The sequence below is a fragment of the Coregonus clupeaformis genome, chromosome 20 (assembly GCF_020615455.1).
Source record: "Coregonus clupeaformis isolate EN_2021a chromosome 20, ASM2061545v1, whole genome shotgun sequence".
Classification (NCBI taxonomy): domain Eukaryota; kingdom Metazoa; phylum Chordata; class Actinopteri; order Salmoniformes; family Salmonidae; genus Coregonus; species Coregonus clupeaformis.
Window position 1 is genome coordinate 32,663,321 of NC_059211.1, and position 144,179 is coordinate 32,807,499.

General features: G+C 43.3%; 2 protein-coding genes across 5 annotated transcripts; both read left to right on the forward strand.

Moving 5' to 3' along the window:
- The first annotated feature begins 13,725 nt into the window (after nt 1-13,725).
- Nucleotides 13,726-113,759, forward strand: trappc8 (trafficking protein particle complex subunit 8). 4 transcript variants are annotated; one of them, XM_041840231.2, is made up of 30 exons: nt 13,726-14,007; nt 16,270-16,482; nt 20,062-20,145; nt 26,913-27,002; nt 29,302-29,476; nt 36,714-36,867; nt 40,048-40,156; nt 40,623-40,888; nt 41,234-41,349; nt 43,761-43,911; nt 44,673-44,773; nt 44,980-45,085; nt 45,361-45,492; nt 46,063-46,287; nt 46,969-47,074; nt 60,706-60,900; nt 62,743-62,918; nt 63,060-63,134; nt 63,373-63,490; nt 63,616-63,773; nt 72,034-72,509; nt 74,392-74,551; nt 79,627-79,723; nt 82,659-82,727; nt 82,825-82,883; nt 85,204-85,407; nt 88,655-88,756; nt 109,291-109,433; nt 111,037-111,126; nt 112,058-113,759. In XM_041840231.2, exons 1-30 carry the CDS (start codon nt 13,851-13,853, stop codon nt 112,290-112,292), a joined length of 4,542 nt encoding a protein of 1,513 aa, XP_041696165.2. In that variant the 5' UTR covers nt 13,726-13,850; the 3' UTR covers nt 112,293-113,759. The 4 variants fall into 4 exon arrangements, with proteins under 4 accessions (XP_041696165.2, XP_041696166.2, XP_041696167.2 ...); XM_041840232.2 differs by having other exon boundaries at nt 20,077-20,145; XM_041840233.2 differs by lacking the exon at nt 20,062-20,145.
- Nucleotides 113,760-122,770: 9,011 nt separating this feature from the next.
- Nucleotides 122,771-139,238, forward strand: opn7a (opsin 7, group member a). The gene is made up of 7 exons (XM_041838602.1): nt 122,771-122,855; nt 131,224-131,311; nt 135,501-135,663; nt 136,096-136,223; nt 136,488-136,630; nt 136,866-137,057; nt 138,088-139,238. The coding sequence occupies exons 1-7, from the start codon at nt 122,781-122,783 to the stop codon at nt 138,727-138,729; spliced, it is 1,431 nt and encodes a 476-aa protein (XP_041694536.1). The 5' UTR covers nt 122,771-122,780; the 3' UTR covers nt 138,730-139,238.
- The last annotated feature ends 4,941 nt before the right edge of the window (nt 139,239-144,179 follow it).

The window sequence follows — 144,179 nt, forward strand, 5'->3', positions numbered from 1 at the left end:
AGAGCTTACACCTCACTCTTTGTTTGGGTTACATCCCTTTTGTGTATATATACGTGTTTGTGTTGGGTGGAGTAATAAAACCCCTAATACGTATTCCTGCGATTGTCTTCTAATCATTATAAAACGTGACAAAAATGTGCATATGAAAACCATAACTGGCACACAGATCGGTAGAAATGGTAAGATAAATTGGCATTCCACATGAGAAAGTTTTCTGTCTCCTGGTGTAGCCTATTACCGGCAACTTCAGGAGTGGTTATCTTGATCTCTGGTTCCCTCTTGAGTCATTTGTATCTTATTTCATCAAACAGTGAGCTTAAAGCATCAGACAAGATCAATGCTTATATAGTTGATTGTATTAAAACTCAAAGGGTGTGTCTATATAGCCTATGTAAAATACACGTTTTAAAATTTCGACCAATCAATTTGTCTTTGGTACCTCATACATTCAGGGTCTGGCAAACGTGTACACTTTTCTACAAACGAATCCCAGGTTAGCAGAGCTGAGCGCCAGAATGTTGCATTAAACAGATATCTTTGAGACACAAATGTTTTGTTTTGTTTGCAAATGCTGCCAGGCAAATGCCAATTGCCTTGTAAAACAGTTAATCCACTGTTTTTTTCTAGGGAAATCTCTGCATTTAAAGTGTGGTCAGGTTGGTTGTTCACATGTATTTGGCACTTTTTCTGGATTTAGAAAGCATCTTAACAAAGCATATGAAGAGCGTACCGAAGCAGTTTCTGATAATGATGGTGGAGGTCCCTCTACTGCTGCTAACAGTTTTGCAGAAAACGATTTTGGTGATGTGCCAGCACCAAACTCACATTGTGATTGAGCTCTGTATAATAAGAGTATTGTGGATAATTGTGCCGCAACAATAACACAACTCAAAGCAGCAGGAGTTGGTGAAACAACAGTGAACACTTTAGTCAGTTCCATGGAAGCGCTAGTTGATGATATCCAAAGTTAAGCTAAACAGTCAGTAAAGAAGTGTCTGTCTTTACGGCGCTTTGGGCAAATTGAAAATCCTTTCAGTGTATTGAATTCTGAAACCAAAAGGTTGAAATATTTCTCAGAGAAGTGGGGAACTGTACAGTCGTGGTCAAACGTTTTGAGAATGACACAAATACTAATTTTCACAAAGTCTGCTGCCTCAGTTTTGATGATGGCAATTTGCATATACTCCAGAATGTCATGAAGAGTGATCAGATGAATTGCAATTAATTGCAAAATCCCTCTTTGCCATGAAAATGAACTTAATCCCAAAAAAAACATTTCCACTGCATTTCAGTCCTGCCACAAAACGACCAGCTGCCATCATGTCAGTGATTCTCTCGTTAACACAGGTGAGAGTGTTGTTCCAGTCTTTCACCGTTCTCATTGTCAGAGTGGACACATAGCTTGAAAACTATTACAGACTACAAAGGGAAGCACAGCCGCGAGCTGCCCAGTGAAACAAGACTTCCAGACGAGCTAAACAACTTCTATGCTCGCTTCGAGGCAAGCAACACTGAAGCATGCATGAGAGCACCAGCTGTTCCGGATGACTATGTGATCACGCTCTCCGTAGCCGATGTGAGTAAGACTTTTAAGCAGGTCAACATTCACAAGGCTGCAGGGCCAGACGGATTACCAGGACGTGTACTCCGAGCATGTGCTGACCAACTGGCAAGTGTCTTCACTGACATTTTCAACATGTCCCTGACTGAGTCTGTAATACCAACATGTTTCAAGCAGACCACCATAGTCCCCGTGCCCAAGGACTCTAAGATAACCTGCCTAAATGACTACCGACCTGTAGCACTGACGTCTGTAGCCATGAAGTGCTTTGAAAGGCTGGTCATGGCTCACATCAACACCATTATCCCAGAAACCCTAGACCCATTCCAATTTGCATACCGCCCCAACAGATCCACAGATTATGCAATCTCTATTGCACTCCACACTGCCCTTTCCCACCTGGACAAGAGGAACACCTACGTGAGAATGCTATTCATTGACTACAACTCAGTATTCAACATCATAGTGCCCTCAAAGCTCATCACTAAGCTAAGGATCCTGGGACTAAACACCTCCCTCTGCAACTCGATCCTGGACTTCCTGACGGGCCGCCCCCAGGTAGTAAGGGTAGGTAACAACACATCTGCCACACTGATCCTCAACACGGGGGCCCCTCAGGGGTGCGTGCTCAGTCCCCTCCTGTACTCCCTGTTCACCCATGACTGCATGGCCAGGCACGACTCCAACACCATCATTAAGATTGCCGACGACACAACAGTGGTAGGCCTGATCACCGACAACGATGAGACAGCCTATAGGGAGGAGGTCAGAGAACTGGCCGTGTGGTGCCAGGATAACAACCTCTCCCTCAACGTGACCAAGACAAAGGAGATGATTGTGGACTACAGGAAAAAAAAGAGGACTGAGCACGCCTCCATTCTCATCGACGGGGCTGTAGTGGAACAGGTTGAGAGCTTCAAATTCCTTGGTGTCCACATCACCAACGAACTATCATGGTCCAAACACACCAAGACAGTCGTGAAGAGGGCACGACAAAGCCTATTCCCCCTCAGGAGACTGAAAAGATTTGGCATGGGTCCTCAGATCCTCAAGAAATTCTACAGCTGCACCATCGAGAGCATCCTGACTGGTTGCATCACCACCTGGTATGGCAACTACTTGGCCTCCGACCGCAAGGCACTACAGAGGGTAGTGCGTACGGCCCAGTACATCACTGGGGCCAAGCTTCCTGCCATCCAGGACCTCTATACCAGGCGGTGTCAGAGGAAGGCCCTCAAAATTGTCAAAGACTCCAGCCACCCTAGTCATAGACTGTTGTCTCTGCTACCGCACGGCAAGCGGTACTGGAGTGCCAAGTCTAGGTCCAAAAGACTTCTCAACAGCTTCTATCCCCAAGCCATAAGACTCCTGAATAGCTAATCATGGCTACCCGGACTATTTGCACTGCCCCCCCACCCCATCTTTTTACGCTGCTGCTACTCTGTTAATTGTTTATGCATAGTCACTTTAACTCTACCCACATGTACATATTACTTCAACTACCTCAACTAATAGAGGACGTTTCTTTTTTGCTTAGTTTATTTTGCGCAATGACGCAAAAGTGATGCTGCATACTATTTTGCGCAATGACGCAAAAGTTCAACATTTCTTCTGCTACCATTTCTGTCAACCCGTTTATGCATACAGTTTGACGCATACGTTCGATAAATCCAACGTATGCACCACACAGAACACACTGCAACTGCCCCTGCAATGCAATTCTGCAAGACAAATGCTGCATTCCATTGGAAATGAATGTACTTCTGGTGTACCAAAACGCAATGACGCTGTCGGTGTGTTCGAAGCGTTCACTAAGGTTACGCATAAGAACGCAACTGCACTGAAATTAACGCTTTGAACACACAGACTGCATTGTTGCGCAAAATAGAACGCAGCAGCAACAAAAGTTCAACATTCACCTTCTGCTACCATTTCTGTCAACCCGTTTACGCTTTGAACACAACAACTGCGTCATTGCGCAAAATAGTATGCAGCATCATCTAGATATGTGTGCAACAAAAGTTCAACATTCACCTTCTGCTACCATTTCTGTCAACCCGTTTACGCTTTGAACACACCAACTGCGTCATTGCGCAAAATAGCATGCAGCATCATCTAGATATGTGTGCAACAAAAGTTCAACATTCACCTTCTGCTACCATTGCTGTCAACCCATTTACGCATACGTTCGATAAATCCAAAGTATGCACCACACAGAACGCACTGCAACTGCCTCTGCAACGCAATGCTGCAAGGCAAACGCAGCGTTCAATTGGAAATGAATGTACATACCATTTCTATCAATATGGTATTTTGCTATAGGCATAGCCTTCCTCTAATATTCTAAATTGCAGAGCATTTAAAACAACCATATTTTCCGTGGGATAATGACACTTGCTATACATTTAAAAGTGAATGTTTTCATAAGCCTATAGGCCTACCAGGAACCCATGTTGAGGCTGAGCAAGACCTTTCGATAGACTATGCAAAAATAATCACGGAGATAATCATTCTTATAGCCTAGATCGCTTTATATAGGCTAATCTGGACCGTTGTTTTTTCTAAGGCTACGCAAACAAGGGGTAGCCTATGCTTTTTGTCAGTCTCTATAACAAGGGTTAGGCCTATATCCTCACATGCCCTCTCAATTCAAGCCCTGCTTTTAACCATAAGACATCTCCATAGAAATTGATAGCCTAAGGATTGCATGGTGACAGTGATTGTGTTGGTTAAACAGGTAAATGTGTGGTAAACCTGGAACTCTGGGGGAAAAACATTTACATTACATTTACATTTACGTCATTTAGCAGACGCTCTTATCCAGAGCGACTTACAAATTGGTGCATTCACCTTATAGCCAGTGGGATAACCACTTTACAATGTTTTTTTTTCTTTCTTTGGGGTGGGGTAAGGGGGGGTAGAAGGATTACTTTATCCTATCCCAGGTATTCCTTAAAGAGGTGGGGTTTCAAGTGTCTCCGGAAGGTGGCGAGTGACTCCGCTGTCCTGGCGTCGTGAGGGAGCTTGTTCCACCATTGGGGTGCCAGAGCAGTGAACAGTTTTGACTGGGCTGAGCGGGAACTGTGCTTCTGCAGAGGTAGGGGGGCCAGCAGGCCAGAGGTGGATGAACGCAATGCCCTCGTTTGGGTGTAGGGACTGATCAGAGCCTGAAGGTACGGAGGTGCCGTTCCCCTCACAGCTCCGTAGGCAAGCACCATGGTCTTGTAGCAGATGCGAGCTTCAACTGGAAGCCAGTGGAGTGTGCGGAGGAGCGGGGTGACCCGAGAGAACTTGGGAAGGTTGAACACCAGACGGGCTGCGGCATTCTGGATGAGTTGTAGGGGTTTAATGGCACAGGCAGGGAGCCCAGCCAACAGCGAGTTGCAGTAATCCAGACGGGAGATGACAAGTGCCTGGATTAGGACCTGTGCCGCTTCCTGTGTAAGGCAGGGTCGTACTCTCCGAATGTTGTAGAGCATGAACCTACAGGATTGGGTCACCACCTTGATGTTAGCGGAGAACGACAGGGTGTTGTCCAGGGTCACGCCAAGGCTCTTAACACTCTGGGAGGAGGACACAACGGAGTTGTCAACCTTGATGGCGAGATCATGGAACGGGCAGTCCTTCCCCGGGAGGAAGAGCAGCTCCGTCTTGCCGAGGTTCAGCTTGAGGTGGTGATCCGTCATCCACACTGATATGTCTGCCAGACATGCAGAGATGCGATTCGCCACCTGGTTATCAGAATGGGGAAAGGAGAAGATTAGTTGTGTGTCGTCTGCGTAGCAATGATAGGAGAGGCCATGTGAGGATATGACAGAGCCAAGTGACTTGGTGTATAGCGAGAATAGGAGAGGGCCTAGACCTGAGCCCTGGGTGACACCAGTGGTGAGAGCACGTGGTGCGGAGACAGATTCTCGCCACGCCACTTGGTAGGAGCGACCGGTCAGGTAGGACGCAATCCAAGAGTGAGCCGCGCCGGAGATGCCCAACTCGGAGAGGGTGGAGAGGAGGATCTAATGGTTCACAGTATCAAAGGCAGCAGACAGGTCTAGAAGGACAAGAGCAGAGGAGAGAGAGTTAGCTTTAGCAGTGCGGAGAGCCTCCGTGACACAGAGAACAGCAGTCTCAGTTGAATGACCAGTCTTGAAACCTGACTGGTTTGGATCAAGAAGGTCATTCTGAGAGAGATAGCAAGAGAGTTGGCTAAAGACGGCACACTCAAGAGTTTTGAAGAGAAAAGAAAGAAGGGATACTGGTCTGTAGTTGTTGACATCGGAGGGATCGAGTGTTGGTTTTTTGAGAAGGGGTGCAACTCTCGCTCTCTTGAAGACGGAAGGGACATAGCCAGCGGTCAAGGATGAGTTGATGAGCGAGGTGAGGTAAGGGAGAAGGTCACCGGAGATGGTCTGGAGAAGAGAGGAGGGGATAGGGTCAAGCGGGCAGGTTGTTGGGCGGCCGGCCGTCACAAGTCGCAAGATTTCATCTGGAGAGAGAGGGGAGAAAGAAGTCAAAGCATAGGGTAGGGCAGTGTGAGCAGGACCAGCAGTGTCATTTGACTTAACAAACAAGGATCGGATGTCATCAACCTTCTTTTCAAAATGGTTGATGAAGTCATCCACAGAGAGGGAGGAGGGGGGAGGGGGAGGAGGATTCAGCAGGGAGGAGAAGGTGGCAAAGAGCTTCCTAGGGTTAGAGTGGTAGAAAGTGGCTTTAGCAGCAGAAACAGATTAAGAAAATGTAGAGAGGAGGGAGTGAAAAGATGCCAGGTCCGCAGGGAGTCTAGTTTTCCTTCATTTCCGCTTGGCTGCCCGGAGCCCTGTTCTGTGAGCTCGCAATGAGTCGTCAAGCCACGGAGCAGGAGGGGAGGACCGAGCCGGCCGGGAGGATAGGGGACATAGAGAGTCAAAGGATGCAGAAAGGGAGGAGAGGAGGATTGAGGAGGCAGAATCAGGAGATTGGAGGGAGAAGGATTGAGCAGAGGGAAGAGATGATAGGATGGAAGAGGAGAGAGTAGCGGGAGAGAGAGAGCGAAGGTTGCGACGGCACATTACCATCTGAGTAGGGGTAGAGTGAGTAGTGTTGGAGGAGAGCGAGAGAGAAAAGGATACAAAGTAGTGGTCGGAGACATGGAGGGGAGTTGCAGTGAGATTAGTAGAAGAACAGCATCTAGTAAAGATGAGGTCAAGCGTATTGCCTGCCTTGTGAGTAGGGGGGGACGGTGAGAGGGTGAGGTCAAAAGAGGAGAGGAGTGGAAAGAAGGAGGCAGAGAGAAATGAGTCAAAGTTAGACGTAGGGAGGTTGAAGTCACCCAGAACTGTGAGGGGTCAAATCATGACTACAGTGCTTTTCAGGTCGGAAATTCTGAGAAAGATGCCCGAGTTTTTCGAATTGTAATTCCGAGTTGGATGACCCTTAAACTATTTTTCCCAGTCGGAATTCGTTTTTTCCGAGTTCCCAGTTGTCTTGAATTTACTGAAGGCAGAAGTCAGAGATTGCCGAGTTCCGAGTTGTTTTGAACGCGGCACTAGAGACCTAGACTACCTCTTATTTCTGAATAGGGTTCCAACAAAGAAGCCCTTGTGTCCATATTGATTTGTGAAATAGGAATGCCTAAACAGTAGTGATGGCTGACTTCAAATCAACTAGCCTAATATACATGTTTCAATCGACAAATTAAATTGATTAGATTACTCTGCCAAAGAAAAAAATGTATAAAAAAACATAATGTAGGCCTACATGTAGGCTAGACATGTAGACATTTGTAAAGCGTTCATGGTAAGATATTTAATATTAAACTAAATTTACACTTAAACTAACACGTGACGAGTAAGTGTGGCGTGTACACGACGTGAAAGCATGACGTAGGCTACGACAATGATGTAGTATGTCTCGAGTCCGGTCTCGAGACCAAATTTTGAGTGTCTCAGTCTTGTCTCGGTGTCGGATACATTTGTACTCGGTCTTGGACAGTGAGGACTCGTAATCTCTGCCCGAGACCAGTGTAGTAAAAAACTCACAATTATCACACTCATGTAGGAGTGCACTTTTTGTAAAACACGAAGGGCCAGTTGTGTAGTGGAGGCTATAAGCAGGTATATGCCAAATATCCACTTTTTTTCACTCACTCACTTCTTAATCCCCACTGATGCATATTAAAGTAGTATAGTGGCGGTATACGATTTCACAATTATGTAGTACAATAGAGAAATCATGCACAAAGTAGCTTACAATTACTTAATTTTAAGACGTTTTTAAATCAATCCACGATTGTGCACCCCAATACATGTCAGACATGCTTTTAAATGTTGTACCCAGTCGGTCCCTCAGGTCCTCTGGCACTGGCCTTTTAACTATCCCAAAGCCTAGGACCAAGAGGCATTAGAGGCAGCCTTTAGTTATTATGCCCCCAGCCTCTGGAATAGCCTGTCAGAGAATATGACGGGGGCCGAAACTGTGGACATATTTAAAAGAGATCTTAAACCATATTTTTAGCTTTGCTTTTCCTTAGGGTGCTTTTTAGATTGTTTGTCATTCTATAGTTTTTTATTTTATGTTGTGTAATAAATATTTTAGCTTTTATTTTCATAGTTTTTTATTCGTTTTTCCCGCTGTAAAGCACATTGCGTTGCATGTATTGTCTTAATGTGCTGTATAAATAAAGCTTGATTTGATTTGATTTCCACAATCGCAAAGCAGGTAAAATATATTCACATGCGCGCCGCACACACAGCCTAGTTTCCGCGGAATGTCAACTGCAGGCAGCAAGATCGCGCAGCTCTCAACTGGTTTTGGCATGGAGCAGCACACAGAAGAATGTCATCCGTAGCCGGTAGGGTAGGTAGGAAAGACGTTTCAATTCATGATATCTACCAGTAAACGCTAACTAAGGCAACAATGGGTATGCAAACCAGGTATTGAAAAAGTTTGGTCCAAAGTCTTGGTTAGTATAGATGATTTTCAAGTACATATGTTGTAGAATTAAACACCTATATGCCTTAAATGTTTATGGATTGAGAACCAGTTGAAGGATTAATACAGAGCAGAGACATTTATGTGTTTTTCATAACTCCCTGCAGCTGGTCTGGGTATGTCAATGACATGTGATGGAGATACAACTCCTCGTGATGGCTGTGTGGAGATTGGAGTAACAATGGAACTAGTGTTATCATTTGTTTGTGCATATGACCTGACACATAGCCACATGCACATAATCTCAAGGGCCAGGGAGGATGGTAAATGATAAATGCTTAAATGTATGTGGTTGAGAATGGGTTATGGATGACATGTTTAAACCATGTTTAAGTATTAATTGATATGTTTTATAATGTGTTATGAAATGATAAAGGTAAAACAGAATGAACATGATTGATACTTTGTACTCCAGATGCATGCCTGGATAGTGAATATAGTTAATACAGTGTGATTGTTCTTTAACGTACGTATGTACATCATTTTTTGAGTCATGCCACTAATAAGATACAGAGGCCCCATTTAGAGAAGCGCAAGTAGCCCCCGTGAGTAGCCAACATGTGATACTGAAAGATGTTATTCATTCATATAGGGAGGAGTAACTATGTATGTTGTATCAGTATGACTATGCATTTGTGTCTGTATAAAAGGAGCGCTCCGGTTCAGGGCAAGCAGTTGTTCCATGGAGCAAGCTCGGCTTTGTTATGCAAATAATACAAGTCTAATTTTTGGATTCACAAGTTCCAGTCTCTTGAGAAATATTTTTGAGTTGACTACTTTTGAGTCAAATATTTCTACGACATTAGTAGGCTGTTTGTGATGGCCAATTCAGTCATCATGTGCTGTTCGCATCAGGGGCATAGGTATGAGTGGGCCTAGGTGGACACATGCCCAACCACTGGGGAGCCGGGCCCTGCCAGGCCCACCCAATCAGATTGAGCTAAACCAAAAAAATATACATTCTTATTTAAAAAATGCTCCTCAGACCTCCAAAATGGTCTCCTGGTGTGGTTTAAGCATAATTGTGAACTTAGAACATCACATTTTTTCCGTTTTTTTATTTTAAAAAGTGTGATTTTGAGAGTGAAAATCTGAAAAAGATATAGGAAAACTAATTTAAAAAACATAGGAAAACATAGGATTTTTCACACAGCGTGCCTTTCTTTCACTGGGCAGGTCGTTTGGGACATCTTTGGCAAAATTAGAGTATACCCACTTCTCCAGGCACCACTTGCAATGCCCTGGCTCTGGGGACTCTTAAATGTTGAGCCAGGGTGTTTAGTTTCTATGTTTAGTTTTCTATGTTTGAGTTTCTAGATCATGTAGATCTATGTTGGCCAGGGTGGTTCCCAATCAGAGGCAGCTGTAGTTCGTTGTCTCTGATTGGGAACCATACTTAGGCAGCCGTTTGGCACCAGTCTGGGTGGGATCTTGATCCGTTAAGGTTTGTGTGTTATAACCTCAGGACTTCACGTATCGTTTTGTTGTTTTGTTCGGGTGTTAAGTACTAAATAAAGTATGTACGCTTATCACGCTGCGCCTTGGTCTGCTTCATCAATTAACGATCGTGACAGAAGATCCCACCACAAGAGGACCAAGCAGCGTGCCCAGGAGGAGAAGAGGGCGATGTCTCAGGTGGGTGAATGGTGGTCATGGGAGGAGATATTCGCGGGCAGAGGGCCATGGGCAAAGGTAAATGCCCAGGCAGGAGAGGAGAAACGGCGCCAACAGTGCCGACGACGGACACGTGAGAGGCAACCCCAATAAAAAAAAATTGGGGGGCACACGGCGTGGACGACGGGGCTGCTGGAGGCAGCTACAGGGCGAATCTGCGGACTAGGAGAGGAGGCCACCAGGTTACGGGGGCCATTGGTCATGAGGGAGAAGGAGAGTGTAGAGGCACGGCGAGAGGTACTGGTTAGGCAGCAGAGGGAGCGGAGTTTTATAAGGAAACCCAGTCCCGCTCCTCGCACCAAGCAAGTGGTGTGTGTCACCAGTCCGGTCCGGCCCGTTCCTGATCCCCGCACAAGGCCAGTGGTGTGTGTTCCCAGTACGGTCCGGCCTGTTCCTGTCTCTCGCACCAAGCCTGTGGTGCGCGTCGCCAGCCCGGTCCGGCCTGTTCCTGCTCCCCGCACCAAGCCTGTGGTGCGCGTCGCCAGCCCGGTCCGGCCTGTTCCTGCTCCCCGCACCAAGCCAGTGGTGCGCGTCGCCAGCCCGGTCCGGCCTGTTCCTGCTCCCCGCACCAAGCCAGTGGTGCGCGTCGTCAGCCCGGTCCGGCCCGTTTCTGTTCCCCGCACCAAGCCAGTGGTGCGTGTCGTCAGTCCGGCACGGCCCGTACCTGTTCCACCGGTGCCTGGTCCGGCACCGGTCAGCTGCTCCACTCCGGAGCAAGAGCAATCCGTTCCACCGGTGTCCAGTCCAGCTCCGGCCAGCGGGGCCAGACCAGACCAAGGGCGCAACGGGGGGGTGGAGAGAGAGTGGTGGTCACGCCCGGAGCCGGATCCGCCTCCGAGGCGGAATGCCCACCCGGCCCCTACCCTCTTGTGTTTGTGTGGCGCGGTCGCAGTCCGCGCCTTTGGGGGGGGGGGTACTGTCACGCCCTGTCTCTGGGGACTCTTAAATGTTGAGCCAGGGTGTTTAGTTTCTATGTTTAGTTTTCTATGTTTGAGTTTCTAGATCATGTAGATCTATGTTGGCCAGGGTGGTTCCCAATCAGAGGCAGCTGTAGTTCGTTGTCTCTGATTGGGAACCATACTTAGGCAGCAGTTTGGCACCAGTCTGGGTGGGATCTTGATCCGTTAAGGTTTGTGTGTTATAACCTCAGGACTTCACGTATCGTTTTGTTGTTTTGTTCGGGTGTTAAGTACTAAATAAAGTATGTACGCTTATCACGCTGCGCCTTGGTCCGCTTCATCAATTAACGATCGTGACACCACTACACCACTGCATAGGGCCGATGGAAAGACAGTAGCCACACACAGCATGATGTTAAAGGATAAGCAGTCCATTCACTCAGACATAATAATCAATCATAAGCGTAGAAAAACACAATAATTAGTCTAAGCATTTCCCAATCAAAATGATTACTTCCCATTGCAAAAAACATTTCACGTTAAGCACACAAAGTAACTGGTGACCTGAAGTTCAAACACAACAATATTTCACATACAAGTGATTTTCGAAGCGAGCTCCAATAAAAAACACAGTTCCACTCACCAGATGATGATAATTTGAAACTTAACTTCATGTTGAAAGTTATTCTTGAAAAGGGAGAAGCTAACAAATTAGCAACAACATCCTCTTCCATAACACCTGCTGCAGCCGCTGCAAACTAGCCTTCAACAAAAGACAGCTTGCTAAACTGTGGGAAAACTACTGCTCTGCTATTGTACCTGTTGGCCTTTGAGAAGGCAGAAGTTTCCATATGTTTTTTTTGTCAAAATGTGATTGGTTCCACAAATTCCACTAATACAGTTGAATGGCAGATGCCTTCTATCTAGCTTCTGACGGCCTAGCCAATGTCTGATTTAGCTAGCTAGATTTAACTCCTCAGAGACCACCAAAGGAAAATCCTTATTGGATCTGTATTTTCTCTCTTCAGTGTTAACCCTTTCCTTTCCAACAAAAACTGAAGAGATTAAATCAGAACATCATTGAAAAGAATATCATTAGAATTATTATTATTATTATTATTATTAATATTTTATAAATCCTTAGCCCTTCTCTGAAGGTGTAGAAGGTCCTCATTGTTACCCACTGTGTTTGGGTTAGTGATTATTTGTAGAGTGGCTCTATTTGCCCTCAGCATAAATTTTTTCACCATTCTGAATGTCTAAAGGATCCAGATGTTCTTCTGAAATGTTTAACTCTTATTACGGTGGCGATTTGACAAAATTATAATCATGGTCTTGAATTGGACTCGCATTTTTCTGGTCTAGGTCTTGACTCGGTATCGCACAGCTTGTCCCCCTCCCGGTCTTGGTCTTGACTTTGACTCGATTTGCTCCGGTCTTTTGCTTGAATCTGTCTCGCTTTAGGTGGTCTCATACAAAACACTGATGTACGCATAGATGTCTTATAGAAGTTTTTAAGGCATTCATGGTGAGATCTTTCATAATAAACGTACACGCAAACTGACATGTCAGTGTCACGTGTACACTACATCTACATGATGTGTACGTCACAGGAGGTTGGTGGCACCTTAATTGGGGAGGACGGGATCACGGTAATGGCTGGAGCGGAATGGTATCAAATACGTGGTTTCCATTTCCTTGATGCCATTCCATTTGCTCCGTTCCAGCCATTATTATTAGCCTTCCTCCCCTCAGCAGCCTCCACTGGTGTACGTGTCATGTGACATGAACATGAAGTTAACACGTTGGCAGTTTGATTTACAGTTTACATTAAATTTTAGTCATTTAGCAGACACTCTTATCCAGAGTGACTTTACAGTTAGTGAGTGCATACATTTTCATACTGGCCCCCCGTGGGAAACGAACCCACAACCCTGGCGTTGCAAGCGCCATGCTCTACCAAATGAGCTACAGGGGACTTGATGTGTTTGAAATAACTTGTCTGCATTGACAGTCCGTTAATTTATGGCGGTATCTTATGGGCTATGGAGACGTTAGTGGACTTGGTGAGAGGTATCAGTAGCTTCACTAGGCTTAATTCTGGCATGAATTAGTCCCCATAGGCATGAATCAGAATCACTCCCATTAAAATAGTGCCGGACAGGCTGGGTAAAGGACACTGTCTACTGTTGTAGCCCTAGCCTCTTCTTCTTCTGTGGGGTTTATCGGCGGTTGGCATCCAACGGGTACTACAGTACTGGAGCGCCCCTACCTTCCGCCTATTTTAGTTTAAACATATACCAATAATTTTAAAGAGCGGTTCCTGAGAACGCCCCGAATTGCGGGCTGCAATTGCACCCTTCTCGGAAGCGAATGGTTTCCACTAAATAGCATAGCCACAAAGTCAGATTTGGCTATATCGTAAACATGCATGAAAACCAAAATGTGCTTTTTTGTCTTAATTTAAGGTTAGAGTTAGCCATAATGTTAGCAGTGTGGTTAAGGTTAGGTTTTAAATAACATTTTAAGAATATACATTTTAGAAATAGGCGGGGTTTATGACTTTGTGGCTGTTGTAACTAGTGACGACCGAAGAGAATCGATCAGTAGGCAACTGTAGAATTCAACATGGCTGCCTTGCACTGTCAGTAAGGGAGTTGTTTTCAACTCAGAAGCGGATAGCTTTTCGCTATCTAAATCCAGAGAGAAATACATTTTCGTAGCCTGGACCTCTCAAGCAGACCGCAATGGCTCAGTGCGTACAGTCTGTGCAGGAGTTCATCCAGGACTCGTTTGTCCCGATGGTGGCCGTCCTGTGCAGCGAAGATGCGGAAAAAGTGACTCGTAAAAACAACCTGAATTTCTCGGAGCTGTTAAGGCCCTTCTGCCGGTTAACCTCCGAAGGTAAGGGCTTTGACACACAACAACTGTTCGTTTTCATGCTAGAGACTTCCACATTACACAAGGGACATCTAAAATCAAGCTATTGCGACATTTTTGTGTGTGCATGTTATCCTAGCCAGCTAACTAACGTTAGCTAAGCTAACTAACGTTAGCTAGCTACACTTCACCACTGCCGTCACTGGCAGTGAAGTGACAGGAATGGTTAACCAGTAGCAGATGTGGTGCTGAAACAGGGGCCTTGTCTTGTTTCTTCAATGTGTCACCTGATAGGACCCGAGATGTCTGCCATTGTCTTACGTCTGCAACCGTCTTGGGTGTCTTTGCAGCTAATGACGTTAGCAAAGAAGGCTTTTTGGTGTCAACGCGCGGGGAAGAGGCCCAACTAGATTAGGTGGGGGTGGTGCTGGCAGCGACGTGGGAGCTAAGCTTCGCCTGTCATACTATCACTAAATTGTTTAGCTGCAACTTCAAGGTAGACTGCCTGCTTGTTATAATAGCCAATTTCAGAGGTGCTTAGCCAACTAACAGCCAGTCATCTTGTGTGACACTGTTATTGACTGAACAACGGCCGACCATATTTGACAGACCATAAGCTAAAAAGCTGGCTAACTGGAGTAAGGAAGATGGATTCTGAGATAGGGATGGCCATTCAGTTGAACCTGGATTAAGCAGCCACTTGTATTAGTAATTCGGCTTAATGCTAGTTTACCACTGGCATTTAAAATGCAAGGTTACTCATGGTCAGACAGTCTGACAATGCGATGTCCTGGCTACCTCACTCATTATGTAATCTAGCTTGCTAGTTAGCTACATACTTACCAACCCATATCCATAGCTAACGTATAGTCGTACTACAAAGGCCTAGCAACCACATCCATAGCTACCATGTTTCTTTTTGCTATGGCTCATGTGAAATTGGAAAACTGTCATGTTTTGGAATAAACAAGACTGGGTTTTAATCATCAGGCTATGATAAAATCACATTCATAATAGTCACTGCCCTGTAATAACCCTGGTTGTCTTATAATTGCCCCCCGAGTGGCGCAGCAGTCTAAGGCACTGCCCATAGGGTGGCGCAGCGTCGTCCGGGTTAGGGGAGGGTTTGGCTCACTACTTGGCTCACCGCACTCTAGCGATTCCTTGTGGCGGGCAGGGCGCCTGCAGGCTGACCTCGGTTGTCAGTTGAACAGTGTTTCCTCCGACACATTGGTGCGGCTGGCGTCCGGGTTAAGCGGGCGGGTGTTAAGAAGCGTGGTTTAGCGGGTCATGTTTCAGAGGACGCATGACTCGACCTTCGCCTCCCAAGCCCATTGGAGAGTTGCAGCGATGAGACAAGATTGAAATTGGGGAGAAAAAGGGGGTTAAATCAAAAAAGCAAAAATCAAAACCTCTCATAGACACATAAGAAGACTTACATTTTCTACCCAAGAGAAGAAGAGGAGTTGGACTAGGGGTTTCCTATTGTCCTCCTGCACCTGTCTCCCCAGAGGGTCAGTCAGCGCTACATTACACCACGGTTGTCACAGCTACCTGTAGAACAACAATAGACTAACTAACAATTTAGTAGCTGCTGAGCTGGTGTTGATGTACTGTGCCAGAAGCATAGTGTGCATTCTGGGGGAAATTCCTTGAATTAGAGATGTTACTCCTGCAAACAAGTTGTGGCATTCTCACAAAAATTGCTTACAGAGAATTTGCTCTTCAGTGGTGTGTATGTGTGTGCATGCTTTTCAGTCACATTTAATCTAATTTCTATAGGAATGTCTCCAAATTGTTGACAGGCCAGACAGACTTAGAGGAGGAGACACAACACTTCTCTTCACTATGGAGAAGTGCCATAAAAGTTAGGGTACATGGCCATTTGAATGTGATTGAATGCTTAGGTGTCCGGCTGTCCACACATGCTGCCTCATGATAATGTTCTTACTGCATGAAGTTGTATGGACGCTGTTTCTGTGGATCCTTCATACAGGAGTCAAAAGTAGTTGGGTGTAGCATACCACCTTAGTCTCAGATCCACATGTCTTTTCACACGTTAAGCATAATCTTCCCCCTCTTTTGTTAAAATCTCTAATTATTTTCTTCCTTTGACTGACTGTCTGTGTATCTGATAGAGAAAAGGAGATGCACATTGCAATCAATGCTCTCATGTGTTTTTTTGGAGACAACTGAATAGCCTATATTTTCTGATGTCCAGCTCAGACATTGGATGTGTGATTGTGCATATGTAGCCTAATCTTTTCCCATACGGGTCTCTCATAGGTCACACGAGGGACCCTAACAACCAGGTGCAGGTGGTGAAGAACCTTCGCATCAGTGTCAACAACGTGGTGGCACGCCCCTCTGTCCCCACCTCCGGCGTCCCTGGCCCCGCCCAGCGACGGCTGCTCAGTGAGGTGGTGTCGGCATGCCAACCAGCCGAGGGGGGTGTGGCCAATGTCATCACCGCTGGAGACTATGACCTTAATATTAGTGGTGAGTAAATTGGACAGAGAAAGAAGGGGATGAGCGTGAAATGGGTAAGGGATGGAGTGAGGAAGAAAGAAGTCAAGAGTAGAAGAAATAGTGGGAGAGATGCGGGGAAAGGGTGAGAAGATATGTGGAGAAAAGGCAGGCTCTGAAGGACAAGAGCTTTGTTTCTGTCAAATAGCAGGATGACAGTCAAGACAACTTTTATAGTGCAGTAAAAGTAAAATTGAGAAGTTGGGCTATGGCAGCCACAAGCCACAGCTGACTCCATTTAATAGTACATCATCCTTCACGTGTACATTTCCGGACAAAGACTGATATGAGAAAAGTGAACTCTGGCAACAAGCTTAGTAATAGTGAAACTAAGACGGAACAGAGTCCTGGAATGTAGTGTTTATTGATGAGGAATGTGACACTTGTCCTGTAGTTTCATAGATTGTCCTGCAGATGGCAGCAGACACTCGGGAGAGGCATGACGGGAGGGATTTCTTAAAAAATATATTGTTTTGCAGACAGACAATAACAGCAAACATATTGCAATATGGGAGTGATTTCCATGTTGTTAATTTCTTTTGTTAATTCCGTAATTTATTAACTTTATAACTTTATTTTCTCTTTTACTGACCTGGACGACCCTTGGGTAAGAGCCTACCTCAACCTCTGACCTCTAACCTACAACGTTACAGTTACAGGTCAAGCCATTTGACAGTGGAACAGAAATATCCATAAACACTTTTAGTTCCCTGAAATTTAGCTCAGAGAAATGCTTTTTGCAGGACATATTATTTTTCAGTGTATATAGCTAGTTTTCCATCCAATTGGCGACAGATTTTCATGCGGCTATTCAATAATCTGCATTAAAATAATATGCGCATTTTCCCACCAGATATGTGTTTCCATCAAATTGACTTGTTGCAGATAAAAGGCTGTGTGTGATGACGTAGTGGACATAAACATAACTTTTGTGGTTAAATTTCCATGTACCAAATAAAAAATACAAGTTAAATGGGTTTCCATCGCTTTTTCAACTCTAGTGATGGTTTTAACACAAATATGCCAACTCTGGTATTGGCACGTGCGCTCTAGCCAACAGATCGTAGATACAGTGCGGGTATAGCCTACATGATGACATTATTATGGACAAAAGAGTGAAATTATATTTATTTGTCAAACGGCAGCCAAGCATCATATCACCAGAATAAGACCCTTGATATTTATTGGAAAGGAGCATTGAGTTCATCACCTTGCACTTTCACCACCCTGTGAAGTTCATCATAATTTATTTAATCTGTAGCCTAATAAACTGCATGCTTTCCGGAGTCATAGTGGGAGAGCCACACAACATGTCATTGCGTGACTCCGTTAACTTCGATATTTAATGTAATTTTTAATTTTTAGTCATTTAGCAGACGCTCTTATCCAGAGCGACTTACAGGAGCAATTAGGGTTAAGTGCCTTGCTCAAGGACACATCAACAGGTTTTTCACCTAGTCTGCTCGGCGATTAGAACCAGCAACCTTTTGGTTACTGGCACAACGCTCTTAACCACTAAGCTACCTGCATTTAAGTTTTTCCAACTCCATTTCTCGCGTAATTAATTTTACCGGCAAGAAAAGATCCCACCTTACCTAGCGTGTTTTGTTTTTTGGACATTTGGAAAGTTTAACAACAAATTAGCTGTTTCCATCAGGCCTGTCGTGAATTTGATTTATCCAACATGTACACTACCGTTCAAAAGTTTGGGGTCACTTAGAAATGTCCTTGTTTTCTAAAGAAAAGCAATTTATTTGTCCATTAAAATAACAAATGAATTGATCAGAAATACAGTGTAGACATTGTTAATGTTGTAAATGTCTATTGTAGCTGGAAACGGCTGATTTTTAATGGAATATCTACAGGCGTACAGAGGCCCATTATCAGCAACCATCAGTCCTGTGTTCCAATGGCACGTTGTGTTTGCTAATCCAAGTTTATCATTTTAAAAGGCTAATTGATCATTAGAAAACCCTTGTGCTGATTAAAGGGACTAGTTGAGTATCTGGAGCATCAGCAATTGTGGGTTCGATTACAGGCTTAAAATGTCCAGAAACAAAGAATTTACTTCTGAAACTCGTCAGTCTATTCTTGTTCTGAGAAATGAAGGCTATTCCATGCGAGAAATTGCCAAGAAACTGAAGATCTCATACAATGCTGTGTACTACTCCCTTCACAGAACAGCGCAAACTGGCTCTAACCAGAATAGAAAGAGGAGTGGGAGGCCCTGGTGCACAACTGAGCAAGAGGACAAATACATTAGTTTCTAGTTTGAGAAACAGACGCCTCACAGGTCCTCAACTGGCATCTTCATTAAATAGTACCCGCAAAACACCAGTCTCAACGTCAACAGTGAAGAGGCAACTCCGGGATGCTGACCTTCTAGGCAGAGTTGCAAAGAAAAAGCCATATCTCAGACTGGCCAATGAAAAGAAAAGATTAAGATGGGCAGTCTGAGATATGGATTTTTCTTTGCAACTCTGCCCAGATGGTCAGCATCCCGGAGTTGCCTCTTCACTGTTGACGTTGAGACTGGTGTTTTGCGGGTACTATTTAATGAAGAGTTCCCTCTTAATTGTTTTCAGCTGTGCTAACATAATTGCAAAAGGGTTTTCTAATGATCAATTAGCCTTTTAAAATGATACACTTGGATTAGCAAACACAACGTGCCATTGGAACACAGGACTAATGGTTGCTGATAATGGGCCTATGTAGATATTCCATTAAAAATCAGCCGTTTCCAGCTACAATAGACATTTACAACATTAACAATGTCTACACTGTATTTCTGATCAATTTGATGTTATTTTAATGGACAAAAAAATAGCTTTTCTTTCCAAAACAATGACATTTCTAAGTGACCCAAACTTTTGAACGGTAGTGTACTTTGCTCACATAAAAATGTTGGATGGAAACCTGGGTTATGATATGAATATAGCCTAGAGAAATGTCAGGAAAGTTAATGGAGATTCTTGTTCCATTTTCACAAGGAATGACCTTTGGGTAACATTGCAGCAACTTTGTGGTGACTCTATCAAAGCGTGTGTTTCCCCCTGCTGGTCCACATCCACTAACCTCTCCTATCCACTCTATTGCTCCCATACTGTTAGTGGACCTTGCTTGGATCAAACAGTCTCCTCTAACCCTAACCTAGAGTTAAGTCAACCCAACTCTGGCCCTCCTATGTCTCCCTTTGACCTATAAATGGAGCATAGAAATGCTGTGTTCTGTCTTCACTGTTTTGTTGGAAGCTAAGCTTATGATTTGGGCTAACCTTTTTTCCAAGCTATCTATAGGGCACATTTGTAGGTCAAAGTGGAAGCCATGGTGGTGAGAATGACCCTCTCCAGCAGCTCAGTCTCCTATAATGCTGATCTTCCCTGGTTTTCCCTACAGTGGTCAACTATCTACAATGTGGTATCTACTATGTGATGTATGCTATCTATGATATTGGTACTGTAGATGAGCTATGAGTGGTAAATATCAGTGGGAGATCCTGTACAGATAATGGGATGTTGCTAACACTAGTCCCTGACTCTCTCCCCCCGTCAGATCGCTCTGTTAAAGCTAGCGTCCCCTGGTACAGTGACTGGAGGGACACACTAACGGAACTCAGCACCTCCAAGCATTATACAGGTACCTGTACTCTCACCTCACCTGGCCTCACCTGATCTGACCTCACAATATATAGTGGCCCTACCTCTCCCCCCTCTCTCTTCTCTCCCTTTACAGCTATCCCTCCCTCCGTTCTTCTCTCTCTCCGTAGCATAACTGTGTAGCAGACTGTCCTTCTCTCCTCTCTTGAGTCTTTCCATAGCTGACACTTGTAGCGGACGCTCTCTCTCGCAAGGTGGTGGCGGCTCTGTAGTAGCTTTAGATTTCCATATCAGGGATGTGATTTCTCCTGATCAAAGGCTTTTCTGACATTATCCTCCATTTTTATAATTGAAACTGGCCTATCCTCTAGCCAGAATCCAGAATTTCCTAATTTACTGTCTTGTCCTGATCACATCCCTGCATGTATTTGTGTACTTTACCCTGTACTGTTTGTGTCATAAATGTTCTTGTTATGTGGGTTCAGAAGTTGACTCAAGGCATTAAAGCTAATTTTGATATAATCTTGGTAATGGAACTATCATTTCCCTCGTCCTACACCGAAGAGCACTAAGAACATTAGACTCACAAAATAGCCTCATCATATGTAAAGGATGGCTGTAAAGTTGGGTAATTTAGTCAGTGCTCCTCCGTCTCCCATTTATACACTGAGTGTACAAAACATTAGGAACACCTGCTCTTTCCATGACAGACTGACCAGGTGAATCCAGGTGAAAGCTATGATCCCTTATTGATCTCACTTTTAAATCCACTTAAATCGGTGTAGATGAAGGGGAGGAGACAGGATAAAGAAGGATTTTAAGCCTTGAGACAATTGTGTGTGTGTGCCATTGACAGGGTGAATGGGCAAGACAAAAGATTTAAGTGCCTTTGAACAGGCGCACCGGTTTGTGTCAGGAACTGCAACTCGGCTGAGTTTTTCACGCTCAACAGTTTCCCGTGTGTATCAAGAATGGTCCACCACCCAAAGGACATCCAGCCAACTTGACACAACTGTGGGAAGCATTGGAGTCAACATGGGTCAGCATCCATGTGGATTGCTTTCGCCCCCCTTGTGGAGTCCATGCCCTGACGAATTGAGGCTGTTCTGAGGGCAAAAGGGGGGGGTGCAACTCTATATTAGGAAGGTGTTCCTAATGTTTGGTATACTCAGTGTATATAATTCGCCTATGTCTAAGTCTCAGGATATTAGATATGGTGTCTTTTGTAAGATATCCGCACTTCTGAAACTGCCATAGAGAGGGTTCTCTTGGGGTAGCCAGTGGAAATGGAAGCTACGCTTCCTATCTCAGGGTGGGGAATTGTTTTGAGGGTGAACACACTATGTAATCAGACCAATCAGAAGTAATGACCTTTGTGACCGCACTCCTCTTGTAAATCAATCAGTCAATCAATCAACATTTTGTTATGTCAAAGTGCCTTACATTTTTTCAAAAAATTACAACTAAATAAAAATGGTGCCTTAGTCATGCATAGACCCCTAATTTGCTATGGCCAACACTCCTGAATCACTCACTCAAGGTTTACCCTGTAGCCTGTGGCTTTAGTTAGTAGCATACAGACATGGGGTCACATACTATTTGAAATAATTTCTACTACTATTTGAAATAATTTGAAATACTATTCTTATACTACCAGGAAGAGGAGCTGCTGCCAATGGGGATCCTTAATAAATACAAATAAAAAATACTATTTGAAATAATTTCAAATACTTTGAGCGTTTGCTTTAGTATGCCTGGAGTGCCAGGTGGGCGGGGTTTGCACATTTGGGACTGCTATATTGGTTCCATTGTGCCAGGCAAGCTCAATCAAGCACAGCTAATGTATTTGAAATGGTTTCAAATACTATTTAAACCCATGTATGAGCATTAGGTGCATATAACTCCTGTGTCCTTCTGTTCTCTCTCAATCAGCTTTAACCTGTGGTCCTCTCTGAAAAGTAAGGAATAGGAAATGAGTATGGGTGACACATGGCGTGCTTGTTTGTAAACAAGGTACAACCCACGCTATTAAAAATAACAACCGATCATTCAATGACTAAATTCAGGGTTGGCTAATTTGGCTTAGTACAAACACTCCCGTTCAAAAGTTTGGGGTCACTTAGAAATGTCCTTGTTTCCGAAAGAAAAGCAATTTTTTTCCGGGATGCCTACCTTCTAGGCAGAGTTGCAAAGAAAAAGCCATAACTCAGACTGGCCAATAAAAATAAAAGATTAAGATGGGCAGTCTGAGATATGGCTTTTTCTTTGCAACTCTGCCTAGAAGGTAAGCATCCCGGAGTCGCCTCTTCACTGTTGACGTTGAGACTGGTGTTTGATCTTCATTTTCTTGGCAATTTCTCGCATAGAATAGCCTTCAGTTCTCAGAACAAGAATAGACTGACGAGTTTCAGAAGAAAGTTCTTTGTTTCTAGCCATTTTGAGCCTGTAATCGAACCCACAAATGCTGATGCTCCAGATACTCAACTAGTCTCAAGAAGGCCAGTTTTATTGCTTCTTTAATCAGCACAACAGTTTTCAGCTGTGCTAACATAATTGCAAAAGGGTTTTCTAATGATCAATTAGCCTTTTAAAATGATACACTTGGATTAGCAAACACAACGTGCCATTGGAACACAGGACTGATGGTTGCTGATAATGGGCCTATGTAGATATTCCATTAAAAATCAGCCGTTTTCAGCTACAATAGCCATTTACAACATTAACAATGTCTACACTGTATTTCTGATCAATTTGATGTTATTTTAATGGGCAAAAAAATTGATTTTCTTTCGAAAACAATGACATTTCTAAGTGACCCCCAACTTTTGAATGGTAGTGTATATGGCACTAAATGAATTGTGCAGGACAGTGGACACTTAACAATTAAGTGTGAGTTATGCTTGTTTTTACTTGTCAAATTAATGTTTATTCAGGCCTTTGTCTCTACATTTTTCAAAAACGGACCTAGTGTTGTCACGATATCCTGATTTTTATACATCGATACCAGGTTTAGTATCATAATACTCAATACCAAAACGATACAAGATACCGGAACGATACCATGGCAAAAAATAACGAAAGCATATTAGCTAAAGTCACAGAATAATCACTGGGCTTTATTTTGTTTAAACATTGAACAATATGTTGATAACTAGTAGAACAAATATAATATATTCAGTTTCTTGCAAAAAATAAAACACCATATGAAATAACAGAAGAATATCTCAAATGTTCCTTATGCAAAACCATATACAGTGGGGAAAAAGTATGTAGTCAGCCACCAATTGTGCAAGTTCTCCCACTTAAAAAGATGAGAGGCCTGTAATTTTCATCATAGGTACACGTCAACTATGACAGACAAAATGAGAAAAAAAATCCAGAAAATCACATTGTAGGATTTTTAATGAATTTATTTGCAAAGTATGGTGGAAAATAAGTATTTGGTCAAAAACAAAAGTTTCTCAATACTTTGTTATATACCCTTTGTTGGCAATGACACAGGTCAAACGTTTTCACACACTGTTGCTGGTATTTTGGCCCATTCCTCCATGCAGATCTCCTCTAGAGCAGTGATGTTTTGGGGCTGTCGCTGGGCAACACGGACTTTCAACTCCCTCCAAAGATTTTCTATGGGGTTGAGATCTGGAGACTGGCTAGGCCACTCCAGGACCTTGAAATGCTTCTTACGAAGCCACTCCTTTGTTGCCCGGGCGGTGTGTTTGGGATCATTGTCATGCTGAAAGACCCAGCCACGTTTCATCTTCAATGCCCTTGCTGATGGAAGGAGGTTTTCACTCAAAATCTCACGATACATGGCCCCATTCAATCAATCAATCAATTTTATTTTATATAGCCCTTCTTACATCAGCTAATATCTCGAAGTGCTGTACAGAAACCCAGCCTAAAACCCCAAACAGCTAGTAATGCAGGTGTAGAAGCACGGTGGCTAGGAAAAACTCCCTAGAAAGGCAAAACCTAGGAAGAAACCTAGAGAGGAACCAGGCTATGAGGGGTGGCCAGTCCTCTTCTGGCTGTGCCGGGTGGAGGTTATAACAGAACCATGCCAAGATGTTCAAAAATGTTCATAAGTGACAAGCATGGTCAAATAATAATCAGGAATAAATCTCAGTTGGCTTTTCATAGCCGATCATTAGAGTTTAAAACAGCAGGTCTGGGACAGGTAGGGGTTCCATAACCGCAGGCAGAACAGTTTAAACTGGAATAGCAGCAAGGCCAGGCGGACTGGGGACAGCAAGGAGTCACCACGGCCGGTAGTCCCGACGTATGGTCCTAGGGCTCAGGTCTCTCAGTTGGCTTTTCATAGCCGATCATTTAGAGTTGAAAACAGCAGGTCTGGGACAGGTAGGGGTTTCGTAGCCGCAGGCAGAACAGTTGAAACTGGAATAGCAGCAAGGCCAGGCGGACATTCATTCTTTCCTTTACACGGATCAGTCGTCCTGGTCCCTTTGCAGAAAAACAGCCCCAAAGCATGATGTTTCCACCCCCATGCTTCACAGTAGGGATGGTGTTCTTTGGATGCAACTCAGCATTCTTTGTCCTCCAAACACGACGAGTTGAGTTTTTACCAAAAAGTTCTATTTTGGTTTCATCTGACCATATGACATTCTCCCAATTTTTTCCTCAATTTGTCTGTCATAGTTTATGTGTACCTATGATGAAAATTACAGGCCTCTCTCATCTTTTTAAGTGGGAGAACTTGCACAATTGGTGGCTGACTAAATACTTTTTTCCCCACTGTATGAGACTCTGAGCATACGAAATAATTTTACAATGACATCTAAACTGTTTTAAAATATGATTTGATACATATCAGGGTTTATTTGCTCATATGGCCACAATATTTGGTCAAATGACATTCATTACAGCTAAATATTTTAATGTATTAAATGAATAGTTCCAAAACAACATAAAAAAAAACACTTTGAAGCTACTTTCTGAAGCTTCTATATTGCAATAGTCTACACGCAATAGAAATACAATGGAATTTACACAACAAAGTACGATTCCCAGAGTGCATTTCACTTCCCAGGGTGCAATTCTCCACCCAGGGCTGCTGGCTGGCTAGTGGCTACTGCTAGCAAGCCCAGACAAACACGAAGTCTAAATATATTGCTGTCAAGTTATGAGTGCATTTCACATTACTTTAGGGTTGTGTAATCATATAATTCTCACATGAATGTCATGCTGAATATATGTTAATGTCATTGTCACTCAAAAATAATTCAAATGTAGTAGAATAATGACAAAGTTACAATGCAAATGTCATGTGTAAAGTAGTTTTTTGTCATTTTGGAACTATGATGTATGATGTTTTTGTTAGAAGAAGCCATGCTGTCGGCATTTTCTCTCTCCTCTCGCTTGCTTCTCAAAGGTTGCTGGCGCTGCGTCAGCTGCATGCACAAGGGCAGCCTGGCTAGCTACTGCCCCCTTGAAATTATTCAGACAAATTACTAGACATATTTGATCCTCTCAATCAGTATATGACGTGAGACACATTTGGCAGAAGGACCGAAAGTAACACAAATTCTAGTACTGAACCGTTTTTCATGTTCTAGTATCGAAAAAGTACCGATGTTTCGGTATATACCGTGCAACACTAGACTGACCTCATGATTTCTCTGCCATACATTGATTAATGTAAATGTATTACTGCCTAATCTTTTGGAAAATGGACTGGAGCCGAGCCCAGAGGTTTATAGGTTCATCTTCCTCATACTGCTGTTGTGCCTGTGTTCTGCTATAGTAAATGTACTGCTATATAACCAAATTATTGTTTTACTGTCAGTCTTGGTTTAAAGTTTCTCCAACCATAGTCGGATTGAATCTGGGATTCAATGGTCTTTCTTTTGATTTTATTGTCGCTCCTTGCTGTGTAATTTAGGCCTATATTTTTGTTTCTGCCTACGGCATAAGAAATTCTATCAGCGCTGACGAGGAGAGCTGTCCTCTGTCCAGAAACATCTGTGGGTCGTAACAAGGTGTTGGAGTGGGTTGTTGGTTTTAGCGTCCACGCGTAGAGCGAGACACCGGCAGCTCTGTACAGTTCACTTATCAATTGATCTAGTCCAAACACACAGCCTGCTGTGTTTGTGTTGTGATGAATTTGAAGAGCAAGAGAACCAGAGATGATGGAGATGATGGAATTACCGGGATGTGTTCATTAGGTCACACTTTTTTTAAAGATCACGAGCTTCTTATTGGACAAGTTCCGATGGTACCGGAGTCAGTATGCACTATTTATGCACTAGTATGCACTACTAACACTATTTCCTCACACTCGCACACATACAGGTGTTACGTTACGTAGTTGATGTCTACACTTGCTTTGATCCTCATTGTCATGTCAACATTACTGACTGCCGCTGGTTGTTCTTCTGAAAATACTGGGTGTATCTCTTGATGACAAATCTAGTCTACAATAAGCAGCATGATGCTCTCTGCATCTCAATGGGGTTTAGGATAAAAGAAGAATCGAGTGCTGGTACAATCCTAACTATCTTTCATCTGGTTAATCATTCATTTATTTCTCTCCCTGAGTATCATTTGTTGTAGCTACGCAATCAGACCCTTCAGCAATCAGTGTGTGTGTGTGTGTGTCTTGTGTGTCACTTCCCAGCCTCTCCTGGCTGGTTGAGCTGGGTGTGTCTAGACCTCTCTGCAGCTCCCCTGGCTGTAGGCTACAGGTGGGCTCTGTGCAGCTCCACTCTCTCAGGGTTGTGTTGCATGGAGGTGAGGTCTGATTAGAGTGATGTTCTCTCTCTCATCTTGTTGTTGACCTCTCTCCAGCCACGACTCCCTGGTTTGAGGCATACAGAGAGAGCTTCCTCCAGTCGATGCCTGCCTCCGACCATGAGTTCCTCAACCACTACCTCGCCTGTATCCTTCTCTGCTTCAACATACTACAATAAACACTATGATTATGAAAATCAAATCTCAAAATCAAATCATTTCTAGGTAACAATTAAGTACCTTACTGTTTACTTTTTATTACAACAAATTATATATTACCAGTGTGATCATATACAGTGCATTCGGAAAGTATTCAGACCCCTTCGATTTTTCCACATTTTGTTACGTTACAGCCTTATTATAAAATGGATTAAATAAATAATATTCCTCATCAATCTACACACAGTACCCCATACTGACAAAGCGAAAACAGGTTTTTAGAAATTTTTGCAAATGAATTAAAAAAAAACGGATGCCTTATTTACATAAGTATTCAGACCCTTTGTTATGAGACTCAAAATTGACCTCAGGTGCATCCTGTTTCCATTGATCATCCTTGAGATGTTTCTACAACTTGATTGGAGTCCACCTGTGGTACATTTTAATTGATTGGACATGATTTGGAAAGGCACATACCTGTCTATGTAAGGTCCCACAGTTGACAGTGCATGTCAGAGCAAAAAGCAAGTCATGAGGTCAAAGGAATTGTCCGTAGAGCTCCAAGATAGGATTGTGTCGAGGGACAGAACTGGGGAAGGGTACCAAAAAATGTATGCAGCATTGAAGGTCCCCAAGAACACAATGGCCTCCATCATTCTTAAATGGAAGAAGTTTGGAATCACCAAGACTCTTCCTAGAGCTGGCCGCCTGGCCAAACTGGGCAATCGGGGGAGAAGGGCCTTGGTCAGGGAGGTGACCAAGAACCCGATGGTCACTCTGACAGAACTCTAGAGTTCCTCTGTGAATATGGGAGAGTCTTCCAGAAGGACAACCATCTCTGCATCACTCCACCAATCAGACCTTTGCTCTGTTCATCTTTCCCTCGATCCTGACTAGTCTCCTAGTCAGTCCCTGCCTCTGAAAAACATCCTCAAAGCATGATGCTGCCACCACCATGCTTCACCGTAGGGATGGTGCCAGGTTTCCTCTAGACGTAAAAGGCACACGAAAGCCCGCTTGGAGTTTGCCAAAAAGTACCTAAAGGACTCTCAGACCATGAGAAACAAGGTGATCTGGTCTGATGAAACCAACATTGAACTCTTTGGCCTGAATGCCAAGCGTCATGTCTGGAGGAAACCTGGCACCATCCCTACGGTGAAGCATGGTGGTGGCAGCATCATGCTGTGGGGATGTTTTCCAGAGGCAAGGACTGGGAGATTAGTAAGGATCGAGGGAAAGATGAACGTTACAAAGTACAGAGGGATCCTTGATGAAAACCTGCTCCAGAGCACTCAGAACCTCAGACTGGGGTGAAGGTTCACCTTCCAACAGGACAATGACCCTAAGCACACAGCCAAGACAACGCAGGAGTGGCTTCCGGACAAGTCTCTGAATGTCCTTGAGTGGCCCAGCCAGAGTCCGGACTTGAACCCGATCGAACATCTCCGGAGAGACCTGAAAATAGCTGTTCCGCGATGCTCCCCATCCAACCTGACCGAGCTTGAGATAATCTGCAGAGAAGAATGGGAGAATCTCCCCAAATACATTTACATTTTAGTCATTTAGCAGACGCTCTTATCCAGAGCGACTTACAGGTACACAAATACAGGTGTGCCAAGCGTGTAGCGTCATACACAAGAACACTCAAGGCTGTAATCGCTGCCTAAGGTGCTTCAACAAAGTACTGAGGAAAGGGTCTGAATACTTATGTAAATAAGGTATTTCTGTTTTTAATTCTTTATAAATGTGCAAACATTTCTAAAAACATGTTTTTGCTTTATCATTTAGGGCTATTGTGTGTAGCTTGATGTGGGGGAAAAAAACGATTTAATCCATTTTAGAATAAGGTTGTAATGTAACAATGTGGAAAAAGTAAAGGGGTCTGAATACTTTCCGAATGCACTGTAGCTCACGTTTTTAAATATAATTTTCAAATGATCTGAGAAGAACAACATTGGCAGGGCAATTCAAGAATAGCCAATGTAGCCAATATGCAGTGATAATGTGTTGAGCCTATAACCTACTGCACAAATCTCAGAACTGTTTTTAAAGGTCCAATGCAGCCGTTTGTATCTCAAAATCAAGTCAAAAGACTGTATTTTTGAACAGCTCTTACACTAAAAGGGCATTATCATTTTTCAGTTCATCCCTCTGTCACTCGCCACCTCTTTCCCTTTCTCCTCTATTTTCATCCTTCTCTCTCCCCACCCTTCCTACTCCTCTCATTCTCCTTTCCTTTTGCTGCTCTCTCTCTCTGGTTGTGGTTCCTTGACTGGTGCTCCTGCAGGTCTGTTGGTGGTGTCGTCCAGTGAGGCTGTACCAGTGGAGCAGTTCCTCAAGCTGTCTCAGGAGCAGCACAGGATCCAGCACAATGGAGAGTACACAAACCCCAAGTGGTTCATCCCCAACACACTCAAATACTACGTCCTACTGCACGACATGAGCCAGGGGGATGAACAGAGGTGGGCAATAGACACAAACACACACACATTCACATGCACACACAGACACACACTCTCACTCACTCACTCTCTCACACACACAAACACACTCTCAGACACACACTCTGACACACACACTCTCAGACAGCCAGGTCTATTACCTCAGCTCTCCTTCTCTTTAATCCATTGATCTCGGCTAACTCTGTGTGTGTGTGTGTGTGACCCTCTGCATAATTAGACAGAAGCAGTAATGAGAAGGTTGTTGACTCTGCTCCCCACCGGCAGTTATGGATTCCAATAATTGTTTTACCAGTACACAACCTTGAATTGAAACCTCACTATTAGCATAACCTTGATGCGTGGATTGAGAATGTATTTTTGACTATGGATCCGTCTCCGTCCGTTCGTACGTACATAAAAAAAAAAAAAAAAGAGGAATAATCACATTTATTGTCCCCCACAATGAAATCGGGGCGGGGGGGGGACGACGACTATGGATCTGTCTCTGTACGTACAGTACAAAAGTTTGGTCACACCTACTCATTCAAGGGTTTTCTTTATTTTTTTGCTATTTTCTACATTGTATAATAATAAGGAAGACATCAAAACTATGAAATAACACATATGGAATCATGTAGTAACCAAAAAAGTGTTAAACAAATCAAAATATATTTTATATTTGAGATTCTTCAAATAGCCACCCTTTGCCTTTAGGACAGCTTTGAACACTCTCAACCAGCTTCACCTGGAATGCTTTTCCAACAGTCTTGAAGGAGTTCCCACATATGCTGAGCACTTGTTGGCTGCTTTTCCTTCACTCTGCCGTCCGACTCATCCAAAACCATCTCAATTGGGTTGAGATCGGGGGATTGTGGAGGCCTGGTCATCTGATGCAGCACTCCATCACTCTCCTTCTTGATAAAATAGCCCTTACAAAGACTAGAGGTGTGTTCGGTCATTGTCCTGTTTAAAAACAAATGATAGTCCCACTAAGCCCAAACCAGATGGGATGGTGTATCGCTGCAGAATGCTGTGGTAGGCATGCTGGTTAAGTGTGCTTTGAATTCTAAATAAATCACCGACAGTGTCACCAGCAAAGCACCCCCCACACCATAACACCACCTCCACCATGCTTTACGGTGGGAACTACACATGCGGAGATCATCCGTTCACCCACACTGCGGTTGGAACCAAAAATCTCAAATTTGGACTCCAGACCAAAGGACACATTTCCAGCGGTCTAATGTCCATTGCTCGTGTTTCTTGGCCCAAGCACGTCTCTTCTTATTATTGGTGACCTTTAGTACATTTTTTTTATTTTATTTTTACATTTTTAGTCATTTAGCAGACGCTCTTATCCAGAGCGACTTACAGGAGCAATTAGGGTTATGTACCTTGCTCAAGGGCACATCGATAGATTTTTCACCTAGTCGGCTCGGGGATTAGAACCAGCGACCTTTCGATTACTGGCACAACGCTCTTAACCACTAAGATACCTAGTGGTTTCTTTGCAGCAATTCGACCATGAAGGCCTGATTCACACAGTCCCCTCTGAACAGTTGATGTTGAGATGTGTCTGTGACTTGAACTCTGTGAAGCATTTATTTGGGCTGCAATTTCTGAGGCTGGTAACTCTAATGAACTTATCCTCTGCAGCAGAGGTAACTCTGGTTCTGCCATTCCTGTGGCGGTCCTCATGAGAGCCAGTTTCATCATAGCGCTTGATGGTTTTTGCGACTGCACTTGAAGAAACTTTAAAAGTTCTTGAAATGTTCCGTATTGACTGACCTTTATGTCTTGAAGTAATGATGGGCTGTCGTTTCTCTTTGCTTATTTGAGCTGTTCTTGCCATAATATGGACTTGGTCTTTTACCAAATAGGGCTATCTTCTGTATACCCCCCCTACCTTGTCACAACACAACCGATTGGCTCAAACGCATTAAGAAGGAAATAAATTCCACAAATTAACTTTTAAGAAGGCACACCTGTTAATTAAAATGCATTCCAGGTGACTACCTCTTGAAGCTGGTTGAGAGAATGCCAAGTGTGTGCAAAGCTGTCATCAATGCAAAGGGTGGCTACTTTGAAGAATCTCAAATATAAAATAAATTTTGATTTGTTTAACACTTTCTTGGTTACTACATGGTTCCATATGTGTTATTTCATAGTTTTTATGTCTTCACTATCATTATACAATGTAGAAAGTAGTAAAAATAAAGAAAAACCCTTGAATGAGTAGGTGTGTCCAAACTTTTGCTGGTAGTGTTCGTTAGTCACACACGATATCTCAGACACCGCTGGCCTGATTTTGACAAATTCTTGGGTGAATGGTGGGTCTTGCCATGGACAGCTAACATTTACAAAATTACACTGATTGGCCCAAGGGGGGCGTTATAGTAATCAACTGAACTTTTGCTAAGTATATCTCCTGTCCCGTTTGAGCTACAGTCATGAAATTGTGTACATATATGCAGCCCTTCATGACAAACAAGTTTCCCCATAAGGACCTATAAGCTCCGCCCATTGATTTCCAGCGAGAGGGATTTTTATTTAATTTTTTTCTTCTCGTTAATCCATGCAACATAAATTTGAATAATTGTCACTAATTGGCCCAAGGGGGGGTGCTGCATCATTTGTGGGGGATTACATTTTTACTGTTGCCTTATTTTTCATTGTGTTTTTCAAGTTTTCACCTCACTGTAAACCAGTTGTCACCAACCGAGCGACTGGCCGATCTCCAAGGCTTTCCTAGTCTATCCCCAAACATTCCTGTAAAAAGCCCAATGATAAAGCTTTATGTTCCAATTTTTTTTATTCGGTCCAGGCTGTTTGTGGTAGGTGTACTTGATTCAGCGGCTCTGCGCGCTGGGTAATTGAAGTGTTCCCATTTTGAACCATTTAATGTGTCTGAAGGTACAAACTCCACCTACCCGGCGCGCCCTGGAGAGCAAATCATGTGCACCTATAGGCCTACACCTGGCCAATTGGATAGTTCGGATCACTGTGTCTGCACTCCGCATCTTCCACGAGCCCTTAGCGAAGTTGATAGTCGACTCTACTGTGTAAGATTTCAAAACGTAAAAAAAAAAACATGACTAGAGAGAGACTGCCTCAAGTAATACAACAAATATATATATTACCAGTGTGATCATATACCTCACGTTTTGAAATATAATTTTTAAATGGTCTAAGAATAACAACATTGGCAAGGCAATTCATGAATAATGTGATTATGTGTTGAGCCTATAGCCTACTGCACAAACCTCATTGGTACAAAACTGTTTTTAAAAGGTCCAATGCAGCCGTTTTTGATCTAAAAATCAAATCATTTCTGGGTAACAATTAAATACCTTACTGTTTATTTTATTATTTTATTAAAACTGGAAAAAATTAACAAAAACAGCTTCTTAGCAAAGAGCAATTTCTCAAGCAAGAATTTTATTAGGACTGTCTGGGAGTGGTCTGTGTGGGGAGGGGAAAACAATCTGTTATTGGCAGAGGTTTGGAATTTATTGGTCTATTAACTCATTTACTGTGGCAGACCAAAACTTCATCCCACCAAAACAGGCTGAAATTTCAGACTGTCTTTTCAAACAGCTCTTACACTAAAAGGTTATTATCATCATTTTCACAATTTCACAGTATTATTCCAACCTCCTAGTGTGGAAATACAGTGCCATCAAAGTATTCACGCCCCTTGAATTTTTCAGATTTTTTTTGTGTTACTAGGTGAGATTAAAATGTATTAAATTGTCATTTTTTGTCAACGATCTACACAAAATTAATGCCGAAGTGGAATTTTTTTCTGAACATTTGTAAAACAAAAAACACACAATAAAACCACTATCTTCATTACATACAGTGGGGAGAACAAGTATTTGATACACTGCCGATTTTGCAGGTTTTCCTACTTACAAAGCATGTAGAGGTCTGTAATTTTTATCATAGGTACACTTCAACTGTGAGAGACGGAATCTAAAACAAAAATCCAGAAAATCACATTGTATGATTTTTAAGTAATTAATTTTATTGCATGACATAAGTATTTGATACATCAGAAAAGCAGAACTTAATATTTGGTACAGAAACCTTTGTTTGCAATTACAGAGATCATACGTTTCCTGTAGGTCTTGACCAGGTTTGCACACACTGCAGCAGGGATTTTGGCCCACTCCTCCATACAGACCTTCTCCAGATCCTTCAGGTTTCGGGGCTGTCGCTGGGCAATACGGACTTTCAGCTCCCTCCAAAGATGTTCTATTGGGTTCAGGTCTGGAGACTGGCTAGGCCACTCCAGGACCTTGAGATGCTTCTTACGGAGCCACTCCTTAGTTGCGCTGGCTGTGTGTTTCGGGTCATTGTCATGCTGGAAGACCCAGCCACGACCCATCTTCAATGCTCTTACTGAGGGAAGGAGGTTGTTGGCCAAGATCTCGCCATACATGGCCCCATCCATCCTCCCCTCAATACGGTGCAGTCGTCCTGTCCCCTTTGCAGAAAAGCATCCCCAAAGAATGATGTTTCCACCTCCATGCTTCACGGTTGGGATGGTGTTCTTGGGGTTGTACTCATCCTTCTTCTTCCTCCAAACACGGCGAGTGGAGTTTAGACCAAAAAGCTCTATTTTTGTCTCATCAGACCACATGACCTTCTCCCATTCCTCCTCTGGATCATCCAGATGGTCATTGGCAAACTTCAGAAGGGCCCGGACATGCGCTGGCTTGAGCAGGGGGACCTTGCGTGCGCTGGAGGATTTTAATCCATGACGGCGTAGTGTGTTACTAATGGTTTTCTTTGAGACTGTGGTCCCAGCTCTCTTCAGGTCATTGACCAGGTCCTGCCGTGTAGTTCTGGGCTGATCCCTCACCTTCCTCATGATCATTGATGCCCCACAAGGTGAGATCTTGCATGGAGCCCCAGACCGAGGGTGATTGACCGTCATCTTGAACTTCTTCCATTTTCTAATAATTGCGCCAACAGTTGTTGCCTTCTCACCAAGCTGGTTGCCTATTGTCCTGTAGCCCATCCCAGCCTTGTGCAGGTCTACAATTTGATCCCTGATGTCCTTACACAGCGCTCTGGTCTTGGCCATTGTGGAGAGGTTGGAATCTGTTTGATTGAGTGTGTGGACAGGTGTCTTTTATACAGGTAACGAGTTCAAACAGGTGCAGTTAATACAGGTAATGAGTGGAGAACTGGAGGTCTTCTTAAATAAAAATAAATAAAATGCAAATTAATTACTTAAAAATCATACAATGTGATTTTCTGGATTTTTGTTGTAGATTCCGTCTCTCACAGTTGAAGTGTACCTATGATAAAAATTACAGACCTCTACATGCTTTGTAAGTAGGAAAACCTGCAAAATCGGCAGTGTATCAAATACTTGTTCTCCCCACTGTAAGTATTCAACCCCCTAAGTCAATACATGTTAGAGTCACCTTTGGCAGCTATATCAAGTTGAGTTGTGGATCACTGCTAGATAGCCAATTTCAGGTCTTGCCATAGATTTTCAAGCTGGTTTTTAAGTCAACTGTAACTAGGTTACTTAGGAACATTCAATGTCATTTTGGTAAGCAACTCCAGTGCATAGTTGGCCTTGTGTTTTAGGTTATTGTCCTGCTGAAAGGTGAATTTGTCTCCCAGTGTCTGTTGGAAAGCAGACTGAAACAGGTTTTACTCAATGATTTTGCCTGTGCTTAGCGCTATTACATTTCTTTTTATCCTTAAAAACTCTGTAGTCCTTGCCAATGACAAGCATACCCATAACATGATGCAGCCACCACCATGCTTGAAAATATGAGGAGTGGTACTCAGTGATGTTGGATTTGCCCCAAACACAATGCTTTGTATTCAGGACATACAGTGCTTTCGGAAAGTATTCAGACCCCTTGACTGTTTCCACATTTTGTTACGTTAGAGCCTTATTCTGAAATTGATTAAATAAATACAAATCCTCATCAATCTACACACAATACCCCATAATGACAAAGTGAAAACAAGTTTAGACATTTTTGCAAATGTATTAAAAATAGGAAACAGAATTACCTCATTTACGTAAATATTCAGACCCTTTGCTATGAGACTCAAAATTGATTTCAGGGCCTTGGTCAGGGAGGTGACCAAGAACCCGATGGTCACTCTGAAAGAGCTCCAGAGTTCCTCTGTGGAGATGGGAGAACCTTCCAGAAGGACAACCATCTCTACAGCACTCCACCAATCAGGCCAGATGGAAGCCACTCCTCAGTAAAAGGCACATGACATCCTGCTTGGAGTTTGCCAAAAGGCACCTAAAGGACTCAGACCATGACAAACAAGATTCTCTGGTCTGATGAAACCATGATTGAACTCTTTGGCCTGAATACCAAGCGTCACGTCTGGAGGAAACCTGGCACCATGCCTACGGTGAAGCATTGTGGTGGCAGCATCATGCTGTGGGGATGGTTTTCAGCGGCAGAGACTGGGAGGCTAGTCAGGATCGAGGGAAAGATGAACGGAGCAAAGTACAGAGAGATCCTTGATGAAAACCTGCTCCAGAGCGCTCAGGACCTCAGACTGGGGTTAAGGTCCACCTTCCAACAGGACAACGACCCTAAGCACACAGCCAAGACAACACAGGAGTGGCTTTGGGACAACTCTCTGAATGTCCTTGAGTGGCCCAGCCAGAGCCCAGACTTGAACCCGATCGAACATCTCTGGAGAGACCTGAAAATAGCTGTGCAGCGACGCTCCCCATCCAACCTGACAGAGCTTGAGAGGAACTGTAGAGAAGAATGGGAGAAACTCTCCAAGTACAGGTGTGCCAAGCTTGTAGCATCATACCCAAGAAGACCCAAGGCTGTATTCGCTGCCAAAGGTGCTTCAACAAAGTACTGAGTAAAGGGTCTGAATACTAATGTAAATGTAACATTTAATTTTGCTAACATTTCTTAACCTCTTTTTGCTTTGTCATTATGGGGTGTTTTGTGTAGATTTATGAGGGGGAAAAAACAATTGAATCCCTTTTAGAATAAGGCTGTAATGTAACAAAATGGAAAAAGTAAATGGGTCTGAATACTTTCCGAATGCACTGTATATCAAACAAAGGAAAATCAAGTTTTTTACTGCACTGGGCCTTTAAAAGTTTAATGTTGCATAGGCTTACGTTTTTTTAATGGTTTTTTTTCGACCTGCATTTTGAATCAGAAGGTTGGTGACCACTGCTGTAATGCGTCATTCTTTGCCTGTGATTGTATATATTTTTTCTCTCTTGTGCTCTCAGAGCTGACTCTGTGTATGAGGATATGAAGCAGAGGTATGGTGCTCAGGGTTGTTACCTGCTGAAGATCAACTCTCGTACAGCAGCAGTAGGAGCAGACGAACAGATACCGGACCCATGGAGCCAATACCTTAACAAGAGCAGCCTGCAAAGCCAGGTACAGTAGAGTCCAGAACATTTTCCAAGTATCTAATTGTCAGTTGCTAATATACAGTAGCAGATAACTGACCGTACCATTGTCGGGTTCATTAGGACACTTCGCAAAGGAAAAGGAGTGTTGCTTATTGGATAAGTTCAGCTAGTACCTTCACGTTTTACTCCGTTTCAGAGCACTTTCTTCTAGAGCCCGACCGATAAATGGATTGACTGATATTATCGGCCGATATTAGCCTTTCACATAAATATTTGTATCGGTCTTTATTACACAGATAAAGTGCCGATATTATATACATAGAATTAACAAATAAGTTTGCTAATTTGTGGTCATTCTTTGAATTGTTCAATGGTTGCCTGAAGAGGGCGCCCTACGAGCTGCTCACTGAACATCATTCAGCCCGTAAGTCACCAAGCAAGCAGCCCTGTCCTCGTCACATGCTCACTTGGTTAACATTAGCTGGCTAGCTAGCCAGCAATGTAGTTAGGGTATATCTAGCCAGCAAGGGGGTTAGCCTAGCTAGCTAGCAATCGGTGCTACTTATATACAAACATTGGACTGGCGCCAAAGTGAACACTGAATCCTTGATACAAAAACAACACTCTTACTGTCTAGGCGTATTATGTTCGCTAGTTGGCTTATTTAGTTATTTTCCAAAATTTGCATAATGCAAAAAGCACGACCGTTGGCGCAGATCTATCATTCAGGCCGTGTGCTTGCATTAATGATGAGATAAGATTGTTTGTTAACTAGCAGCGAAATTTGAACGTGTCTGACTAAAAACAATGCGGCAAGCATTTTCCTGCATGAACGTACTCAGCGCATGCCATTTTCAGTTGAAATATATAGCTAATATATTTTATATTGAGTAAGTGTAATTTACATTATGGTTTCAGTAAGAAAACATTTTCGTAATGAACTGCGAGTGTATGCTTGTTATAACAAGCTCTCATTGTGAGGTTGCCATAAAGTGTTTCTTTACATGTCCTTGTTGTAAAGCACTGTAGTGAATCTACTCGATACAAATGCTGATGCTCACATCTATTGGTGACATTACGAACTGCATCTTACTGCGTTTCACTGCATAGTTTGTGAACAGGGCAGTTTTAGATTTACTTTGAGACAAAGTTTAATTCATTCAGCCCTTCTTGTTTATTAGTGTGCTTGTGGGGCTTCAGTACGAACACTTCTACATTTTTATCCACTGCCATAGATAGACAAATCTTTAAGTTTGACAGAAAGTAAACTGAACAAGTTTTTTGTATTTATAGAGGGTATACAGTGCATTCTGGAAGTATTCAGACCCCTTCACTTTTTCCCAAAAAATTTACATTACGGCCTTATTCTAAAATTGATTAAATACTTTTTTCCCCTCATCAAGCTACACGCAATACCACATAATGACAAAGCAAAAATAGTTTTTATACATTTTTTCAAATATTACATTTACATATGTATTCAGAACCTTTACTCTGTACTTTGTTGAAGCACCTTTGGCAGCGATTACAGCCTTGAGTCTTCTTGGGTATGACGTTACAAGCTTGGCACACCTGTATTTGGGGAGTTTCTCCCAGTTTTCTCTGCAGATCCTCTCAAGCTCTGTCAGGTTGGATGGGGTGTGTCGCTGCACAGCTATTTTCAGTTCTCTCCAGAGATGGTCGATCGGGTTCAAGTCCGGGCTCTGGCTGGGCCACTCAAGGACATTCAGAGACTTGTCCCGAAGACGCACCTGCGTTGTCTTGGCTGTGTGCTTAAGGTCGTTGTCCTGTTGGAAGGTGAACCTTAACCCCAGTCTGAGGTCCTGAGCGCTCTGGAGCAGGTTTTCATCAAGGATCTTTCAGTACTTTTCTCCATTCATATTTCCCTCGATCCTGACTAGTCTCCCAGTCCCTGCCGCTGAAAAACATCCCCACAGCATGATGCTGCCACCACCATGCTTCACTGTCGGGATGGTGTCAAGTTTCCTCCAGACTTGACACTTGGCATTCAGGCCAAAGAGGTCAATCTTGGTTTCATCAGACCAGAGAATCTTGTTTCTTATGGTCTGAGAGTCCTTTCGGTGCCTTTTGGCAAACTACAAGCGGGATGTCATGGACCTTATACTAAGGAGTGGCTTCCGTCGGGCCACTCTACCATAAAGGCCTAATTGGTGGAGTGCTGCAGAGATGGTTGTCCTTCTGGAAGATTTTCCCATCTTCACAGAGGAACTCTGGAGCCATGTCAGAGTGACCATCAAGTTCTTGGTCACCTCCCTGACCAAGGCCCTTCTCCCCCGATTGCTCAGTTTGGCCAGGCGGCCAGCTCTAGGAAGAGTCTTGGTGGTTCCAAACTTCTTCCGTTTAAGAATGATGGAGGCCACTGTGTTCTTGGTGACCTTCAATGCTGCAGATTCTTTTTTGTTACCTTTCCCCAGATCTGTGCCTCAACACAATCCTGTCTCGGAGCTGTACGGACAATTCCTTCGACCTCATGGCTTGGTTTTTGCTCTGACATGAGCTGTCAACTGTGGGACCTTACATAGACAGGTGTGTGCCTTTCCAAATCATGTCCAGTCAATTGAATTTACCACAGGTGGACACCAATGAAGTTGTAGAAACATCTCAAGGATGATCAATGGAGACAGGATGTACTTGAGCTCAGTTTTGAGTCTCATAGAAAAGGGTCTTAGTACTTATGTAAAAAATAATAATAATATTCTTTTTTATACATTTGCAAAAATGTCTAAACCTGTTTTCGCTTTGTCATTATGGGATATTGTGTGTAGATTAAGGAGGAACAAAATTAATGTTATACATTTTTTGAAATAAGGCTGGAATGTAAGAATGTGGAAAAAGTCAAGGGGTCTGAATATTTTCCAAATGCACTGAAGTTTATTTTTGGTGGTTATCAAGTAAACCACAAATACAATGTTCTTAATTATAATTTTAATATTTAGTTAAGGAATGATCATTTAGAGTATCTGTTAATCATTTTGAACACAATTTGTGATAAGGTCTGTTTTTCATTCCACCTCTAAAAAAACATACATAGGCAGGTATATCGGTAATCGGTGACTATTGCCTCCCTAAAATCGGTATCAGTATCGGACCCTAAAATCCCATATCGGTCAGGCTCTACTTTCTTCAGTTTCGTGCCTATTGAACATGACCCATATATTGTCATGTTTGCTCCTGGCTGTTCTAGGATCAGTCTGAGGAGCCAGCCCCAGCCCCTGTAGTGGTGAACAACACGGCTGTAGAGAACAATGTAGGAGGAACACCAGAGATGGACGGACATGACTCAGCAGAGAATGGTGAGCTTAGCCACTTAGCAATACTCAGGAGCTGAAGATTTCATATCATTAGCCACTCCTCAACTCTGACTGAACATACACATACTTGTGGTCCTGTGTGGCTCAGTTGAACAGAGCTTGGCGCTAGCAACTCCAAGGTTGTTGGTTCAGTGGGATTGCATATCAATAAAAAAACATTTCAAAGATGTGTAAAATACACATTTTGTATGTGTGAAACCTCTTCTCCACCTCTGTTGTTTGTCCGACTCATTCTCCCTTACTGAGAGATTGATGACAGATCAAGAAAGACACTGCTGTAGTTGAATTATTTAATCCAGTTGGAGAAACTATGCTCATTACTAATCCATCTGAAGCATGTATGGGTTGACAATGTATTGTTTATTCAGATGTAGTTTCCATGAAGTCTGGACACACACCCTCATTTCAAGTGTGCCTAGGTTCTTGACAATGTTTTGTTGTTTATCAGACGGAGTCTCGATCAACAGTCTGGACAACACCCACCCTCTCCAGCTGGACACGGCCAGTGACACGCCCGGTAGCCTGGACTCCCTCAGGTCCGTCGCCGTGGAAACCAAGACTACGACAGTCTACACGGGAGTGGCGGCGGGCACCAGCCATGGTGCGTGTCTAACGCTTAAAGACCACGACCGCCTCAGACTATTCATCCAGGAGTTTACCTTCAGGGGACTACTGCCTCACATAGAGAAGAACATCAGACAGCTCAATGACCAGGTAGACACACACACACACACACACACACACACACAATGACCATGAGACCGCTTCGCGACCGCGTATACACAGGCTCAGGTAGTATAATATTACCACTGTGTTGTCTTGTATTGTCATATTTATTGGTAACTGTCCCCTGATTGATGCCATATCTAAGCAAATGTACTTTCTGTCAGATTGTGTATTGATTAATCAGTCAGGGTGTATTGACACACAAAAAGCTGCAAAATCCTAGAGGGACTGATTAATGATAGATGGACACGATCAATTATATGGCCTTAGGCATTCTAATGATCGGATCGCATTCTTTCTCTCTCTCTCTCCCTCCTTCCCCTCCCTCTGTAGCTGGTCTCCAGGAAAGGCTTGAGTCGCTCTCTGTTCTCAGCCACTAAGAAGTGGTTTGGAGGAGGGAAAGTTCCAGAGAAGAGTATCGCTGAACTGAAGAACACTTCCGGCCTTCTGTAAGTACATCACCCTCCTTCTCCTCCTTTTCTCAGTTCCCTTCCTCCTCTTCATCTACATCAGGGATGGGCAACTGGTGGCCAGCGGATCTTTTTTTTTGGGAACTCAGTCGGTGTCTCAACTTACTTTTGAGAGTTAGAATAGTAGAATACACAATGTGCAATTTGGCAATTTAGTTTCACATCAGCAGTTTCTCCTGTTATGTCAGGGGGGCCCAACAAAATGTCACTTAGGGCCCCCAATAGGCTAGGGCCGGCTCTGTATGGATGTGGGTACGCAGACCCGCTAGGCACTGTGGCTCTTCATGATGAGGTCAGATTTTTTTGTTGTCCCCACCACATCAAAGTTGCCCATCCCTGTTCTACATCACCATTAGCAAGGAGGTTTTCCAGTTAGTAAGTGCCAATACTATAGCTATCACATTTCTCACTAACCAGTGCTTTGAAAGATTGCAAGGTCCTCTCATTAAGAGATTACACCTTGGATCCTACTGTATGTCTGGTACATACGGTATGAACACAATCACACATTTACTGAGTTCAACCATCCATGTGTCCAATTAGAGGTGCAGGTGTCCAATCAGAGGTGCAGAATAGGAGGATAGAGAGAGAGAACTCCTCAAAGATTAGCTGTAGGCTTTCACCGAAGACAGTGTATATTTGGAAAGTATTCAGACCTCTTGACTTTTTCCACATTTTGTAACGTTACAGCCTTATTCTAAAATTGATTAAATAGTTTTCCCCTCATCTACACACAAAAACCCATAATGATGAAGCAAAAATAGGTTTTTAGAAATTTTTGCAAATGTATAAAAAAACAAAAACAGAAATACCTTATTTATGTAAGTATTCAGACCCTTTACTCAGTACTTTGTTGAAGCACCTTTGGCAGCGATTACAGCCTTGAGTCTTCTTGGGTATGACGCTACACGCTTGGCACACCTGTCTTAGGGGAGATTCTCCCATTCTCTCAAGCTGTGTCAGGTTGGATGGGGAGCATCGCGGCACAGCTATTTTCAGGTCTCTCCAGAGATGTTAAATTGGGTTTAAGTCCATACTCTGGCTGGGCCACTCCTGTGTTGTCTTGGCTGTGTGCTTAAGGTCGTTGTCCTGTTGGAAGGTGAACCTTACCCCAGTCTGAGGTTCTGAGTGCTCTGGAGCAGGTTTTCGTCAAGGATCTCTCTGTACTTTGCTCCGTTCATCTTTCCCTCGATCCTTACTAGTCTCCCAGTCCCTGCCGCTGAAAAACATCCCCACAGCATGATGCTGCTCCCACCATGCTTCACTGTAGGGATGGTGCCAGGTTTCCTCAGGCCAAAGAGTTCAATCTTGGTTTCATCAAATTAGAGAATCTTGTTTTTCAAGGTCAGAGAGTCCTTTAGGTGCCTTTTGGCAAACTCCAAGCGGGCTGTCATGTGCCTTTTACTGAGGAGTGGCTTCCGTCAGGCCACTCTACCATAAAGGCCTGATTGGTAGAGTGCTGCAGAGATGTTTGTCCTTCTGGAAAGTTCTCCCATCTCCACAGAGGAACTCTGGAGCTCTTTCAGAGTGACCATTGGGTTCTTGGTCACCTCCCTGACCAAGGCCCTTCTCCCCCGATTACTCAGTTTGGCTGGGCGGCCAGCTCTAAGAAGAGTCTTGGTGGTTCCAAACTTCTTCAGTTTAAGAATGATGGAGACCACGGTGTTCTTGGGGACCTTGAATGCTGCAGACATTTTTTGTTACCCTTCCCCAGATCTGTGCCTCAACACAATCCTGTCTCAGCGCTCTACGGACAATTCCTTTGACCTCACGGCTTGGTTTTTGCTCTGACATGCATTGTCAACTGTGGGACCTTATATAGTCAGGTGTGTGCCTTTCCAAATCATGTCCAATCGATTGAATTTACCACAGGTGGAAACCAATCAAGTTGTAGAAACAGCTCAAGGATGATCAATGGAAACAGGATGCACCTGAGCTCAATTTTGGGTCTCATAGCAAAGGGTTTGAATACTTATGTAAATAAGGTATTTCTGTTTTTTATTTTTGATACATTTACACACATTTCTAAAAACCTTTTTTCGCTTTGTCATTATTGGGTATTGTGTGTGGATTGAGTATTTTTATTTATTTAATCCATTTTAGAATAAGGCTGTAACATAACAAAATGTGGAAAAAGTCAAGGACTCTGAATACTTTCCGAATGCACTGTACAGTTTGCAGATTTTGCTGCGTCCCAAATGGCACCCTATTCACTATAGTGGACTACTTTTGACCAGAGCTCTATGGGCCCTGGTCAAACGTATTGCTGTAAATAGGGAATAGGGTGTTATTTGAGTCTCAGACTTGGAATGGTTCTGGATGGTGTTTTCTAACACCTCCACCTGTACCTCAGCTGAGTATGTGAACTCTGCCCTGTGTGATTTCATCAGTTATCCCCCAGAAGCCCCTGAGCTGCAGATCAGGAAGATGGCTGACCTGTGTTTCCTGGTTCAGCACTATGAGCTGGCCTACAGCTGCTACCACACGGCCAAGAAGGACTTCCTATCTGACCAGGCCATGCTCTACGCCGCTGGGGCACTGGTGAGAACACACACACAAAGGGAGAGAGAGAGATGACGAGCGTACGCGTGCACACACACACACACACTCAGAGAACCTACACACATAAACACACATGTGCATACTGTACACACGCTCACACACGCAGTACATTGTCATGAAGGTAGTGAACAGTTTTGCAGAAAGGACACAGCAGGAGCTAAGGTTCAGGTGCCAGAAGGTTGGTGCTTAGCAGCAGTAGCACCCGCAGTACAATACTGAGGCTGAGGCTGAGCACACGCACACCAATCTAACCTGCACCTCTGAATGATGTCAACAAAACAAGAGTCCTGAGTGTTTGTACTCTTGGAGCCCTGAGCAGTGGGGTATCTACCACAGCAGACTAGACAGAGGCAATGTGAAGTTTGTCCTAGCATCCCGCTGTGTTAGCCATGAGGCGTGGCCGCATCGTTATCTGGGTCACAGGAGTATTAACAGCAGACCTGTTTGTGTTTGAGACTTGTACAGGTGCGTGTGTTTGTTTGAGACTTGCGTGTGTGTAGCCAGAATGTTAATGACAGTGTGATGTGGTCTGGAGCCATGATGTGTTCCTACCTATCCTCCACACACCCACCAGATTACCACTTATGACACTCAACGCTAATGGTTATTTCGATATATGAGAAATGGATATATTTTAAATGATTATTCTCCTCATATTGCTGCACCCTCTCTTTCTAATTATCTCTCTCTCTCTTTCTTTCTCTCTCGCTCTCTGTCGATCTCTGTCGATCTGTCTGTAGGAGATGGCAGCAGTGTCTGCGTTTCTACAGGGTGGGGCTCCACGGCCGTATCCAGCACACTACATGGACACGGCAATTCAGACCTACAGAGATGTGTGCAAGTACGACATTAACACACACACACCTGCAAGTGTTGTCACAAAAACACACGTTGATTAATAATATCCAGTAAGCTAAAATACCCAGCTTCCTAGCTGAACAGCCGCATACAAGTCACAAAACACACAACTACAATGCACAGGCTCTCCCACTCCTGTGGTAGTGTGTATGAATATGTTTTATAAATGTTCCACCCCCACCCCTACAGGAACAAGGTCCTAGCTGAGCGTTGTGCTCTGCTCAGTGCTGAGGTACTGAAGAGTCAGGCCAAGTACTCTGATGCTGCTACCCTCCTCATCAAGATGACCAGTGAGGTGAGAAGTACACACTACTTCTGACTATGGCCTCATTGTGACCACAGGTTCTATGTTTTTATTCTGTAGATTGACCTCTGGCTCTGTGCAGCTCTGTAGAAGTCAGATTACTGAATGTTACGTGTGTCATATGTATGTGTGAAACTTTTGTAATGTTGCTGCCTGCTGATGTCTTGAACAGGTCTCTCTGTACAAATAAAGGTTAAATTAACGTGTGTGTGGTATGTCCATGGTATTAGCTATCCTGTCTAACTCTGTCACTATCTCCCTCCCAGGATTCTGATCTGTGTTCTGCCCTCCTCTTGGAGCAGGCAGCCCACTGCTTCATTAACATGCGAAACCCCATGGTCAGGAAGTTTGCCTTCCACATGATCCTGGCAGGACACCGCTTCAGCAAGGCAGGACAGGTGAGTGGTACAAAACCTGTGTGTGCATACCTGTGTTTGTGCATGCCTTTGTGTGTGTGTGTGTCAACCACAACCAGGCCTTTTAAAAACAGAACGAGGTTATTCATGTTTGCTGACATTTATTACTAATAAAAAAAACGTTTGATCACCAAATAAACAGAACAAGGTGATCTGAGACAGACCAGTGATTTACAGGTAACTAGGTGGGTCAGAGAGGTTTAATGGAATCCGTCCTTTTGAAGCCCAGTATGTTCAGAGCATCATAATGTGAATTAAGTTCTAGAACCGTTAGAGCATTCCATTTTAGAACTTTTGACTGATGGAGCTAGTTAATTAAGCTTTTCATCTGTTCACGTTTTCTGATTGTTCTCTCTCCCTCTCGTTTTTCCCCTCTCTTTTCTCTGTCATTATTTTCTGTTCCGCTTTGCTCTCTTTCTTACTTTTTGTTCCACCTTCTTGCTCTCCCTCTCTACCTGTACCTCGTTCCCTCTTCCCCACCCTCTCTATCCCTCTCTCCTCTCTCCCCCTCCCTGTCCCCCCCTCTCGCGCCACCTCTCTCTCGCTCTGTAGAAGCGCCATGCGTTGCGGTGTTACTGCCAGGCCATGCAGGTATATAAGGGTAAAGGCTGGTCCCTGGCTGAGGACCATATCAACTTCACTATCGGCCGCCAGTCCTTCACCCTGCGTCAACCAGAGAACGCTGTCTCAGCCTTCAGACACATCCTCACCAACGACAGCCAGCAGACCTCCACACAGCAGGGAGCCTTCCTCCGGGAGTACCTCTACGTCTACAGGGTAACACACTCACAACCCTATCACAACCTTAATATAATGTTAGCACAACATTATTACAACCACACAGCAGGGAGCCTTCATCATAGTCACGAAAACAAGATGACAACACAACCTATACATAACCTCAATAAAACCTCAGGGAGCCTTCCTTAGAGAGTACCTCTATACCCCTGAACAAGGCCTTGGCGTGATAACTATGTTATGTCATGCTCAGTCCCACTGTTTCTGAAGAAACATTCACCTGAAATCTGACAATGCTTCCTCCACAAACCTGTTATATTAGTACTGCTCTCTGATTAATACATCAAATAACTTGAAGCCTATGCGGCAACCCCAGAATCTCTATGTAATTTAACAGAGTTTGGTTATTAAAATAAATGACTTCTAGTAGACAATGTGTGTGCTTTTAGGAATCGGAAATGAGCTGAGCTTGGTCTGGATGAGTCAGAAGTGCTTGTGCATTTGTGTGTGTGTTCTTACCCTCCACTACGGCCAGTGAGGAAGCTGTGTGTGTGTGCGCGCTGAACCCAAGTTGTGAGTCTTGATTATTATAGCACTTTATATCAGGATGCAGAGTCTGTTAGTGAGTCTTGCACAAGGGGGCTATATTTGTGTGTGTGTGTGTGATGTTCGGTATCAGTGTGTCTTAACAGTATGTCCTTACTCTACCTGTTCCTCCAGAATGTGCCAGGGGTGTGTGAGGTGGCACTACCCCAGCTGCCCCTACCCTGCATCAACAGCTCTGCTACCAGGGTCTACTTCGGCCACGAACGCCGCCTGGCAGAGGGTAAGACTGACACACACACACACACACAAATTTCACCGGCAAGCATTGCTCCCAAATCACATATTTAAAGTCACTAAATTGCTGTGTGGGTGTGAGACGCTGGGTGGGTGTGGGATGGGGTGTGTGTGTGTGTGTGTGTGTATATACAGTGCATTCGGAAAGTATTCAGACCCCTTGACTTTTTCCACATTTTGTTACGTTACAGCCTTATTCTAAAATGGATTAAAAAAATACAAATCCTCATCAATCTACACACAATACCCCATAATGACAAAGCGAAAACACATTTTTTGACATTTTTGCAAATATCACATTACATAAGAATTCAGACCCTTTGCTATGAGACTCGAAATTGAGCTCAGGTGCATCCTGTTCCCATTGATCATCCTTGAGATGTTTCTACAACTTCATTGGAGTCCACCTGTCGTAAATTCAATTGATTTGGAAAGTCACACACCTGTCTATATAAGGTTCCACAGTTGACATTGCATGTCAGCATCATGCTGTGGGAATGTTTTTCAGCGTCAGGGACTGGGAAACTAGTAAGGATCGAGGGAAAGATGAACGTTACAAAGTACAGCGAGATCCTTGATGAAAACCTGCTCCAGAGCACTCAGGACCTCAGACTGGGATGAAGGTTCACCTTCCAACAGGACAACGACCATAAGCACACAGCCAAGACAACGCCGGAGTGGCTTCGGGACAAGTCTCTGAATGTCCTTGAGTGGCCCAGCCAGAGCCCGGACATGAACCCGATCGAACATCTTTGGAGAGACCTGAAAATAGCTGTGCGGAGACGCTCCCCATCCAACCTGACAGAGCTTGAGAGGAACTGCAGAGAAGAATGGGAGAAACTCCCCAAATATAGGCGTGCCAAGCTTGTAGCGTCATACCCAAGAAGACTCTAGGCTGTAATCGCTGCCAAAGGTGCTTCAACAAATTGCTGAGTAAAGGGTCTAAATACTTATGTAAATGTGATATTTCAGTTTATTTAATTTTATATATTAGCAAATATTTCTAAAAACCTGTTTTTGCTTTGTCATTATGTGGTATTGTGTGTAGATTGATGAGGGAAAAAAACGATTTAATCAATTTTAGAATAAGGTTGTATGAATACTTTCCGGATGCACTGTGTGTGTGTGTGTGTGTGTGTGTGTGTGTGTGTGTGTGTGTGTGTGTGTGTGTGTGTGTGTGTGTATACACTACCAGTCAAAAGTTTTGACACACCTACTCATTCAAGTGTTTTTCTTAATTTTTACTATTTTCTTACATTGTAGAATAATAGTGAAGACATCAAAACTATGAAATAACACATGGAATCATATAGTAACCAAAAAAGTGTTAAACAAATCAAAATATATTTGAGATTCTTCAAATAGCCACCCTTTGCATTGATGACAGCTTTGCACACTCTTGGCATTATCTCATCCAGCTTCATGAGGTAGTCACCTGGAATACATTTCAATTAACAGGTGTGCCTTCTTAAAAGTTAATTTGTGGAATTTCTTTTTCTTAATGCGTTTGAGCCAATCAGTTGTGCTGTGACAAGGTAGGGGGGGTTTACAGAAGATAGCCCTATTTGGTAAAAGACCAAATAGGGCTATGGCAAGAACAGTTCAAATAAGCAAAGAAAAACGACAGTCCATCATTATTTTAAGACATGAAGGTCAGTCAATACGGAACATTTCAAGCACTTTGAAAGTTTCTTACATTTTTACATTTTAGTCATTTAGCAGATGCTCTTATCCAGAGCGACTTACAGTTAGTGAATACATATTTTTTTTATACTGGCCCCCCGTGGGAATCGAACCCACAACCCTGGCGTTGCAAACGCCATGCTCTATCAACTGAGCTACATCCCTGCCGGCCATTCTCTCCCCTACCCTGGACGACGCTGGGCCAATTGTGCGCCGCCCATGAATCTCCCGGTCGCGGCCGGCTGCGACAGAGCCTGGATTCGAGCCAGGATCTAGTGGCACAGTTAGCACTGCGATGCAGTGCCTTAGACCACTGCGCCACTCAGGAGTTCAGTTCTTCAAGTGCAGTCGCAAAAACCATCAAGCACTATGATGAAACTGGCTCTCATGAGGACCACCACAGGAAAGGAAGACCCAGAGTTACCTCTGCTGCTGCGGATAAATTCATTAGTTACCAACCTCAGAAATTGCAGCCCAAATAAATGCTTCAGAGTTCAAGTAACAGACACATATCAACATCAACTGTTCAGAGGAGACTGTGTGAATCAGGCCTGTGTGAATCAGGCCAGACTAAAGGACACCAAAAAGAAGAAGAGACTTGCTTGGGCCAAGAAACACGAGCAATGGACATTAGACCGGTGGAAATGTGTTCTTTGGTCTGGAGTCCAAAATTGAGATTTTTGGTTCCAACCGCTGTGTCTTTGTGAGACGCGGTGTGGGTGAACGGATGATGTCCGCATGTGTGTGGTTCCCACCCTAAAGCATGGAGGAGGAGGTGTTATGGTGTGGGGGTGCTTTGCTGGTGACACTGTCTGTGATTTATTTAGAATTCAAGGCACACTTAACCAGCATTGCTACCATAGAATTCTGAAGCGATATGCCATCGCATCTGGTTTGGGCTTAGTGGGACTATCATTGGTTTTTCAACAGGACAATGACCCAACACACCTCCAGGCTGTGTAAGAGCTATTTTACCAAGAAGGAGGGTTATGGAGTGCTGCATCAGATGACCTGGCCTCCACAATCCCCCGACGTTAACCCAATTGAGATGGTTTGGGATGAGCTGAGTGAAGGAAAAGCAGCCAGCAAGTGCTCAGCATATGTGGGAACTCCTTCAAGACTGTTGGAAAATCATTCCAGATTAAGCTGGTTGAGAGAATGCCAAGAGTGTGCAAAGCTGTCATCAAGGCAAAGGGTGACTATTTGAAGAATCTCAAATATAAAATATATTTTGATTTGTTTAACACTTTTTTGGGTACTACATGATTCCATACAGTGCCATGCAAAAGTATTAATCCCCCTTGGCGTTTTTCCTATTTTGTTGCATTACAACCTGTAATTTAAATGGATTTTGATTTCATGTAATGGACATACACAAAATAGTCCAAATTGGTGAAGTGAAAGGAGAAAAATTACTTCTTTCAAAAAAATCTAAATAATAAATAACGGAAAAGTGGTGTGTGCAAATGTATTCACCCCCTTTGCTATGAAGCCCCTAAATAAGATCTGGTGCAACCAATTACCTTCAGAAGTCACATAATTAGTTAGATTGCACACAGGTGGACTTTATTTACGTGTCACGTGATCTGTCACCTGATCTCAGTGTGTGTATATATACACCTGTTCTGAAAGGCCCCAGAGTCTGCAACACCACTAAGCAAGGGGCACCACCAAGCAAGCGGCACCATAAAGACCAAGGAGCTCTCCAAACAGGTCAGGGACAAAGTTGTGGAGAAGTACAGATCAGGGTTGGGTTATAACATTTTTTCCAGAACTTTGAACATCCCATGGAGAACCATTAAATCCATTATTTAAAAATGGAAAGAATATGGCACCACAACAAACCTGCCAAGAGAGGGCTGCCCACCAAAACTCACGGACCGGGCATTAATCAGAGGCAACAAAGACACCAAAGATAACCCTGAAGGAGCTGCAAAGCTCCACAGCGGAGATTGGAGTATCTGACCGTAGGACCACTTTAAGCCGTACACTCCACAGAGCTGGGCTTTATGGAAGAGTGGCCAGAAAAAAGCCATTGCTTAAAGAAAAAAATAAGCAAACACGTTGGGTGTTCGCCAAAAGGCATATGGGAGACTCCCCAAACATATGGATGAAGGTGCTCTGGTCAAATGGACTAAAAAGCTAAAATTGAGCTTTTTGGCCATCAAGGAAAACGCAATGTCTGGTGCAAACCCAACACCTCTCATCACCCCGAGAACACCATCCCCACAGTGAAGCATGGTGGTGGCAGCATCATGCTGTGGGGATGTTTTTCATCGGCAGGGACTGGGAAACAGGTCAGAATTGAAGGAATGATGGATGGCGCTAAATACAGGGAAATTCTTGAGGGAAACCTGTTTGTCTTCCAGAGATTTGAGACTGGGACGGAGGTTCATCTTCCAGCAGGTTCATCTTCCTAAGCATACTGCTAAAGCAACACTTGAGTGGTTGAAGGGGAAATGTCTTGGAAAGGCCTAGTCAAAGCCCAGACCTCAATCCAATTGAGAATCTGTGGTATGACTTAAAGATTGCTGTACACCAGCGGAACCCATCCAACTTGAAGGAGCTGGAGCAGTTTTGCCTTGAATGGGAAAAAATCCCTGTGGCTAGATGTGCCAAGCTTATTGAGACATACCCCAAGAGACTTGCAGCTGTAATTGCTGCAAAAGGTGGCTCTACAAAGTATTGACTTTGAATAGTTATGCACGCTCAAGTTTTTCTTGTTTGTTTCACCCAAAAAATTATTTTGCATCTTCAAAGTGGTAGGGCATGTTGTGTAAATCAAATGATACAAACCCCCAAAAAATCAATTTTAACAAATTCATTAGTGTCTAGTTTGAGATACAGGCGCCTCACTGGTCCTCAACTGGCAGGTTCATTAAATAGTACCCGCATAACACCAGTCTCAACGTCAACAGTGAAGAGGCGACTCCGGGATGCTGACATTCTAGGCAGAGTTGCAAAGAAAAAGCCAAAACTCAGACTGCCCATCTTAACCTTTTCTTTTTATTGGCCAGTCTGAGATATGGGTTTTTCTTTGCAACTCTGCCTAGAAGGTCAGCATCCTGGAGTCGCCTCTTCACTGTTGACGTGACCCCAAACGGTTGGGTGTGTGTATATATATATATATATATATATATATATATATATATATATATATATATATATATATATATATATATATATATATATATTTTCTGTGATGTCACGAGAGGCTACACAGCTTTCAGCGGGATTGCTCAAGTAGTGCAAGGAGACCAGGTTCTAACGGTCTTGGGAAACTAACGAAAGTATAACACAATACTGTTCTCTGGTGGCTCTTAAGGGTTAACAGTTCAGGGATGTCTCTTCCACATCCAAAATCATAACTGGAGTTCCCGACCATACCAGCAGATGGAGCCATAGCTGTCTGGGTTTGCAGCCATCTCAGGGGGATGTAACGTCCCTCCAGGACACAGCCTCTCGTGACATCACATCCCCCTCCTCGGGACCGACGTCCTCGCCGGGTAAAGGCAGCGAAGAAGGCATCACGCCGGGAGAGGGCGTCCGCATTGCCGTGGTGCTTGCCAGACTGCTCTCTCTTCAACTCCTCCAACTCTAGGCCCAGGGACTCAGCCTCCTGTTGTCTCTCCTTGAGTTTCTTACTGAACGCATCAGCCTTGGTTTTAGCAGAGTTTAGCTTCTGTTGAGCAGCTTTCAGTTCCTTCTCTCTCTCTGCCTCCGCATTCTTCATCTTGTTCTCCAACACCTTGTACTTCTCCTCTGCCTTCTTCTGGACCTCCTTACTACTCCAACAGAGCTCCTTCCCTAAGCAACAGGAGGAGCTGGAGAGGCTGCGCAGGACCATCGAGGAGTGTGAGGAGACCCTGCGCAGCCTCTCCAGCTCCTCCTGTTGCTTAGGGAAGGAGCTCTGTTGGAGTTTAGCCTGGAGGATATCTAACTCTTCTGTCTTCATGTCTAACTGTTGCTTTAACAAACGATACCTCTCAGCGGTCCCCTTCAGACCAGACAGTTCTTTGTCCAGATTCTGTAGCTCCGTCTCTGTGTCGGTCTGGGCACCTGCCATCCCTATCAGAGCCCGGGCGGGGAGTGAGTAACTCGGAGGATTGCACCGAGCCTTCCCAGGATGAGTCTTGCCTCTCCGTTTCGAGGTACTCGGGGTTATCCTCTCCTGAGACTCTCTCCAGAGTGGGTAAAAGGCTGGGCAGTCTCGTCCAATTAGGACAGGGACGGGGAGGGAATCAACCACCCCCGCCGTCGTGTGTATGGTTCCCCGTGTGCTGGTCATTGTAAGTTCAGTAATGGGGTATTCTCTGGTGTCCCCATGGACACAGGAAACTGGGAGGACTTTCCCGGGGTCAGACACGTTGGGCCCACCAAATCCTTACGCACCAGGGTGGCCCGGCTACCAGAATCCAGTAAGGCCTCCACATCATGGTGATTCACAGTTACCGGGCAGGTGGGGGGTCGATCTGGGCCGCCATCTACGACTCCCAAGAGCGAGGCAACACGGTGTGTGGGTGCTGAGCTGGAGGACTCCGCAGTGGGCATAGGTTCATCGGCTGGTTTCCCACACTGCCAGGAGATATGTCCCATCTCCCCACACCGGTAACACTGTCGAAGTTTCCCCCTCCTGGTGTACTCTTCTTGGACCCGCCTGGTTTCTGGCTCCCCCTGAGCCGGGATAAGTCCTGACGTGGCTGGGTTCGAGACCTTGGGGGTCCTTTGGACGGGTTCTTCCCATTTGTGGTGGGGCCGCACTCCTGGGGTCTTTTCGAAGCATTCAGCATCTCCGCTGTGGCCTGGTACTTTTCACAGCTTCCACGGTCAGATCAGCCGTGGTCAAGGCCTGTTGACTGATGAACCGTTTTTGCCTCATAAGGCAGGGGCGCGTAGGTAACGATCCACCACCACGGCCTCCACCACCGCCGCTGCTGTATTCCTCTGCGGATCCAGCCATTTCCTTGCGATTCGGACAAGTTCATGCATCTGCGCCCGAGGAGGTTGGTCTGGTTGGAAGGTCCAGCTGTGAAAGCGCTGGGCCATACCAAACTTTGTGAGTCCATATCTGCTGAGGATCTCAGACTTCAGGGCATCATAGTCAGTAACCTGGTCAGGGCCCAGGTCCCGGACAGCATTCAGTGATTCCCCGGTTAGAAAGGGGGCTAACAGACCAACCCACTGTTGCTTGGGCCAGGCTTCCCTAGTGGCCGTGGCCTCAAATGCATGCAGGTATGCCTCAATGTCATCGGTAGCTCCCATCTTAGATATAAAGTCACTTGCCTTTATTGGGCGGGTATTTTGGACCACCCTCTGTCTCTGCAACTGCAATTCCTCTGCCTTCAGAAGGTTGGCTTTCTTTTGCTCCTCCAAGAGAGCCACGTTTGCTTGCATCTGGGCTTGCTGGCCAGCAACAAGGGCTTTCAATATGTCCTCCATTTCAGTTGGCGGGGAGCCTACGGCCAACTTGGAAAACTGGGTGATCAAACCTTCGGTATCCTCCTCTGACATGCACTATTAACGCTTGAGCATGCCCGTATTCTCCACCATCTGTGATGTCACGAGAGGCTACACAGCTTTCAGCGGGATTGCTCAAGTAGTGCAAGGAGACCAGGTTCAACCAAAACAAGGATTTTATTAACGGTCTTGGGAAACTAACGAAAGTATAACACAATACTGTTCTCTGGTGGCTCTTAAGGGTTAACAGTTCAGGGATGTCTCTTCCACATCCAAAATCATAACTCTCCCTCGCTCAAATAACTTTTCCCCAGTCTTACTGTCTTCCACGTTGCAGCGAGTGGCCAACCCAGCAAAACGTCCTTCCAAATGTCCCACACGTATTTCCACAGGTGCATATATCCAAAGGTGAGTATTTCCCAAAGGTAAGTATCTCCAAATCCTTATATTCCTCATGGAAGTGGACGTGCAGCACTCTTGTCCTCCAGAGAGCCCCGGTTGGAGACTGTGTCTCTTCCCTTCAACAAACCTTCAGCTCATCAGCTCCTGATTGGTTTCAGCTGCGTGGGAAGATTGGCCATAGAGGGTTGGAGTTCCCGACCATACCAGCAGATGGAGCCATAGCTGTCTGGGTTTGCAGCCATCTCAGGGGGATGTAACGTCCCTCCAGGACACAGCCTCTCGTGACATCACAATACACACACACACACACACACACACACACACACACACACACACACACACACACACACACACACACACACACACACACACACACACACACACACACACACACACACACACACACACACACACACACACACACACATATATACATACAGTGGGGAGAACAAGTATTTTGATACACTGCCGATTTTGCAGGTTTTCCTACTTACAAAGCATGTAGAGGTCTGTAATTTTTATCATAGGTACACTTCAACTGTGAGAGACGGAATCTAAAACAAAAATCCAGAAAATCACATTGTATGATTTTTAAGTAATTAATTTGCATTTTATTGCATGACATGAAGTATTTGATACATCAGAAAAGCAGAACTTAATATTTGGTACAGAAACCTTTGTTTGCAATTACAGAGATCATATGTTTCCTGTAGGTCTTGACCAGGTTTGCACACACTGCAGCAGGGATTTTGGCCCACTCCTCCATACAGACCTTCTCCAGATCCTTCAGGTTTCGGGGCTGTCGCTGGGCAATACGGACTTTCAGCTCCCTCCAAAGATTTTCTATTGGGTTCAGGTCTGGAGACTGGCTAGGCCACTCCAGGACCTTGAGATGCTTCTTACGGAGCCACTCCTTAGTTGCCCTGGCTGTGTGTTTCGGGTCGTTGTCATGCTGGAAGACCCATCCACGACCCATCTTCAATGCTCTTACTGAGGGAAGGAGGCTGTTGGCCAAGATCTCGCGATACATGGCCCCATCCATCCTCCCCTCAATACAGTGCAGTCGTCCTGTCCCCTTTGCAGAATAGCATCCCCAAAGAATGATGTTTCCACCTCCATGCTTCACGGTTGGGATGGTGTTCTTTGGGTTGTACTCATCCTTCTTCTTCCTCTAAACACGGCGAGTGGAGTTTAGACCAAAAAGCTTTATTTTTGTCTCATCAGACCACATGTCCTTCTTCCATTCCTCCTCTGGATCATCCAGATGGTCATTGCCAAACTTCAGACGGACCTGGACATGCGCTGGCTTGAGCAGGGGGACCTTGCGTGCGCTGCAGGATTTTAATCCATGACGGCGTAGTGTGTTACTAATGGTTTTCTTTGAGACTGTGGTCCCAGCTCTCTTCAGGTCATTGACAGGTCCTGCCGTGTAGTTCTGGGCTGATCCCTCACCTTCCTCATGATCATTGATGCCCCACGAGGTGAGATCTTGCATGGAGCCCCAGACCGAGGGTGATTGACCGTCATCTTGAACTTCTTCCATTTTCTAATAATTGCGCCAACAGTTGTTGCCTTCTCACCAAGCTGCTTGCCTATTGTCCTGTAGCCCTTCCCAGCCTTGTGCAGGTCTGCAATTTTATCCCTGATGTCCTTACACAGCTCTCTGGTCTTGGCCATTGTGGAGAGGTTGGAGTCTGTTTGATTGAGTGTGTTGACAGGTGTCTTTTATACAGGTAACGAGTTCACAGGTGCAGTTAATACAGGTAATGAGTGGAGAACAGGAGGGCTTCTTAAAGAAAAACTAACAGGTCTGTGAGAGACGGAATTCTTACTGGTTGGTAGGTGATCAAATACTTATGTCATGCAATAAAATGCTAATTAATTACTTAAAAATCATACAATGTGATTTTCTGGATTTTTGTTTTAGATTCCGTCTCTCACAGTTGAAGTGTACCTATGATAAAAATTACAGACCTCTACATGCTTTGTAAGTAGGAAAACCTGCAAAATCGGCAGTGTATCAAATACTTGTTCTCCCCACTGTGTATATATATCGTTTTATTTGACAATCTGCAGGAGTGAGCTAAAAATAGGTTTAATTTAGGAAATCTGTTAAAGTATTCCCACAAATAAAAAAAAAGATGTCATCTCAATTTAAACAAGGTATGAAATTATTATTTTCAAATACAGTCTGTTTTTGGGCTTAGTTGTGATCAGTTTGCAAATTATTATAATTATGTTCCGGCCCCCCGACCAGCCTAACAACAAAAATTGCCCCTTGGTTGAATCTAGTTGCCTACCCCTGGTCTGGTGTTTGTCAGTCTAGTGTTAGGGAACTGCTGCTTGTGCACTGCTGGTTAGGGTTAGGGCACCGCTGGTTAGGATTAGGGCACTGCTGCTGAGGGTTAGGGTGCCATTTTAGACGACGCCAAAGTGTGGAGGTGGCCTGGGCTAAACCACAGAATAAATTACATTTGTAAATCAGCCTCCCTGGAGAAAGCACTTACCTCCCCTCCACTGATTACAGCTGCTACATTTAAACAAGCCCTCCCAACGAACAGAACACAATCACAGTTTCCTACCGTACCGCCTCGACTGTCGCCTGTCCTGAGATATGTCCCTGTGACAGAGAGAGTTATAATTAAGGAGAAATACTCAGTCCTGAAGACAATTCAAATCAGAAACACATTTTCAACACAGAGGGAGGTACAGTGAAGGGTGAAAAGTATTTGATCCCCTGCTGAGTTTGTAAGTTTGCCCACTGACAAAGAAATGATCAGTCTGTAATTTTAATGGTAGGTTTATTTGAACTGTGAGAGACAGAATAACAACAACAAAAATCCAAAAAGACGCATATCAAAAATGTTATAAATTCATTTGCATTTTAATGAGGGAAATAAGTATTTGACCCCCTCTCAATCAGAAAGATTTCTGGCTCCCAGGTTTCTTTAATACAGGTAACGAGCTGAGATTAGGAGCACTCCCTTTAAGAGTGTGCTCCTAATCTCAGTTTGTTACCTGTATAAAAGACACCTGTCCACAGAAGCAATCAATCAATCAGTTTCCAAACTCTCCACCATGGCCAAGACCAAAGAGCTCTCCAAGGATGTCAGGGACAAGATTGTAGACCTACACAAGGCTGGAATGGGCTACAAGACCATCGCCTAGCAGCTTGGTGAGAAGGTGACAACAGTTGGTGCGATTATTCGCAAATGGAAGAAACACAAAAGAACTGTCAATCTACCTCGGCCTGGGGCTCCATGCAAGATCTCACCTCGTGGAGTTGCAATGATCATGAGAACGGTGAGGAATCAGCCCAGAACTACACGGGAGGATCTTGTCAATGATCTCAAGGCAGCTGGGACCATAGTCACCAAGAAAACAATAGGTAACACACTACGCCATGAAGGACTGAAATCCTGCAGCGCCCGCAAGGTCCCCCTGCTCAAGAAAGCACATATACAGGCCCGTCTGAAGTTTGCCAATGAACATCTGAATGATTCAGAGGAGAACTGGGTGAAAGTGTTGTGGTCAGATGAGACCAAAATCGAGCTCTTTGGCATCAACTCAACTCGCTGTAGAAAATCTGTGAGGGAGCTGAAGGTTCGAGTTGCCAAACGTCAGGCTCGAAACCTTAATGACTTGGAGAAGATCTGCAAAGAGGAGTGGGACAAAATCCCTCCTGAGATGTGTGCAAACCTGGTGGCCAACTACAAGAAACGTCTGACCTCTGTGATTGCCAACAAGGGTTTTGCCACCAAGTACTAAGTCACGTTTTGCAGAGGGGTCAAATACTTATTTCCCTCATTAAAATGCAAATAAATTTATAACATTTTTGACATGTGTTTTTCTGGATTTTTTTGTTGTTATTCTGTCTCACTGTTCAAATAAACCTACTATTAAAATTATAGACTGATCATGTCTTTGTCAGTGGGCAAACGTACAAAATCAGCAGGGGATCAAATACTTTTTTTCCTCACTGTATTGTCCTGTGTGGGTTGAGACATGGTATACCGTTACATATGTAGGTGTGTGTTGTTAGTGGTGTGTGTGGTATGCCATGTCTCAACCCCCAAAGTGTTGTTAGTGTGTGTGTGTGCGTGTTGTTTGTGTGTGCGTGTCGTTTTTTTACACCGGGGATATGGCCGATGAGTATTTTCATTGTCTTCTCTTTACAGCAATAACCATTTGCTTTCCAAACTATGTTTTCCCGCAATTTAATTTAGAAATATTGTGATATGCCTGGCTGGTTGGTCTTCTCTATATTTCACTGACAGTCGCAACTCAACAATCATCTATTTGGTATTTGCAGCACCAGCTGCCTTTCCTTCCGGCTAATTAGGCGAGTAGGCTAATTTGGCAATTTAATTCAATTTACTTAGGGAAGGCTTAGCTTCCCCTAGCCTTATAGAAACGCCGCCTATGAGCTTATGGCAATCTACTATCCCCTATAGTAGAAAAGTTGACCTATTCTATTGGTCAGCTTGTCGAGAAAGAAATAGCCCAAACAGACTCTGGGACAGTTGTGGGACGATAGATCCCAAATTCATACAACCAGTAGGCCTAGGCTACATAACAAAACGTTAAAAAGCAATGAATCTGATGCAACAGACCAGAACATTAAGCTTAAAATGTTTATAAACTATTATTTCGTAACATTATTAACGCAGCAATACGCACAAGGCAGTAGGCTACACGTGAATGTTCATTTGGCTACCAGACAATGGAAAAAAAGTTGAAAACCAGTAGAACATGAGAGAAATAGGCTACTGGTTTCAGTAATTGCTTCCATATGGTCGAGTTTTTGCTTAGGCTACTTTGAAGAAAGGTAAAATATGCCTCATAATATGTAGTAAAACATTCAGGTTTCAAACAATTAAGTAGCTATATGTTTTCAAAATCCGTACTGCCTCCAGTATTTACATCAATTGGTATTTCCATCAATGAACACGCTAAAAAGCATTATTTCGCAATGGGATTTTAGTTCTTCTCCCGGACAATTGGCCGGTGCCAATTCTATATATTGGCTTTTCAACAAAAAAATAATGCCTATTACCGGCTAAGTGAAACCCTGGTGTGTGTGTGTTGTTAGTATGTGTTGAGGACAGTAGGTCACATAAACAGGAAGCTAGATTAGCCATTATCCCCTGACCCTGTCTCCGTGACAAGAGCCACTTGTGTAGGAGGGTGTGTGTGTAGGACTGTGTTTGTGTAGGTGGGAGTGTGTGTGTAGGAGGGTGTGTGTAGGACACTGTGTAGGTGTGCATAGGTTTGTCTGTATGTAGGCCTACACCTCCACTCTGTATGTAGTTGGAAAGTGAAGCTAACATTTTGAATTTGGCTCTACACTCCAGCATTTTGGATTTGAGTTCAAATGTTTCATATGAGGTGACAGTACAGAATGTCACAGGTTATTTTCATGCATATCCGTTCTCCCATTTAGAAATGAAAGCTCTTTATGTATCTAGTCCCCTCATTTGAAGAAGACGACATTATTTGGACAAATTCACTTACAGTGTAGTGTTTTAAAGTAGTCAAACATTTAGTATTTGGTCCCATATTACTAGCACGCAATGACTACATCAAGCTTGTGACTACACACTCATTGGATAGATTTGTTTTGGTTGTTATATTTTGCCCAATAGAAATAGAATGGTGAATGGTCTACTCTTTCTAAGTGAGCAGATAAGATATTTCTGAACACTTCTAAATTAATCCTGATAATGCCATTTAATAATGAAGATTACAGAGGCTACTACAAGACGATAACCTCTCACCATTACCAATAACAGTGGAGATTAGTGTTTGTTTACACAATACGTTATTCACCATTCACTTCCAAAATCCTGCAGTATAGAGCCAAATTGAATATCTTAGCTTCACTGTCCAAATCCCTTTTGCACCAACCTACTCACACAGTAATGGTTTTGATCCTAAATGTCCTTGTTAAGTTGTCTTATTGATAGATTTCTGCCTGGGAAGTTCAATATATGTTCTACTGCATTGTGCTTGTTTGATCCATAATGACCTGATTGATTGATCAATTGATTTGTTATGATATTGGTTATTGATCAGGTGAGAAGCAGGCTGCCACCCATGTGTCCTTGGACCAGGAGTTTGACCGGGACCTAGCTGCAATGTGGCAGGACCTCGAGGAACAGGTGGTTGCCGCCGCCAACCGTGGGGTCGTCCCGGCAACGTTCTACCCTACCCAGTGCTGCCTCAACAGTCAGACGGACAACCTCCGCTTCCCGCTGGCTGTAGTAGAAGGTAAACACACACAAGGACAGATTTTATTTGGGCTGTAATTTCTGAGGCAGGTAACTCTAATGAACTTATCCTCTGTAGCAGAGGTAACTCTGGGTCTTCCTTTCCTGTGGCGGTCCTCATGAGAGCCAGTTTCATCATAGCGCTTGATAGTGTTTGCGACTGCACGTTCAAAGTTCTTGAAATTTTCCGGGTTGACTGACCTTCATGTCTTAAAGTAATGATGGACTGTCGTTTCTCTTTGCTTATTTGAGCTGTTCTTGCCATAATATGCACTTGGTCTTTTATCAAATAGGGCTATCTTCTGTATACCACCCCCCAACAAATCTGATTGGCTCAAACGCATTAAGGAGGAAATAAATTCTACAAATTAACTTTTAACAAGGCACACCTGTTAATTGAAATGCATTCCAGGTGACTACCTCATGAAGCTGGTTGAGAGAATGCCAAGAGTGTGCAAAGCTGTCATCTAGGCAAAGGGTGGCTATTTGAAGAATCTCAAATATAAAATATATTTTGATTTGTTTAACACTTTTTTGGTTACTACATGATTCCATATGTGTTATTTCCTAGTTTTGATGTCTTCACTATTATTCTACAATGTAGAAAATAGTAAAAATAAAGAAAAACCCTTGAATGAGTAGGTGTGTCCAAACTTTTGACTGGTACTGTATAGCATATAATCACAACAATGAATTGGTTATAACAAACTCTGAACACCGTAACACATGAAAGAAAAATGGATGCAGAGGACGTGACAAATAAACTTGAAACAGGGGAATGTTTACTGGTTGCTCAGCAGGTAAAGGGAAAGTCAATATGTGGAATAAATTTGATTAGTTGTGGAAAATACTGGAGATCAAGAAAAAGAAGGTAAGAAGGCTGCGTGCATATAAGGCCTATGTGTGCAAAACAGGTGCTGTTAGATTACAATATAATTTTTCTGACCGTTTGGAACAATGTAAACAACACAAAATAAATGATAAGCGTACCATTGTCTGTGGGTTTTTTTTTTGGGGGGGGGGCTTTATTACAGACTAAAAACAGTTGCATGCATTCGTGAATGCAATTGCCGACATGGAACGGTTTATTTAACAGTTAGGCTATTGATTATAGACCTAATTAAGTTGGGGTCTCTCCTCACTTTTCTTAGACAATTAAGGCAAGGGCTGTTTTCTTGTCTCCTAACTCCGCCCATTGTTCTGAACACCAATTTGCTGGGTAACTTTGCTGTTATGCACATAGCAACATGGTCTAGGAAAAGGCGGCAATTCAACAGCGCACTGATGTTTCAGAACCGTGGAAAAAGATCGCTATCCAATGCAGGAGAAAGCACATTTGTTATAAAATAATATTATTTTGATTAGTGTTGCACCGTTGTTCTTACGTAATATAACCATATACTAATTCAGTAGCACATGTCTTAGAGTGATGGACTGTGCCATCCCCATGGCCTCCACAATGGATTAGTCCACTCAGACAGGTGTCTTGTACACTATGAAAAAAAAAAAAAGGAATCTCGTCAACCTGTGTCTATCAAGAATGGTCCACCACCCAAAGGACATCCAGCCAACTTCACACAATTGTGGGAAGCAATGGAGTCAACATAGGCCAGCATCCCTGTAGAACACTTTCGACACTTTTGTATTCCATGCTTCTACAAATTGAGGCTGTTCTGAGGGCAAAAAGGGGTGTAACTTAATATTAGGAAGGTGTTCTTAATGTGTTGTGCACTCGGTGTATATTACATATGGTATTGAAGTCATTATACTTACATACCCGCACATTTCTTTGGTTGTGTTTGTCCTCATCCTGGTGTCTCTCTCTCTTTCCGCTCCTATGTAGAACCCATCATAGTTGAGGTGGCATTCCGGAACCCTCTAAAGGTTCCGCTGGTTCTCTCAGACCTCTCGCTACTTTGGAAATTCACGCTCAAAGACTTCTCTCGACCACAACCGCAGGACGTCATGGTCGGAGACGCTGTCACCATCAGCAACGAGAAGGAGGCCATCACTCCCAGGGTAAGGGCAACTGTGGGTGTGTTACCTTCGCTCTGTCAGGCTACAGTGCAGTAAGAGCAGCTACTTTTCATTCAACTCGTCACGTCTGTCTAGGCTCAGTGACCGTTTAACCTCTCCTTTTTACAACCCTTCTCGTTCCAGACGGCGCAGAAAGATGACATCATCGCCACAGAAGTCATCCCGGAGTTCTACCTGAGCTCCGAGGAGACAAGAGTGGTAAGTGGCTGCTGCCTTCTCTGATTTTCTGCAATTCTTGGTCTCGCTCTCTTACCATCTTTTCTCCCCCTTTCTTTCTCTCCCTCTTTCTTTCTCCGCCTCTCATTTTCTGTGACTTCTCTCTCACTCCATGTCCAACCTTTAATCTCTCTCTTTCTCTCCCCCTCTCTCATCATTATCATGTGATTCCGCTATATGACTCTTCTTTCTGATTGTCTTTTTCCTCCTCTCCTGTCAGGCTCGTCTGAAGCTGCTTCCTCGCCAGACTGGTCAGCTCAACATCCTGGGTCTGGTCTATAACCTGGCCTCCACCCCTTCTACTGGAGACTCTACTATCAACAGCAACGCAAGCCAAGGTAACATATACACATGGTCACGCACACACACACACTCTCCCCAACACACACAGTAAAACCAGTGCTATAAACCTGTTTTGGTCCTTCTCACATGACCATTGGTGTGGTTGCGGACCTCTCTACAGGTCCCTCAGCGACGGAGGGGACATCGGTTCGTGGTCGACAGGACCTAGAGATCCAGGGACCGCGGTTGAACCAGACCAAAGAGGAGAAGACCTCCGTCAGCCACGGTCCTGACCGACGTCTCGACCCCACCATCACCCCTCCCATGCCCTTGCTAGAGGTACTGACTCTCCACTACCCCTTTCCCAGAAATGAGCTTGTGTTTTTTTTATGTCGTTTTGGAACTAAACTATTCATTTAATACATTAAATTATTTTGTTATAATGAATCCAAGGTCTAATGAATGTCATTTGACCCAATATTATGGCCATAGATGAGCAAATTAACCCTGATAAGTATCAAATTACATTTTAAAACGGTTAAATGTAATTGTACAATTATTTCTATGCTCTGAGTCTCATATGGTTTTGCATAAGACAAATTTAAGATATTCTGTTATTTAACATGCTGTTTTATTTTTTGAAATACAGTGGGGAAAAAAGTATTTTGTCAGCCACCAATTGTGCAAGTTCTCCCACTTAAAAAGATGAGAGAGGCCTGTAATTTTCATCATAGGTACACGTCAACTATGACAGACAAAATGAGAAAAAAAAATACAGAAAATCACATTGTAGGATTTTTAATGAATTTATTTGCAAATTATGGTGGAAAATAAGTATTTGGTCAATAACAAAAGTTTCTCAATACTTTGTTATATACACTTTGTTGGCAATGACACAGTTCAAACGTTTTCTGTAAGTCTTCACAAGGTTTTCACACACTGTTGCTGGTATTTTGGCCCATTCCTCCATGCAGATCTCCTCTAGAGCAGTGATGTTTTGGGGCTGTCGCTGGGCAACACGGACTTTCAACTCCCTCCAAAGATTTTCTATGGGGTTGAGATCTGGAGACTGGCTAGGCCACTCCAGGACCTTGAAATGCTTCTTACGAAGCCACTCCTTCGTTGCCCGGGCGGTGTGTTTGGGATCATTGTCATGCTGAAAGACCCAGCCACGTTTCATCTTCAATGCCCTTGCTGATGGAAGGAGGTTTTCACTCAAAATCTCACGATACATGGCCCCATTCATTCTTTCCTTTACACGGATCAGTCGTCCTGGTCCCTTTGCAGAAAAACTGCCCAAAGCATGATGTTTCCACCCCCATGCTTCACAGTAGGTATGGTGTTCTTTGGATGCAACTCGGCATTCTTTGTCCTCCAAACACGACGAGTTGAGTTTTTACCAAAAAGTTATATTTTGGTTTCATCTGACCATATGACATTCTCCCAATCCTCTTCTGGATCATCCAAATGCACTCTAGCAAACTTCAGACGGGCCTGGACATGTACTGGCTTAAGCGGGGGGACACGTCTGGCACTGCAGGATTTGAGTCCCTGGTGGCGTAGTGTGTTACTGATGGTAGGCTTTGTTACTTTGGTCCCAGCTCTCTGCAGGTCATTCACTAGGTCCCCCCCGTGTGGTTCTGGGATTTTTGCTCACCGTTCTTGTGATCATTTTGACCCCACAGGGTGAGATCTTGCGTGGAGCCCCAGATCGAGGGAGATTATCAGCGGTCTTGTATGTCTTCCATTTCCTAATAATTGCTCCCACAGTTGATTTCTTCAAACCAAGCTGCTTACCTATTGCAGATTCAGTCTTCCCAGCCTGGTGCAGGTCTACAATTTTGTTTCTGGTGTCCTTTGACAGCTCTTTGGTCTTGGCCATAGTGGAGTTTGGAGTGTGACTGTTTGAGGTTGTGGACAGGTGTCTTTTATACTGATAACAAGTTCAAACAGGTGCCATTAATACAGGTAACGAGTGGAGGACAGAGGAGCCTCTTAAAGAAGAAGTTGCTTGTTTGTAGTTGACCAAATACTTATTTTCAACCATAATTTGCAAATAAATTCATAAAAAATCCTACAATGTGATTTTCTGGAAAAAAAATTCTCAATTTGTCTGTCATAGTTGACGTGTACCTATGATGAAAATTACAGGCATTTTCTCATCTTTTTAAGTGGGAGAACTTGCACAATTGGTGGCTGACTAAATACTTTTTTCCCCCACTGTAGATACTCCTGAGTGGCGCAGTGGTCTAAGGCACTGCATCGCAGTGCTAACTGTGCCACTAGAGATCCTGGTTCGAATCCAGGCTCTGTCGCAGCCGGCCCTGACCGGGAGACTCATGGGCGGCGCACAATTGGCCCAGCGTCGTCCAGGGTAGGGGAGGGAATGGCCGGCAGGGATGTAGCTCAGTTGATAGAGCATGGTGTTTGCAATGCCAGGGTTGTGGGTTCGATTCCCACGGGGGGCCAGTATAAAAAAAATATATATATATATGTATTCACTAACTGTAAGTCACTCTGGATAAGAGCGTCTGCCAAATGACTAAAAAATGTAAAAAAAAAAAATTTGAATATAGAATAGAAGATATTCTATTTAGGGGTTCAAGCAGCGAGGCTGGTGAAACCTTGTATTTCTTGGCGTTCATTATTATGTTCCTTCTGCCAATTTGGTGAAAAAATATATAATTCCAGTGAGATGGTAAGGCCCAGGAGGGTGCAACTTCGCGTGATGGTAAAGGCCCATACACCACATCCTCTCATGCCATGCCAATTGGCCACATGGTGGCGCAATAACAAGCCATTAAAAATGCACATTTTGAAACGTGTGCCCCTCACCCCATTGGACCTAGAGTCCTGAAATTTGGTACATAGGTCCCTCTCCTCACAAGAAACAAATTTGCCTCAAGAACCATATGATGGATTTTCCGCCATTTAGAATTTTGTGAAAAACAACGCTACTCCTCTGGCACCGAATGAACAATCAGCACGAAACTTGATATATGACATCTTTGGACCAAGGTCTTGCAAAGCTATATCACAGATAGAACAATGAGCCAGATATTTCACCGGACGTATAAGTGTTAATCATCCGGTTGGCGTTTTCACTCACTACCAAATATGATGATGAGAGGAAGCCCAGTGGCCGGCAATGGGAGAAAATGGAGCGAGATGGATTTTGGCTGACATTATGCTAATTTTCTCATCAATGAAATATTTTATCTCAATACAGTTTTCTGTTCCCACATTTAGGATCTGTTATGATAACAGTGGACTAAAAGTTTAGTAGATTTTACCCCAATGTTGTAAAAAATTATGTTGTTTAGGAGTGCAAGGGCCAATTCAGAGTAGGCGTTCCCAAACGGAAAAATGCAAATACATGCTCAAACACGCCAATAGGATTTCACTAGCTTGTGCTTGGCTCTGCCCCCCACCTTGCTTGTTCTTCCCACTATGACTCATCCCATTGGATCTTGGGTTAGTTATAAATATCTTTGGCTATATTTTCCAGACTAGTATGTCAAACAACTAACCAATAAACATTTAATGTGGCTGTGGTCTGGCACCTAAATGCATATAAATCAGACACGAATATTCGTATTGTAACAAAACTTGGTACACATGTTCCAAACAATGCCAAGACTCAACATTATGCAAGCACATTCAGATTGACCATAGGGTGGTGCTATAACTGGCACATATTTATATCTCTTGACCTGTTTGGCACACATGCTCAGGGATATGAGTCTAGCCCGAGAGGAAGAGGCGAAGCGAGAGGCCCAACTCGGCCAAAATCTGTCTTCTCCAGCAGGAGGCGTTCTTTCGTTTCATTCAATCAAGGAGTTTTTTTATGGAGGTCAAAGAGGAGAGCGTGTCGAATTTGTTCAACAAAATATTGAATGGCTTATTTGCTACGTGAGGTTTATTTGATCTAATAGAAGTTGTGTAATGCTTAGGTTGTTACGAGTACTGATATAAGTAGGACACAACATCCCGGCAAATGTGTAAAAAATTATAACTTTATATCGGAATTGTCTCGATGGCTATGCATATTCATAACATGAGGCTAGTAGCATAGCATTGCTCTCCATAGAGTACAGGCGGTTGACGTCAACAACCCTAATCGAATATTCAAAAATGTATTAAAATAATTAGATGTCTCCATCAATCCAAAGTGAGGAATAGGCGGGAGCTTGACAGCCCTCCTTGCCGCTTTGTGGACAACGACTCCTATTGTTAGGGCGGAGAGACAAGTATCTTGTCAGTATAGCTGTAAACTATGGTTCAGTTTGGCCGCATGGTGGACAGGAAAAACCATTCACACAAGCTCATTGGCTCATAGCGGCCATATTGTTTGCGTTAGAGTCCTGGAAAATAGAAGACGGGTACATAGATGCTATATACCATATTTGGTGCCAATCGCACAGCAGTTCTGGAGAAGAAGACATTTGAAAGTAGTCAACATCATTGAAAATGGTCAAAAATACATCAAAAGCATATTGCATGATTTGTTTGAGGTTGAGTTCTGATATTTGTCAAGCGTGGTAAGGAGTACAAAAGTAGCTCATCCTAGGGTAATGTGTCCAATTTGTCCTGATGGTGGTGCTATGGAGCCAAAGCATGAACCCCAGGATTGCTTCTTGAAGCTAGCTATATTAGTTATTTTAGTTGTTCTACCAGTTATCAACATATTCAATGTTTTAAAAAATAAAGCCCAGTGGTTATTCTGTGACTTTAGCTAATACACTTTATTTTTTTTGCTGTGGTATCGAGTATTGTTTTGATATTGAGTTTCACTATCGATTATTGTGATACTAAACCTGGTAAACCCGGTATCGATGTCCAAATTCTGGTATCGTGACAACAACCCCTCTATTCTCTGCCCTCTGTGTCTGCCTGTATCACTATGACTGATTCATACCAAAGATGTGTGTGTGTGTGTGTGTATGTGTATGTGTTTGTGTGTGTGTGTATAGATATATATATATATATATATATATATATATATATATATATATATATATATATATATATATATATATATTATTACACACAAACAGTTGAAGTCGGAAGTTTACATACACCTTAGCCAAATACATTTAAACACAGTTTTTCACAATTCCTGACATTTAATCCTAGTAGAAATTCCCTGTCTTAGGATCACCACTTTATTTTAAGAATGTGAAATGTCAGAATAATAGTAGAGAGAATGATTTATTTCAGCTTTTATTTATTTCATCACATTCCCAGTGGGTCAGAAGTTTACATACACTCAATTAGTATTTGGTAGCATTGCCTTTAAATTGTTTAACTTGGGTCAAACGTTTTGGGTAGCCTTCCACAAGCTTCCCACAATAAGTTGGGTGAATTTTGGCCCATTCCTCCTGACAGAGCTAGCGTAAATGAGTCAGGTTTGTAGGCCTCCTTGCTCGCACACGCTTTTTCAGTTCTGCCCACAAGGATTGAGGTCAGGGCTTTGTGAAGGCCACTCCAATAACTTGACTTTGTTGTCCTTAAGCCATTTTGCCACAACTTTGGAAGTATGCTTGGGGTCATTGTCCATTTGGAAGACCCATTTGCGACCAAGCTTTAACTTCCTGACTGATGTCTTGAGATGTTGCTTCAATATATCCACATAATCTTCCTTCCTCATGACGCCATTTATTTTGTAAAGTGCACCAGTCCCTCCTGCAGCAAAGCACCCCCACAGCATGATGCTGCCACCCCCGTGCTTCATGGTTGGGATGGTGTTCTTCGGCTTGCAAGCAACCCCCTTTTTCCTCCAAACATAACGATGGTCATTATGGCCAAACAGTTCTATTTTTGTTTCATCAGACCAGAGGACATTTCTCCAAAAAGTACGATCTTTGTCCCCATGTGCAGTTGCAAACCGTAGTCTGGCTTTTTTATGGCGGTTTTGGAGCAGTGGCTTCTTCCTTGCTGAGCAGCCTTTCAGGTTATGTCGATATAGGACTCGTTTTACTGTGGATATAGATACTTTTGTACCTGTTTCCTCCAGCATCTTCACAAAGTCCTTTGCTGTTGTTCTTGGATTCATTTGCACTTTTCGCACCAAAGTACGTTCATCTCTAGGAGACAGAACACGTCTCCTTCCTGAGTGGTACGATGGCTGCGTGGTCCCATTGTGTTTATACTTGCGTACCATTGTTTGTACAGATGAACGTGGTACCTTCAGGCGTTTGGAAATTGCTCCCAAGGATAAACCAGACTTGTGGAGGTCTACAATTTTTTTTCTGAAGTCTTGGCTGATTTCTTTTGATTTTCCCATGATGTCAAGCAAAGAGGCACTGAGTTTGAAGGTATGCCTTGAAATACATCAACAGGTACACCTGCAATTGACTCAAATGATGTCAATTAGCCTATCAGAAGCTTCTAAAGCCATGACATCATTTTCTGGAATTTTCCAAGCTGTTTAAAGGCACAGTCATCTTAGTGTATGTAAACTTCTGACCCACTGGAATTGTGATAAAGTGAATTATAAGTGAAATAATCTGTCTGTAAACAATTGTTGGAAAAATTACTTGTGTCATGCACAAAGTAGATGTCCTAACCGACTTGCCAAAACTATAGTTTGTTAACAAGAAATTTGTGGAGTGGTTTAAAAACGAGTTTTAATGACTTCAACCTAAGTGTATGTAAACTTCTGACTTCACCTGTACACTACCAGTCAAAAGTTTGGACAAACCTACTCATTCAAGGGTTTTAATTTATTTTTACTATTTTTTGCATTTTAGAATAATAGTGAAGACATCAACTATGAAATAACACATATGGAATCATGTAGTAACCAAAAAAGTGTTAAACAAATCAAAATATATTTTATATTTGAGATTCTTCAAATAGCCACCCTTTGCCTAGATGACAGCTTTGCACACTCTTGGCATTCTCTCAACCAGCTTCATGAGGTAGTCACCTGGAATGCATTTCAATTAACAGGTGTGCCTTCTTAAAAGTTAATTTGTGGAATTTATTTCCTTAATGTGTTTGAGCCAATCAGTTGTGTTGTGACAAGGTTAGGGGGGTATACAGATGATAGCCCTATTTGGTAAAAGACCAAGTCCACATTATGGCAAGAACAGCTCAAATAAGCAAAGAGAAACAACAGTCCATCATTACTTTAACATTTACATTACATTTTAGTCATTTAGCAGACGCTTTAAGACATGAAGGTCAGTCAATACGGAACATTTCAAGCACTTTGAACGTTTCTTTAAGTGCAGTCGCAAAAACCATCAAGCGCTATGATGAAACTGGCTCTCATGAGGACCGTCACAGGAATGGGAGACCCAGAGTTACCTCTGCTGCAGAGGATCAGTTCATTAGCGTTATCAGCGTCAGAAATTGCAGCCCAAATAAATGCTTCACGTTACAGACACATCTCAACATCAACGGTTCAGAGTAGATTGTGTGAATCAGGCCTTCATGGTCGAATTGCTGCAAAGAAACCACTACTAAAGGACACTAATAATAAGAAGAGACTTGCTTGGGCCAAGAAACACGAGCAATGCACATTAGACCGGTGGATATTTGTCCTTTTGTCTGGAGTCCAAATTGGAGATTTTTGGTTCCAACCGCCGTGGCTTTGTGAGACACGGTGTGGGTGAACGGATGATCTCCGCATGTGTATTTCCCACCGTAAAGCATGGAGGAGGAGGTGTTATGGTGTGGGGATGCTTTGCTGGTGGCACTGTCTGTGATCTATTTAGAATTCAAGGCACACTTAACCAGCGTGGCTACCACAGCAATCTGCAGCGATGCGCCTTCCCATCTGGTTTTTGCTTAGCGGGACTATAATTTGTTTTTCAACAGGACAATGACCCAACACACCTCCAGGTTGTGAAATGGCTATTTTACCAAGGAGAGTGATGGAGTGCTGCATCAGATGAATCCCCCGACCTCAACCAAATTGAGATGGTTTGGGATGAGTCGGACCATAGAGTGAAGGAAAAGCAGCCAACAAGTGCTCAGCATATGTGTGAACTCCTTCAAGACTGTTGGAAAAGCATTGGAGTGAATGCCAGGAGCCAGGAGTGTGCAAAGCAGTCATCAAGGCAAAGGGTGGATATTGGAACAATCTTTTTTTGGTTACTACATGATTCCATGTGTTATTTCATAGTTTTGATGTCTTCACTATTATTCTACAGTGTAGAAAATAGTACAAATAAAGAAAAACCCTTGAATGACTGTGTCCAAACATTTGATTGGTACTGTACATAAACTGTTCCATACATACTCGTGGAAATAAAATGGGGGTGGTTTCTAACTATTCCATCTATTGGGATTTCATCTACTTTTTCACATTTTAATTTTTTTTCATTTCTGAGGTGTATTACCATTTAGATTGAAATGGACAGTATGGGAATAATTATGGGATGGATTCAGACTAGTCTATATTCAAATGACTCGCAGCCAAGTCCCTCCCATTTTCTGCTTTATATCTGCCTGTCTGTCTCCTGAGGAAGACTTCTACACTGGAGCCGGTCGCACACTAACTAACCCCTCTATCTGTCCCCATGTCTCTATCACCATATCTCTCCCCTCCTCCCTCTCTCGCTCTGTCATCTTTTTCTACCCCCCCCAGGTATTCTTCCTCCAGTTCCCTACTGCCCTACTATGCGGTGAGATCAGGAAGGCCTACGTGGAATTCTGTAACGTGAGTCGTATTCCCCTGTGCGGCCTGCGGGTGGCGTCCACGCACCCAGACTTCTTTACCTTTGGAAGCTCCTCCCTAGCCACACCCCTCACCCCCCTCAGCCCCACCTCCTTCGAGAACTGCTCTGCCTACAAGACCCTGGCCACACCCTCAGGAGCCACGCCTGGGTCAGTCACCGCGGTGACGCTGGTGTCGGCGGCCGACTTTGGGTCGGGAGGAGGAGGAGTGACCGGTCCGGGTACGGGGGGTAAAAGGGTAGTAGAGATCCCCCTAGGAGAGGGAACGCTAACGCCTGGAGAATCTACACAGCTGCCCCTGTGGCTGAGAGGACCAGACCAGGAAGGAGTCCACGAGATTAACTTCCTTTTTTACTTCGAGAGCGCCGAGAAAGGAGGAAAGATCAGGTGGGGAGAGCAGTCTGGTATTCTCAATACACACTACGCAAGCCAAGATCAGGTAGGGGAGAGTTATTCAAGAGAGAACTCAGTACACACTACACAAGCCACGTTACGTCAGCCATTGAAGTAGGGTAGAGAGAGAGAGCACCCTGTTATAATCAGGTAGGGGAGAGAGAGAGCACCCTGTTATAATCAGGTAGGGGAGAGAGAGAGCACCCTGTTATAATCAGGTAGGGGAGAGGGAGAAAGAGCACCCTGTTATAATCAGTTAGTGGAGAAGGAGAAAGAGCACCCTGTTATAATCAGGTAGGGGAGAGGGAGAAAGAGCACCCTGTTATAATCAGGTAGGGGAGAGGGAGAGAGCACCCTGTTATAATCAGGTAGGGGAGAGGGAGAGAGCACCCTGTTATAATCAGGTAGGGGAGAGAGAGAGCACCCTGTTATAATCAGGTAGGGGAGAGGGAGAGAGCACCCTGTTATAATCAGGTAGGGGAGAGAGAGAGCACCCTGTTATAATCAGGTAGGGGAGAGAGAGAGCACCCTGTTATAATCAGGTAGGGGAGAGTTATTCAAGAGAGAAGCCTTTTACTCATTACACATTAGGCCTACACCAGCCGTTCAGGTAGGGGAGAGAGCAACCTGCTAATCAGGTAGGAAAGATGAACGGGAGGGGGGCTATTATATTCAGGTAGAGCCGTGGGAAAGCTGCCTGATGCAAGATATGGGTGATGCAAGAAGCTATCTCATTACGATAAAGAAAAAGAAACAAAAAAGAGCTGATATAGTAAAAAAAAAAATCAAGTCCACGCACAAGTCAAGATCAGGTAGGGAGGGAGGGAGAGAGAGAGAGAGAGAAGACTGGTATTCACTCACTACACATTACACAAGCCAAGTAGTGTAACATGAAAGAGAAGAGGGGAGCGAGAGCAACCTTTTATTCAAGTAGGGGAGAGGCATAAGGAGAGTTGGAAGTTATTCACTAGTACACAAATAAAAGAGTGAAACATGAAAGACATTCCTCATGTCTCTTCTTCAATGGGAATACTATGATTTAATTAAAGATACTTTACGCCATCCTGACTTTTTCAGTGGTACTTTTAAGTCTGCTTGAAGATGTGGAATAAAAAATGGTGCCGGTACTTATCGTAGGTGTCGGCACCCCAAGTTGCATTTACACAGGCAGCCCAATTCTGATCTTTTGACAAATTATTGGCAAAAGAGCTGATCTGATTGGTCAAAAGACCAATTAGTGGAAAAATATCAGAATTGGGCTGCCTGTGTAAACGCATCCTTAGTTATCCTGAATGTACCCCTGAATGTTCGTCAGTCTCGCTTTAAATCACGGTGCTCACTGCTCAGCTCATTGAGATAGAATGAGGCCAAATCGGGGCACTTTTGAGACTGTATCCCCACGCTACTTTAGAAGTTAATTTATTTTTCCCTTCATAGGGACCTTTCAAATCTCACAATGTCCCTGATCATTTCTGTTTAAATGAAATGGTTTAATTTTAATTCAGGTACATTTTGGAGATGTGGTTTCTATAGTTTAAATTATATAGAGCCTGTGGCATTACTTTAAGCACCACATTTATAAAAGTTATAAATGCATGACAAGAACATATTTAAATTACTCAATCTCTCTTTTCTCATCTCTCGTTACCTTCATCTGTTTCTTTCTCTACCCTCCCATCTCCAACCTGCTATCTCCTCTCTCTCTCTCGCTGTCTCCTCTCCCTCCATCTCCAACCTGCTTCTATCTCCTCTCGCTGTCTCCTTTCCCTCTCTCCCACTCTCCCTCCATCTCCAACCTGCTTCTATCTCCTCTATCTCTCTCTCGCTGTCTCCTTTCCCTCTCTCCCCACTCTCCCTCCATCTCCCCCTCCCTCAGTCACAGGGTGCTGCGTCACACAGTATTTATCTGTGCCAGTCGTTCTCTGTCGGTCCGGGCCACAGCCTGCCGTAGTAACACACTGCCCGAGGAGGAGAGAGAGGAGGAGGGGAAGAATGGCAGCATGCTGGTCTTTGTCGACATGGAGAACATCAACACAGTGAGCTCAACACACACGTGCCAATGCGTTACTCATATGCCAATTAATCACTCTCGGTCAAGCTGACATTTGATGGAACATTGTTATTCATGGTCACATGCACTAAGGTTGTCAGGAAATATACACATAGGGGAGTCTGGGGGCACCAAAAATTGTAAAGGCCCTCCTCTTGGCTCCAGAGAAATGTTGCTGTTTTAAAGCTAGTTTCTTGCAATTCTACACATTTTGTCATGGGGCTGAGGAAAGAATTGCATTTAAAGCTAATTTTCTGCAATTGTACACATTTTGCCATGGCTTATGCCGCGTTCTTATCAAATCACATTTTATTTGTCACATGCGTTGAAGACCACAGGTGTAGACCTTGCTGTGAAATGCTTACTTACAAGCCTTTAACCAACAATGAAGTTTTAAGAAAGAGTTAAGTTTTCTTTATCTTTACTATGTTCTACCTTGTAGAATAATAGTGAAGACATCAAAACTATGAAATAACACATACAGTTGAAGTTTACATACACCTTAGCCAAATACATTTAAACTCAGTTTTTCACAATTCCTGACATTTAATCCTAGTAAAAATTCCCTTTCTTAGGTCAGTTAGGATCACCACTTTATTTTAAGAATGTGAAATGTCAGAATAATAGTAGAGTGATTTATTTCAGCTTTTCTTTCTTTCTTCACATTCCCAGTGGGTCAGAAGTTGATACACTCAAATAGTATTTGGTAGCATTGCCTTTAAATTGTTTAACTTGGGTCAAACGTTTCGGGTAGCCTTCCACAAGCTTCCCACAATAAGTTGGGTGAATTTTGGCCCATTCCTCATGACAGAGCTGGTGTAACTGAGTCAGGTTTGTAGGCCTCCTTGCTCGCACACGCTTCAGTTCTGCCAACAAATGTTCTATAGGATTGAGGTCAGGGCTTTCTGATGGCCACTCCAATACCTTGACTTTGTTGTCCTTAAGCCATTTTGCCACAACTTTGGAAGTATGCTTGGGGTCATTGTCTATTTGGAAGACCCATTTGCGACCAAGCTTTAACTTCCTGACTGATGTCTTGAGATGTTGCTTCAATATATCCACATAATTTTCCTTCCTCATGATGCCATCTATTTTGTGAAGTGCACCAGTCCCTCCTGCAGCAAAGCATCCCCACAGCATGATGCTGCCACCCCCGTGCTTCACGGTTGGGATGGTGTTCTTCGGCTTGCAAGCGTCCCCCTTTTTCCTCCAAACATAACGATGGTCATTATGGCCAAACAGTTCTATTTTTGTTTCATCAGACCAGAGTACATTTCTCCAAAAAGTACGATCTTTGTCCCCATGTGCAGTTGCAAACCGTAGTCAGGCTTTTTTATGGCGGTTTTGGAGAAGTGGCTTCTTCCTTGCTGAGCGGCCTTTCAGGTTATGTCGATATAGGACTTGTTTTACTGTGGATATAGATACTTTTGTACCTGTTTACTCCAGCATCTTCACAAGGTCCTTTGCTGCTGTTCTGGGATTGATTTGCACTTTTCGCACCAAAGTACGTTCATCTCTAGGAGACAGAACACGTCTCCTTCCTGAGCGGTATGACGGCTGCGTGGTCCCATGGTGTTTATACTTGCATACTATTGTTTGTACAGATGAACGTGGTACCTTCAGGCGTTTGGAAATCGCTCCCAAGGATGAACCAGACTTGTGGAGGTCTACAAATATTTTTCTGAGGTCTTGGCTGATTTCTTTTGATTTTCCCATGATGTCAAGCAAAAAGGCACTCATTTTGAAGGTAGGCCTTGAAATACATCCACAGGTACACCTCCAATTGACTCAAATGATGTCAATTAGCCTATCAGAAGCTCCTAAAGCCATGACATAATTTTCTGGAATTCTCCAAGCTGTTTAAAGGCACAGTGAACTTAGTGTATGTAAACTTCTGACCCACTGGAATTGTGGTACAGTGAATTATAAGTGAAATAATCTCTGTAAACAATTGTTGGAAAAATGACTTGTGTCATGCACAAAGTAGATGTCCTAACCGACTTGCCAAAACTATAGTTCGTTAACAAGAAATTTGTGGAGTTGTTTAAAAATGAGTTTTAATGACTCCAACCTAAGTGTATGTAAACTTCCGACTTCAGCTGTATGGAATCATGTAGTAAACAAAGTGTTAAACAAATCAAAATATATTTTATATTTGAGATTCTTCAAAGTAGCCACCCTTTGCCTTGATGACAGCTTTGCACACTCTTGGCATTCTGTCAACCAGCTTCATGAGGTAGTCACCTGGAATGCATTTCAATTAATAGGTGTGCCTTGTTAAAAGTTAATTTCTGGAATTTATTTCCTCCTTAATGTGTTTGAGCCAATCAGATTTGTTGGGGGGTGGTATACAGAAGATAGCCCTATTTGATAAAAGACCAAGTCCATATTATGGCAAGAACAGCTCAAATAAGCAAAGAGAAACGACAGTCCATCATTACTTTAAGACATGAAGGTCAGTCAATCCGGAAAATGTCCTTCAAGTGCAGTCGCAAAAACCATCAAGCGCTATGATGAAACTGGCTCCCATGAGGACAGCCACAGGAAAGGAAGACCCAGTGTTACCTCTGCTGCAGAGGATAAGTTCATTAGAGTTAACTGCACCTCAGCCCAAGTAAATGCTTCACAGAGTTGAAGTAACAGACACAACTCAACATCAACTGTTCAGAGGAGACTGCGTGACTCAGGCCTTCATGGTCGAATTGCTGCAAAGAAACCACTATTAAAGGACACCAATAAGAAGAAGAGACTTGCTTGGGCCAAGCAATAGACATTAGACCGGTGGAAATCTGTCCTTTGGTCTAATAAGTCCAAATTTGAGGTTTTTGGTTCCAACCACCATGTCTTTGTGAGACGCAGAGTAGGTGAACGGATGATCTCCGCATGTGTGGTTCCCACCGCGAAGCATGTAGGAGGAGGTGTGATGGTGTGGGGGTGCTTTACTGGTGACATTATAGGGGATTTATTTAGAATTCAAGGCACTTAACCAGCACGGCTACCACAGCATTCTGCAGCGATACGCCCTCCCATCTAGTTTGCGCTTAGTGGGACTATCATTTGTTTTTCAACAGGACAATGACCCAACACACCTCCAGGCTTTGTAAGGGCTATTTGACCAAGGAGAGTAATGGAGTGCTGCATCAGATGACCTGGCCGCCACAATCACCCGACCTCAACCCAATTGAGATGGTTTGGGATGAGTTGGACCGCAGAGTGAAGGAAAAGCAGCCAACAAGTGCTCAGAATATGTGGAAACTCCTTCAAGACTGTTGGAAAAGCATTCCTCATGAAGCTGGTTGAGAGAGAGAATGCCAAGAGTGTGGAAAGCTGTTATCAAGGCAAAGGGTGGCTACTTTGAAGAATCTCAAATATAAAATATATTGTAATTTGTTTAACACTTTTTCCATATATGTTATTTCATAGTTTTGATGTCTTCACTATTATTCTACAATGTAGAAAATAGTAAAAATAAAGAAAACCCTGGAATGAGTAGGTGTGTCCAAACCTTTGACTGGTACTGTAGGTAAGGGTAAAGTGACTATGCATAGATAATAAACAGCGAGTAGCAGCAGTGTAAAAATAAAGGGGGGGGTTCTTATGGCTTGGGGGTAGAAGTTGTTAAGGATCCTTTTGGACCTTGACTTGGTGCTCCGGTACCGCTTGATGTGCAGTAGCATCGAGAACAGTCTATGACTTGGGTGACTGGAGTCTTTGAATTTTTTTTGGGTCTTCCTTTGACTCCGCCTAGTGTAGAGGGCCTCGATGGCAGGAAGCTTGGCCCCAGTGATGTACTGGGCCGTACGCACTACCCTCTGTAGCGCCTTAGTCGGATGCCAAGCAGTTGCCATACCAGGTGGTGATGCAACCGGTCAGTATGCTCTCGATGGTGCAGCTGTAGAACTTTTTGAGGATCTGGGGACCCATGCCAAATCTTTTCAGTCTCCTGAGGAGGAAAAGGTGTTGCCGTGCCCTCTTCACGACTGTCTTGGTGTGTTTGGACCATGATAGTTTGTTGGTGATGTGGACACCAAGGAACTTCAAACTCTCGACCTGCTCCACTACAGCCCCGTTGATGTGAATGGGGGCGTGTCCGGCCCTCCTTTTCCTGTAGTCCACGATTAGCTCCTTTGTCTTGCTCACGTTGAGGGAGAGGTTGTTGTCCTGGCACCACACTGCCTGGTCTCTGACCTCCCTATAGGCGGTCTCATCATTGTCGGTGATCAGGCTTACCTTCGTTGTGTCATCGCAAACTTAATGATGGTGTTGGAGTCGTGCCTGGCCACGCAGTCGTGGGTGAACAGGGATTACAGGAGGGGACTAAGCATGCATCCCTGAGGGGCCCCCGTGTTGAGGATCAGTGTGGCAGATGTGTTGTTGCTTACCCTTACCACCTGGGGGCAGCCCGTCAGGAAGTCCAGGATCCAGTTGCAGAGGGAGGTGTTTAGTCCCAGGGTCCTTAGCTTAGTGATGAGCTTTGTGGACACTATGGTATTGAACGCTGAGCTGTAGTCAATGAATAGCATTCTCACATAGGTGTTCCTTTTGTTCAGTTGGGAAAGGGCAGTGTGGAGTGAAATTGAGATTGTCATCTGTGGATCTATTGGGGCGGTATGCGAATTGGAGTGGGTCTTGGGTTTCCAGGATGATGATGTTGATGTGAGCCATGACATTCTCTACATCTTATGCTATTTGAGTGACTCAAACATTTAAAAAAATCAGTGCCTTGACATTTTTAGATTTTTAGATTGTCCCTGACTGTCTAGTGTTTATTTGGGTGATTTGTTAGTTCTCAAAGATTATCTTATTATAAAATATATAGGTCCATTATCTTTTCTACATACTTTATATCTGGTTTTAGTCGTTTAAGTTTACGCTGAAAATGATTTACCATCCCGAAAGTTCTTTAAAAAAATAATAGATTTTGCCCGCCGCTGCTGAATGAATATAGGTCACAGAAGTATGTAGACTTTAAAAGCTGATCGTTGATGATACATAATAATATATATGCTCACCCCTCTCTCTCCCACTCCCTCCTCTCTCTCTCTCTCTCTCTACACGCAGAGTGAGGCTGGGGTGCGTGAGTTCCACATTGTACAGGTCTCTAGCAGCAGTAAACAGTGGAGACTACACAAGTGTATAAATCCGGCGGAAGACAAAGGTTTGTCCCTCTGCTCTCCGTGGCCCTCTCAGATACCACTACAAATAGTCTTAAACTCATTTACTCTATGACTGTTTGACATTTCGGTGTCAGCTTTTGATTTGTACATTTCCATTGAAAGAGAGGCTTGACTAAATAGTTTTTTTTGTGTCATTTCACTTCATTTCTTTCTCTCAATTCTTTCTCCCTGTTTCTTTGTTTTATTTCATTTGGGAGGATTTTATGTAGCTTTTTTTATCACTAGGTGATATGCAATGTAGCAGTCCTGCGCAGAAGAATTGCCAGCCCTCGCAGAGGTGCACAAGATTTAATTTCACTCAAATGTACACTATCTTTCCTGGCTTTAAACAGATAAAATGTTCCCTCTACTATGGAAATTGGGATTGAATCAATGTAATAACAGTCCCTTTCAATGCAACAAACCAAATCTAAATCCAAGACTGAGTTGTTGGTGATTTTGTTGTAGGCTGAGGAGCGCATCAGAGAGGGAATGGCCGGCAGGGGATGTAGCTCAGTTGGTAGAGCATGGCGTTTGCAACGCCAGGGTTGTGGGTTTGATAAAATAATATATGTGCTAACTGTAAGTCGCTCTGGATAAGAGCGTCTGCTAAATGACTAAAAATGTAAATGTAAATGTAGCCAATTTCACAAGCACAAGCGTTTTTTCCATCATCTGTGGTCAGAGAGAAGCCTAGATGTGCGTTTGAGATCACAGAGCATCGTCGCGTGTGCACATTTGTTGATATTCTTCACTAGTTAGAGTGATTGCTTCCTACAAGAGCACAAAACTTGTACATATTGAATTGTCTTTAAAAAGCGAGTCAGGTAAATAGCTTTTTTTGTCTTAAAGGGGCAGTGTCCTGTTTTGAGATGAGCATAAATTATTCAAATAAGCCAGTAGGCAGAGGGTAGCATCCATTTTTGTATGATTTTCTGTAAGGTAATAATAATAACAATGAATTCAATTTTGTCTAGTGGTTTCATGCATCATATAACACAATAAAATGCAATTTTCAGTCACCTATTTGCTAATTGTGACTGTTATGAGCTTTCGGACAAGTAAAACATCAGTCCCAAAATGGTCAATGTCATAATGTGCATAATGTTTTTTAAAAGTCTCCGCTCACAACACCTGAAATTTACTCTGTGCTGAAAAATATTAGAGGGAACATTGGTTATTAGTATGAAAAAATGTATGCACTCACTAACTGTAAGTCGCTCTGGATAAGAGCGTCTGCTAATTGACTAAAAATGTAAATGTAAAATGTTATATGCTGTCTCTATGAAAACTAAGTAATTTCCTAGTTAGCTGTGTGGCATCTACTGGATTACTTTGGTGTGTTGGGCTGTTATGTTCATTAGATATATGCCTTTTGGTGGTTTGATCAGTGAGGATCACTTGTTTGGAGTGGTTACCTTGGTTATCTAGCCTAGTTCATTTGGTAGAGTAGGCTACTGAATTGTGTATGCTGCTAAGTCACAGTGCATTTGACATTAACATTTAAGTCAAATAGCAGATGCTTTTATCCAGAGCGGCTTGCAATTGGTGGCATTTCATGCTATACTATAGCAATGGGACCGCCCTTCGCAGTTCATACAGTGTTAAATGCTTGTTATTCAGCTTGTTATTCAGCTCTCTGCCAGGCTGGGTAGACGATCCCCGTGGGAACTAGCTTTGTGATTGAAGACCAGTGGTGTGGCTGGTGGCCAGGATACGTAGCCGAGGGCAGAGTGATATTTTAGCCGCTCCCTAGAACAGTGTGATTATATGGGTAGTTCCAGTAATCACACACACACACACCACCGGGGGGCACTTTTGCAAGTAGGTCACTTTGCTAATTTTCTCTCTGTCATCATATATGGAAATGTGGTGATATAGAGGTGGCAGTGACCAGGACAGAGTGGAAAAGAGACACCACACACGCCCACAGCCTTATATGCTATTTTATTCAATTCTGTCCTATTTGTCCTCTCCCTGTCACTCGCGTGTTGCTGCTGATTATAGCCTGTAGGGTTTAAACTGCACTGAGGACTGGCTGTGATAACATTACACATTCACATTAACATGAGTCAGAAGGGCTCTCTGTGAGGATTATTCTTGATCAGTTACGTGTGCGTGTTTGTCTGTGAGATGTACAGACTGCTGTCAGAACGTATGCTATGCTGCACCGCTAACACGCTAATTAGCCACTCAGCAGGATCACCTGATAACACACACACACTGGTAATATCCGCACTCCAGAGAAATGGTACTGTATGTATGCCAATACTGTCTCTTGTCCCTTTCTCCCTCTCTTTCCTCTTTCCATCTCTCTCTTCCTCTCTCTATGTTCCACTGATTGATCATACTAGTTCACAGCCTGAGGCTAGAGTGTTAGTTGCCTACAAACAGTTTTCCTTTTCCTGTAATAACAGTACATTAAGCTACATCAGGTTTTCCTTCTCCTGTAAACACACTCTCTCACTATCTCACTCACTCACTCACTCACACACACACACTCACATACACACACACACACACACACACACACACACACACACACACACACACACACACACACACACACACACACACTATCTGCTTAGAACACTGAGCTGCTGCTGGCCCATAGTAATAAGTGAGCTGAAAATAATATCAAGGGTCTCACCAATGTGTTAGAACATCAGATGGCCTTTAGAGAAGTGGTGTGTTTGTACATGTTTTACTATACGTGTAAGTACCAGAAGTCCTCACAAGAATAGTAAACCAACTACAATTCTGAGAAGTGAGGCCATTTTGCCAGTCCTCACTTGTAAAAAGGCTATTTTAGGCTTAGGGGTTAGAGTTGGGGCTTGGGGCTTGGGGTTAGAGTTAGGGCTTAGGTTTAGACGGAGACAGGACATGGACATGTGTCTGTCTGTCTTTCTTTCTTTCACCCTCCTCTTGTCATTCCAGACTGCAAACTCACCAGCAGAGAGAGGGGCAAGCTGTGCTTCAGAGCAACACGATGCAAACCCCACGAAGGTACACACACAAACTCTTGTTACCAACAATATCAGACAATAAGGAGAATCTCTTTTCGCTCTCTTGACTGTTATTTTCTGTATCTTCTGTGTCTTAGCTACCTCGAAGGCACTAGAGAAGTACACCTTTGCAGACCTGAGCCTTGGAAATGAACAGGTATGTTAACCATTGTAAGAGGACAATAACAGTGTTATCTGTCATTGCTGGTCTGTTGTGCCTGAATGTATAAAAAAAATCTATACTATTACCCTCTCCACCCCAACCTTCTCTCCCTCCCTTCTTTCCTTCCTTTCCCACGTTTTCCTTCCTCTCCTCATCTCTTTTCCTCTCTCCCCTTTTTATCTGCTCTCTTGTCGCTCACCCTCTCCTTTCCTTTTCTCTCTCTGCTCTCTCCCTCTCCTTTCCTTTTCTCTCTGCTCTCTCCCTCCTTTCCTTTTCTCTCTGCTCTCACCCTCGCCTTCTTTCCTTTTCTCTCTCTGCTCTCTCCCTCTCCTCCTTTCCTCTCTCTGCTCTCTCCCTCTCCTTTCCTTATCTCTCTGCTCTCTCCCTCTCCTCCTTTCCTCTCTCTGCTCTCTCCCTCTCCTTTCCTTATCTCTCTGCTCTCTCCCTCTCCTTTCCTTTTATCTCTTCTCTCTCCCTCCTTTCCTTTTCTCTCTCTTCTCTCCCTCTCCTTCTTTCCTTTCCTCTCTCTGCTCTCTCCCTCTCCTCCTTTCCTCTCTCTGCTCTCTCCCTCTCCTCCTTTCCTATCTCTGCTCTCTCCCTCTCCTCCTTTCCTTTTCTATCTCTGCTCTCTCCCTCTCCTCCTTTCCTTTTCTCTCTCTGCTCTCACCCTCTCCTCCTTTCCTTTTCTCTCTCTGCTCTCACCCTCTCCTTCTTTCCTTTTCTCTCTCTGCTCTCTCCCTCTCCTCCTTTCCTTTTCTATCTCTGCTCTCACCCTCTCCTTCTTTCCTTTTATCTCTCTGCTCTCCCTCTCCTTCTTTCCTTTTCTCTCTCTTCTCTCTCACTCTCCTTCTTTCCTTTTCTCTCTCTGCTCTCTCCCTCTCCTTCTTTCCTTTTCTCTCTCTTCTCTCCCTCTCCTTCTTTCCTTTTCTCTCTCTGCTCTCACTCTCCTTCTTTCATTTTCTCTCTCTGCTCTCTCCCTCTCCTTCTTTCCTTTTCTCTCTCTGCTCTCTCACTCTCCTTCTTTCCTTTTCTCTCTCTGCTCTCTCCCTCTCCTTCTTTCCTTTTCTCTCTCTGCTCTCTCACTCTCCTTCTTTCCTTTTCTCTCTCTGCTCTCTCACTCTCCTTCTTTCCTTTTCTCTCTCTGCTCTCTCACTCTCCTTTCCTTTTCTCTCTCTGCTCTCACCCTCTCCTTCTTTCCTTTTCTCTCTCTGCTCTCTCCCTCTCCTCCTTTCCTCTCTCTGCTCTCTCCCTCTCCTTTCCTTATCTCTCTGCTCTCTCCCTCTCCTCCTTTCCTCTCTCTGCTCTCTCCCTCTCCTTTCCTTATCTCTCTGCTCTCTCCCTCTCCTTTCATTTTATCTCTGCTCTCTCCCTCCTTTCCTTTTCTCTCTCTTCTCTCCCTCTCCTTCTTTCCTTTCCTCTCTCTCCCTCTCCTCCTTTCCTCTCTCTGCTCTCTCCCTCTCCTCCTTTCCTATCTCTGCTCTCTCCCTCTCCTCCTTTCCTTTTCTATCTCTGCTCTCTCCCTCTCCTCCTTTCCTTTTCTCTCTCTGCTCTCACCCTCTCCTCCTTTCCTTTTCTCTCTCTGCTCTCACCCTCTCCTTCTTTCCTTTTCTCTCTGCTCTCTCCCTCTCCTCCTTTCCTTTTCTATCTCTGCTCTCACCCTCTCCTTCTTTCCTTTTATCTCTCTGCTCTCCCTCTCCTTCTTTCCTTTTCTCTCTCTTCTCTCTCACTCTCCTTCTTTCCTTTTCTCTCTCTGCTCTCTCCCTCTCCTTCTTTCCTTTTCTCTCTCTTCTCTCCCTCTCCTTCTTTCCTTTTCTCTCTCTGCTCTCACTCTCCTTCTTTCCTTTTCTCTCTCTGCTCTCTCACTCTCCTTCTTTCCTTTTCTCTCTCTGCTCTCTCACTCTCCTTCTTTCCTTTTCTCTCTCTGCTCTCTCCCTCTCCTTCTTTCCTTTTCTCTCTCTGCTCTCTCACTCTCCTTCTTTCCTTTTCTCTCTCTGCTCTCTCACTCTCCTTCTTTCCTTTTCTCTCTCTGCTCTCTCACTCTCCTTCTTTCCTTTTCTCTCTCTGCTCTCTCACTCTCCTTCTTTCCTTTTCTCTCTCTTCTCTCCCTCTCCTTCTTTCCTTTTCTCTCTCTTCTCTCCCTCTCCTTCTTTCATTTTCTCTCTCTGCTCTCACTCTCCTTCTTTCCTTTTCTCTCTCTGCTCTCTCCCTCTCCTTATTTCCTCTCTCTGCTCTCTCCCTCTCCTTTCCTTTTCTCTCTCTGCTCTCTCCCTCTCCTTCCTCTTCTCCTACCTTGTTCTTATCCTCCTCTCCTCAGATCATCAGCTCCACCACTCCGTGTGCAGACTTCTTCTTCCGGAGGTGTCAGTCCTCAGCGTCTTGGAGACCGCCTATTGTGGTGGAGACACAGGGGAGACATTCCAGGAGTCAGGGGGCGGGTCCTGGGGGTGGGGCTGAGGATATAACAGGCGTGGTCAGGAAGTGCAATGAGGTGGACCTCGACATCATCGTCCTCTGGAAGGTAAAACCACATAATTAAAATACACCACTATTACTATTACTAATTGTATTAGGATTAGTGCGACTACAGAATTTAAATAGACCTTTATTGCAATTACCGGTAAACACTTTACTTGACACCCAGCATCATAACACGTTATGACACGGTCATAACCATGTCATAATATGTCATACCACTGACATAACTTGTCATAACCTTTTATAATATGGTCATAACACTGGCATGACATATATTTAGACCTGTTGTGACATGTGGTCCTCTGTAGCTCAGCTGGTAGAGCACGGCGCTTGTAATGCCAAGGTAGTGGGTTCGATCCCCGGGACCACCCATACACACAAAAAAAAATTATGCACGCATGACTGTAAGTCGCTTTGGATAAAAGCGTCTGCTAAATGGCATATTATTATTATTATTATTATTATTATTATTATGTATTGCATTATTTTATGGCTGGTTATGACATCTACATAAGAGTGTCAAAACCCACAAAACCTACCACATAAGGCAAAACATTCCATTACACTATAGCCTACATGTCAACATATGTTTGTTATATATAAAAATATATATATTCACCATGCTAAGATATAATTGTAATTGTGCACACATTGATGTCAGATATGCACCTACCCCAATGCTCTGTTGCTGATGACTGGGTTGAATGTAGGACAAGACACCCTCTTTTTGACTGATGACTGATATAAGGGCATGTACAGTGAGGGAAAAAAGTATTTGATCCCCTGCTGATTTTGTACGTTTGCCCACTGACAAAGAAATGATCAGTCTATAATTTTAATGGTAGGTTTATTTGAACAGTGAGAGACAGAATAACAACAAAAGAATCCTGAAAAATGAATGTCAAAAATGTTATAAATTGATTTGCATTTTAATGAGGGAAATAAGTATTTGACCCCCTCTCAATCAGAAAGATTTCTGGCTCCCAGGTGTCTTTTTATACAGGTAACGAGCTGAGATTAGGAGCACACTCTTAAAGGGAGTGTTCTTAAACTCAGCTTGTTACCTGTATAAAAGACACCTGTCCACAGAAGCAATCAATCAGATTCCAAACTCTCCACCATGGCCAAGACCAAATAGCTCTCCAAGGATGTCAGGGACAAGATTGTAGACAAGGCTGGAATGGGCTACAAGACCATCGCCAAGCAGCTTGGTGAGAAGGTGACAACAGTTGGTACGATTATTCGCAAATGGAAGAAACACAAAATAACTGTCAATCTCCCTCGGCCTGGGGCTCCATGCAAGATCTCACCTCGTGGAGTTGCAATGATCATGAGAACAGTGAGGAATCAGCACAGAACTACACGGGAGGATCTTGTCAATGATCTCAAGGCAGCTGGGACCATAGTCACCAAGAAAACAATTGGTAACACACTAATTCCATAGAAAATCTGTGGGGGGAGCTGAAGGTTCGAGTTGCCAAACGTCAGCCTCAAAACCTTAAAGACTTGGAGAAGATCTGCAAAGAGGAGTGGGTCAAAATCCCTCCTGAGATGTGTGCAAACCTGGTGTCCAACTACAAGAAACGTCTGACCTCTGTGATTGCCAACAAGGGTTTTGCCACCAAGGACTAAGTCATGTTTTGCAGAGGGGTCAAATACTTATTTCTCTCATTAAAATGCAAATACATTTATAACATTTTTGACATCCGTTTTTCTGGATTGTTTTGTTGTTCTGTCTCTCACTGTTCAAATAAACCTACCATTAAAATTATAGACTGATCATTTCTTTGTCAGTGGGCAAACATACAAAATCAGCAGGGGTTCAGATACTTTTTTCCCTCACTGTACGTGATAGGCCTATCTGGCTTTATATGATTATGATGGTCATAATGTTTCTTGACAGTGTCATAAAGTGTATTTTCTTAGTCCAAGTAAAGTGACAAAGGATGGTCATAATGCTTCTTGACAGTATCATAATGTATTTTCTTAGTCCAAGTAAAGTGACAAAGGATGGTCATAATGCTTCTTGACAGTATCATAATGTATTTTCTTAGTCCAAGTAAAGTGACAAAGGATGGTCATAATGCTTCTTGACAGTATCATAGTGTATTTTCTTAGTCTAAGTAAAGTGTAACAGGATGGTCATAATGCTTCATGACAGTGTCATAGTGTATTTTCTACAAGTTATTTAAATATGATGGGAAAAAAACATAACTAAATAATTTATTACAACAAAAACAAAGGATTTAAGAGACAAACGAAAATACACTTCTTGGCATGTAAAAAAACGACTTTGAATAAATCTTATGTAGGTATCATAACCAGCCCTAAAATACCGCAATATATGTCACAACAGGTGTAAATATATGGGTCATGACAGTGTTATGACATTGTTATCACCGTGTCATAACGTGTTATGGCACTGGGTGTCAAGTAAAGTGTTACCCAATTACTACTAGTATTGTACTAGCCATTACTAGACATACAGTATATAGGGTTCTGGTATTATATGATGACTCTATGGGTAAAACACTACATACATCCCATTCTTCCTGGGGTCCTGTTTGGACCCCAGGAAGAGTAAGCCACTGCCTTGGCAGAAGCTAATTGGGATCCTAATAAATACTAAAATCCCAAACCACTACAACTCGCTTAATACTGTTAGTTCTCCCACGCTATGCTAGGACTTCTACGGTGTTGCTGTTCCATTCTCCAATTATACATAGATTTAAATGTATATTTATCTCATGTCATTATTGAAGACGTTGCTGTCTAAGTGCTGAAGTTGTTTTTTCTGTTTTGCTCCATCGTGTGTTTCATTGTTTAATTATGCATTGATAGTCCATTTTATGGCGATTTAAAAAAAAAAATAATATGCCATTTAGCAGACGCTTTTATCCAAAGCGACTTACAGTCATGCGTGCATACATTTTAGTGTATGGGTGGTCCCGGGGATCGAACCCACTACCCTGGCGTTACAAGCGCCGTGCTCTACCAGTTGAGCTGATTGCTGAAGTAGTTTTTGCTGTTTTGCTTTTAACATTAGGCCAATGACTTTACTAATGTTTGTTTATTCTTTTTGACAGGCGTATGTTGTTGGTTGTTAATATTTGTTTCTTGTTGTTGACAGGCATATGTTGTTGGTTGCTAATATTTGTTTGTTCTTGTTGACAGGCGTATGTTGGTGGTTAATATTTGTTTGTTGACATGCGTATGTTGTTGGTCGCTAATGTTTGTTGTTGTTGACAGGCGTATGTTGTTGGTTGTTAATATTTGTTTGTTGTTGACAGGCGTTTGTTGTTGAAGACAACAAGCAGGTGATCCTGGAGGGACAGCTTCATGTGGCACTACAGACCATTGGCAAAGAGGCCTGCTCCCTCACACAGAAAGAGGTACTCACACACACACACACGTACGAACAGTGCCCTCTGTAATTATTGGGACTTTTTTCTTCTTTTGGCTGTATACTCCAAAAGTTTGGATTTGTAATCAAACAATGACTGAGGTTAAAGTGCAGACGGTCAGTTTTAATTTGAGGGTATTTTCATCCATTTTGGGTGAATAATGATGAGTGAGAAAGTTACAGACGCACGAATATCGTACCCTCCAAAAAATGCTAACCTCCCCTGTTATTGTAATGGTGAGAGGTTTGCATGTCTTGGGGGTATGATATTTGTGCGTCTGTAACTTTCTCACTCATCATTATTCACGATTCATTCAGGATTATCCGTTATTTTGGTAGCATCCACATTCATGTAGAAGTTTTTAAAAACATATTATATTCTTATTTACAATAAAAGTGACTCTAAAATGACACTATATTATTTACCATTAATTTCTATTGGCCACAAAATAATCTGAAACACAATCAAAAGAAAGAGCACATGCATTCAGCATATTTGTAGTCAAAAGGTTGATTTTAGTCATTGCGTGCTATGAATATGGGACCAAATACTAAACTTTTTACTACTTTAATGAACATCTAAGTGTATTTGTACCAATACTTTTGGTACCCTAGAATTGGGGACTATGTACAAAGACTGCTGTAACTTATAAACGGTTCACCCGATATGGATGAAAATACCCTCAAATTAAAGCTGATAGTCATTGTATCATTTAAAATCCAAAGTGCTGGAGTACAGAGCCAAAACAACAAAAACATTGTCACTGTCCCAACACTTTTGGAGCTCACTGTACAGTGCTCTGGCTGTGGGTCTCTCTCTCTCGGATGACTCATCACACTGAATGAACGCTGGCCATTTAATGTGCAACAAGTTTAAACATTCAAATCACCATTGTGTTCTTACTGTGTAGTGTACACACAAGCTATTTAGTGTACACACAAGCTGAATAACTATACACTCTTCAGGACTGAGTTACCTGCATTGAGCCTGAAGCACAAACAAAACCACTCACACACACACACACAAAAGCCCCTATGTTCTCCCAGTGAAATCAGCTCCTGCTGAGTGTTTAGTGTACCCCCTCCCAAACACATATACACAGTCTGTGACCATGCTTTCAGTGGTGGCACTGAAAAGCTTGGTGTCTGGGGCCTGGTAGAGGTTTTTACAGGGTTAGGGTCTACACCGATAGCCGACGGTTACGCTTCCAGTGTAGCAGGTAAAGAAAACTACTGCTTTTGCGACGCCCCAGTGTAGCTCTTATGTAAAAGTTACGTTTTATACAGTTAAGTGGTTTCAAGGCAGGCCCAAGCTAGTTTACTAGTTCAAGGCTGAGTGAAGAAGTTGAATAATCTTTATTTATCCCCAGATGGAAAATTCCATTTGTCACCACTAGGGCTGTGGCGCTCATTACATTTTGTCAGCCGATTGTCATGCAAATGCAGGTCTCGCGGTAATTGACTGTTAATTAACATAAACACCTTTAGCATCTCCAGGCCTCCACGCATACAAGCCGCTGATGCGCGCCTTTGGAACATCTACATTTTAAAAAGTCTAATAAATCCATTTAATATACACCATCACAATAAATCCATTATTTATTTTGGGCAGGTCTAAAGAAACATGGTATGAAGAAAATGTATTTCAGAAGAACAGAATGAATTGGCCTACTTTATGTTATCTGGCTATACTCTAGGCTGTAGGCTAGTTCATTTAGCAGACAAGATATGCTTAAATCCTGTGCCATTAATTTGATGTTAAATGATTTTATATTAAGAAGAATGTAATTGAACTTAGCTGAATAAAATAGAAAGGATATTTTTCCCATTCCGGAGCGAGTGTGCATATGAAGTGGCTATGTTGAGCGTAAAAGTTATCATTTGAAACAGGTCCTATACACTATATTTAGAGTTATTTGGCAACTATAGTTGTGAGTGATACAACCCTTAGAATGTCTTAGAAATCAAAACATATATGAGCTGCATGGCTATGATGATTTGAAAATGTTGCAAAAAAAGCTTGCACCTCTGTTCCTTGCACAAGCTGGTCTCTCATCAAGTGATCATATTTTCACCCATCAGACTATTCTCAATTTAATCTAGTCTTTACTAATATGTAAAATTACTTTCAATTTATAGTGGCCCATTATCAAATGGGCAGGAACAGGGATAGGGGTAAAAATACATGTCATCCGTATGCACTCAAATAACCAATGGAGGCCTCTTTCCAGCAGTTCGTTTTTCAATCATGTCAGGTAGGCTACTCCGGTTTTATAGAACAGCTGAGAAATAAATATAGTAGCAGCTGGGATCCTCCTCTTTTTAGAGGCAACCATCAAAACTCTGCTTTCACACGGGATTGTATATAGAAATGTTTGGGCTAATAAGAATACTTATATGTATTTCTTTAATTTCTTATTTTTTCTGGTTTGTGTGTTTATTTTGTATTGTTAGGTATTACTGCACTGTTGGAGCTAGAAACACAAGCATTTTACTGCACTTGCGATAACATCTGCAAATATGTGTACGAGACCAATAAACCGTTTTCTTTTTAAAATCTTTTTTTTTTTTTGCACTCTACGCATCAACCACTGTTTGAGGAACATGCAGCCTCTGCACGACAGGTGATATTCCGCCCAAACTATGTATGCCATGGGCTCCCAACCTGTTTCTGCAGCTACCCATTTATAGTGAAACCAAGTTAAATCTGTTCGGGAACATTTATAGTAACATGTTTTCACAATATTTCATTCAACTGTTGTCAGCCCCTCTCTCTATGCGCTCAAGAGGCATGAAGGAGTGAGAGGAGGAGATGGAAACGCATGGTGGTGAGATTTTGTAGATAAAAGTAATGTGTCAGCCTATTAATTATTAAAATATAAACAATTCCTTATTACTAGGCTATTCAAAATCAAATACAAATTCACTATAATTGTAGGCTAACTCTGTAAGCCACCCTGCACAATCAATGAACCAACAGCATCACCTAGGCCTATAAGTTCTCCCAGATGCATGGAGAGAAAGTTTGGAGCGTAGCACAAGATAACCAGTCCATCCAGTATGCATAATAATACAGTCCACACTCAAAGGCGTTTTACTAGAATTTGTTTAATTTGAGTTTAGGCTAAACCATTTAGGCTAGACTAATTACAGTGGGGGGGAAAAGTATTTAGTCAGCCACCAATTGTACAAGTTCTCCCACTTAAAAAGATGAGAGGCCTGTAATTTTCATCATAGGTACACGTCAACTATGACAGACAAATTGAGGGAAAAAAATCCAGAAAATCACATTGTAGGATTTTTAATGAATTTATTAGCAAATTATGGTGGAAAGTAAGTATTTGGTCACCTACAAACAAGCAAGATTTCTGGCTCTCACAGACCTGTAACTTCTTCTTTAAGAGGCTCCTCTGTCCTCCACTCGTTACCTGTATTAATGGCACCTGTTTGAACTTGTTATCAGTATAAAAGACACCTGTCCACAACCTCAAACAGTCACACTCCAAACTCCACTATGGCCAAGACCAAATAGCCGTCAAAGGACACCAGAAACAAAATTGTAGACCTGCACCAGGCTGGGAAGACTGAATCTGCAATAGGTAAGCAGCTTGGTTTGATGAAATCAACTGTGGGAGCAATTATTAGGAAATGGAAGACATACAAGACCACTGATAATCTCCCTCGATCTGGGGCTCCACGCAAGATCTCACCCCGTGGGGTCAAAATGATCACAAGAACGGTGAGCAAAAATCCCAGAACCACACGTGGGGACCTAGTGAATGACCTGCAGAGAGCTGGGACCAAAGTAACAAAGCCTACCATCAGTAACACACTACGCCGCCAGGGACTCAAATTCTGCAGTGCCAGACGTGTCCCCCTGCTTAAGCCAGTACATGTCCAGGCCCGTCTGAAGTTTGCTAGAGTGCATTTGGATGGATTGCATGACAATGATCCCAAACACACCGCCCGTGCAACGAAGGAGTGGCTTCGTAAGAAGCATTTCAAGGTCCTGGAGTGGCCTAGCCAGTCTCCAGATCTCAACCCCATAGAAAATCTTTGGAGGGAGTTGAAAGTCAGTGTTGCCCAGCGACAGCCCCAAAACATCACTGCTCTAGAGGAGATCTGCATGGAGGAATGGGCCAAAATACCAGCAACAGTGTGTGAAAACCTTGTGAAGACTTACAGAAAACGTTTGACCTGTGTCATTGCCAACAAAGGGTATATAACAAAGTATTGAGAAACTTTTGTTATTGACCAAATACTTATTTTCCACCATAATTTGCAAATAAATTCATTAAAATCCTACAATGTGATTTTCTGGAAAAAAAATTCTCATTTTGTCTGTCATACAGTGGGGAAAAAAAGTATTTAGTCAGCCACCAATTGTGCAAGTTCTCCCACTTAAAAAGATGAGAGAGGCCTGTAATTTTCATCATAGGTACACGTCAACTATGCCAGACAAATTGAGGAAAAAAAATCCAGAAAATCACATTGTAGGATTTTTAATGAATTTATTTGCAAATTATGGTGGAAAATAAGTATTTGGTCACCTACAAACAAGCAAGATTTCTGGCTCTCACAGACCTGTAACTTCTTCTTTAAGAGGCTCCTCTGTCCTCCACTCGTTACCTGTATTAATGGCACCTGTTTGAACTTGTTATCAGTATAAAAGACACCTGTCCACAACCTCAAACAGTCACACTCCAAACTCCACTATGGCCAAGACCAAATAGCCGTCAAAGGACACCAGAAACAAAATTGTAGACCTGCACCAGGCTGGGAAGACTGAATCTGCAATAGGTAAGCAGCTTGGTTTGATGAAATCAACTGTGGGAGCAATTATTAGGAAATGGAAGACATACAAGACCACTGATAATCTCCCTCGATCTGGGGCTCCACGCAAGATCTCACCCCGTGGGGTCAAAATGATCACAAGAACGGTGAGCAAAAATCCCAGAACCACACGGGGGGACCTAGTGAATGACCTGCAGAGAGCTGGGACCAAAGTAACAAAGCCTACCATCAGTATCACACTACGCCGCCAGGGACTCAAATCCTGCAGTGCGAGACGTGTCCCCCTGCTTAAGCCAGGCCCGTCTGAAGTTTGCTAGAGTGCATTTGGATGATCCAGAAGAGGATTGGGAGAATGTCATATGGTCAGATGAAACCAAAATAGAACTTTTTGGTAAAAACTCAACTCGTCGTGTTTGGAGGACAAAGAATGCTGAGTTGTATCCAAAGAACACCATACCTACTGTGAAGCATGGGGGTGGAAACATCATGCTTTGGGGCTGTTTTTCTGCAAAGGGACCAGGACGACTGATCCGTGTAAAGGAAAGAATTAATGGGGCCATGTATCGTGAGATTTTGAGTGAAAACCTCCTTCCATCAGCAAGGGTATTGAACATGAAACGTGGCTGGGTCTTTCAGCATGACAATGATCCCAAACACACCGCCCGGGCAACGAAGGAGTGGCTTCGTAAGAAGCATTTCAAGGTCCTGGAGTGGCCTAGCCAGTCTCCAGATCTCAACCCCATAGAAAATCTTTGGAGGGAGTTGAAAGTCCGTGTTGCCCAGCGACAGCCCCAAAACATCACTGCTCTAGAGGAGATCTGCATGGAGGAATGGGCCAAAATACCAGCAACAGTGTGTGAAAACCTTGTGAAGACTTACAGAAAACGTTTGACCTGTGTCATTGCCAACAAAGGGTATAAAACAAAGTATTGAGAAACTTTTGTTATTGACCAAATACTTATTTTCCACCATAATTTGCAAATAAATTCATTAAAAATCCTACAATGTGATTTTCTGGATTTTTTTTTCTCATTTTGTCTGTCACAGTTAACGTGTACCTATGATGAAAATTACAGGCCTCTCTCATCTTTTTAAGTGGGAGAACTTGCACAATTGGTGGCTGACTAAATACTTTTTTTCCCCACTGTAGTTGACGTGTACCTATGATGAAAATTACAGGCCTCTCATCTTTTTAAGTGGGAGAACTTGCACAATTGGTGGCTGACTAAATACTTTTTTGCCCCACTGTATGTAACAAAGACATCTTAATTATTTTTTAATTTTTGGGGGGGCCATGCGTAATATGCGATAGGCTATTAGGCTATGCATTGTATAACGGCACAATCATTATTTGAATAACGTTTTTTTTGGGGGGGGGGGCTTGGCCTCATATAGGCCTATGCGTATTCATAAGCTCTAATATGCGTATTCATAAACTCTAATATGCTTATCACCTTAGAAAGCGCTGTCCATTTTGTTGTTTGGCTTTGAAACAAAATCTACAACGACAATGTTTTCCACTCAGTTTCAACCTGTTGTTGAACTTCTTTCTTCAAATGTATCGATGACAGTGAGGTGAGTTTTAAAAGCATGATACTGTTTTGATGGTAAGTGTTTGTGATTTTTCGATTGCATTTGCATTGTCAGAGTGGTTAGAAGGACAATAGAGCGCTGAGTACCATGACATTAGTGACCTGACAGTAGTTAGCGAGTTGGGTACTATCAGAATAGGGCTGGGCGATCTCTATTAAATTCATTTGATTAATTTGAATTGATGTTTTTGCACGATAAATGCCTGTATCGCAATAATCGATTTACTATTTGTTTTTGTTTTTTTGCTTTTATGAGCGTTTGTCTGCTTGTTCGCTTTTTGGTCTAGTCTCCTTCGCTCCTTCTGTGCTGTGTGCACCTTCCCATTTACACCAGAGATCTGAATATGATGACGAGATGCTCATGTCTCCGCCCTAACAATGGGAGTCGTTGTCCCAAAGGCGTGAAGGCAGGCGACAAGCTTAGGTCCATAATAAGCCAATAGAAACGCATTGGGCTTATTTTGGACATATTTTGGCGAGTGACCTCTCTGTTTACACACACACCCAAGCGCCTGCTCACAACAACAAAGATGAGATCACTTCTTCCGCTTTGACAAGCAGTTTCAACGCGCTATTTGCATTCGAGATTTGGTCCAACAGAATTGGTCATATGGACACCGAAACACATTGAGACATTATTTTACTGTAATAGAGAAGCTGACCTTTCTAATGATACACTTTGTCTTAACTTTGTCGACACTACTAAAACGAGAGTATCAATGAACATTGATTCTGGAAAATTAATGCTCAGTTTCTCACGCTACCAAGTACAGCGATCAGCATTTTAGCCAAAGATTGTAATGTTAGCTGTCTAGCCTGTGTTTTATAAATGTGCATAAAACACAATTATATAAGGAATTGGCAACTCGTTCTCATTCTGTGAAATAAGGTAGGCCACTTGATTTCAACATCTGAACAAAGAGGACAGGCTTGCACGCTGTTCAAACAGTTGGAGACGGACAGAAGGGTGTGATAATAACAATTAAACTATTCTGCTTTGTTAGCTAGCAAATAAATCCAAGTTGGCTAAACTTGAAATATAAAGATTAGCTGGCTACTCACTAGCACTTGGGGTTGTGCTTGAGAGATTAATTGAGACCTGTGTTAATTTTCTATAATGCCTGCTACAAAAAGTTTGACATTATTAGTGAATGTGCATTATGCATTGCTCTGGTTAAATTTGTAACAAAAAGGGCATTTTCATAGACTGACTTGAAAGCCAGATCAGTGATTATTGCAAAAAAAAGCAGGTTAAACTACTTTGATGAAATATTTTAATTATTAGTTGGTCTTATGGTTGTGGAAGGCTTATATTTAGCCTAGTTATAATTTCACAAGCTCTGAATTCATTAGATTATTGCTGACTGTTTAAAATGCAGTGCATTTTACCTTTTTAATTGTATAACAAAGCTTATTTAGAGAACATTTTAAAAATCTAAATCTAGTATGTCGTGAATCGTCCATCAAAGAAAGAAGAAAAATAAATTATTTTTAGGCCATATCGCACAGCCCTAGTCCAGAGTGCATAAAAGGAGATTACCGTGACCCCACGGTCACGTGGAATTTGACTGCGGTCATGACTCATGACTGCCGGTGTGGCGGTAATACGGTCACGCAACAGTCCTAGTCACCACTCAACAGTATAGAACACATACAGTGGGGAAAAAAAGTATTTAGTCAAACACCAATTGTGCAAGTTCTCTCATTTAAAAATATGAGAGAGGCCTGTAATTTTCATCATAGGTACACGTCAACTATGACAGACAAATTGAGGGGAAAAAATGTAGAAAATCACATTGTAGGATTTTTTATGAATTTATTTGCAAATTATGGTGGAAAATAAGTATTTGGTCACCTACAAACAAGCAAGATTTCAGGCTCTCACAGACCTGTAACTTCTTCTTTAAGATGCTCCTCTGTCCTCCACTCGTTACCTGTATTAATGGCACATGTTTGAACTTGTTATCAGTATAAAAGACACCTGTCCACAATCTCAAACAGTCACACTCCAAACTCCACTATGGCCAAGACCAAAGAGCTGTGAGCAAAAATCCCAGAACCACACGGGGGGACCTAGTGAATGACCTGCAGAGAGCTGGGACCAAAGTAACAAAGCCTACCATCAGTAACACACTACGCCGCCAGGGACTCAAATCCTGCAGTGCCAGACGTGTCCCCCTGCTTAAGCCAGTACATGTCCAGGCCCGTCTGAAGTTTGCTAGAGTGCATTTGGATGATCCAGAAGAGGATTGGGAGAATGTCATATGGTCAGATGAAACCAAAATAGAACTTTTTGGTAAAAACTCAACTCGTCGTGTTTGGAGGACAAAGAATGCTGAGTTGCATCCAAAGAACACCATACCTACTGTGAAGCATGGGGGTGGAAACATCATGCTTTGGGGCTGTTTTTCTGCAAAGGGACCAGGACGACTGATCCGTGTAAAGGAAAGAATGAATGGGACCATGTATTGTGAGATTTTGAGTGGAAACCTCCTTCCATCAGCAAGGGCATTGAAGATGAAACGTGGCTGGGTCTTTCAGCATGACAATGATCCCAAACACACCGCTCGGGCAACGAAGGAGTGGCTTCGTAAGAAGCATTTCAAGGTCCTGGAGTGGCCTAGCCAGTCTCCAGATCTCAACCCCATAGAAAATCTTTGGAGGGAGTTGAAAGTCTGTGTTGCCCAGCGACAGCCCCAAAACATCACTGCTCTAGAGGAGATCTGCATGGAGGAATGGGCCAAAATACCAGCAAGTGTGTGAAAACCTTGTGAAGACTTACAGAAAACGTTTGACCTGTGTCATTGCCAACAAAGGGTATATAACAAAGTATTGAGAAACTTTTGTTATTGACCAAATACTTATTTTCCACCATAATTTGCAAATAAATTCATTAAAAATCCTACAATGTGATTTTTTTTTCTCAATTTGTCTGTCATAGTTGACGTGTACCTATGATGAAAATTACAGGCCTCTCATCTTTTTAAGTGGTGGCTGACTAAATACTTTTTTTCCCCACTGTAAGTGGACAGTACATCAACACATATACAGTGCTTTCAGAAAATAATCACACCCTTTACTTTTTCCACATTTTGTTGTTACAGCCTGAATTTAAAATTGATTAAATTGAGATTTTGTGTCACGAATCTACACGCAATATCCCATAATGTCAGTGGAATTATGTTTTCGAAATGTTTACAAATTAGTTACAAATGTAAAGCTGAAATGTCTAAAGCGTTATGTTTAGGGGCAAATCCAACACAACACATCACATCACTGAGTACCACTCTTCATATTTTCAAGCATGGTGGTGGCTGCCTGGTGGTGGCTGCCTGTCATGTTATGGGTATGCTTGTCATCGGCAAGGACTAGGGAGTTTAAAATTAATTAATAAAAAAATGGAATAGAGCTAAGCACAGGCAAAATCCTAGAGGAAAACCTGGTTCAGTCTGCTTTCCAACAGACACTGGGAGACAAATTCATCTTTCAGCAGGACAATAACCTAAAACACAAGGTCAAACATGCACTGGAGTTGCTTACCAAGACGACATTGAATGTTCCTGAGTGGCCTAGTTACATTTTAGACTTAAATCGGCTTGAAAATCTATGGCAAGACTTGAAAATGGCTGTCTAGCAATGATCGACAAACAACTTGACAGCTTGAAGAATTAAAAAAATAATATACAAATATTGTACAATCCAGGTGTGCGCAAAGCTCTTAGAGACTTACCAAGAAAGACCCACAGCTGTAACATGTATTGACTCATGGGTGTGAATACTTATGTAAATGAGATTTCATTTTCAATAAATTTGCTAAAAATCCTTAACATGTTTTCATGTCATTGTGGGTTATTGTATGTAGATGAGTGAGCATTAAAAAAATGTTTTTATCCATTTTGAATTCATGCTGTAACACAACAAGATGTGGAATAAGTCAAGGGGAATGAATACTTTCTGAAGGCACTGTACCAGAGCACGGATGGCTAGTGGAAGTACAATACATGAAGTCTATAGAAACCTATTCACTTCAATTCAAATAGGTTTTCATGGAACGTCATTTCTTCCCTCCATTTAAAAATAATTTGTTTTATGGAAGTAATGTATTGTACTTGTTCCACAAGCCATCAGTGCTCAGGTCTATGTGTTGATGTATGTCCATGTATATTGTCCACTTATTTGTCCTTTGCTTGTGAGTGGTGACAAATTGAATTTTCCATCTGGGGATCAATAAAGATTATTCAACTTCTTCACTCAGAGTTCTGTTGTTTCTGTATGTGACCTATTCGGGTGATGCATCGAATTTCTGCTCTGAGGATCAATAAAGTTTGTTCACTTCAATTCAAATAGGTTTTATGTTATGTTTCATATCACCATTGTATTGAGTTGGAATAAAAAAAAAGTGTTGAGATTGTTGGAAAGACAGTTTTATTAACTAACTAACGCTGTCTGTATTCAGAATGTCTTTCTTTCAGCTATACAGCTCAGCAGTTTCAAGTATATCCAACTCACTGCCACATGTTCATGAACACACACACACACACACACGTCTTGCACGTTGCCAGGGTGTTGATGGACAGGGAGTACCCTTCAGGAGTGAATGCTGTAGAGACAGACCGTAGCGTATCCACCCACTCTGCCGAGAGTGGGTGAGAACGCGCTCTGGTGATGACATTATTTCCTTATGTTATAAAATACATTTACCAAGACAAATGTGATTCTTTATGTTCTGAATTGTTCAGTGGGGTCTTTCGCTAACATATCAACATTATATCCAAAAAGTCGGACAGAGCGGTGCAACTTTTTCGCCGAAACTTTTTGAGGATTTGACATTTTGTGCTTGTCGTCTTCCAAGTTGTTTCCGCAGGTCGCAAATGGCAAACTTAGCATGACGCGAATTGAATTAAATGTAAAATGCTTCGAAAATAATACGCTTGCGGTACGCTCAGTGCTCCGTGGATATTTCAGAGAGACACTTGTTTTTATGAGAAGTCTAAGACAAAGAACAGGAACTTTGCATTAATATGAACAGCGTATACTGAAATATGAAAATACTACATGTCATACGTCAATCAATATCTCTTACTTCTATCATTTTATGTCCTCTGGATTTGAGAAAAAAGTTCAATGGTTAGCCTGTTGGGTAGCCTTAATTCTCGCACAGCATCCAACCTATCCAAAGCTATTTTCCAGATTTCTTTTAACACTTTTTTTCCCTCTGGCCCCCTAATTTTGGCCATCCTACAAGTGTAAAAACTACAATAACATTTGAATGGATTATGATAGAGAGGTGAGTTTTGGACCATTGGTTTTCTTTTGAGAATGATCTACACAATTACCCACTGGTGAAAATATGTGCTTTTGATTGGACACCCTACAGACAGTCACTCCCTCATCTGTCTTTTAGAGAGAGCGAGAGAGAGCATATTTTAAGAAAGATCCCATACATGTACTCTGTCGTTGCCGGCCGCGACCGGGAGACTGATGGGGCGGCGCACAATTGACCCAGCGTCGTCCAGGGTAGGGGAGGGAATGGCCGGCAGGGATGTAGCTCAGTTGGTAGAGCATGGCGTTTGCAACGCCAGGGTTGTGGGTTCGATTCCCACGGGGGGCCAGTATGAAAAATTTAAAAAAATAATGTATGCACGCTCTGGATAAGAGCGTCTGCTAAATGACGTAAATGTAAATGTTGTAGGCCTGTACTGTACAGATGGATGGTTATGTACAGTGCATTCTGAAAGTATTCAGACCCCTTTTCCCACATTTTGTTACGTTAGTGCCTTATTTTAAAATTGATTAAATTAAACATTTTCATTATCAATCTACACACAATACCCATAATGACAAAGCGAAAACAGGTTTTTTAGACATTTTTGCACATTTAAAAAAAAATGTCAATTCAAAAATAACTTATTTACATTAGTAATTCAGACCCTTTGCTATGAGACTCGAAATTGAGCTCAGGTGCATCCTGTTTCCATTGATTATCCTTGATGTTTAAACAACTTGATTGGAGTCCACCTGTGGTAAATTCAATTGTTTGAGAAGGGCCTTGGTCAGGGAGGTGACCAAGAACCAGATGGTCACTCTGACAGAACTCTAGAGTTCCTTTGTGGAGATGGGAGAACCTTCCAGAAGGACAACCATCTCTGCAGCATTCCACCAATCAGGCCTTTATGGTAGAGTGGCCAGACGGAAGCCACTCCTCAGTAAAAGGCACACAACATCTTGAGAAACAAGATTCTCTGGTCTGATGAAACCAAGATTGAACTCTTTGGCCTGAATGCCAAGTGTCACATCTGGAGGAAACCTGGCACCATCCCTACGGTGAAGCATGGTGGTGGCAGCATCATGCTGTGGGGATGTTTTTCAGCGACAGGGACTGGGAGACTAGTCAGGATCGAGGGAAAGATGAACGAAGCAAAGTACAGAGAGGTCCTTGATGAAAACCTGCTCCAGAGCGCTCAGGATCTCAGACTGGGGCGAAGGTTCGCCTTCCAACAGGACAACAACCCTAAGCACAATTCTCTGAATGTCCTTGGGTGGCCCGGCCAGAGCCCTGACTTGAACCCGATCGAACATCTCTGGAGACACCTGAAAATAGCTGTGCAGCGATGCTCCCCATCCAACCTGACAGAGCTTGAGAGGATCTGCAGAGAAGAATGGGAGAAACTCCCCAAATACAGGTGTGCCAAGCTTGTAGCATCATACCCAAGAAGACTCAAGGCTGTAATTGCTGCCAAAGGTGCTTCAATGAAGTACTGAGTAAAGGGTCTGAATGTAAATGTGATATTTATTTATTTTATTTTATTTTTAACATTTCTAAAAACCTGTTTTTGCTTTGTCATTATGTGGTATTGTGTGTAGATAGTTTCCCTCATCAATGTAATCCATTTTAGAATAAGGCTGTAACCTAACAAAATGTTAATAAAGTCAAGGGGTCTGAATACTTTCTGAATGCACTGTAGCTGTCTCTTGGCTCCGGCCCCAGATTTATCTGCTTAAGCCTTTTTAAGTCTGACACACAGAGACACACACAATCTTATACTCATGCTCTCATACACACATTTAAGCGAATGTGTGTTTTTTTTGGGGGGGGTCTATGAAGATATGAAGGCAAATGCATAGGAGAGTGATTAACCAAGCCGTTAGTGTGTGTGTGTGTCCGTGCGCATGTGTGACAGATGGCTCTAACCCTGTTAACCTTACTCTTGTTAGTCACCACTGTCTTGAATGATTGATCAGCACTTCTCAATGACTTAATTCATTATTTCTCTGAAACACTGTGTCACATTAGAAAAGCTGAGAGCGTCATGTGGACGCAAAACACATTTTAAATGTTTTAATACTCTGCCATTTTTAAAGTTATGTCCCCCCATCCTTGATTTTTACTAAATAAATCTATAAAACACATCGTCATTGTTAGAATCTTAATATAACATAATTTGTGTTATAAGCCATTTTAAGAGGACATAAGATTTCCGTTCAGCTTGGATGAATATTTTATCAGAAACATGTTGGGTAGTTTCCAAAGCTTTCAATTTGTTGATGTAATTTGGAAATTTAGAAAGGAAAATCTTTCCAGTTTTTTGTTTTTTTGTTATTGCATTTTCTCCACATTTTACATTACATTTTAGTCATTTAGCAGACGCTCTTATCCAGAGCGACTTACAGGAGCAATTAGGGTTAAGTGCCTTGCTCAAGGGCACATTTACGTCATTTAGCAGACGCTCTTAAACAGAGCGACTCACAAATTGGTGCATTCACCCTATAGGCAGTGGGATAACCACTTTACAATTTTTTTTGGGGGGGGGTAGAAGGATTACTTTATCCTATCCCAGGTATTCCTTAAAGAGGTGGGGTTTCAAATGTCTCCGGAAGGTGGTGAGTGACTCCGCTGTCCTGGCGTCGTGAGGGAGCTTGTTCCACCATTGGGGTGCCAGAGCAGCGAACAGTTTTGACTGGGCTGAGCGGGAACTATGCTTCCGCAGAGGAAGGGGAGCCAGCAGGCCAGAGGTGGATGAACGCAATGCCCTCGTTTGGGTGTAGGGACTGATCAAAGCCCGAAGGTACAGAGGTGCCGTTCCCCTCACTGCTCCATAGGCAAGCACCATGGTCTTGTAGCGGATGCGAGCTTCAACTGGAAGCCAGTGGAGTGTGTGGAGGAGGGGGGTGACGTGAGAAAACTTGGGAAGGTTGAACACCAGACGGGCTGCGGCATTCTGGATGAGTTGTAGGGGTTTAATGGCACAGGCAGGGAGGCCAGCCAACAGCGAGTTGCAGTAGTCCAGACGGGAGATGACAAGTGCCTGGATTAGGACCTGTGCCGCTTCCTGTGTAAGGCAGGGTCGTACTCTCCGAATGTTGTAGAGCATGAACCTGCAGGAGCGGGTCACCGCCTTGATGTTAGCGGAGAACGACAGGGTGTTGTCCAGGGTCACGCCAAGGCTCTTCGCACTCTGGGAGGAGGACACAACGGAGTTGTCAACCGTGATGGCGAGATCATGGAACGGGCAGTCCTTCCCCGGGAGGAAGAGCAGCTCCGTCTTGCCAGGGTTCAGCTTTAGGTGGTGATCCGTCATCCATACTGATATGTCTGCCAGACATGCAGAGATGCGATTCGCCACCTGGTTATCAGAAGGGGGAAAGGAGAAGATTAGTTGTGTATCGTCAGCGTAGCAATGATGGGAGAGGCCATGTGAGGATATGACAGAGCCAAGTGACTTGGTGTATAGGGAGAAAAGGAGAGGGCCTAGAACTGAGCCCTGGGGGACACCAGTGGTGAGAGCACGTGGTGCGGAGACAGCTTCTCGCCACGCCACTTGGTAGGAGCGACCGGTCAGGTAGGACGCAATCCAGGAGTGAGCCGCGCCGGAGATGCCCAGCTCGGAGAGGGTGGAGAGGAGGATCTGATGGTTCACAGTATCAAAGGCAGCAGACAGGTCTAGAAGGACAAGAGGAGAGAGAGTTAGCTTTAGCAGTGCGGAGAGCCTCCGTGACACAGAGAAGAGCAGTCTCAGTTGAATGACCAGTCCTGAAACCTGACTGGTTTGGATCAAGAAGGTCATTCTGAGAGAGATAGCAAGAGAGTTGGCTAAAGACGGCACGCTCAATAGTTTTGGAAAGAAAAGAAAGAAGGGATACTGGTCTGTAGTTGTTGACATCAGTGGGATCGAGTGTTGGTTTCTTGAGAAGGGGAGCAACTCTCGCTCTCTTGAAGACGGAAGGGACATGGCCAGCGGTCAAGGATGAGTTGATCAGCGAGGTGAGGTAGGGGAGAAGGTCACCGGAGATGGTCTGGAGAAGAGAGGAGGGGATGGGGTCAAGCGGGCAGGTTGTTGGGCGGCCTGCAGTCACAAGTCGCAGGATTTTATCTGGAGAGAGAGGGAGAAAGAAGTCAAAGCATAGGGTAGGGCAGTGTGAGTAGGACCAGCAGTGTCATTAGACTTAACAAACGAGGATCGGATGTCGTCAACCTTCTTTTCAAAGTGGTTGACGAAGTCATCCACAGAGAGAGAGGAGGGGGGGGGGGGGAGGATTCAGCAGTGAGGAAAATGTGGCAAATAGCTTCCTAGGGTTAGAGGCAGATGCTTGGAATTTAGAGTGGTAGAAAGTGGCCTTAGCAGCAGAAACAGATGAAGAAAATGTAGAGAGGAGGGAGTGAAAAGATGCCAGGTCGGCAGGGAGTTTAGTTTTCTTCCATTTCCGCTCCGCTGCCCGGAGCTCTGTTCTGTGAGCTCGCAATGAGTCATCAAGCCACGGAGCTGGAGGGGAGGACCGAGCCGGCCGGGAGGATAGGGGACACAGAGAGTCAAAGGATGCAGAAAGGGAGGAGAGGAGGGTTGAGTAGGCAGATTCAGGAGATTGGAGGGAGAAGGATTGAGCAGAGGGAAGAGATGATAGGATGGAAGAGGAGAGAGTAGTGGGAGAGAGAGAGCGAAGGTTGCGGCGGCGCATTACCATCTGTGTAGGGGCAGAGTGAGTAGTGTGGGAGGAGAGCGAGGGAGAAAAGGAAACAAAGTAGTGGTCGGAGACATGGAGGGGAGTTGCAGTGAGATTAGTAGAAGAGCAGCATCTAGTAAAGATGAGGTCAAGCGTATTGCCTGCCTTGTGAGTAGGGGGACGGTGAGAGGGTGAGGTCAAAAGAGGAGAGGAGTGGAAAGAAGGAGGCAGAGAGAAATGAGTCAAATGTGGACATAGGGAGGTTGAAATCCCCCAAAACTGTGAGGGGTGAGCCATCCTCAGGAAAGGAACTTATCAAGGCGTCAAGCTCATTGATGAACTCTCCAAGGGAACCTGGAGGGCGATAGATGACAAGGATATTAAGCTTAAATGGGCTAGTGACTGTGACAGCATGGAATTCAAATGAGGAGATAGACAGATGGGTTAGGGGAAAAATTGAGAATGTCCACTTGGGAAAGATGAGGATTCCTGTGCCACCACCCCTCTGACCAGATGCTCTCGGGGTATGCAAGAACACATGGTCAGACGAGGAGAGAGCAGTAGGAGTAGCAGTGTTTTCAGTGGTAATCCATGTTTCCGTCAGCGCCAGGAAGTCGAGGGACTGGAGATTAGCATAGGCTGGGATGAAGTCAGCTTTGTTGGCAGCAGAACGGCAGTTCCAGAGGCTGCCTGAGACCTGGAACTCCAGGTGTGGGGTGCGTGCAGGGACCACCAGGTTAGAGAGGCAGCAGCCACGTGGTGTGGGGCGTTTGTGTAGCCTGTGCAGAGAGGAGAGAACAGGGATAGGCAGAGGCATAGTTGACAGGCTGTAGCAAATGGCTACAATAATGCAGAGGAGATCGGAATGAAATGAACTAAACATCTGGGAGAGTAGAGAGCAGGGCCTCCCTCACCAAAAACTCCACAGTCCCTAAACGTCTTTGCTGCGAGAGAGAAGCAGAAATGAAAGAGAACTTTACCGATGTCAACTAGATTGAAGCATTCATTCTATCGATTTATGACATTCTGGTGAACAAGGGTTTATTTAGTATTCTAGGGTAACAAGTAATGACAGAAGAGAAGCTGCATGTATCTATAGACAAGTTTAACTAACAAATAGCCTACCAAAATGTCTGAAATTATAAGCAATTATACCTATCTCTGACTGTACCACAACATTTTTTGTTGTTGCCATTTTTCATATTTGTGGGTTAGGATCTGGTGCGGGCCTCAGATTTTCACTTTACCGCGCATAGTCGGGCGTTTGCGGATGGGTTATTAGCAATTGTGGGCAGGTCCGGGTGAACAAACCGCTGACCTGCGTATCGCTAGTGTGTGTCTGGCTGGCGTGTGAGAAAGCGAGAAAGTGACAGATGGCGCTAACCCTGTTAACCTCTCTAGTTAGTCACCACTGTCTTGAATGATTGAGAAGCACTTCTCAATGACAATGACTTTATGCTCTCTGAAACACACTGTCACACTTTACAAAATACGTCACTGAAGTTTTTTACATTCACGTTTGCCATACACGGTCACATCACAGCGGTACACCTCCCTCCCACACACAGAAGTGTGATTTAATGACCGGATGAGTTTAGCAGTGTCTGTGCGCACGTGTGTGTACATCTGTGAGGCACAGACTGTACCCACTGCACGATGCAAGCAGTTTCTCCATCTCCCTTATTCTGCCTACCTCCTGTGGAAGTAGTGTTTGAGTGGTTTAAGCATGATTGTGTGTGTGAGAGAGATTGCGATGGAGATATAAACTGCTATTATCGTCAGACCGCCTCATTTCCAGTCTAAAAATAACTCTCCAGTAACGACCACTGAGACAAAATGTGATATCTGCCACCACCTTCCTCCCTCGTTCCCTCGTTATCTCTCTCTTCCACCCACTCACGCGGCCAGACCACATCCACATTTAGTCAGACACTTTTTTTTTTTTTTACTCCCCCTCAGACACACAACTTCCTCCAAGCCGAGCCATTGGCATAGCAACAGTGTCCGCGGCGCTCATTCATAACACTGGCGCACACAAGAGAACTTGTCTCATCCCTCTTTATCCCTGTGGCTTTTTATAGCTCTGCACGTAAGCCACCGAGACCACCTTTTTCCCCTACCTTCCTCCCTCCCGCCGTCACTCTTTAACTTTCTCTCCTCACAGAATAACTCACTGCTCCCACATAGAAATACCCTAATTTTCTAGAAGAATTGCCTCTATAGCAAAGGCATTGTTATGAATGACAGCTTCTATTTCTACCTACTTCAGCTTGAATATCAGAATGTCATACAGTATAAGGGAATGTCATTTATAGGGCTCATACAGTGAGGGAAAAAGGTATTTGATCCCCTGCTGATTTTGTACGTTTGCCCACTGACAAAGAAATTATCAGTCTATAATTTTAATGGTAGGTTTATTTGAACAGTGAGAGACAGAATAACAACAAGAAAATCCAGAAAAACCCATGTCAAAAATGTTATAAATTGATTTGCATTTTAATGAGGGAAATAAGTATTTGACCCCTTTGCAAAACATGACTTAGTACTTGGTGGCAAAACCCTTGTTGGCAATCAGAGGTCAGACGTTTCTTGTAGTTGGCCACCAGGTTTGCACACATCTCAGGAGAGATTTTGTCCCACTCCTCTTTGCAGATCTTCTCCAAGTCATTAAGGTTTCGAGCCTGACGTTTGGCAACTCGAACCTTCAGCTCCCTCCACAGATTTTCTATGGAATTAAGGTCTGGAGACTGGCTAGGCCACTCCAGGACCTTAATGTGCTTCTTCTTGAACCACTCCTTTATTGCCTTGGCCGTGTGTTTTGGGTCATTGTCATGCTGGAATACCCATCCACGACCCATTTTCAATGCCCTGGCTGAGGGAAGGAGGTTCTCACCCAAGATTTGATGGTACATGGCCCCGTCCATCGTCCCTTTGATGCGGTGAAGTTGTCCTGTCCCCTTAGCAGAAAAACACCCCCAAAGCATAATGTTTCCACCTCCATGTTTGACGGTGGGGATGGTGTTCTTGGGGTCATAGGCAGCATTCCTCCTCCTCCAAACACGGCGAGTTGAGTTGATGCCAAAGAGTTCGATTTTGGTCTCATCTGACCACAACACTTTCACCCAGTTCTCCTCTGAATCATTCAGATGTTCATTGGCAAACTTCAGACGGGCCTGTATATGTGCTTTCTTGAGCAGGGGGACCTTGCGGGCGCTGCAGGATTTCAGTCCTTCACGGCGTAGTGTGTTACCAATTGTTTTCTTGGTGACTATGGTCCCAGCTGCCTTGAGATCATTGACAAGATCCTCCCGTGTAGTTCTGGGCTGATTCCTCACCGTTCTCATGATCATTGAAACTCCACGAGGTGAGATCTTGCATGGAGCCCCAGGTCGAGGGAGATTGACAGCTCTTTTGTGTTTCTTCCATTTGCGGATAATCGCACCAACTGTTGTCACCTTCTCACCAAGCTGCTTGACGATGGTCTTGTAGCCCATTCCAGCCTTGTGTAGGTCTACAATCTTGTCCCTGACATCCTTGGAGAGCTCTTTGGTCTTGGCCATGGTGGAGAGTTTGGAATCTGATTGATTGATTGCTACTGTGGACAGGTGTCTTTTATAACATTTTTTACATGCGTTGTTCTGGATTTTATTGTTGTTATTCTGTCTCTCACTGTTCAAATAAACCTACCATTAAAATTATAGACTGATCATTTCTTTGTCAGTGGGCAAACGTACAAAATCAGCAGGGGATCAAATACTTTTTTCCCTCACTGTAAATGTTTTTAGATAAAAACATAAATGTATTGATATAGAATTCCCCCCCCCACACACACACACACCAACTGAAACGTTTTCTATTGTCAAAACGTTGAATTATAGTTCTCTGAATGTCTGCAAGGCATTTTTCCAGAGGCCATTCATTTATATTTTGTAACAGCAAATGTTCTGCACAGGGAAGACTGCACAATGGCGAACAAATTATACCACAACAAATTGTCTGTAACTACGTGTATATAAAAGCAGTGTGTGTTTGACACAATGGTCTTTGTTCCTCTGTTGTGTAGTAGGAGGCTTTGGAGATGTATAGGTGGTGTGTTGTAATGGGGTTGGTGTGTATTCTGTTCCTCTGTCCTGTTGTAGGAGGCTGTATGTATAATGGTGTGGATTCTGTTCTGTTCCTCTAACCTGTGGTATTGTAGGAGGCTCAGGAGATGGTGCTGCTGAAGTTTAAACCAGAGCTTCCTCCTCCTATGACACGGCCCTCTATGGAACAGCTCTCCCACCTCATCAAGACCAACCTGCACTACCCCGAGAGCTACAGCCACCCCTTCATACAGAAGAGGTAACACGTCACGCACGCAGACATGTTCACACACACGCATGCATACATACATACACACACACACACAGAATTACAGCCATAGATTAATACATAGGTCCTATGGATATATTGCACCACACTCACACACCCAGAGCAACAGTCTATCAATCTATATGTGGTTACAGAATGTCTCACCTGGATACTGCACCATCAGTCTCTCTGACTGTGCTTTATAAACCCAGTCAAGGAAAGGGGAGATATCTCTTTGCTTCTCTCTTCCCATGGGTCTTGGTACCTGTCCTAGTTGTGTGGGTTAGGATGGCACTGCCCTATAGCAGAATCTATGCCTGGACTTCTTAACAAAGCCAACAAAAGGGAGACGTGTCTGCTCTTCTCCCTCCTCCCTGCCCAGTGGATCTTGGTGTACCTGTCTTAGTTGTGTGGGTGTTGATGGCACTGCCAAGGGAGGCCAGGCTTAGAGAACTCTGGCACCTGGATCGATGTGACTAGACTCTGGGGACACCTTCACCCCCCCCAGCACTCTATTATCTCCATGGAGACTCACAGCGGCAGGGAAGAGGAGGAGGTGGGGTGGCAGAACAGAATGGCTCAGGGGCCAGGTGACACCTGGAGCACTGAAATACAGACAGAGGAAGAGACAGGAAGACAGAAATACTAGGGCCGTGATGATACCAGTATCACAATATTTTTTCCATGGAAAAATGAAAACACGAAGTAGACCAAACTCTTTGGTCCTTTAAAAACCTGCTGTTTGTAAAATACTGTGTGCTGTAGCTTGGAAAATGAATAAATGTGACTCTGGATGACAACATAATGATGTGTTTCAACATTAGGGCTGTTTTCCTAAAGAAGTTAAATCAGCTTTGTGTTTTGTTTCCTTGCCACGATACTAACGTGTATCGCAATACTGGTATCGTCCCGGCCCCAATAAATACATCCAGGGGTGCACAGGGACACAAGCACGTAGGGACACATACACACACTGGCACACCTGTCTCTCTCGCTCTCTCTTTCTCTCCTCTCTCCCCACAGGATATGGGAGTGCAGAATTACTTCTGAACAGGCACTATATAACAGGCACTATAATAATCTGTTTTAAACTGAAACAGTTCATGAGCCCGGCAGCCTGCCTGTCCGGAGGGTGGTTGTTTGTGTGACACATGTACTCTCGCATAATTCACTAGTCAGAACTGGACTAACACGATTATCTTTTGACATGACTTGGTTCTAAACTCCACTGTTAGTGCCATTTATTTCTAGGAAACCCAGAACTGCTGTAGCCAGCGGAAGAGAAGTGCTTTGAAGAGATAAAATTATAACTTAGTGCGGTCTGGAGACAGTGAGGAAAAACATTAGACTGATAGTCAGGGACCTTAAGTGCTGTGCTTTAGTTAATGTGACTTAGAATGAGTATAAATAACCATATCTCTCTTTCTCTCCATCTATCTCTATTTCACATTCTCTCTCTCGCTCGCTCCCTCTCTCTCCCTCCCTCCCTCCTCCCTCGCACTCCCTCTCCCTCCCTCGCTCCCTCGCTCCCTCCCTCCCTCTCCCTCCCTCCTCCCGCACTCCCTCTTCCTACCCCCCCTCTGTCTATATGTAGTCTCTGTATGGTTCCAGTTACTTTGACTCTGTCTAACTGCTCCCTGGCTCACGTTGATGCCATCATTGACCTACGACACAAAACTACCAGGTAAATATAATCACACACACAGCCACAGTAGGCCGTAGTCCAATGTTCTCCTATTACAATGCATTAGCTCCACACTGTACTGTTAAAGATGCAATATGTAACTTTTTGGGCAACCCAACCAAATTCACATAGAAATTGTTCTTATAGATCTGTCATTCTCATTGAAAGCAAGACTAAGAAGCTGTAGATCTGTTCTATGTGCACTATTTCTATGCTTCAAGTGCTTAATCTTCGTTTTTGCATATTTTACTTTTGGTGTTGTACACCAGCTTCAAAATACTATATTTTTGGTTATGGAAAATATATTTCACAGCCGTTTAGATGATGCAATGATTCTTTACACGATACTTGCTTGTTTTGTTACAAACTTAAATTAGGCGAACCATTATAATATTGCAACCAGGAAATGGCATGATGGCATGGAGTGATTTCTGCATAGTGCATCTTTTAAATCTGCCATCTGTTCCGCATGTCTCCCGAGTGGCGCAGTGGTCTAAGGCACTGCATCGCAGTGCTAGCTGTGCCACTAGAGATCCTGGTTCGAATCCAGGCTCTGTCGTAGCCGGCCGCGACCGGGAGACCCATGGGGCGGCGCACAATTGGCTCAGCGTCGTCCAGGGTAGGGGAGGGAATGACCGGCAGGGATGTAGCTCAGTTGGTGGAGCATGGCGTTTGCAACGCCAGGGTTGTGGGTTCGATTCCCATGGGGGGCCAGTATAAAAAATGATGTATGCACTCACTAACTGTAAGTCGCTCTGGATAAGAGCGTCTGCTAAATGACTAAAATGTAAAATATAATGTCCCTGAGCAAATGTTTCCTGATAACTACATCCTCTTCATCCTCCTGGTTTTAATTATCTTTCTGTTTTCCTCTCCTCCCCCTCCTCTGTCATCATCCCTTTTTCTCTCTCTCTTTTCCTCCCTCCATCAGTCCTGAGTCTCTTGAGGTGCACGGTTCGTTTACATGGCTGGGCCAGACTCAATACAAGCTGCAGTTGAGGGCACAGGAAGTGATGCGGCTGCCGTTGAGAGCCGGCTTCCTGCATGCTGGCGTCTATAACCTGGGAACTCCACGGGTCTTCGCCAAGCTGGCGGACCAGGGAGCCATGTGTGAGACCAGCCAGCAGACGGCCACGCCCGCACTAATCATCATTAACAGCACCTGAACATTGTCCCGCCCCGTCTTCAATAACCAATTAACCACCATCTGTCAATCATCACTACCAAGACTCCCCATTGGTTGGCAACAACAGGGTTGAGAGCTCGGAGACCCACCCAGCAAGAAATATCTTCCAAATCCTAAATCACCTGCTCTTCACCATCAACAATGCTTGAACACTGGGCTGTCTTCATTAGGCAGAAAACGGTCTGAAACAGGGAGGGACTACTTGAAATGCTCTTTTTCATTTTCCGTTGCAAAAGGTTTTACTACGGTGTGTCCTAATGAATAGGATCCTAATTCTGTCTGCCCGCCCACCCATCAATAACCAATGAACAATTATCTGCAAATCATCACTACCAAGGCTCCCCATTGGTTAAGAAACTGTTGAGAGCTCTGAACCAGCTACCAAGCAGAAATATCTTTCCACCATGTCTCAAATCATCCACTCCACTCCCCGGCCTAAACATTTGACCCATTTTTCCAAACTAATATCCTCAATACTGGACTAAGGAAAGCAGTTGTTTAGTATTTCATAATAAAAATCTGAGGAATAAGATATATATTTAAAAAAAGAGATCAAATGTTTAAATGAAATTGTGCATCAGTTGAGCTTGTAACCACTGCGATGGTCAGACTGTTGTTGAATAAACCCCCCAGTAGCTATTTGATGTCCCAGCAACAAAGCAAAGCATAATGGACTTCCATGTGGAAGAAGGATCTATTTTCTCTCTCAGCATATTATTAATCCATCATCTCAGCTGAAGCGCTTTGGTTTTGACCTTTTCTATTTGATGAAATCAACCTGTGAAAGGGGAGGAGAACAGACAGACGTTCTAAACTCAGACGGCACTGGTGTCATCTGTCTGCCGCCAGAGATGTATTTTCTTTTTAGTGTTGAATAACTACTCACAGGTTGTTTTTGAGCGGTTGTCACCTTGGCGACAGACGTCATTTACTTCTTGGATTAACCTGGATGAGGAAGTAGGAAAAACTGCCTCTGCCTCAATGAGACTGACCATGACCACAGAGTGGTTTCTGTTGTGTGGTCACATGGACCAGACCATCAGAACATCACAAACACTTTAGAATATGACCCAGAGTTTAACCACTATACTATGTGACTGACAAACAAACTCTTTGACTGACAGGTCCCGATACAGATACTGCCTGCCCACCTGTCTGTGAGCCTGTCTGTTGTTGGTCTGTAGTCCATTTGTACTGACTGTGCTGTCAGTCCCCACGTGTACACATTTCATTTTCTACAAAACAAACACAAACAAACAAACTTATGAACCAATCAAATCAACATGATCCCTATACTTCTCCCTCATTGGACCTCCACCTTGTGCTCAAGCTGTTATTTAAATGTATGTATTTACTCAACTGCTTTTCAGATTATGTATTATATTTATAACAAATTTACTGTAAATAGAAATAAAACGTAACCAGTGATGTGGGCTGTGAGATACAGTAACTGTCTCCCCGACGTTGTGATTTGTAGTTATACTTTTCAGACTGACTGAGTTTTAGGATGTGTCCCAAATGTTATCCTATTCTCTATATATTACACTACTTTTGACCAGAGCCCTATGGACACTATAAATGGAATGGGGTGCCATTTGAGAAGCAGACGTAGGCTGCGTTTACACAGGCAGCCCAATTTAGATTTTTTTCCCCTCACTAATTGGTCTTTTGACCAATCAGATCAGCTCTGAAAAAGATCTGATGTGAGTCGTCAAAAGACCAATTAGTGGAAAAGAAAGGTCAGAATTGGGCTGCCTGTGTAAATGCAGCCTTAGTGACGGTCTCTTTGATTATAGTTTAAGGAAGGGTTGATTGTAGATGCAATGAATGTAGTCTGACCCTCAATTAGCCTCTCTGTCCGTCTGCTTCGTCTCTCAATGCCATCTCTGTTGAATGGATTGCACTTATTATGCATTTTATAATTGAAATTCATTAAGAGCGACGTCTTCGTGTCATGCTGTCCTGTCACTCTTTCTCGCTGGCACACACACTTGCACTTCCTTGGCGTTGCTTCAGGTTTGCTGATGTTTATCTATCTCTTTCAGTTTTGCTCAGTTATATGGATTCTCCCATTTCTGAATACTGATAATTTCTGAAAAAGGTGGCATCCGAGAGATGCAATTTCAAGTGTTTTGTAAATCACTTCTGTTGTAAAATGGAGTGTTTAAAACGGATCCTTAGCCATGAGCTTTCACATTCAAGGATACACAGACAGAACTCAACTTACCATATCTGGGCAAAACTTTGATTTGGTCGTGATGTTGCTATTCTGTAATTAAAGCATTAATAATCTTGTTGGTATCTAATGAGTTAACATAAGTAAAGTTGTAAAGTCAACCCTATGGGTCTCTACACTCTTGGGGGGAAAAAGGGTTCTTCAGGCTTGTCCCTGTAGAAGAACCCTTTATGGTTCTCGGTAGAACCCTTTCACCCACAAAGAAAATGAAAGTGAGTCATTTGGGTCTCTTGTCCTCACTCTCTCAACCCCCTCTGCCCTGGACTAAACTTCTGTGGCCTTTGTCACAGGATCAAGGTATAGTCAATCAATCAAATGTATTTTATAAAGCCCTTTTTACACCAGCCGTTGTCACAAACTGACAAAGCTACTTACATGGGGCAGCAGGTAGCCTAGTGGTTAAGAGTATTGGGCCAGTAACTGAAAGGTCACTGGCTTGAATCCCAGAGCCGACTAGGTGAAAAATCTGTCGGTGCCATTGAGCAAGGCAATTAACCCTAATTGCTCCTGTAAATCGCTCTGGATTAAAGTACCTGCTAAATGACAAAAACATTTAAATATATACAGTACAAGTCAAAAGTTTGGACACACCTACTCATTCAAGGGTTTTTCTTTATTTGTACTATTTTTTACATTGTAGAATAATAGTGAAGACATCAAAATTAATAATAGTGAAGACATCAAAACCAAATTGAGATGGTTTGGGATGAGTCGGACCGCAGAGTGAAGGAAAAGCAGCCAACAAGTGCTCAGCATATGTGGGACCTCCTTCAAGACTGTTGGAAAAGCATTTCAGGTGAAGCTGGTTGAGAGAATGCCAAGAGTGTGCAAAGCTGTCATCAAGGCAAAGGGTGGCTATTTGAGGAATCTCACTTTTTTGGTTACTACATGATTCCATATGTGTTATTTCATAATTTTGAAGTCTTCAATTATATATATATATATATATATATATATATATATATATATATATATATATATATATATATATATATACACACACTTCATGACCAAAAGTATGTGGACACCTGCTCGTCAAACGTCTCATTCCAAAATCATGGGCATTAATATGGAGTTTGTCCCCCCTTTGCTGCTATAACAGCCTCCACTCTTCTGGGAAGGCTTTCCACTAGATGTTGGAACAGTGCTGTGGGGACTTGCTTCCATTCAGCCACTAGCATTAGTGAGGTAGGGCACTGATGTTGGGCGATTAGGCCTGGCTCGAAGTCAGCGTTCCAATTCATCCCAAAGGTGTTCGATGGGGTTGAGGTCAGGGCTCTGTGCAGGCCGGTCAAGTTCTTCCATACCGATCTCGACAAAACATTTCCGTATGGACCTCGCTTTGTGCACTGGGGCATTGTCATGCTGAAACAGGAAAAGGCCTTCCCCAAACTGTTGCCACAAAGTTTGAAGCACAGAATCATCTAGAATGTCATTGTATGCTGGAGCGTTAAGATTTCCCTTCACTGGAACTAAGGGGCCTAGCCCGAACCATTATTCCTCCTTCACCAAACTTTACAGTTGGCACTATGCATTGGGGCAGGTAGCGTTCTCCTGGCATCCGCCAAACCCAGATTCGTCCGTCAGACTGCCAGATGGTGAAGCGTGATTCATCACTCCAGAGAAAGCGTTTCCACTGCTCCAGAGTCTAATGGCGGCGAGCTTTACAACACTCCAGCCGACGCTTGGCATTGCGCATGGTGTGCGGCTGCTCGGCCATGGAAACCCATTTCATGAAGCTCCCAACGAACAGTTATTGTGCTGACGTTGCTTCCAGAGGCAGTTTGGAACTCGGTAGTGAATGTTGCAACTGAGGACAGACGATTTCTACATGCTTCAGCACTTGACAGTCCCGTTCTGTGAGCTTGTGTGGCCTACCACTTCGCGGCTGAGCCGTTGTTGCTCCTAGACGTTTCCACTTCACAATAACAGCACTTACAGTTGACCGGGGCAGAAATTTGACGAACTGACTTGTTGGAAAGGTGGCATCCTATGATGATGCCATGTTGAAAGTCGCTGAGCTCTTCAGTAAGGCCATTCTACTGCTAATGTTTGTCTATGGAGATTGCATGGTTGTGTGCTCGCTTTTATACACCTATCAGCAACAGGTGTGGCTGAAATAGCCAAATCCACAAATTTGAAGGGGTGTCCACATATTATTGTGTGTGTGTGTGTGTGTGTATACAGTTGAAGTCGGAAGTTTACATACACTTAGGTTGGAGTCATTAAAACTCGTTTTTCAACCACTCCACCAATTTCTTGTTAACAAACTATAGTTTTGGCAAGTCGGTTAGGATATCTACTTTGTGCATGACACAAGTCATTTTTCCAACAATTGTTTACAGACAGATTATTTCTTATTTCACTTTTTTTTTTTTTTTTTTTTTTTGTAACCTTTTATTTAACCAGGTAAACCAGTTGAGAACAAGTTCTCATTTACAACTGTGACCTTTCCAAGATAAAGCAAAGCAGTGCGATTAAAAAAACAACAACACAGAGTTACATATGGGGTAAACAAAACATAAAGTCAAAAATACAACAGAAAATATATATACAGTGTGTGCAAATGTAGCAAGTTATGGAGGTAAATAGGCCATAGTGCAAAATAATTACAATTTAGTATTAACACTGGAATGATAGATGTGCAAGAGATGATATCCAAATAGAGATACTGGGGTGCAAATGAGCAAAATAACAATTTGGGGATGAGGTAGTTGGGTGGGCTAATTTCAGATGGGCTGTGTACAGGTGCAGTGATCGGTAAGGTGCTCTGACAACTGATGCTTAAAGTTAGTGAGGGAGATAAGAGTCTCCAGCTTCAGAGATTTTTGCAGTTCGTTCCAGTCATTGTCAGCAGAGAACTGGAAGGAATGGCGGCCAAATGAGGTGTTGGCTTTGGGGATGACCAGTGAGATATACCTGCTGGAGCGCATACTACGGGTGGGTGTTGCTATGGTGACCAATGAGCTAAGATAAAGCGGGGATTTGCCTAGCAGTGATTTATAGATGACCTGGAGCCAGTGGGTTTGGCGACGAATATGTAGTGAGGACCAGCCAACAAGAGCATACAGGTCACAATGGTGGGTAGTATATGGGGCTTTGGTGACAAAACGGATGGCACTGTGATAGACTACATCCAATTTGCTGAGTAGAGTGTTGGAGGCTATTTTGTAAATGACATCGCCGAAGTCAAGGATCGGTAGGATAGTCAGTTTTACGAGGGCATGTTTGGCAGCATGAGTGAAGGAGGCTTTGTTGCGAAATAGGAAGCAGATTCTAGATTTAACTTTGGATTGGAGATGCTTAATGTGAGTCTGGAAGGATAGTTTACAGTCTAACCAGACACCTAGGTATTTGTAGTTGTCCACATACTCTAGGTCAGACCCGCCGACAGTAGTGATTCTAGTCGGGTGGGCGGGTGCCAGCAGCGTTCGATTGAAGAGCATGCACTTAGTTTTACTAGTGTTTTAAGAGCAGTTGGAAGCTACGGAAGGAGTGTTGTATGGCATTGAAGCTTGTTTGGAGGTTTGTTAACAGTGTCCAATGAAGGGCCAGATGTATGCAAAATGGTGTCGTCTGCGTAGAGGTGGATCTGAGAGTCACCAGCAGCAAGAGCGACATCATTGATATACACAGAGAATAGAGTCGGCCCGAGAATTGAACCCTGTGGCACCCCCATAGAGACTGCCATAGGTCCAGACAACAGGCCCTCCGATTTGACACATTGAACTCTATCTGAGAAGTAGTTGGTGAACCAGGCAAGGCAGTCATTTGAGAAACCAAGGCTATTTAGTCTGCCAATAAGAATGCGGTGGTTGACAGAGTCGAAAGCCTTGGCCAGGTCGATGAAGACGGCTGCACAGTACTGTCTATTATCGATCACGGTTATAATATCGTTTAGGACCTTGAGCGTGGCTGAGGTGCACCCATGACCAGCTCGGAAACCGGATTGCATAGCGGAGAAGGTACAGTGAGATTCGAAATGGTCGGTGATCTGTTTGTTAACTTGGCTTTCAAAAACTTTCGAAAGGCAGGGCAGGATGAATATAGGTCTGTAACAGTTTGGATCTAGAGTGTCACCCCCTTTGAAAAGGGGGATGACCGCGGCAGCTTTCCAATCTCTGGGGATCTCAGATGTTACGAAAGAGAGGTTGAACAGGCTAGTATTAGGGGTTGCGACAATTTCGGCTGCTAATTTTAGAACGAAAGGGTTCAGATTGTCTAGCCCAGATGATTTGTAGGGGTCCAGATTTTGCAGCTCTTTCAGAACATCAGCTATCGGAATTTGTGTGAAGGAGAAGCGGGGGGGCATGGGCAAGTTGCAGCGGAGGGTGCAGAGCTGGTGGCCGGGGTAGTGGTAGCCAGGTGGAAAGCATGGCCAGCCGTAGCAAAATGCTTGTTGAAATTCTCGATTATTGTAGATTTATCGGTGGTGATAGTGTTTCCTAGCATCAGTGCAGTGGGTTATAATTCACTGTATCACAATTCCAGTGAGTCAGAAGTTTACATACACTAAGTTGACTGTGCCTTTAAACAGCTTGGAAAATTCCAGAAAATGATGTCATGGCTTTAGAAGCTTCTGATAGGCTAATTGACATCATTTGAGTCAATTGGAGGTGTACCTGTGGATGTATTTCAAGGCCTACCTTCAAACTCAGTGCCTCTTTGCTTGACATCATGGGAAAACCAAAAGAAATCAGCCAAGACCTCAGAAAATAAATTGTAGACCTCCACAAGTCTGGTTCATCCTTGGGAGCAATTTCCACACGCCTGAAGGTACCACGTTCATCTGTACAAACAATAGTACGCAAGTATAAACACCATGGGACCACGCAGCTGTCATACCGCTCAGGATGGAGACGCGTTCTGTCTCTTAGAGATGAACGTACTTTGGTGCGAAAAGTGCAAATCAATCCCAGAACAACAGCAAAGGACATTGTGAAGATGCTGGAGGAAACAGGTACAAAAGTATCTATATCCACAGTAAAACAAGTCCTATATCGACATAACCTGAAAGGCCGCTCAGCAAGGAAGAAGCCACTGCTCCAAAATGCTATAAAAAAGCCAGACTACAGTTTGCAACTGCACATGGGGACAAAGATCGTACTTTTTGGAGAAATGTCCTCTGGACTGATGAAACAAAAATAGAACTGTTTGGCCATAATGACCATCGTTATGTTTGGAGGAAAAAGAGGGTCATGCAAGCCAAAGAACACCATCCCAACCGTGAAGCACAGGGGTGGCAGCATCATGCTGTGGGGGTACTTTGCTGCAGGAGGGACTGGTGCACTTCACAAAATGGATGGCATCATCAGGAAGGAAAGTTATGTGGATATATTGAAGCAACATCTCAAGACATAAGTCAAGAAGTTAAAGCTTGGTCGCAAATGGGTCTTCCAAATGGACAATGACCCCCAAGCATACTTCCAAAGTTGTGGTAAAATGGCTTAAGGACAACAAAGTCAAGGTATTGGAGTGGCCATCACAAAGCCCTGACCTCAATCCTATAGAAAATGTGTGGGCATAACTGAAAAAGCGTGTGCGAGCAAGGAGGCCTACAAACCTGACTCAGTTACACCAGCTCTGTCAGGAGGAATGGGCCAAAATTCACCCAACTTATTGTGGGAAGCTTGTGGAAGGCTACCTGAAACGTTTGACCCAAGTTAAACAATTTAAAGGCAATGCTACCAAATACTAATTGAGTGTATGTAAACTTCTGACCCACTGGGAATGTGATTAAATAAATTAAAGCTAAAAAATAAATAAAATTTAAATCATTCTCTCTACTATTATTTTGACATTTCACATTCTTAAAATAAACTGGTGATTCTAACTGACCTAAGACGGGGAATTTTTACTAGGATTAAATGTCAGGAATTGTGAAAAACTGAGTTTAAATGTATTTGGCTAAGGTGTATGTAAACTTCCGACTTCAACTGTATATACTGTGTGTGTGTGTGTTCATATCAGTCAAACGTTTGGACACATCTACTCATACCAGGGTTTTTCTTTATTTTTACTATTTTCTACATTGTAGAATAATAGTGAAGACATCAAAACTATGAAATAACACATATGGAATCATGTAGTAACCAAAAAAGTGTTAAAACAAATCAAAATATATTTTATATTTGAGATTCTTCAAATAGCCACCCTTTGCCTTGATGACAGCTCTAGTAGCCTTAGAGAATACTACCCGAGCATGCGCACCTTGGGGGGTCCCTCTTGTCCCCTTGGTTTTATGATCCGATGACCTATCTTGATTTTCTTAAAAGCTTGAAAAATCTTAAGATATTTGGCTATACACTCTAAAAATTAGGGGTTCAACAAGGGTTCTTCAAAGTTCTTCGAAGAACCTTAGGGTTATTGGCACTGAAAATTGCACCCAAAAGGTTCTTCCAAGAACCCCATAGGAGGTGGGGTTCATCGAAAAACCTCCTTAGTTGGTGGGGGTTCTTGCAGGAACCTAACTGCCCAACTGAAACATTTGGATTTGAATTAGAAAGGACAGAATGTGCAGGCTCTTAACTGAAAAATGTAAAGATCTCCATTTAAGGTAAGGTTTGTCCCTTGTATGATTTACATGTATATTGTTTTCTGATGACACTATCCATCTTTTCATATTTGTGCAAATCTTTCTAAAACAGAATATGGACACAATTCAATGGATATCAATCAACAAAGAGGTAAGAATATGTTGAAGGCTAGCTGTATTAGCTGTATATGATGCAGATGACTGAACTGCTCACTTTTGTGTCTGCAGGTATACAGATGAGGAGGCATACAAAGGTATGTCAATTGGTATTTGTATGTTATGCAGATCAGATTTACCATCCTCCTCCCTTACCTCTTCAATGAATATCCCATAGGCCTCTACATTATGGACAAGGTATGTGTATGAAAACCATTATTAAAACAGTTTTTTTTCATTCACATTTACCACAAAAACCAAGGTATGAATACTGTTGTGCATGTTTTGTTAATCTTCTGTAAACTACTAATTTTTGGATTCACAGACTTCACCCTCCCTACACCTCTGAATATAACAGGAAACCTGCTCGATCACCATGCACTGCAATATCATTCTGGCTATGGATTTGGAGAACATCAACACATTAACATCAACATGCCAGAGGATATATCCATTGGACTTGGGACTCTGCTTGGAGTTTTCCCTCATATTTAGATTTTTTTTATTCTGCTTTGACACTAAAATCATAATAATAAACACTGACAACTAAAATATTGTGTTATTGTTATTGTTAAGTGTATTATTATTAATATTAATAATATTAGGGGGTTGGGTTCAAAAATGAACCCTAAAAGGTTCTTCAAAAGGTTATTTGAGGATCCATTAAAAGGGGTTCTTTGAAGAACCCTTTTAAAGAGTTATTCGAAGAACTTATAGGGGTTCCCCCACAGTTTCAATTTTAAGAACCCCTGAAGGATCCTCCAGGAACCTTTACTTTTTAGAGTGTATGGTTTATGAATGAGTGTTATGAAATAGCGTAGGCTATTTCTCAGAAACAGTATTTGGTTAGTTTATTAAAATATTATAGCCCCTTAAATATAAGTGACAGGCACCACGTTTTCAGGTTGGTTTATTATCCTTTTCTGAAATATAATTTGCTTAGAATTGTGTTGTCGAACCTGGATGTGGCACTCAAAGCCCGCTCGGCTCAGCCGTATCTCCATTACCTGAGCTCAGCTGTGGAGTGGGAAAGTGACCTCATTCACAGAATCGTGCTTTCAAAAAAGAACTCAGTGGGCTCCTTAATTGGTCTGATACGCATGTGTATAAATCTGCCGAACAAAAAATAGCCTAGCTGTTCCCCAGCGCAAGCTAGTAGCTTTAAGTCCGAACTTCTAGATCTATTAAAATAAATCCGCGGACACCGGCGGGAACGGGCATCTCGTGTAGTCAGTGACCAATCCCGCGTCATGCTAGGCTTTTTTAAATTGACTAAATGCGGAGAAGTCAGCCACTGCTGCCCCACTGCCATGCGCGTGAGCCGGAGGAACTTGGAATTAGGTACACACCTCTCCTCTCCCGTTCCCCACGTTTCGCGCTGCGCCTGCTTGGACTGCCATTCTGATTTAACATGATAGGATTTAACATGAGAGGAACTGCCCTTTATTCACGCGGCGTCATAAACGGCTTTGGAACGTGTGCAAAAGGTTCGGTTCTCACTCACAGGTGAAGTGTCAGCTGCGCACGGGCATCCTCGCACCATGACCGGAGGAGTTCCCTCGATTCTCAGGGAATTATACAGACTGAGACTGGCAGAGTCAGAGAACCACAGAGAGGTAAGACTCGATGCATTGGGAGAGGATTGTGGGTGTGTGATTTTAGTCAGAGGATGGATAGCCACAGGTGCCGCATGCATCAGACCGGACGAAGAGTTGTAGGCTATGTGGATGACAGCGCGGAGTGTTTTGTTTGCTGTAACAATTGGGAAGGTTGGTCAACCTTACGCTTTACCATGGCGCACGGCCACAGTTGAATTCTACAGTGACAGAGCTGTCAGGATACGCAACCCGAAACAGCGAGAATAAGGAGACTGACTCACTGACCATGGGGCAGTCCCCGCCACACGGCGCGCTCTCACTGGGCACAGCTGGACCTGCTGCTTTTTCACTCTGTGCGCTGTCATTGAGAGAATGGCACACATATCACTATGACACACACACGTTGAGGTGCACCTTTGAAAAGCACACATGATGATTTGCTTAACTGCTGTTGGTATTCAGTCAGAGTAGCCTACAGTATTAGCTGGAGGAACTAACAAGGATGGACATAATAATAATAAGCCATTTAGCAGACGCTTTTATCCAAAGCGACTTACAGTCACGCGTGCATAATTTTTTTTTTTTGTGTATGGGTGGTCCCGGGGATCGAACCCACTACCTTGGCGTTACAAGCGCCGTGCTCTACCAGTTGAGCTACAGAGGACCACGAGGTATGAATACTGGGTGGCTATTATGTACATATATTTTCAGCAGTTTTTGTCCACAAGGAAAGTTGAGCAGCATCAAATCAACACATTCCGTTTGTGTGTCTAGCAGCCAGTTTTTAGCCTCATGCCTTCCTTCACATGTACCACACACTAATGTATTCAGAATGTTTGAGGGTGGGTCAATATAAAACAAACCTCATCCCCAGGCTAAACTGTAGAGAGAGCCGGCTGGTGGATGAGATTAATATACAACTAACTGGCCAGTCTCTCTCCTATAGGGGTTCAAGAAGCAGCAGAACATGCCTGGGCTGGTGGAGACTGGAGGAGCTATAGGGGAGATGCTGTAGTGTGTACCTGGAGGGGCTATAGGGGAGATGCTGTAGTGTGTACCTGGAGGGGCTATAGGGGAGATGCTGTAGTGTGTACCTGGAGGGGCTATAGGGGAGATGCTGTAGTGTGTACCTGGAGGGGCTATAGGGGAGATGCTGTAGTGTGTACCTGGAGGGGCTATAGGGGAGATGCTGTAGTGTGTACCTGGAGGGTGTACCCAGGAAATATCACATTTACATAAGTATTCAGACCCTTTACTCTGTACTTTGTTGAAGCACCTTTGGCAGCCTCGAGTCTTCTTGGGTATGATGCTACAAGCTTGGCAGACCTGTATTTGGGGAGTTTCTCCCATTCTTCTCTGCAGATCCTCTCAAGCTCTGTCAGGTTGGATGAGGAGCGTCGCTGCACAGCTATTTTCAGGTCTCTCCAGAGATGTTCGATCCTGATCAAGTCCAGTCTCTGACTGGGCCACTCAAGGACATTCAGAGACTTGTCCCGATGCCACTCCTGCGTTGTCTTGGCTGTGTACTTAGGATCGTTGTCCTGTTGGAAGGTGAACCTTCGCCCCAGTTTGAGGTCCTGAGCACTCTGGAGCAGGTTTTCATCAAGGATCTCTTTGTACTTTGCTCCAGTCATCTTTCCCTCGATCCTGACTAGTCTCCCAGTCCCTGCCGTTGAAAAACATCCCCACAGCATGATGCTGCCAACACCATGCTTCACCGTAGGGATGTTGCCAGGTTTCCTCCAGACGTAACGCTTGGCATTCAGGCCATAGAGTTCAATGTTGGTTTAATCAGACTAGAGAATCTTGTTTCTCAAGGTCTGAGAGTCCTTTAGGTGCCTTTTGGCAAACTCCAAGCGGGCTGTCATGTGCCTTTTACTGAGGAGTGGCTTCCGTCTGGTCACTACCATAAAGGCCTGATTGGTGGAGTGCTGCAGAGATGGTTGTTCTTCTAGAAGGTTCTCCCATCTCAAGAGAAACTCTGGAGTTCTGTCAGAGTGACCAACGGGTTCTTGGTCACGTCCCTGACCAAGGCCGTTCTCCCCCGATTGCTCAGTTTGGCCGGGCGGCCAGCTCTAGGAAGAGTCATGGTGGTTCTTAACTTCTTCCATTTAAGAATGATGGAGGCCACTGTTCTTGGGGACCTTCAATGCTGCATACATGTTTTGGTACCCTTCCCCAGATCTGTGCCTCAACACAATCCTGTCTCGGAGCTCTATGGACAATTCCTTCAACCTCATGGCTTGGTTTTTGCTCTGACATGCACTGTCAACTGTGGGACCTTATATAGACAGGTGTGTGCCTTTCATGTCCAATCATTTTAATTTACCACAGGTGGACTCCAATCAAGTTGTAGAAACATCTCAAGGATGATCAATGGAAACAGGATGCACCTGAGCTCATTTTCTTTCGAGTCTCATAGCAAACGGTCTGAATACTTATGTAAATAAGCTATTCCTGTTATTATGGGGTATTGTGTGTTGATTAATGAGGGGGAAAAAACGATTTAATCCATTTTAGAATAAGGCTGTAACATAACAAAATGTGTAAAAAGTCAAGGGGTCTGAATACTTTCCGGATGCACTGTATTTAATATTGTGCAGAGCTCTGTCCCTGTTCTTAAAATACGGCAATTATAATGATGCATATAAACATTTTGTTTGCAACCATACGTTTCATTTTTGGATAATTAAAACACATTCCGCTGCCCACCACTGCATCACATCCAGCACGGTTTTGCTAACAAACTAATTTGCATGTTTCATTTGAAAATAGCAAAAAAATTGTATACCGGTACTTTAATAACATGTTTATTCGTTTTCTTGAATACCCTTCTAAATAATTAATGATATGTATGCTGATTTGAATTTGAAAGGGTGGCCAGGACACGTTGGCCTGTCATTCAGGAGAACCTTAAGATTTGTTTTAAATGAAAAGCACAAAATAGATATTGACAGTGTTGCTATAGTGTTGTTATATGCTATAGTGGCGTAATTTATGGAACATTTCTGTGATATATTATTTCAGCTCATGAAACATGGGACCAACACTTTACATGTTGTGTTTATATGTTTGTTCAGTATATTTCAGTGGGGAATGACTGTCCACTGGAGTGTGGTGTTGAACTTCGAAGTTCCGATTCCGTCGTTGTCCACTTGTTATTGTTATTTATTAGGATCGCCATTAGCCGCAGTCTCTCTTGTAGAATAATAAAGGCATTGCGCACCAGTGCTTCAGGCGTATCTCACGAGACCAGAAATGTCCATTCATGCTGATTTATCGTTCTGCTGTGGGAGTGAGATTAGGCAGCGCGCGCGGAGAGGAAGTCAGTGCAGAGGCGTTCTGCTCCGCTCCAGAAATGCCCATTCATGCTGATTTATCGTTCTGCTGTTGGAGTGAGAGCAGGCAGCGCGCGCCGAGAGGAAGTCAGTTCAGAGGCTTTCTGCACGGCTCCAGTACAGTACCACACGTTCTGACCTGCCGCCTCAGGACTGCCGACCACAATATTCTCTACATTTACAGTCTACACTAAATCAGCTCACATCGGGAGACCAACCTGTGAAACAATTCAACTGCATCCCAAATGGCACCCTATTCCCTTAATAGTGCACAACTATTGACCAGAACCCACGACCAGAGCCCTATGGACCCTGGTCAAAAGTAGTGCACTATGTAGGGAATAAGATGCCAATTGGGATGCACACCTTATTTTACAACTGTACTGTGGGAGGCTGGCAGGTGCAGCTCATTGCTTGCCTGGTTCTAGCCCAGCCTGAGCGACAGTACACAGCACACATGAATGCCTTTTAGTCTGTGACAGCAGCACAGTATGATATGGATGAGAAAGCAGAGGGGATATTCTAAAGGAGGAGGGGAGAATTAACATAAATAGAGAGATTGTAAGTGAGTTTGGACATAATGACAGGAGAGAATTTAGTGCTTTGGAACATTTGGCTTGGGTATCGAATAATCAATTACAGGTTGATGTCAATATATTAGCCCATATATCTTAGCCTGAGTAATCTCCCACTGCCAACACACACACACACACACACACACACACACACACACACACACACACACACACACACACACACAGGGTTAGGTGATAGAGTACAAAATAAGGAAGAGGAATGAACAGTTTGTGTCCAGACCACCAAACAGCACCTGTTGATTGTTAGTTATATATAGTAAGTCAAGCAGTGCTGTGGTGTAGTACGTTTGTTATCATGAATCTTTACTGCATGTGGTGACTTTGTCAAAGAGTGAAAGGGCCGATGGGGCTTCAGTAAACAGACCAGATGTAATAGCAGCGATCAGAGATTCAGCACCAGTCAATTGTTTTCTGTTTTTACTAATGACCTTCCACTGACCTTGAATAAAGCCTGGGTGTCTATGTATGGTGACGACTCAACAGTGTACATGTCGGCTGCAACAGACAAATAAATAACTGACACCCTTAACATAGAGCTCCAGTCAGTTTTAGAATGGGTAACTAGCAATAGGCTGGTGATAAATATCTCAAAAAATGAAAAGCATTATTTTTGGGACAAATCATTCACTCAATGCTAAACCTCATTTAGATCTATTATTGAAAAATGTGGCAATTGAACAAGTTGAGGAGACTAAACTGCTGGGTGTAACCATAGATGGCAAGCTGTAATGGTCAAAACATATAGGCTCAATGGTTGTTAAAATGGGAAGAGGTCTGTCATGATAGAGCGTTGCTCTGCCTTCTTGACATCTCAGTCGACCAGACAGGTCCTACAGGCCCTAGTTTGTCGTACCTGGACTACTGCCCAGCTGTGTGGTCATGTGCGGCAAAGAGGGACATAGGTAAATTGCAGTTGGTCCAGAACAAAGCAGCACGTATCACACTTAGACGTACACGGAGGGCAAGTGTCAGTAACATGCATGTCAATCTCTCCTGGCTCAAAGTTGAGGAGAAATTGACTACCTCCCTATTGGTCTTTGTTCGAGGTATTGATGTGTTGAAGGTACCGAACTGCCTGTTCAAGTAGTTGGCACACAGTTCGGTACATTGGCATCAGTACAACACAAGACAGGCAACCAGAGATCTCTTCACAGTCCCCAGGTCCAGAACAGAGGCTGGGAAATGCACAGTATTAAATAGAACCATGACTACATGGAACTCGCTGCCACTCCAGGTAACTCAAGCTAGCAAAAAAACGGATACAAAAAACGAATAAAAACCCCCACCTTACTGCACACAGGGGACTGTGAAGAGACACAGCCATTTTATACAGTATATCTTGTATTGTAATTTGCACTGTATTATGTATTAGACCTAGATAGTGTGTATGTACTGATATGTAGGCTATGTGACGTTTTAAATTGATGTAGTTCAGTTCTTGTCTAATAAAGTTCTGTACTATGTCATGTTTCATGTGGACCCCAGGAAGAGTAGTTGCTCCTTTTGCAGTGGCTAATGGGGATCCTAATAAATAACAACAAATGGACAACGACGGAATCCGAACTTCGAAGTTCAGCACCACACTCCAGTGGACAGTCATTCCCCACTGAAATATACTGAACAAAAATATAAACACAACATGTAAAGTGTTGGTCCCATGTTTCATGAGCTGAAATAAAATATCACAGAAATGTTCCATATGCACAAAAAGCTTATTTCTCTCAAATTTTGTGCACAAATTTGTTTACATCCCTTTTATTGAGCATTTCTCCTTTGCCAAGATAATCCATCCACCTGACAGGTGTGTCATATCAAGAGGCTGATTAAACAGATGATCATTACACAGGTTTACCTTGTGCTGGGGACAATAAAAGGCCACTCTAAAATGTGCAGTTTTGTCACACAACACAATGCCACAGATGTCTCACGTTTTGAGGGAGTGTGCAATTGGCATATTGACTGCAGGAATGTCCACCAGCGCTGTTGCCAGAGAATTTTATGTTCATTTCTCTACCATACGCCACCTCCAACATCATTTTAGAGAGTTTGGCAGTACGTCTAACTGGCCTCACAACCGCAGACCATGTGTAACCAGCCCAGGACCTCCATATCTCTGGGAGGGGGGGGGGAGAGAGAGAGAGATTATATTCATGGAACAGTAATTATATGAATTACTGTACGTTGTCCCTTTGGTCTGTGTGTTTTCTTTTTAATTGTGTTTGGACAGCCTCTAACGCAACATATCAATTAATAGTCAGAGAGACAGACAGAATGCTCACGTGTTCACCTTGACAAAGGTATCATTTGTTTGAGGCATGCGTGTCGTTTAGATAAGCATGTCACTCACTACATTCTGTTTCAAATACCAAACCAACTGCACCGCTGACAGGGAGCGCTTTTGATCCAGGCTGCTCAGCGCTTGATTGCTCTGTTTTGAACAGTTGTTGCATTAAGAGGGTTGTGTGCATGTGTGTGTGGTTTTTCTTTAAGGGTAGTATAGTAAGGGGTGTCAGTGATCACTGAATATTTTATGTGGGTATTTCATGCTCTTACCATGCTCTGTTCATTATATTAATTCAGATAATAGTTTTTAATATGTAATGCGTTATACTGGTATACTGCATATTCATTGATATGAAAGTATAACCATCCATTTAACTGAGAACCGGGTGAGGCAATTTCCTCTGTTCTCTCTTTATCTCTCTCTCTCTCTCTATCTCAATTCAATTCAATTCAATTCAATGGGCTGTACTGGCTTGGGAAACGTGTTTACGTTGCCAAAGCAATTCGAATAGACCAGTGGTTCCCAACCTTTTTCGGTTACTGTACCACCAACTGAATTTTGCTCTGGCTGGAGTTCCCCTGAAGTACCCCATCATGTGCATTTTACCAGTAAGCCTATGGCCTCATGAGTCTTCTCAAGTACCACCTGTGGATTGGCCAAGTACCCCAACTGGAATAGACAATAAACATAACGGGAAATAAACCATCAGAAATTAACAGTAAACATTACACTCACAAAAGTGTTTTAATAATATTGACAATTCAAATGTTACAGTATTGGCTATGTACATTGTTGTAACAATGTTCAAATAGTTGAAATATAAAAGGGAAAATAAATAAACAGATAAATATAGGTTGTGTTTACAATGGTGTTTGTGCTCCACTGGTTTCCCTTTTCTTGTGGCAACAGGTCACAAATCTTGCTGCAGTGATGGAACACTGTGGTATTTTACCCAATAGATATGGGAGTTTATCAAGATTGGATTTGTTTTCAAATTCTTTGTGGGTCTGTGTAATCTGAGGGAAATACTGTATGTGTCTCTAATATAGTCATACAGCTGACAGGAGGTTAGGAAGTGTAGCTCAGTTTCCACCTCATTTTGTGGGCAGTAGGCACATAGCCTGTCTTCTCTTGAGAGCCAGGTCTGCCTACGGCGGCCTTTCTCAATAGCAAGGTTATGTTCACGGAGTCTGTACATAGTCAAAGCTTTCCTTAATTTTAGGTCAGTGACAGTGGTCAGGTATTCTGCTACTGTGTACCCTCTGTTTGGGCCAAATAACATTCCAGTTTGCGCTGTTTTTTTGTTGATTCTTTCCAATGTTTCAAGTAATTATCTTTTTGTTTTCTCATGATTTGGTTGGGTCTAATTGTGTTGCTGTCCTGGGGCTCTGTCGGGTCTGTTTGTGTTTGTGAACAGAGTCCCCGTACCAGCTGTCTCGCTCTCTGTCTCCCTGTTCTCTCTGTCTCTGTCCTCTCTCATACTATCTTTATCTGTCTCTCTCTTGCTCTGTCTCTCTCTTTCACTTTCTCTAGCTCTTACTTTCTCTCTCATACTCCCTCTCTGTCTCCTAACTTTGTCTTCCTCTGTTTCTCGGTCTCTCACACACTGACACACAAAAGCCCCGGCTGCTAGGTCAACGCAAGAGAAAATCAGGCTTATTTTTCTTCCATTGAAACACCATGGGGCTATTACTATGGGACTTCACAGGTCAAGACACACAGGTTATGTATGTATTCCCTCCACATTTAGTGAGAGTTACCAAAGGCATTTATTCATTTTCATGGGGGCAGTATTACTTTCTATCTGGCTGCCTTAAACTCTTCTCCTCATCTTTCTCCATCTCTCATGCTCAGTCTAGTTTTTCATTGAGGTAGAGTCAGGAGTGTTAGTCAAGGCTCAGATCTAGTATTATCAGGTGAGTCGCTGTGAGGTTTTTACACCTTTCACAATCCCACAGAAATCTCCCTCAAAGCACAGAGCAGGGGAAAGATGCTACAGAGGTGCGACTGTGACAGGAAGCTTTTTACTGGGTTTGAAAATGAATATTTCTGTTTGTATGAAATCGGTATATATGCATGGTGTGTGTGTGTATTCACAGTATGTTTGTGTGTATTCACTGTGTGTGTATTTACTGTGTGTGTGTGTGTGTGTGTTTGTCTTGTCTCAGATGGGCTGGCTAGCAGATAACAGCACGTTCCACTCCAACATCCCTGAGGCTGCTGACCTGGTGGTGGCCATGGTCTACTCTATATTTGGTAAGTACTACTGTACCCCAGAGTGTGACATGCATGTGTGACAGGAGGAGATTGGCTTCATTAATTAAGGGAAGATCTGAGTTAGCCAATCAGAGGCTCAGAGCTCAATTTCCCCCTCAGTCCACTCAGGAGGACACATGTTTCTACTCTGTTGGCCATCAGGTGTGTGTATGTGCTTTCATGCTTGCCTGTAATAGTTTTTTATTCCAGAGGGTCTTTGAGTCAGTTAGTAATGGAGTGAGCCTGTTTAACATTAGTCACACTTACATGATCATTGGTTAGTAGTTCCTGGTTACGAAGTTGAAGTTTTAATTAATTTTGCCTGTCCTTGAACAAAACAACAAATCGTCTCCTGGTGACTCAGTGTGTGTGTGTGTAGAACCCCCCTCTGAAAATCAACCTCTAGGTTCAGTCTTTTTAACCCAGCCACCGGCAGCACGTGCACACCTCACCCTCCACACACTGAACACACACACACAGCTTTCTGATCAGCAGGTTTCTGATGTTATTGTTAAGTGCTCCATTTACACCATTCACATCTCTCTACCTCTCTCTTTTGCATACACGCACGCATGCCATTCACTTAAACTGAGACAAGGAAACAGTCAGTCATTGTTCTGAGGAAGAGGATAGTTGATTCATAAAGATGTTTAGTTGATCTGTCTGTATCTACTATCAGACCAGTATTACTGAATGAATTAGCCACATTTTCAACTGCTTTGACTGCCTGCAGATGACGATGATGATGATGGTTGTGCTTGTTATTATCACACTCTTAGACAAACAAAAAGGTGTGATGGGTCCGTTCTGAAAAAGATGTCGCATAAAGCTTTCTTCATTATTCTATTTTTTTATTATTTTCACTGCATCCCTCTTGGCGTTTTTCCTATTTTGTTGCATTACAACCTGTAATTTAAATTGATTTTTATTTGGATTTCATGTAATGGACATACACAAAATAGTCCAAATTGGTGAAGTGAAATGAAAAAAATAAATTGTTTCAAAAAATTCTAACAATAAATAACGGAAAAGTGGTGCGTGCATATTTATTCACCCCATTTGCTATGAAGCCCCTAAATAAGATCTGGTCCAACCAATTACCTTCAGAAGTCACACAATTAGTTAAATAAAGTCCACCTGTGTGCAATCTAAGTGTCACATGATCTGTCACATGATCTCAGTATATATACACACCTGTTCTGAAAGGCCCCAGAGTCTGCAACACCACTAAGCAAGGGGTACCACCAAGCAAGCGGCACAATGAAGACCAAGGAGCTCTCCAAACAGGTCAGGAACAAAGTTGTGGAGAAGTACAGATCAGGGTTGGGTTATAAAAAAATATCCAAAACTTTGAACATCCCACGGAGCACCATTAAATCCATTATTAAAAAATGGAAAGAATATGGCACCACAACAAACCTGCCAAGACTCACGGACCAGGCAAGGAGGGCATTAATCAGAGAGGCAACAAAGAGACCAAAGATAACCCTGAAGGAGCTGAAAAGCTCCACAGCAGAGATTGGAGTATCTGTCCATAGGACCACTTTAAGCCGTACACTCCACAGAGCTGGGCTTTACGGAAGAGTGGCCAGAAAAAAGCCATTGCTTAAAGAAAAAAATAAGCAAACACGTTTGGTGTTCGCCAAAAGGCATGTGGGAGACTCCCCAAACATATGGAAGAAGGTATTCTGGTCAGATGAGACTAAAATTGAGCTTTTTGGCCATCAAGGAAAACGCAATGTCTGGTGCAAACCCAATACCTCTCAGCACCCCGAGAACACCAAGCATGGTGGTGGCAGCATCATGCTGTGGGGATGTTTTTCATCGGCAGGGACTGGGAAACTGGTCAGAATTGAAGGAATGATGGATGGCGCTAAATACAGGGAAATTCTTGAGGGAAACCTGTTTCAGTCTTCCAGAGATTTGAGACTGGGACGGAGGTTCACCATCCAGCAGGACAATGACTCTAAGCATACTGCTAAAGCAACTCTTGAGTGGTTTAAGGGGACACATTTAAATGTCTTGGAATGGCCTAGTCAAAGCCCAGACCTCAATCCAATTGAGAATCTGTGGTATGACTTAAAGATTGCTGTACACCAGCGGAACCCATCCAATTTGAAGGAACTGGAGCAGTTTTGTCTTGAAGAATGGGCAAAAATCCCAGTGGCTAGATGTGCCAAGTTTATAGAGACATTGAATTCGAAACAGCATTTGTAGGGAACAACCGATGAGCAGCAGGTGCTTCTAATCAGGATTTTCACTCATCTACCAATCAGGGATGTGGCTTTTCTGGTCTACCTGTATACAAGTTAGTCACAATTGCCTTAGGTGTCTGCTCACTTGGATACATTATATAATTTCACAAGATAGATTGGTTGACAGAACAGGAATTTAAGTATCTTTCTGTCCCAAAACCTACAGTTTCAATCCTTTATGGTCTAAGGTTCACAAATAAACCACATTAAGACCTATCATTTCAGGTAATGGCTCTCTTACCGTAAAGTCCTGCAGCACCCCTTGAAAAATCAGAATAAATCAAACATATATTTAAAAAATTAAAATGCTAAAGAAAATACAAAATATGTGCACTGGGCCTTTACTGGTATTAGCGGACCGATATAGATGTCTGTAGCATGGGCAAAAACATTGTTTCAGCATCTCTACTTTGGCAAGAAAGGTAGTTGTATAATTAAGAACAGTATCTTGCAGGATTCAATAGTTGGAATTGTAAGAGTTGTAGCCCTGTCCCTTTCTCTGCTATTGTCCTTCTAATGGATCCAGAAAGAACAAAACTCTGTCCTCAAACATTTACATCAAAGGTGCAAAGTTATGGGCAAAGACACAAAACATCCACATCAAATTACATATTTTCCTTTACCAAATAACATGGAAAACAACCACTTTTTGTGCGGTATTAATTTACCATCCTTACAAACCACAATGTAAATGCACATTACTGTATTGTACATAGGTTGGTCATCTAGGTTTGTACCTGTAGACTTACCATCACCATAAAGAAAAACAATGCACAATACAGTAATTGAGTACATTGAGACATTAAGTGGTTTGTAATGATGTGATGTGATGTGGCTCAGTTGGTAGACCATGGCGCTTGCAGCACTAGGGTTGTGGGTTCGATAAGAGCATCTAGTAAAAGGGATGAGTTGCATTTGCAAAGTATTTCAAGAAACTGGAAAACATATCAAGCAAGTATTTTTTATATTCCACAAGCATTATCAGCTTAACTGTTTTGTACAGATAATTATCAGACTCAAGTTACAAATGCTGGTAAACACTCAAATACAAATACATTTAGTTTTTAAGTTTTTACCTAGTCCACTGGGCCTTTACTAGTCCTGTATTAGCGGACTGATATAGATATCTTTAGTGTGGGCAATTTTTTTCCCTTTCTGCCTGTGTTCAGTTGAACGTTGATTAGTGTGTGTGTGTGTACACAGAAAACAGATTAAACTTAGTGACTAATCACCCCTTTGTCTCCAAGTGTTAATTGCGTTAACCTCCCATAAGGTACCTAAACACAATAATAATAATAATAATAATATGCCATTTATCCAAAGTGACTTACAGTCATGTGTGCATACATTTTTACGTATGGGAGGTCCCGGGGATCGAACCCACTACCCTGGTGTTACAAGCGCCATGCTCTACCAATTGAGCTACAGAGGACTACAACACATGTGTATCTCTCAGTACCCCTTAAACATCCCCTGGCATGTTGATTAGTGTAACAATACGGCTTTATTAAAGGAACAGGCAGCGTTTAAAGACATAATCCCCCCTCAGACAGCATGCAGGAAAACAATACGCTCGAGATTGATGGTGGCTCAGAGAGCTCTGTGTGGGCAGGACTGGCTGGCTGACTGGCTGACCGACTGACTGGTTAGACAGCAGGCTGGTTGACTGACTTGCTGGCTGACTGGCTGGCTGATTGTGGTTGGACTCTAAATCAGATTATTGTGAAGGAGGGCCGGGTTCCCTATAAAGTGCTACTCATCTTGGACCGCCTCCAGATTTGTAATGTTTTTTAATGTGTTTGTGTTATGTATGATGTCAACTCAATAAAGGTTTTTAAAGTAACATTTTCCTCCCTCTCCCTCCCTCTCTTCCCTCTCTTCCCCTCCATCTCTTCCCCTCCCTACCTCCCTCCCTCCCTCCCTCCTTCCCCCAGGTGTGTGTTCTCTGGTGGGTAACACCATACTACTCTATGTCTCCTATAATAAGAAGATTCTGCTGAAACCAGCAGAGTTCTTCATCATTAACCTGGCTGTCAGTGACCTGGGCATGACCCTTAGCCTCTACCCCCTGGCTGTGACATCTAGTATCTACCACAGGTTGGTTAGATACAAATACATACACACGCACATGCATATTAAACACATTCATACACTCACTCAGCTGATTTAATATCTGAGTAATAACACTCTCCCTCCCTCCCTCCCTCCCTCTCCCTCCCTCCCTCCCTCCCTCCCTCCCTCCCTCCCTCCCTCCCTCCCTCCCTCCCTCCCTCCCTCCCTCCCTCTCCCTCCCTCCCTCCCTCCCTCCCTCCCTCCCTCTCCGCCTCTCCCTCCCTCGCCGCCTCTCCCTCCCTTGCCGCCTCTCCCCCTTCCCCTCCCTCTACGCCTCTCCCCCTTCCCCTCCCTCTACGCCTCTCCCTCCCTCTACGCCTCTCCCCCTTCCCCCTACGCCTCTCCCCCTTCCCCTCCTTCGACGCCTCTCCCCCTTCCCCTCCCTCTACCTCCCCACCTCTCCTCTCTCTCTCCCAGGTGGTTGTACGGTAAGACAGTGTGTCTGGTCTATGCCTTCTGTGGAGTGTTGTTTGGTATCTGCAGTCTGACCACCCTGACCATCCTCAGTACTGTGTGCTGCCTCAAGGTCTGCTACCCACTCTACGGTAAGACCACAGCACCGCTGACCTCAACATGACCATCTAGGATCCACACTATGACAATCTCTTCTTGTTGTTATTTTCTTTGACCAAACTACGACCGCTCTACAACTGTCTGACCACATGACAACAAGACCATCTATACCTGTGACTGTTTCTGTGTTTCTGCAATATGAATGCATTATGGCTCTTTTGACTGCATAACCATTAAACATCACTGTTACTGATTCTTACCATACTATGGCTGACTGTGTATGATCCCCCCCACAGGTAACCGGTTCAGCCCAGACCACGGTCGTATCCTGATAGTGTGTGCGTGGGCTTATGCCCTGGTGTTTGCCTGTTCCCCTCTAGCCCATTGGGGTGCATATGGCCCAGAGCCCTATGGCACGGCCTGCTGTATCGACTGGCAGGTTCGTCTCCTCTTACTTATTATTTGTTCTGTCTATTACTTTTTTCATGGAGTCTTTGTTACTATTCAACACTTTAGATTATTATTTTTATATATAGTGGTCAGTGGAACCCCAAAGGCTATGAATTAATTGTTTTGTACATTTTAACTTACTTTGAAAATGTGTCAGATAATCCTGTAAGTCGCTAAGGGCTATTCGACACAAAAATACAAATCATCTTTCATTAATTCTACAGCGGTCCAACCGGGACGGTGTGGCCAGGTCCTACACTGTGGCACTGTTCCTCTGCTGCTACATTCTGCCCTGCTGTGTCATCACTTCCGCCTACTCACAGATCCTGGTCACGGTCAGGGAGTCACGGAGAGCAGTGGAGCAACACGTCTCACAGCAGACACGCATGGGGAATGTACAGACCACCATAGTGAAGGTAACGGTATAGATGCACACACACACACGTAATTAAAGATGGAATCCGCAGTAGGGAAACAGTGCCACTGTCCGCCCCACCTACGTTGTTATTCTTTTAGATTTTTTGACGAAGCGGAGGTGAGGAGCATCGCGAAATGATGTGCGAGGGAAAGAAAACTGTGTTCGGTGTTTGCAGTAACTTCTTTGTTGTTGTAATATCCGATGTGGTAGTTTCACCATTATGGATTCCAGCATTAAACTAAATGTCTGCTGTCCCGTGTGGCTCAGTTGGTAGAGCATGATGCAGTATGAAGATACTGTAGTACTGAATAAAGATTAAGAAACATTTAATCTGGTCTGACGGTCATCTCGCGCTGAACTGCACATGTCCATGCCACCAAGGCAAAGGCACTACTGTGATATAAAGTAGTTTTTGACGAAAATGAAAACATGTCAGTTTGTCACTTTCTCAAGGTTGGAGTAATAACATGTTCAGCTACTTCAGACATTGGCTTGAATCTACATTGTGCCTTTAGATTTTGAGAAAATGAACAACTAAGGAATAATTGTTCACTTCTCCCATTGACTTTCCAAACCCTTGTCTGGTCTGTCGGCTTCGCGAAGCGTTCACGAAAGTATCGCGATGTTGGGCCTCTGGGTTTAGAAACTCTATGGCGTTAGTCAGACTATTTCCTCAATATGTTTCAACTACCTGGCTCAATGCAGCTACGACACTCCAATCACTATGCAATAAAGGCTTCTCTCCAGAAAGGACAGAACAGTTTAGCTTTACCTTATTATTATTATTATTATTATTATATTATTATTATTATTATTATTATATTATTATTATTATTACCTTTTAACGGTCCCAGACTGGGCTGGGTATGCAGTAGCTTTGTCTCTCTTTGAAAACTCATATTTCACATTTGCAGCAAAGAATACATTTCCTTGACACCTAACTCAGAACAGAATTGTCAAACTGTACCAAGACTAATAAATCCTTTATGTAAATAATGGTCATTTCTCTCTCTCTCTCCCCTCTCTAGCTCAGCGTGGCGGTGTGTATTGGTTTCTTCGCAGCGTGGAGTCCCTACGCCCTGGTCTCCATGTGGGCAGCGTTCGGTCACATGGACTCCATCCCTCCGATGGCGTTTGCCATCCCTGCCATGTTTGCTAAGTCCTCAACCCTCTACAACCCTCTGGTCTATCTGTTGCTGAAGCCCAATTTCCGCCACCTCCTGTCTAAAGACCTTCACTCCCTCCACAGGGCCTGTGTTCTTCAGTGTCGCTGTGTCCGCCACCTCCGCCGCTTCTCCTACCGCTCCGTCCTTGCCGTTACGCTACGCTGGCTATGCCCGCAGGGATCAGAATCAAACTCCGCCCCCAATGTGGTGACCACTGCTGCCACGGCCCACGCAGTGCTATGCTCCTCGCAATGCCCCTGCGAGCACTGCCAGGATACGTTTGAGTGTTTTAAACAGTATCCGAGACGTTGTCATGTCAACGTCAACACTGTGCAGCTCTCACTACAGGACAGTATGTCTCCTGTTGTACCCCATGCACCAGGCCCTCCCGGACCCCCGGTTAAAACTGCACCCCCTGTTCCCAATGCCAAGAGCTCAGAGATAGACAGTCTAGAGATCACCTTGGAGACAGTCCCCTCCCACTACAAGGCTGCCGGACCCTGAGAAACACACAGAGACCTTTATACACACACACACGTGAACGTATTTCCTCAACATCAATGTCTTAAGACGAAGATCTGGGTTTTTTTAACGAATGTCTGTAAAGTAAATCTGTGCCAATTTCTAAATCAAAAGTGAATCAAAAGTGAATCTATTAATATGAGTTTATTTTTATATTAATGTATTTTTATTTATTCATTAGTTAGTTGTACTGTATGTCTAATTGAATAGGTCATCATGTTGCAACAGGTTCTTAACCCTTTAACCAGTACAACTTCACCCAATCAGATGAGAGCAGAGGTAGACCTCAAACAACCAGATCAGAGTTGAGGTGCACCTCAACCAATCAATGGCAATCCCTTTATGAAGAGAATTAAGATGATCAAGACTGGTTTAAATTATAGTTTACATATTTTCTAAATCATATTGTTTACAGTAGATATTAACAGTATTGGTGTGTTGTTGTTGATGATAAACCTTACTCAGAGAGAACAAACAAAGTTCTGAGCGAAGCTGTGTCTGACACCTGTCTTTTTCAACATTGATCTTTTAGTCTCTCAGACACTGCTTTCAACATGTCCCTGTTGTATACAAAAGATTATCATGAAACGTGTAAAATCAATATGCAAGTTTAGAATCTTTATTTACAGTACATATGCATGGACAATTAACATATTTCAATTCCTCAAACAAACATGAATGATCATACTTTTCCGGATCATTATTTTTCCAATGCTGTTTTCTGGGGGGTTGGGTCCAGGGTTTGTTGTTTCTCTCCAGTGGTATGTGTGTACCAAACAGTGGCATGGCCCAGGCTGGTCACAAGAAAGAACCGTCGATTTCGGACGTTTGAAAAGGTCCTGAGGACGTCGATAAATCCCTGTGTGTGCGCGAATCCCCCCAAAATAAAAAAACTATGGCACAAAACTGGGCTCAAACTCACGAGGCTCAGAGCACATTGCTTAGACCACTGCAGTTCACAGTTCTTTAGCAAGCCGGGAGAGTACTCGATGATACTTAATGGAAACAGCGCATTGTTTTTAAGTATTTTGTTTTAAGCCTTCCCAAAACTATAGCCCTTACCTTAACCACTCGAAATTAACACCTAAACTTAACCGTTTGAGCTGTTTCTGTTTTAACCCTGTAACCATGCATAATTAACCCTGTAACCACGCAGAATTAATGGGTCAAAAATCAACGTTTCGTTTTTGCAAATTCCGAAGTGAAACTATGAGATCAGGTTGGGTGGCCTCAAAATATATTGATAATTTTTACCAAAACTTGCACTGACAGTAAGACTTTTTGTAACAAATGTCCCTTTCTATTCAAATGGCACTGCTTGGATGCTGGACTCATTTTGGAGAAGATGAACATGCGCAGGTAATCTACTTTTTGAAGTGAATGTTTGACAATCAGATGAAAACATCTCGACTAGATGTGTTCATGACACATTAAAAGGTAATACATTTTTAGTTAAATTACATGTTTTTACTATAAAGCCCATAAATAATTTTTGTGCGCGCGCAAGTGCGTGCACACATAGAAGACCACCGAATGTCACGATATAATTCGCACTCTGGATGGCACTTTCAAGTGATTTTACTGCTGTATGCTAATACCCTTATATAAAATCTTGACCTTTAATGCAAATACTGTAACTGATTTATGATTTATTTAAACTGGGAAATGTACCAAACCTAAGCTGAAGCATTTAATGCGTTGAACCATCATAATTATATTGAAAAAATCCACCTTGATGCCATTAAACATTTTCTGGAAATGCCACTGGTACCAAAACATTCAAAACATCTGAATTGAGCCCCAGACTCAAGAATCCTAACTTGAGATCCACACTCGTAGAGCCACGCTCAGAGCATGCTGACCAAACTGGCTATGCGTGTGCGTCCGCCATTGTGCGCATGTTGATTTTGTCTATCCCAACCAGACACATTCATGACACACAGGTTAAAATACCAAAACCAACTGTGAACCAACTATATTAATTTGGGGACAGGTTGAAACACACATGAAACATTCATGGACATTTAGCTAGCTAATTTGTCCTGGGAGATAAACATTTGGTTGTTGTTTTACCTGAAATGCATATGTTCCTTTTTTTGCTGGATCTTTATAGCATTTTGACCCATTTTGAGGCACACAAAATTGTGTGTTCTCTACTCCGACATTTAACCCACAGATAAAAGGGGAAACCTAGTTAGTTTTTAGTTTGTTTTCTTTGATTCATCGCTCCTCATTCATTCTTCTTCTGTGGGTTTTATATGGCGGTTGGCAACCAACTTTAAGGTGCATTACCCCCACCAACTAGACTGGAGTGTGGACCTTGTTCATCTTTCAATTACCCATGTGGGTTAGTATCCTCCTAAAAACCAATGAGTAGATGGGAGAGGCGGGACTTGCAGCGCGTCCAGTGGCGATTTTAGCATGTAAATCTTGGTGGGGCAAAAAATATATACAGTGGGGAGAACAAGTATTTGATACACTGCCGATTTTGCAGGTTTTCCTACTTACAAAGCATGTAGAGGTCTGTAATTTTTATCATAGGTACACTTCAACTGTGAGAAACGGAATCTAAAACAAAAATCCAGAAAATCACATTGTATGATTTTTAAGTAATTAATTTGCATTTTATTGCATGACATAAGTATTTGATACATCAGAAAAGCAGAACTTAATATTTGGTACAGAAACCTTTGTTTGCAATTACAGAGATCATACGTTTCCTGTAGGTCTTGACCAGGTTTGAACACACTGCAGCAGGGATTTTGGCCCACTCCTCCATACAGACATTCTCCAGATCCTTCAAGTTTCGGGGCTGTCGCTGGGCAATACGGACTTTCAGCTCCCTCCAAAGATGTTCTATTGGGTTCAGGTCTGGAGACTGGCTAGGCCACTCCAGGACCTTGAGATGCTTCTTACAGAGCCACTCCTTAGTTGCCCTGGCTGTGTGTTCGGGTCGTTGTCATGCTGGAAGACCCAGCCACGACCCATCTTCAATGCTCTTACTGAGGGAAGGAGGTTGTTGGCCAAGATCTCGTGATAAATGGCCCCATCCATCCTCCCATCAATACGGTGCAGTCGTCCTGTCCCCTTTGCAGAAAAGCATCCCCAAAGAATGATGTTTCCACCTCTATGCTTCACGGTTGGGATGGTGTTCTTGGGGTTGTACTCATCCTTCTTCTTCCTCCAAACACGGCGATTGGAGTTTAGACCAAAAAGCTCTATTTTTGTCTCATCAGACCACATGACCTTCTCCCATTCCTCCTCTGGATCATCCAGATGGTCATTGGCAAACTTCAGACGGGCCTGGACATGCGCTGGCTTGAGCAGGGGGACCTTGCGTGCGCTGCAGGATTTTAATCCATGACGGCGTAGTGTGTTACTAATGGTTTTCTTTGAGACTGTGGTCCCAGCTCTCTTCAGGTCATTGACCAAGTCCTGCCGTGTAGTTCTGGGCTGATCCCTCACCTTCCTCATGATCATTGATGCCCCACGAGGTGAGATCTTGCATGGAGCCCCAGACCGAGGATGATTGACCGTCATCTTGAACTTCTTCCATTTTCTAATAATTGCGCCAACAGTTGCTGCCTTCTCACCAAGCTGCTTGCCTATTGTCCTGTAGCCAATCCCAGCCTTGTGCAGGTCTACAATTTTATCCCTGATGTCCTTACACAGCTCTCTGGTCTTGGCCATTGTGGAGAGGTTGGAGTCTGTTTGATTGAGTGTGTGGACAGGTGTCTTTTATACAGGTAATGAGTTCAAACAGGTGCAGTTAATACAGGTAATGAGTGGAGAACAGGAGGGCTTCTTAAAGAAAAACTAACAGGTCTGTGAGAGCTGGAATTCTTACTGGTTGGTAGGTGATCAAATACTTATGTCATGCAATAAAATGCAAATTAATTACTTAAAAATCATACAATGTGATTTCCTGGATTTTTGTTTTTTAGATTCCGTCTCTCGCAGTTGAAGTGTACCTATGATAAAAATTACAGACCTCTACATGCTTTGTAAGTAGGAAAACCTGCAAAATCGGCAGTGTATCAAATACTTGTTCTCCCCACTGTATATGTTTAGATGCATGCCGGCAAAGCCACTACACAACACTAAACAATACATGAATTGCACTATAATGGTGCCCACAAACTGTTAGGGCCTACATAAAGGTGTACCAACAGCAGAACTTTATTTTCAGCACCATGGAGTGAATCCTTACACCTGGCTATCAGTGGAGCCTTGTCTGGCAGCGAAACAGTTCATTCAGCCTCATTTACTGCCTTTTAAAAAATGGCTGACTTGCTTAAACAAATGTGGTTTCTACTGACAATTGAGATGTACAAACTATGGCATAAGGGGACAACGAGCGGATAAGAGGAAATCCATCATTTCAATTATGACATTAATGAGCAAGCTAGGACAGACGTAGTTAATATAACAATTTGTTCAACTATTTGAAATGTACAGTGACAGAATTCAGAACATGTGCCGTTCTTACAGCATTCTCCCTGTACAGCAAGTCAGAACCGTAGGAAAAATAAAGGGGGCATATAAGCAGACAATGAAAGCTCTTACAATATTCGATGATTACATTTCTCTAAAACATGTGCACCACCAAGTCAGAACAGTAGGATAAGTTATGATGGGGAAAGGGACCAAATTATTAGATTGAGGCACATGGGCTACTAACAGCTTACTACACAACATACACTTGCTAGCTAAGATTTTGAAAGTATGATGTTGACATGATCTGTCCATTCAAAGCTATGGTAGATATAGCGTTATTTGATGTCATTTTATCTGCGGCCAATGACCTTGAGCCTTCTTGGATGGGCACTTCTAATTTAACTCTGTGGCAGCACCCAAGAGGCTTGAATTTTTTTGCTCTCCCTGTAGATTTTGCGGTGACGTAGTGTCCCCATGAGTGACAGAACACTGAGCCAATCACGGCGCAACTAGAGAACATTACCAACCGCTACGCTCCGTATTTTCCGCTGGCTGCCCCTCCACCACAGAAAGCACTGAGCTAGTCTGAAACACCTGCATTTTGGAGCTGCCTAACTCAAGAAAGCAAAAAAGAGACCATGTTTGTATGCGGCTTTATTAACTCAATGAATTTTTTTTTTTTTTTTTTACATTGTTTGCAAACTGATGTGTAACACGTATTAATGCCAAAATAACATGCAAAACATTTGTTTTAGTTTTTCGCTAAACAGGTGGGGCTCAAAACAGGTGGGTCGCCACTAAGCACGTCAAGGGTCTAAAATATAAGCACGTTGAATAACGTATGTGTACATTCATTTTGCAATGCTCGCGCACGCAATGTGGGCGGTTTGGTCAGCATGTTAGACTTTTGTGTAATAAAAAATATAAACCATGCAATGATGTCAAAGGGGGAACATTTGAGTTATGTGCATGGATCTAAAATTAGGATTCCATGT

Coding starts and splice junctions, on each gene's coding strand:
- opn7a (XM_041838602.1), top strand. CDS start 122,781: ATGACCGGAGGAGTTCCCTCGATTCTCAGGGAATTATACAGACTGAGA. Junction 122,856..131,223: donor AGTCAGAGAACCACAGAGAG/GTAAGACTCGAT, acceptor GTCTTGTCTCAG/ATGGGCTGGCTAGCAGATAA. Junction 136,631..136,865: donor CCTGCTGTATCGACTGGCAG/GTTCGTCTCCTC, acceptor TTAATTCTACAG/CGGTCCAACCGGGACGGTGT.
- trappc8 (XM_041840231.2), top strand. CDS start 13,851: ATGGCTCAGTGCGTACAGTCTGTGCAGGAGTTCATCCAGGACTCGTTT. Junction 20,146..26,912: donor CACCTCCAAGCATTATACAG/GTACCTGTACTC, acceptor ACCTCTCTCCAG/CCACGACTCCCTGGTTTGAG. Junction 63,135..63,372: donor GCTCCGAGGAGACAAGAGTG/GTAAGTGGCTGC, acceptor CTCTCCTGTCAG/GCTCGTCTGAAGCTGCTTCC.